The 114,470-nt window shown below is 47.0% G+C and overlaps 2 protein-coding genes across 2 annotated transcripts; both read right to left on the reverse strand.

Moving 5' to 3' along the window:
- Positions 1–9,474: 9,474 nt before the first annotated feature.
- LOC149347348 (putative cytochrome P450 6a13) lies at positions 9,475–73,961 on the reverse strand. Its single transcript, XM_089585560.1, has 14 exons — positions 73,885–73,961; positions 71,156–71,255; positions 69,748–69,800; positions 56,494–56,590; positions 51,088–51,213; positions 43,450–43,687; positions 42,406–42,536; positions 40,960–41,056; positions 21,574–21,637; positions 19,189–19,297; positions 17,487–17,578; positions 13,169–13,309; positions 12,314–12,476; positions 9,475–9,610 (listed from the first exon to the last, which is right to left on the reverse strand). Exons 1-14 carry the CDS (start codon positions 73,959–73,961, stop codon positions 9,521–9,523), a joined length of 1,578 nt encoding a protein of 525 aa, XP_089441686.1. The 3' UTR covers positions 9,475–9,520.
- A 17,540-nt stretch (positions 73,962–91,501) lies between these two features.
- LOC149347349 (cytochrome P450 3A41-like) lies at positions 91,502–109,086 on the reverse strand. Its single transcript, XM_089587013.1, has 5 exons — positions 109,006–109,086; positions 107,095–107,186; positions 105,299–105,439; positions 94,522–94,684; positions 91,502–91,591 (listed from the first exon to the last, which is right to left on the reverse strand). Exons 1-5 carry the CDS (start codon positions 109,069–109,071, stop codon positions 91,502–91,504), a joined length of 552 nt encoding a protein of 183 aa, XP_089443139.1. The 5' UTR covers positions 109,072–109,086.
- Positions 109,087–114,470: the final 5,384 nt, after the last annotated feature.

Consider the following 114,470-nt stretch of genomic DNA (forward strand, 5'->3'; position numbering starts at 1 on the left):
CTATAGGCCGAAGGACAGACACGTGTGCGTGCGCTGAGTGTGTGCGGGTGCTTCTCATAGAGTTCAACGCTGAGTGTTTATCGGTGCTACCTTATCGAGTCCTTGGCCGAAAGTCCTTGTGCCTCGTGTGGCAGCAGCGATGTTTGTGGCGCCCAACAAGGCATTTTATTGAAATGCTTGTGAAAAAATGGCCGTATTAGTCTAAAAGAAAATGTAGAGCACTGCAGTCTGGTGCATTGGATAAATGACTTGCGCTTCAACGACAGCAACTTTTTTTGCAAGTAATTGTTCTCACGTGACACTTATCACGTGGCCCTTCAATGACGTCAGCAAATATTTTTTCAAGTCATCGTTGTCTAATATCGGTACACATCCCCAACAAAGTTTACCCTCGAACCAACTACAGCATGTTGATTTGGTGCCCCTTCAACACGCTTGATCCAACGACCCTTCGTGGCGTTCAATTCGGCATCGTCTCTGGCGCTCAGGTGAATCGCTCCAAGAGTTCGGGCCTGTTGCTTGATTCTTGGGGCTCAAGGCCGCTCCGTTATGCCGAAAGTGAATGGTCACGTGGGCCCGACAAATATCTTGGCGTTCCACTGCACGCATCTAAGTCAAGTGCACATTACTGAAAGGAGCGAGTTTCGGCCGTTAAGCGCTACGCTCAGAGGTTTGTTTTACATTGCGTTTTGATTTTTGGTCTGGCTCAGGGCTGCAACACCTTTCTGACAACAACTATTTCAGTACTCCAGGTCTTGTAGTGTGCTAGACATTATATCCGGCGTTTTCACTGAATATTTCCTACCTTTATTTGAGCATTCACTTTCGAGCCGATTCGACGTGATAATCTCTGCAGGCCTATCTGCGCAGGAGGATTGGGCTTAATTCTCAGGTATATGATAAAGTTAGTTGCCCTCTTCCTCTTTTTTCTCGGTTGCTCCCATCCGATTATTAGAACATTCTTCACGTCTGATTCCATGGCCCTGTTACCAAACTTCGTGGTTTCTTCAAATTTTACTAAGGGCCCCTCTCTTCTGGACTTTATGCACGCAGTTTGTGCATCTGTGGGGTTTTCGACAGTTCGATTGTTTAACGAGTTCTTATGTTCTGTTTCCCGTAATAGACTATACATAGATTTGATAGCAATGCTCCTTCCGCCGCTATTGCATCGCTCTCTGCACTTTGGCCTCATGGGTCATGACCTTTTAAAGCGCGTGTGCAAGATTGCGCTTTCTCCTTGGCCCAAAACGTTTTTCTATAAATTACAACCGGAGCTTTACATATTAAAACGTGGCTCCATTGGAACATTTTTGTACTTTCTGTTAACTATCGTCTCTGCAACGTACCTGAAAGCATAGAGTACCGTTTTATCAAGTGCAAGGGTACCATTTTGTTTCGTTTTGGGATGTGCTGCTAAAGACGATAAAGAAGGACTTTGTTTCATATTCCGAGAGTATACGTTACCTTGTGGCCATCCAACCTGATTACGAACCCTATGACATCTTTTTTTCTCATTGGACTTCATAGCCTATGGAGAACGCGCGGGTTAGGTCACGACACTTCAAAACCTTACTGTGGTGTCCGCTATTCCGACGGGGAGAGCTCAGGGTAGACTTGCAGATGGCAGTTCAGGGTAGGGTGTTTATTTCCTACCTTTTTCAAGGGAGTATGTGGGTTCAGAGACAAAGAATTGCTCATGATGATAACACAAGTCGTGGAGGAAACTAAATTAAACTCAGGCGGGATACATCACCTTCCGCTTCAGAAAAGAGAAACGAAATGCACGTGAAAGCACAGCACGCACAAGAACTGACACAGTCAGGTCGGTACTGGTGGACGACGCTCTTTTGTACTTCGGCCCAGCGCTTGTTTTGTGTCGATGCTCTGAGCAGGAGTTCAACTGTTAGCCTCAACCGCTAGAGGAGGAGAGTGTAGCATGGATGTAGTTGTCGTTTTGGCTGCTGCTGCTTCGGTGGGATCTGCAGCAGCAGCTGAATTTTTGTTTGGGGGCAGTGGCCAGGGTGGTGTGCAGTCAGACTTGTTTTCTGTACATGGCCTAATTTAGATAATATGGGAGTAATTACTCATTGACATCCACCCGAGCGCAGTTATACGGCTACAAAGGAAAGCTATACAGCTTTCTCAGAAACTTCGTAGTTTAGAAAAATTCGTCCTGCATTGCGGAAACGGCCGTAACTTAGCAGAGAGGAATTCCGATCTCCCTTTCTGACTGTTTTGAATGAACCCTTATATGAAAGCGACGACTTCTTTCACGCTCTCTGAATCCTCACCCAAACTATGCCACGTGCTCGAAAGGTAGGGGACCTAGCGCCGCGTCTCCTATTAGTGCGCTACTTCAAGTATGAGCGCTAGGCTTGGACATTCTCGCGAACGGGTTTCCGCGCAGCGGAGGAGTGTGTGTGGACGCCATAGGGCATTCCGGCAACACAAAGTCGTGTTCTAGGTTGGCAACCATGGAGGAGCCTTGCAGGTGACGCTCCAGTTATCGCGTGCGTTGTCGACCTATACATGCCGAGGTAGTCGACCAAGGTAGTCTTCAACGGTCATTTTTCCAACCTCGGCATTTGTATCCAGGCTGAGTACCCGGTTTAATCTTTTGATTGCACCTCTTCCCTACGGGTAGTATATTGAAGATGAAAGTTGTATAATGCTCCTCTCAGGCAAGAATTCTTCGAACATTTGGGACTCGAACAGAGATCCTTTGACCGTTACGATTTCATTCGGGAAACCCTCACGGCTGAATACCTCTAGCAGGAAATCGACAATCGTAAACGACGTGAGTGCAGCTCCAGTACCAGCAATGAGAGAAAATGGTCTTTATTCCTATCGTAACCGTGGCCTGAATTCCTTTCAATAGGCCGTCATGATTGCTGACATTTAAGATTGCGATGGAATTGGCATTGTCACCTTTTTTTAGGGCGCCGATGTTCTTTTCGCAATTTTCTTCTGTAGCGCGAGCTACATTGGCCGTATTATTACCGTTTTGCTGTGGCCGGTGGCTACACCGTGAGCTGAGCCGTTGCCTAGCAACCGCCGCAGCTGGCAGCGCCGCTCGCCGCGCCATCTGGCATGACGTCAGAGGAGGAGCCGGTGAAACCCCGTTGCAACAACACAGGAGGAGCCGGCGTTCCATAGTATATATAGAAGGGGCGGCTCGGTGAGATTCGTGGGCAGATAGGAAAAGTGAGTCGGAGAGATTGAAAGAAGCTAGGATTCGTCGTCGGAACGAAAGCATGAGGAGGCAGCGAGCCGAGGAGACGGAGGAGGAACGAGCCGCACGCGTAGAGAATCGTCGTAAGTACACAGCGGCCAGGCGAGTGGATTCAGATGAGGATGGTTCGTCGTCTAGTTCACCATGTCATGCCAGGGCCGACGCAAGTACTGTGTCGGAGCCATTGAGACGGCTGCTTGCTACTTCATCGACAATCGGGCCGTCTTTGTGGCAAGTGAGAAACAACAAGATGAAGACTTTAAAAATGAAGGCGTTATACTTTAAAAATGCAATGCCTTTAATGTAGACATAGCTTAACGATAGGTAACAACAAAACCTAAGCACTGAGACGTACGAAGCTAAATGATAAAGATTTTACCGTAGAGATAACCGAGAACAATAAAATTAACCGTACTTCTCACTACGCACATCCAGGCTTAACTGAGTTAAACCACCGCCAATTTTTTCTTTTACTTGCAGACGCTCGTAAAATCTCCAATCTTTTCACAGTTGCGGAGTGTATGGGTTTTGCTGGACATGCAGCGAAATTTGCGAGGTGTGGAGCCAAACCAGAGCGGTACCCAGTCCCGCGCGATGAGCTGAATATCGCTGTTTTCGTTTCACTGAAGAGCCGAAGGTGAATTCTCATTTCTTTTGTACTTGCTCTACCTACTTTCCGATGTCTACTGGACGTTGAAAAGTGAGAGATTATTCCCTGTAGAGCAAGCGTTCTCGTATCCTTTGTGAAGTTGTTCCCTCAAGCATCTGGACGGATCAAGCTGTCAGTTGCAGTTGCTAAATTGCGTGCAGCACAAAGTTCTCGAAGACCATTCGCGTATGGTTGAAAAGTCAAATCTGGTAGCTGCCTGCGCTGAAGGAACCGCTGACGTTCCGCCAGGTCATTTATCGCTCTTGCGAAGTGAACATCCAATGTGGTGACAGCAGCATTGAAGAGGTCTTCGTCAGCACTTGATATGACGCTTGCCCAAATATCTGTGGTTCTCTGCGGTGTAGCGAGGCTGTGGTACACACGTTGCCCTTCAATACCAAGGGAATTGAGGAGTATTGTCTTGCGACGCGTGGGTTGTAGCTAGTCACCTCCACCCGCTCCCAGAATGTTCAGGAAGACCAGCTTCCATTGCTGCCAAGGTACTCCAGGTTCGCCTGGTGTAGGCAGGAAGGGTGCGGGTGAAGAAAAGGCACCGACAGACATGCTTCTGAAAGCACGATTGTCTGAACGTGAAGTACGCTGGAATCCTCGGTGCATTCTGTGCTGTCCGGTATCTCGACGGAGGGGACGAACAGGAACACACGGAAGCTCGGAGTAGACTGTTCATTTCCAGCAGGAAGTGTACGGTCAGAGAAGTGCATCATGATGATAGTACATGCCTTAGGGAAAGCTAAACTGAGACTCGGGCGGCGTACAAAACTTACGAAATGGGGCTCCTGGCAAACACTCCAGGAGCTCATTGCAGCGAAGGATTTAAAACCTTCACACGTTAACACCAGCGCATAGTGGAGTAAAGGCCCTGCAATTAAAGCAAACAATTCTAGATACTTTTGCGAAATCAAAGTGAGTTTAGGTACGTAATTTCATACCCAAAGTGTTTGAGAAGTGCGTCTTGGCCAAGCCTTAATGATCGAAGCTATCCTAGTGTATTCTACTCGGCTCTCAATGCAAAATTTTCAACACCAAGGCGTCTATCAGCATAAAAAGAAAAGCATAAAGCTAACATATCTCGCCGGTAATCACATAGGAAGTCAAAGGTTCGAGGCTAGATAAAAGGCTAAAAATAGGACTAGCCTATATACAGAGGAAGGTAAAAATAAAATGCTAGGTTTCACATAAGAAGGCGCCAACTGTGGATTCAGATTACGGAATCAAATGCCGTTGGCGAATAAAATGAATTTAAGATAAAAAAGAAAGACGGACTATACGTAAAGAGTGCAGAAGTGACAACCGATGTTCCACTGGAGTGAGTGCGGGAAGGAAAACATCGGTAAAGCGGCAAAGTGGGAGCGCAAGTGTAATGTTACGAAATTAGCTGGTCATAATAAGGCCACCGTCAGCAGAGGACAAGAATAACTGGCGGTATTAAGGAAAAAACTTTTTCGCTGTGTGCACAAGCACACTTCAGTATGCACGATAGGGACGAACCTCGCTGAAAGCGAGGAAGGTTAAAATATTGACTTGTTCTCAAAAAAATGAGGATATTTAACCCAGACTCACGTCGTTGCAACATTTTAGTTATTTACGTAGCTTGCTTACGGATGCGGAAATATGCCCTTTGGCACGGACAAATAAGGCCTAGCGAGAGCAAAAGCAATATATTATTGTTGTTTACATGAATTTATTCAAACTGTCAACAAAATTAATTTTGTTTCTCGCCAGATCTTATTCATGAAGGTGCGCCGAATGTTGTTTCATTGTATAGAACGAGATGTGGGTGTTCGTTTATTTTTACGATGGGCAGAGTTCGCGGCCTCTTTACTTACCCTTCAGTTGGACTCAGCAAGCCGCTGTATAAAAAAAATCGCTGTGGTTTAGCTCAGGTTAAACATGAAGTGACGCGATAGCTACAGATGGCCGAGTGGAAGTCGCTGAGTCGAATTGCAAAGTCAGTCTTTCGCCACTCCGTTTCGCTGGGCGTTCCTTCATCTTCGTCCCTGGACGTGGATTCACTCTCCCCCCTTTCCACTCCTCCAGTTCCGCCTGCTGCGCCGCGCTGCCTGCAGCTGCTCTGCACCACGCATAAAGTTTCTTACTATTACCTAGAGGGAAAGCTGGCAGCCCGTCTATGGGAGTTTGCATGGAGACCCCTCGAGACCACTTCAGCCACCATGGGTGCTCAGAGCATCATGGGGCGGTGAGCTACTTGTTGCGGAACTGCAACTTTTGGCCAAAAAATAATAGAAAAATAAAGCTGTTTGATAACTACAAACGTCCTAACATTCAATATCTTGTCTAATGATTGCAACAAACGAGCAGAAAAGCATTTAAGTGCAAAGTTTGCCCAAAATAAGAGACGACTCGCTCTCCTATTGGCCAAGTAATGAACACAATAAAAACTAATATTTCGTAATTAACGGGCGCACTTTTAAAAGTAAATATGTTTTAAAAAAAATGTTTTTGCTTAAACACTATAACAAGTTTTTAATGACATTTCGGAAAAGTAAAAACCTTTTATTGGCGTCGTGTGTCGTCGCGTTTTCATTACTATGGGTTTTGCACACTGCGTTCGCGCGAAAGTCGTCTGCGCACACAGTTTTCGGAATGAAACGCCTTAGTAGTGCCACTTCATGTTTCTGAAAAATTATGACTGTGCCGCAACAAGTAGCTCACCGCCCCATGATGCTTTGGGCGTCCATGGTGGCTGAAGTGCAGCGCCGCCAGCTTTCCCTCTAGGTAATAGTAAGAAACTCTATGGCACCACGTGACCAGCCACGGCGCCGCCACGCTGAAGGCTCGAAATGCTAGCTTAGAGTAGGCGCGCGGCGCGCACACGAGCTGCGGGCTATGACGTCACTCCGCGCATCCACACAGCTGGCGGAGCGGTGGTGCCACGGCTAAGCGCGCAGCCATGCTGACCTCGCGAAGCGGCTGGCGTAGTGCAGCTATCGCTACATTAAGACTTTATCCGGGTTATTCGCTATGTGGCAACCACCCGCATGAACATTTTATTATCTTCAAACAGGGCCGAGGCTGGCGACACCACACGGACTATAATGGAGCAATTTCTACGTGCTGCTGAGACGCCCACCTTTTGACCACTTCAGCAGCGGTGGCGGTGGAAGCGGAGCGAGCTCTGATTTTGCGACTGTTTGCAGGTTGGTGCATTCTTTCTTTCTGCCGCCGCCGCTGTGGAAGGTGTTGAGGGTTGCGTTTTTTATCGTAGTTGCTTGGTTGCCTTCACTGCACCATGCCTCATCAAGATATGTGCGGCGAGTGCTCGAAAGCGCTGCCTAAAAGTGGTACAACTATGAAGTGCTCGGAATGTAAAAAGTGCTTCATCTCTGGAAGTGCTCTGCGACATCGGAAGCGGCAGCGAAGGGAAAGACGGAGGCTTTTTTTAAAAACCAGGGAAATGTGGAAACTGCTACTGTTTGCGTTTAGGAGTGGCAGGAAATAAAAAAGAAACGGGTCCTTAATATTGATGCAATCCTAACTACCATTCATGAATGCCTGGACAAATTAGGCAGCCTTCCGGAAAAGATGCTCGATATTAAAAAGCAATAGCAGTGATGTCGGAGAAATGTGACGATGTACTGCTTGCAATGGCAAGACAGGATGCTGGCATAAAGGTTATCTGTTGGATAGTTACTGCTCTGGAAGCGCGTGGGACAGAGGATGGGAAACAGCTAAAGCTCGCATTCATAAAGCTGGAGTGGAGGACAAGGCACCGGAATTTAGTTTTTCATGGCATACCATCAACATAACTGGAAGATTTGCTCTGCAAAGTAAATGACACAGCTTAGTCCATTGATCTTCCGAATTTGATTTCAAATGATGTCCATGTGTCGGCTTCCATGCAGACCAGAAAATGTTTCCGGTATTATCGTAGCATTCAGGTTAAGACATCTGAGGTACCAATGATTTGTGAAACGGAAGGAGGTCAGAAACTTTAAATCAAATATGCCGCTAACCGAGAACTTGACTAAGCTAACAGAGAGCTGCTGTCTGTCACAAAGAAGTGGGCTGCGGCTAATGGTTTTAAATATGCCTTGCACTACAATAAAAAAGTGCTTGTAAGGCAGGCGGCTGGTAATTCTACAATTGTCATTCGCTGCGAGAGTGACTTGACTAACTTCTCATAAGAGTAATCTGTTTTCTGAACTTGTGTTTCGCTCCAACATGGCGAAAACCTACGCCACTCCAAGTGTTTTTAAGGGGTTCATTAATTCAACTAGTAATTTTTAGCTGCTTCATTTCAACGTCCAGTTATCCCATAATAAGACATTCTACATCTATTTTTGAAGGAAGTTTCGTTCAGTTTTACTATTGTTATATTAATTTAAACCTTGATCTTTCACAATTGTGATTAATTGAGTTTAACTGATTAAAGACCGTACTTTCTTAACCGACTAGATAGGAGAGAGGTGGTGAGCTTGCGTGTGTGCGAGAAAATTTACAATACGACCGAAAAGTAAATGGACCACCGCTCAGGGCAGCGGAGTGCGGCGCTGTTATCTCGCGCCGCTCGCTTGCAGCCAGAGTGCCCCGACTGACGACAAACATCGCCCTCGCACTCGCGCGGGGGCTTGTCGCGCTTGATAAATATCTAGCGCTGTGTTCAGCTGCTCTGCTGTTGATGGTCTCGACGAAGGGGAGGGCGCATCGCCTACTAATCGAGAACATCTCGCTGTGACATCGGTTTGACGGACTGTGGCTGTCCGATCGGTCTGCCACAGCCCGATGTGCTCGATTAAAATTTGCGAGGATACTTTGGCAGCTAAAGTATTGAGAGGCGAAAGCCGAGGACACTATGCCGTGAAGACTTCCGGTGGATGTGAAGTCACACCGTTCCCGTGGCTATATCGATACCCAAATTATACATCTTTCTAGAATATTAGGTGTTAATTACGCTTAATTACACATTTTTTCATCTAATTTGACATAAATCCGACGTTTTTCCGACCATTCCACGGCAATTTTCACTATGCCGTGACGACTTCCGGTGGATGTGACGACACACCGTACTTGTGGCTATAGCGACGTCCGCGCTATTTCGACGCAATGTTTACGTTTTTGACTGTAATTAACTTGATTACTCTACAGTTATGAACGTAGCATCTGGGTTCCTTTTTTCCGCCTATATCTGAAGCAACCATTCGTACCAATTTTTCCTTCCACACAACTGCTACCGAAGCAACATAGGGGTTGCGAGCTTCGTCAAGCCATATTTACGGCTTTTTTTCCTTGCTCCTCAGCCCTATATTTGACTGAAAAATAAACCTTTAACCTTGAATTCCCCATAATTTGGGGTCTCTGGTAATCTTATTAAGCTTTGGCGACAAAGCGAGCTAACTACGTCGATTCCTTATCGATTCATATCAGCGAACACAACCAGAAATATGCCTCTGAGCCTCAGGGTGAGAAACTGCCACGATTTAGATACTAGTTTCTTGCGTTGTTCTATTGTCTGTTTACCTCCACTTGCGCTATTGACAGAATGCAGTAGTAGTTTTTTTACATCGATTTTAAAGTGCAGATCTCAGGATCCTTCCCCAAAGTGCTCTTTCTTCCGCCTGTTGCACACTTCCTTCATTCCTCAATACTGAATTAACAATTTACTGGTCCCTCTTCAGCCGGTGGAGTTGTATCCGCACTTCCTCTTTCGGCACAGCCAGGAATGAGCATGTGTCCAGCTCAAGATCAAGCTGGAAAAGATTAAACAAAATTAGTGATTAACTAAGATATTTGAGAATGAACACGCAGACAAAATAATACAGTGATCCATTGCTATTTTAGGCATTAATTGGTTTATTGGAGTTTAACGTCACAAAGCGACTCAGGCTATGAGGGACGCCGTGCTGGAGGGCTCCGGAAATTTCCACCACCTGGGGTTCTTTAACGTGCACTGACATCGCACAGCACACGGGCCTCCACCGAAATTCAGCCGCCGCGGCCGGGATCAACCCGCGTCTTTCGGGTCAGCAGCCGAGCACCGTAACGACTGAGCCACCGCGGCGAGGCTTTTAGGCCTTAATGTACATGGGTTCGCTTCAAGTTGAGTAGGTATTTCAGAAGAATGGCCTGAGGGGCGAGTTGGTGCATGATGAAATGAACGGCGGCGCAACAAGGCCACTAACAAGAAAGAGAACACCACATGCGCACACTACCAACGCTTAGCTGATATACCTCTAGTAGGTTTAGCAGCTAATTAGGGACCCCCCCCCCCACACACACTCAGACACATACACACTCGAGATATTTGACAGCCATTGGAAGGATTTCCTTCATGTATTTTTGTTTTATTTTAGCACGAAAAATTCTAATTTGGACGAATATTGACCCCGACATGTTCCACCTGGCTGAAAATATCTTCCTAATAAAAATTGCAGGGGACACTTAAGCTCCGCCTTAAGAATATGACGCGATAGCCTTACTGAGTTGATGCTCATATGTCGGGAATATATATATATATATATATATATATATATATATATATATATAGAGAGAGAGAGAGAGAGAGAGAGAGAGAGAGAGAGAATTCATAGATCGCTGGCAGTCACCACACCACTCCAGGCGTAGTGGTGCAGTGGTTCAGCAATGCGCCACTGCCCTGTCTTGGTAGGTGCTTCCACCGGAGGCGTTTATGAGACGCGGGCTGCCTTTCAGAGTAGCACCTCACGAAGAATGATTAATTTAATCCCCACCTGCCATGGTGGGTTGCTTTTCGGGGATTTTGGGGATTTTTTGCTCACGGTCTACGACGCCTACGCTGACGCCGGCTTTTCTGTCGCATGAGCTCCTCAACGTTATCGAGTTAAAAAAAAAGTATAGACCGCTACATTTCGTTGCATGTTTTCTTCTCTGTAATGATGCGTAAGACATTAGAATACGTGGATTACGGCGGGTTATTCGCGTAGCTAATTAAATTTTTTCTTGGCAGCCCGCGGTGGCTCAGAGGTTACGGCGCTCGGCTGCTGACCCGAAGGACGCGGGATCGATCTCGGCCGCGGCGGCTGAATTTCGATGGAAGCGAAATTCTAGGGGCCCGTGTAGTGTGCGATGTCAGTGCACGTTAAAGAACCCCACGTGGTCGAAATTTCCGGAGCCCTTCAATACGAAGTCCCTCATAGCCTGAGTCGATTTGGGATGTTAAACTCCATAAACCAAACCAAACCTAACCTAATTAAGTTTCTTCTTCGATGCTGCTTGTTTTTGATTTCCAAGAACCCAAACTATGGCGGTTAGGTCAAAGGTAACTTAAGGTCATTCATCCCTCACATGACCTAAACCAGCCTATGAATTCACCGCCATCGTTTAGTTGTTGAAAGTGAAATATCACCAAGAAGAAATTAAATCATAAGTTATTTAACAGTCATAGCGACATACCGTGCGGCATGAATACAATTCTCTAAAGCATCATTATAAAATGCAAAACACGGACGGAAAAATTTGGAGTTTTTACCCATTTAATGAACCACAAGGAGTGTTACTCACGCAGAAAGGAAAATTAAGTTTCTTTAAGCCTGGAAGGTAAGCGTAAGTAGCAGTGGCTCATTAGCATGGTCCCAGACGCAAATATTTGTAAACAGTTTTTGAAAACCAAGCATTGTACCTGCATGGTCAATGTTGACACCACGCATCTTTCTGTCGCATTTTCATGATATATATGACTACTACAGGCAGCTTTCGCTTGCAAGAACTGTTACACAGCTGAATTGTCGACAAGATGTTCTTACTGTTTCGTCCAATGTTTTTTTTTGGGGGGGGGGGGGGTTTAAAGATGGAAATGGCGCAGTATCTGTCACAAATATCTCGATGGACACCTGAACCGCACCCAGGGAGGAAGGTGGGAGGGAAAGAAGAAAGATAAAAGAGGTGCCGTAGTGGGGGTCTCATATCCTCATTTCTGAGATGACAAACTCGCACTGAAACCCACTGATGGACACATCCCGGTCGCTCAGTTGTTTTGCTGTTCTGCTGCGGCTCCCTAAGGTCGCGTGATTAAATGCCGACCGCGGAGGCCGACGTTTTATGAAGGCAAACAAGCTCGTGTGCTATCTGATGCCAGTAGAACGGTAAAGCAGCCCAGATGATCCGTATTTATACGGAACCCTCCGCTACGACGTCTCTCGTAGAACGCGTTCCGGTTCAGGACTGTAAACTGTCCGTGCCATAAGAACCGCAGGCACATATTACGCAAATTTTCGTTCTAGGTTACTTCTCAGTTATTTTCTGAAATTGCTTACGCAATTCTGCCTGTGTGTGTTCGCTCCTTTTGCGCACGTTGTAAGTCGCTTCTCATACCCCCATCCCGGTGTGTTGAAATCAATCAGAAAAATTTTCGGAGTAACAATTTACAACGTTCTGAGTTAATTCGTAGTGTACAAAGAATGCGGGGTAAGGATTACCTTCTGACCTGACGCCAGTGTTATCCGGAAGTGACGCAACACCTGCGTAGCGACGGATGCGATTTCGATGAGCGCCAGACGCTGGCCAATGCATATGCGGGGCCCAAGGCCGAACGGCTGGTAGACTACCGGGTCAATGAGAGCCTTGTTTTCAGGGCTGAACCTGCGACCAGAGCATATAATGAAGCCCTTAGAAAGCTTGTATAGTACTGCAAGGGGAGAAGGGGTTTAATGTTTACAGGTCTGTTCTGGCTGTAGAGTGCAATGCATGCGAAATAAACACGCGCAATTATATTTCACATGACGAGAGCAAGTACCTCGGTCGTCGTAATTTATAACTGCGGCATCCATTGTCCTCATGCGTATTTTTTCCGGTTCCTAGTCCAGCTAAAAATGTTCATTAGATTTAACCGCAGATATCAAGTAAGGAGGCCAGCATTTAGTTTCCGAGGGCTCTCACTGGTCTTCCTGCCTACATCACAATGCAGCGCCCAAAGTATATGCCTCAAGGCTTCTTCACAGAATGCGCACAAGAATCCATACCTTTAGACGTGCAGTAAATTTTACAATATCTTTGACACGCGCTCTAATTAGAAACTCTGAAACATTTAAAACCTCTGTTCGAATATAAAATAACCGACTGACCCTCTTGGGAGTGAGGCAAAATAGCCCGCAAAATATCCGGCTATATAGCTTAACTCCCTGGTAAATGCTTTACAACTTCATTACGGCTGCTTGTTGGGAAGCATGGATGTGTAGCTAAGACCTTATGTGTCTTCCTCACCTGATTGTATAACTCGCCTGCTGCTGCCTGCGCCTGAAGCAAAATATTGAATAATAAAGGCGGGTGCTCACCTATCGGGGTCAAATTTTTCCGGTTCGATCCAGTACTGCGGGTCATGGTGCAGCTGGTAGACAGGCACCATAACCGAAGTTCCTTTCTTAATCAGGTACGCGCCATAGCGATAATCTTCTTCCACACATCGGGACGTGAATCTGTGCACGAGCGTTCATTTAAAAAAAAAAATGGGATCCCATATCAATGGCTGATTAACGAAATTCAGGCGTTATTCAAGCTCCACCTTTAGGGTGCGACGCGACCGGGTTAGCGGGTCCCTTCGGAGACTTGGGGCCCTATTCTGTAAGCTGTTCATTTTAAAATCGTCATCTCGCGTCTGTCTGGTGCCCTGTCATTGGTCCCGTCGCAGATATACCCGCTGCTTTCAAGCGTCTGTGGAAAGCGACTCGGCCAATGGGTGGTTTGGCGACCGGTACTTACCATTGGCTGAAACTGGATGCAATGTGCAGCCAATGCCAAGGCGCATCGCAGTGCTCTGTGAACAGCAAGAGACCAGACCTGCCCTCTGGCTGCCAGTCGCTGCGATATGCAGCCAATGGTGATGTCCTATCGCCTTCTACCCAACAGCCGGGTCACATTCCACAGACGCATGAAAGTCGCGGGTATACCTGAGTGACCACTGAGTGAGGACCATACGGACGCGATATGGCGTTTTTAAAATGAACAGCTTATGGAATGCGGCCCCTGAAGTCCTGTTTGGCTTTCACTTCGGTGAAACACACACTGCTCTTTATTTTTGCAGCTTGTTTTAATTTTTGCGTTTTCATTCTTTCATTTGCACAAGACGCACAAGGCATTCTTTTAAAGGGAGACTGAAGCACTTTTTTTGAAAATCAGGCTGGCAGCGGCGTCCTATAGTTTTTCATGCTGCATGCTCGAATATCGCATCCAAATAAGGCAAAACCAAGCGCGGATTGCCTTTTTTAGCAGAAATATGCGGCCTGTGCCGCGGGGCACACCGTGCGGCGCGCCGCCACCCGTGATTGGTCAAGAGAGGTCGTGACGACATTTTGAGCACCGGAGAAGCTGCCGATGCGGATCCGGTGCTGCACTGAGTGCAGATCGCAGCTTTTTGTGGTGTTGTAAAAGCGAATACGGCGACTATTTTTTTTTACTGACCTCCAAAGAAAAGGATACTACAGTTTGTTCATTCTACGTATCACCTGGAAGCAAAAAAGACACGAGCAAAAAATTCTACGCCTAGCACAAGCATATGCCAGCGTGAAAGACGCGTTTGCAGACCATGCGTAAAAGGTTCCAGCACAACCTCGGCTCGTATTCTCGGAAAGGAAGGGGTGCAAACAATACTCAAGTCAATTACCACTGCCGGACGCCTCCTGGCTCGCCCGAAAGCGTCATCTTAAAGAAAAGGCCTAAAGCGCTGTGTACAAAAAATCGTGTTCTCAGTACCCGGCGTGGGTGGGGGCAAGAAAGTATTTGAAAGAAACGATGAAGCAGCACAGAGTTGATGTCAAAATTAGCGAAGCGCAATGGCCAAGCACTGCGAGGCATGTGACCACAGGATAGTGACGGAATCATTGTGCGTTGAAAACCTAGCCAAATACACGCACAAGGCTGCTGCTTCACTCGTGGCGCGTTCAGCAGATGCCAGAAAATATAAATCGCTGCCTCGGAAACGTTCGCCCTTCGTAGATTTCCAGTTTAGGTTCAGTGAAGTAGTGGCCAACTATATGTCTGTTTAAAAGCCAAGCTAGCTGCAACTCGCACGCTGCCACAACTTGATGAAGAAACCGAGTAAAGTTGCGAAACATCGTGTTTTTTTGCAAAAACTTCGTCGGCATTCATTTCTCTCTTAAATTTTCATCCGAAATAAGAACATCGAACGCTTTCATTTTAATCGCTTAGCTACAATTAAACGAGATGCCGCATATGAAGAGCTTTGATGCTTGCTTAGTTTGCTTTATTCTGCTTTGCTTTGCTTGCTTGCTTGCTTCCTTGGACACGTCGAACCGAGTATAAAACCACTAACCGAGCCTTGCTGAGCAAGCCTCAGGTGGTCTGGCCATCACCTAAGCTGAGGAGAGCGACACATGCTTAAGCCTCTATAAGGTTTCTGCAGGGGCTAAGTGAGCATGTTTCTACTTTTAGAAGAGGCGCCTCTTCGGAATGGTGACACGCTTCTAATGCGCGAGGAAATCGAAGGAACTGCGTCATGGTTCAGCCGCGACAGAAATCTCCTGTGATCACATAGGGACAAGCTCTGCATGTAGCCGCTCTTACGAAATTGCTTCGAGCAGAGTAGGCTTGCTTTGGTCGGCTTGAATTCTTCGTCACAGCAGCGAGCGCTTCCGCTGCGAGCTTATGGCGGTAAACAATGGAAGACGGCACAGTCGCGGGTGTAGTTTTTCGTAGACACGAACGCAGAGTACCTCGTGTTGAATCTGATTCTCAAGGTCGGCTGACACGCTTTATATCTCACAACGCACGCAGTACAGTAACAACGCATGCAGCACGAGAAACAACGCGCGCTGAAAGCTCGCTCGGGTGCGCCGAAGTATCCCCGGCTCCTCAACGTGACGTCACGTTGGCCGACATGAACGAGGTTTCCCTCTCCGCTGTTCTCCTCTCCTGCGCTCGCGCGGGGCGCGGGAGATTTAAACATCGCAATTTTAATTGGTGATTGCACCACTGTTTTAGCCAAAATCAAAAAAATAATTTCACAGACGTGATCAGCAACGAGACTACTTCAAAACCCTAAAAAATTAGCTCATTCGAAAACCGCCTCAGTATCCCTTTAAGCAAGCCGCGAGAAAGTTTTTCAGTGTACAACAGGTACTGCGACGGGCTCAACACCTAACTTCTAGGGATTCGTGTACCGGATCGACTGTGTTTCTTTTCGGTGAATTTGCTTTTATTTCTTCGAAGGCACTAGGCAATGCGGACGGAATGACGTCATGACCCTGTGCACCAATGAGGAATTCTGTGGTGGCGCCATCACTGTTGTACGATGCGACCGTTGTGGAGTGTTTGAATCACCCGTGAGTAGTCATGTGGTTGCACGTCTCGACCTTCTCGGTCAATCAGGATTTTTTCGCACAATGCCAACAACTATAACGCTGGCTTTTCCGCCGAACGGAACCTTTGGCGCTATGGCATTGAAAATCGTTATTGTATGCCCTTATGTGCGCGTTCTTCATCAAGGAAAAACCTTACATTCTTGGTCAGCCATCTTGCGCCAGCTGGTGCGTGGTTACTTTAATGGCGCATTACCTGCACGTTTATGACACCAGCACCGTAATCCTCTCCTGCTTAATTACATAAGAGCGAGCTGACTGTTAGCTAAGAACTTGTGCTGTTCTGATCATCCCGATAAGGAAAAGAACGGTAGCTACAGCACTGCCTTTGGAGATGACAGTGTCGAGCGAGAGCATGGATCCTATGCATAAAATATAAGACAACAACAGAAGTAACAATGAAACAAATTATTTGCTACACGCCTGAACGACAACTTCTCTACAGCTTGGCTAATGCTTGAGGGTTTTTGTGGCCATTATCGCAAAGCTTTTTTTATTAAACAAGCAGCGTGGCCAGTATTCAGATGTGCACTCATTGCAAACATGCAGGCATCAATGATAAAAGTATATGTATGGTCACAGTGAAGCTTGGCTCAGTGGTTACGGCGCTCGCCTGCTCATCCGAAAGACGCGGGTTCGGTGCTGGCCGCGGCGGTTTAATTTCTACGGAGACGAAAATCTAGAGGCCCGTGTACTGTGTGATGTCAGTGCACATTAAAGAACCCCAGAGGGCCAAAATTTCCGGAGCCCTTCACTACGGCGTCCCTCACAGCCTAAGTTGCTTCGGGACGTTGATCTCCCTTAAACCAAACCAATCAAGTTTACAATCCAGGTAAAAATACTCCAAAAACTTAATGAAGGGCGAAATACAGCCAAACCTCGGATATTTGAAATTGAAGGAGGTAGAAACCTTGTTATAAGAATGCAGAATTTGAATTACCGGCAGCCCATTATAAACACGTCCCGTTGGCTAGAGTCCAGTTCGTTTAAATTTCCCTTGGCGTGGCAAAGTACACTCTTTCGCTTTAAATAGACGTCAGTGTGCATAAAATTTGTAACCGTTGAAACAGCTCAGTAATTACTTATCACTGACTATGCAGGTGCCATGTGCCATAAAAAATCGTATTCCTTGCTTCAGGCCTGATGACCATCTAACGTGCACTTTATGTTATTTTTGTGTAGCAATTAGCGGAGCTACGCTCGCTTAACTAAGAAAACCGCGAAGCTCTGGAGGAAAAGGTAACATGAAAGACGCTTAATGCAGTTTCGATATACTCACGTTATTAACGGCGGGTACATCCGAAGGGTCTCCGAAATCACTTGGTTTGTGTAAGGAAGCGTAGCGAGTGTTCGATAAGATAGGTTGTCCCCCTGGGATATAAGTGCAAATGTTCAAATATATCAACAGGCCTGTTTCTCAACCTCAGTCATTTATTCACTTGACAGCTCTGAAAGTGTACTGGCCAAAAAGAAATTTCTGTACACTCCTTTAACCTAGCAATTCATTATTTAGTTTGGTCTGCATGTTCCATTAGATCAAACCCAAATATATATATTAAGTTTAGCCGAACTAAGACAGGACAAAGCCCAACCAAAAATCCCGAAGTGTGAGTCTGGAATAATATGTCTTACAGAAGCCTCCGCATTTGTTGCCCATGTGCTTTAACGGCACAGTGCTACAAATGGTTGCTGCGACCCTGTGCCATCCACTGTGCATTTCAGTTCACCAATAGAAAAATACAAGAGGCTGTATCTCCTTCCTTGCCTTTCATACGATTACTAAGGGCCAGAAGGACAGCCATTCTGAGACGTGAGGGCTCCGTCATGACTGACATGAGTTCTGACTAGGCGTCGTGCTAATTGGTTAGCAGCAAAATAAAGCCGTGTAGTTGACCTGCACACGTCAATTAGCGTAGACGAGCAGAATGCCACATATTGAACCCTATTCAATAACTTCCAGTATTTCATAACTAGCTGCCCGTATGTTGCAGGAAAGCAGCAATATTTTCGATGTATTGGGAAAAAAGTATTGCTACATAAGCGAAATCTGAGATATAAGATAATCTCTCAGAGTCTCAGGACAATGAAACTGCGCCTAAATACAGAGGAACACCAATTAATGGCACGTCAAACATTATTTCTACTTTTTTCCAAAGCAGCTGTGACACCACAGAAATTTAAGCTCTTCGGACGTAACGCTGCTGTTCCAGCAAACTTGCTGCATTTCTGGTTGCTGCCACTTCGAGTGAAAGTTTATAATTACGGCGCTGGAATGCCGTTTGCACGGTTACTTCCGAAACTGTCATGCAACTTTAGTCATAAATGATAACTAAACTGTTCGCATTTTGTGGCCGTATCGCGTGTATTAGGCCGAGAATTACAGGGGTAAACAAAGCTCATACAAATAACACTAGCTGCGTACTCTATTACGCCGGAGCGTAATACAGTGAGGCTTTTCTTCATATGCATGCAAAAAGGACCCTCGTCAATGGATTCAACGCTATTTATCTGGCTTTTACAAATTTTTACAATATACATCTCTGTAAACATACACTTTTGTTTCAAGCAGACATGCCCAAGTGTATTTTCTTATCTAAACCTACTTGTGTAAACAAACTATCACGTCTGTCATCATAGAAACAGTGGCCACAGTCGCTGCTTTGCAATCAACACAGGTTTCAGTCACTTAAATTACAATGAAGTAAACACATCATGTTCAGGTCTGCTTTTATTTATCCCTATCATCTTTATCTCTTCACCTGACACGACGTTCACTACTCCTGAAAGGACGTTCACTACTCCTGACTCTATTTACCGCAAAAACACTTATTTAATCGATTTATTAATTGCACAACGCAATTCCAACGCGAGGATACTATACTTATTCAGCCACTGCGCTTCAAACTACTGCCGGATTTTTTTATTTCGTTCTCTTACAACGCATCTAATTTTTATCCGCACTCAGAAAAGCGCAGACTCACCTCTTCCTTGAAAGCTTGCATTGCTTCATTCCTCATTTTCTCCTGAACCTCTGGATGCCTTCCCATGAGATAAAACCAGAATGTCAAGGCCAATCTTGTAGTGTCGTATCTGTACTCAATAAAAAAAAATGTTTTTCAGATTTTCTTAAAATCCCATGAAAATGCTACCTGAGGCGTTACCATTCAGGCAGTCAATCTGATAGCAGGTTTAAAGATATAAACTACGTAAATGGCACAGTATTGCTCTATGCTAACCAAAAATAAGCGAAGCAGTTAAAGTTTCAGACCATTACGGAGTGCACGAGAGCACATGCCAATTATTTACTAACTTAAAGCAAGACGAGCAGATGGACGAGGCCGGAAATGTTGTGCGCAGAAAAGACATTTCTCTCTTTAGGATTCCAAAGCAGATGCCTACGAATTTGAAATGTTGCCAGAGGCGGCAGAATGGAGAAAAACCGACTGTATACAAAAGTCATTATGCGGCCTATTTCTGTATAGCATTTTTTGTCCAGCACTGCAGTGGCTCCAGCTAACAACCACCTACAAGCCTCGAAATCTGCTGAGACACAATTTTTGATGTCAGCAATCGCAGTTCATGCCAAGGAAGTTGAGAGTGTCCATACCAACAGCTAAGAGGTGGGTGTTGGGTAAGGTATATGCCTATCCTCTGCTGCTGAGTGTTGACCGCCCACCTTACCCATAGTTTCGCGCTTACTGCCCACATGGCAAGGTACTAACAGCGAGCCTTCCTTCCAGCAATTGGTTACGAATTTTCACAAAAGCCACGCTTGCTTCAAGGCTGATTGGGGAACTGTATAATGGCCTTCTCTCCTCTACTTGGTGCTGCCCGCTCAATGAAGACGACGAAGATTAAGCCTCTAGTTGACTGAGAATTTCTGCGGCACGCTGCTCTGCCTACGATGCGCATGTGAAAGCGTTTCGTATTTCTATGCGTACAGGATTCAGCATCTTCGGCCTTTGCACAAGGTGTTTGAGCTAAACAGCTTGCCCGTGAAGTGGAACACAGCTGTGCGCAAATGCTGCTCCGATCAGCCGGACGATTGCAAACAACCTCAAATAAAGCATGCCTTTTAGAACATTTGCCGAAGGACAATTAGTGAGGTTTTTTTTTCCTTGCCAGAAAATGAAAAGCCTCAACTTCTAGCGCTCAGCTTTAAGCATGCTGCTCTTTTAAGTTCGACTGGTTCTCGCGCTCGCTTCTTCAGGGTTGGGGCTCTTATTACGCCTTCAGTGTCAATAAAGTTTAGTTACACCAGCGCCCTACTTCCATATTTTTTTATATGATCGTGGATTCCCTTCATCACTCACGAATAAGTTCTTCTAGTTTTATCCGAACGTTTCTTGTTTGCAATGAGGCATATTTTTCCTACAGCCCGCAGTTCGATTATACTAAATGACTCTAAACTCATCTGCCACATTTTGACAGGACAAAATTCTATCAAAACATCTTATTTCCCACGCAAATACAAAACGGAATTATTAAGCTCCTTTGACTGCAAGAATATGAGGAGAAAAACATTTTTATAGCAGGACTTGTGACCATTTCCTGCTTGCGCTGGGCTACTTTTCCCGTGTTTGTGGATAAATATTAATAAATACCATGTGCCTAGCGGCCTTCCAATTCTTTAATTCTTCATTGGAAGGGTACACTCTGAACTGCACAGCCTTCGAGCTGTTTCAAAGGCCTGCACCTGCGTCCGATAACAAGAAAAGTCCATTTCGGTGAAGAGGTTATGAGCAGGTGTTTCTGTGGTGAAGTGGACGCTTCCTCTTAAACCTCCAGAATTTCCAGACCCCGGCTTTAAAAAGTTTGGTTTGGTTTGGTTGATGGGGTTTAACGTCCCAAAGCGACTAAGGCTATGAGAGACGCTTAAAAAGTTTATCGCTGAATGCCATGTTGTAGGAGTGTGTGGCTGCCTACTAAAAATTGTTTAACAATTTCACGCCAGTTTCCTTCGGTACTCGTGCTTCACTTTGAGCAACTGCTTCATCGTACTGTATATTGTAGCAGCTTCACTTTTTGTAATTCGTCTTTATCTAGTCTTCAAGCGCCCTCTCATAGCTATTTGCTGCATCACCGGCGCTACACACCAACTTCGCTCTTAAGTCTCCTCATCTTTTGAATTTTAGGCTAAGAATTTTTCCTGCTTGATGAAACGCGACAAACATTACCAGCTTGACAAGTTTGGCTGTATTCGGTGAAATCTCTTCAGCGAAACACCCGAACAGTAACCCCCTTTTCTTGATATCTTTGTGCTCTATGCATTGAAAACAAATTTAAACTGTCTTTAACATTTCTTTAAAGCAGGATATGTTTCCTAGCTTCCGCAATATTTTTCTGATCGTTGAAAAAGTTCTTACCCTCCAATGAAAACGGTCATACAATTTGAGGCCAGTTGATTTACCGTCTGCTCTGACAGTTCAACTGCATGGAAAAAAAAGAGAAAAACAAAAACTTAAAATTCAGTGCTTCTCCAGTTTCCTTTCCTTTCCGTCTACGTCCATCACACTTTTTATCCTTAAAAAATGTCTCCCCAACTCGCCCATTTGGCCATTGGGTTAAACTTTGTTTAGCCATAGAAAACGTTCCTCTATAGTTATACATAGCTGCAGTGACGTCACTACAGCTCGTCCTAATTTCATTATACCTGGGACGGACCGCGTTTGCAATAAACCGTCGCCTATAACTCTCTGTGACCCTGCTCGAATCGCCAGCCTTCGTGCTTTTCTCACACGCGTTTTGGCCAAAAGTTCATCCCATCAATAGTGCCGCAGTGCAAACTAATGCAAAATAAGTTTTTCATGTTTTCTTTCTTTCGAGCAAAATGCTTGCTTTGTCCATAGCCTTTGTCGTTTGAAGGAAGCCAACATTAACCGAAACCAAGGTGAGCATAAATATCGTCAGTCGTGACCAGAGCATGTGCCACGAGGTCAGGGACCGCTCCAAGACACTGGCGCCTTGTAGCGGTCAGTGAAAAACTAAAGCATTCGAAGGAATTCGATTCTACAGTATTCGATGTTACAGGCGTTGATGTTACACCGAAGACGCTGCCAGCATAAAAAGAATTCCGTAATACCGTGGTGACTGAGTCTGAGCTGAAATCTACCTTACTGGCAACCTAGCTGAACAATGATCACACCAGAAAACATTACTACTAAGGAGCGCTTAGAGAATCCCATCACGAATGAGACTAGATGTAGGGTTGCGGAAGAAAGCTGCCCTTTGTCACATCACGCGTTTCACCATTTAGAAAAGGCACAGATGTGAGCAATAACTATGTGGACTGCTGCTACCAAGCTCGATATTTGTACTATAGTTATCGAGAATACAGAGCGGTATTTTATTCCTGCGAAATTCAGCTCTTACCTCCCACAAGTATCGTTTGTCACAAAGAGGTAAACTTAATGATGATGACAGAGAATTTCTCTGGCACAAGGGCATATACGGCCAATGAGCTCCACGGCACAAGGTGTTTTCTTCTACTCAAGGTTGGGACAGAGACCCATTTCCCAAGCGTTTAACGCTGATTAAACCGAGCACCAGGCCAGGGGAAGCTTGTACCCATTGTATCACCGGTGGGTACCCGGCGGAACCCACAAGTATCGTTTATCACAGAGAGGTAAACATGATGATGATGATGCTAATGATGGTTAATTTTTATGGTGCAAGGGTATCAACGGCCAAAGAGCGCCACGGCACAAGGTACTTTCGTTCGCGCAAGGTGGGTCAAAGACTCGTTTCCCAAGTGTTTCACCCTGATTAAACTGAGCACAAGGCCAGGGGAAGCATGTACCCATTGTATCACCGGTGGGTACCCGGCGGAACCCACAAGTATCGTTTATCACAGAGAGGTAAACATGATGATGATGATGCTAATGATGGTTAATTTTTATGGTGCAAGGGTATCAACGGCCAAAGAGCGCCACGGCACAATGTACTTTCGTTCGCGCAAGGTGGGTCAAAGACTCGTTTCCCAAGCGTTTCACCCTGATTAAACTGAGCACCAGGCCAGGGGAAGCATGTACCCATTGTATCACCGGTGGGTACCCGGCGGAACCCACAAGTATCGTTTATCACAGAGAAGTAAACATGATGATGATGATGCTAATGATGGTTAATTTTTATGGTGCAAGGGTATCAACGGCCAAAGAGCGCCACGGCACAAGGTACTTTCGTTCGCGCAAGGTGGGTCAAAGACCCGTTTCCCAAGCGTTTCACCCTGATTAAACTGAGCACCAGGCCAGGGGAAGCTTGTACCCATTGTATCACCGGTGGGTACCCGGCGGAACCCACAAGTATCGTTTATCACAGAGAGGTAAACATGATGATGATGATGCTAATGATGGTTAATTTTTATGGTGCAAGGGTATCAAGGCCAAAGAGCGCCACGGCACAAGGTACTTTCGTTCGCGCAAGGTGGGTCAAAGACCCGTTTCCCAAGCGTTTAACCCTGATTAAACCGAGCACCAGGCCAGGGGAAGCTTCTACCCATTGTATCACCGGTGGGTACCCGGCGGAGCCCACAAGTATCGTTTATCACAGAGAGGTAAACATGATGATGATGATGCTAATGATGGTTAATTTTTATGGTGCAAGGGTATCAACGGCCAAAGAGCGCCACGGCACAAGGTACTTTCGTTCGCGCAAGGTGGGTCAAAGACTCGTTTCCCAAGCGTTTCACCCTGATTAAACTGAGCACCAGGCCAGGGGAAGCTTGTACCCATTGTATCACCGGTGGGTACCCGGCGGAACCCACAAGTATCGTTTATCACAGAGAGGTAAACATGATGATGATGATGCTAATGATGGTTAATTTTTATGGTGCAAGGGTATCAACGGCCAAAGAGCGCCACGGCACGAGGTGTTTTCTTCTACTCAAGGTTGGGACAGAGACCCATTTCCCAAGCGTTTAACCCTGATTAAACCGAGCACCAGGCCAGGGGAAGCATGTACCCATTGTATCACCGGTGGGTACCCGGCGGAACCCACAAGTATCGTTTATCACAGAGAGGTAAACATGATGATGATGATGCTAATGATGGTTAATTTTTATGGTGCAAGGGTATCAACGGCCAAAGAGCGCCACGGCACAAGGTGTTTTCTTCTACTCAAGGTTGGGACAGAGACCCATTTCCCAAGCGTTTAACCCTGATTAAACCGAGCACCAGGCCAGGGGAAGCTTGTACCCATTGTATCACCGGTGGGTACCCGGCGGAACCCACAAGTATCGTTTATCACAGAGAGGTAAACATGATGATGATGATGCTAATGATGGTTAATTTTTATGGTGCACGGGTATCAACGGCCAAAGAGCGCCAAGGCACAAGGTGTTTTCTTCTACTCAAGGTTGGGACATAGACCCATTTCCCAAGCGTTTAACCCTGATTAAACCGAGCACCAGGCCAGGGGAAGCATGTACCCATTGTATCAGCGGTGGGTACCCGGCGGAACCCACAAGTATCGTTTATCACAGAGAGGTAAACATGATGATGATGATGCTAATGATGGTTAATTTTTATGGTGCAAGGGTATCAACGGCCAAAGAGCGCCACGACACAAGGTGTTTTCTTCTACTCAAAGTTGGGACAGAGACCCATTTCCCAAGCGTTTAACCCTGAGTAAACCGAGCACCAGGCCAGGGGAAGCTTGTACCCATTGTATCACCGGTGGGTACCCGGCGGAACCCACAAGTATCGTTTATCACAGAGAGGTAAACATGATGATGATGATGCTAATGATGGTTAATTTTTATGGTGCAAGGGTATCAACGGCCAAAGAGCGCCACGGCACAAGGTGTTTTCTTCTACTCAAGGTTGGGCAGAGACCCATTTCCCAAGCGTTTAACCCTGATTAAACCGAGCACCAGGCCAGGGGAAGCATATGCCCATTGTATCACCGGTGGGTACCCGGCGGAACCCACAAGTATCGTTTATCACAGAGAGGTAAACATGATGATGATGATGCTAATGATGGTTAATTTTTATGGTGCAAGGGTATCAACGGCCAATGAGCTCCACGGCACAAGGTGTTTTCTTCTACTCAAGGTTGGGACAGAGACCCATTTCCCAAGCTTTTAACCCTGATTAAACCGAGCACCAGGCCAGCGGAAGCTTGTACCCATTGTATCACCGGTGGGTACCCGGCGGAACCCACAAGTATCGTTTATCACAGGAGGTAAACATGATGATGATGATGCTAATGATGGTTAATTTTTATGGTGCAAGGGTATCAACGGCCAAAGAGCGCCACGGCACAAGGTACTTTCGTTCGCGCAAGGTGGGTCAAAGACTCGTTTCCCAAGCGTTTAACCCTGATTAAACCGAGCACCAGGCCAGGGGAAGCTTGTACCCATTGTATCACCGGTGGGTACCCGGCGGAACCCACAAGTATCGTTTATCACAGAGAGGTAAACATGATGATGATGATGATGCTAATGATGGTTAATTTTTATGGTGCAAGGGTATCAACGGCCAAAGAGCGCCACGGCACAAGGTACTTTCGTTCGCGCAAGGTGGGTCAAAGACCCGTTTCCCAAGCGTTTCACCCTGATTAAACTGAGCACCAGGCCAGGGGAAGCATGTACCCATTGTATCACCGGTGGGTACCCGGCGGAACCCACAAGTATCGTTTATCACAGAGAGGTAAACATGATGATGATGATGCTAATGATGGTTAATTTTTATGGTGCAATTGTATCAACGGCCAAAGAGCGCCACGGCACAAGGTACTTTCGTTCGCGCAAGGTGGGTCAAAGACCCGTTTCCCAAGCGTTTCACCCTGATTAAACCGAGCACAAGGCCAGGGGAAGCTTGTACCCATTGTATCACCGGTGGGTACCCGGCGGAACCCACAAGTATCGTTTATCACAGAGAGGTAAACATGATGATGATGATGCTAATGATGGTTAATTTTTATGGTGCACGGGTATCAACGGCCAAAGAGCGCCACGGCACAAGGTGTTTTCTTCTACTCAAGGTTGGGACATAGACCCATTTCCCAAGCGTTTAACCCTGATTAAACCGAGCACCAGGCCAGGGGAAGCATGTACCCATTGTATCACCGGTGGGTACCCGGCGGAACCCACAAGTATCGTTTATCACAGAGAGGTAAACATGATGATGATGCTAATGATGGTTAATTTTTATGGTGCAAGGGTATCAACGGCCAAAGAGCGCCACGACACAAGGTGTTTTCTTCTACTCAAGGTTGGGACAGAGACCCATTTCCCAAGCGTTTAACCCTGATTAAACCGAGCACCAGGCCAGGGGAAGCTTGTACCCATTGTATCACCGGTGGGTACCCGGCGGAACCCACAAGTATCGTTTATCACAGAGAGGTAAACATGATGATGATGATGCTAATGATGGTTAATTTTTATGGTGCAAGGGTATCAACGGCCAAAGAGCGCCACGGCACAAGGTGTTTTCTTCTACTCAAGGTTGGGCAGAGACCCATTTCCCAAGCGTTTAACCCTGATTAAACCGAGCACCAGGCCAGGGGAAGCATATACCCATTGTATCACCGGTGGGTACCCGGCGGAAACCACAAGTATCGTTTATCACAAAGAGGTAAACATGATGATGATGATGCTAATGATGGTTAAATTTTATGGTGCAAGGGTATCAACGGCCAATGAGCTCCACGGCACAAGGTGTTTTCTTTTACTCAAGGTTGGGACAGAGACCCATTTCCCAAGCGTTTAACCCTGATTAAACCGAGCACAAGGCCAGGGGAAGCTTGTACCCATTGTATCACCGGTGGGTACCCGGCGGAACCAACAAGTATCGTTTATCACAGAGAGGTAAACATGATGATGATGATGATGCTAATGATGGTTAATTTTTATGGTGCAAGGGTATCAACGGCCAAAGAGCGCCACGGCACAAGGTACTTTCGTTCGCGCAAGGTGGGTCAAAGACTCGTTTCCCAAGCGTTTCACCCTGATTAAACTGAGCACCAGGCCAGGGGAAGCATGTACCCATTGTATCACCGGTGGGTACCCGGCGGAAACCACAAGTATCGTTTATCACAGAGAGGTAAACATGATGATGATGATGCTAATGATGGTTAATTTTTATGGTGCAAGGGTATCAACGGCCAATGAGCTCCACGGCACAAGGTGTTTTCTTCTACTCAAGGTTGGGACAGAGACCCATTTCCCAAGCTTTTAACCCTGATTAAACCGAGCACCAGGCCAGGGGAAGCTTGTACCCATTGTATCACCGGTGGGTACCCGGCGGAACCCACAAGTATCGTTTATCACAGAGAGGTAAACATGATGATGATGATGCTAATGATGGTTAATTTTTATGGTGCAAGGGTATCAACGGCCAATGAGCTCCACGGCACAAGGTGTTTTCTTCTACTCAAGGTTGGGACAGAGACCCATTTCCCAAGCGTTTAACCCTGATTAAACCGAGCACCAGGCCAGCGGAAGCTTGTACCCATTGTATCACCGGTGGGTACCCGGCGGAACCCACAAGTATCGTTTATCACAGGAGGTAAACATGATGATGATGATGCTAATGATGGTTAATTTTTATGGTGCAAGGGTATCAACGGCCAAAGAGCGCCACGGCACAAGGTACTTTCGTTCGCGCAAGGTGGGTCAAAGACTCGTTTCCCAAGCGTTTAACCCTGATTAAACCGAGCACCAGGCCAGGGGAAGCTTGTACCCATTGTATCACCGGTGGGTACCCGGCGGAACCCACAAGTATCGTTTATCACAGAGAGGTAAACATGATGATGATGATGATGCTAATGATGGTTAATTTTTATGGTGCAAGGGTATCAACGGCCAAAGAGCGCCACGGCACAAGGTACTTTCGTTCGCGCAAGGTGGGTCAAAGACCCGTTTCCCAAGCGTTTCACCCTGATTAAACCGAGCACCAGGCCAGGGGAAGCTTGTACCCATTCTATCACCGGTGGGTACCCGGCGGAACCCACAAGTATCGTTTATCACAGAGAGGTAAACATGATGATGATGATGCTAATGATGGTTAATTTTTATGGTGCAAGGGTATCAACGGCCAAAGAGCGCCACGGCACAAGGTACTTTCGTTCGCGCAAGGTGGGTCAAAGACCCGTTTCCCAAGCGTTTCACCCTAATTAAACCGAGCACCAGGCCAGGGGAAGCTTGTACCCATTGTATCACCGGTGGGTACCCGGCGGAACCCACAAGTATCGTTTATCACAGAGAGGTAAACATGATGATGATGATGCTAACGATGGTTAATTTTTATGGTGCAATTGTATCAACGGCCAAAGAGCGCCACGGCACAAGGTACTTTCGTTCGCGCAAGGTGGTTCAAAGACCCGTTTCCCAAGCGTTTCACCCTGATTAAACCGAGCACCAGGCCAGGGGAAGCTTGTACCCATTGTATCACCGGTGGGTACCCGGCGGAACCCACAAGTATCGTTTATCACAGAGAGGTAAACATGATGATGATGATGCTAATGATGGTTAATTTTTATGGTGCACGGGTATCAACGGCCAAAGAGCGCCACGGCACAAGGTGTTTTCTTCTACTCAAGGTTGGGCAGAGACCCATTTCCCAAGCGTTTAACCCTGATTAAACCGAGCACCAGGCCAGGGGAAGCATATACCCATTGTATCACCGGTGGGTACCCGGCGGAACCCACAAGTATCGTTTATCACAGAGAGGTAAACATGATGATGATGATGCTAATGATGGTTAATTTTTATGGTGCAAGGGTATCAACGGCCAAAGAGCGTCACGGCACAAGGTACTTTCGTTCGCGCAAGGTGGGTCAAAGACCCGTTCCCAAGCGTTTCACCCTGATTAAACTGAGCACCAGGCCAGGGGAAGCATGTACCCATTGTATCACCGGTGGGTACCCGGCGGAACCCACAAGTATCGTTTATCACAGAGAGGTAAACATGATGATGATGTTGCTAATGATGGTTAATTTTTATGGTGCAAGGGTATCAACGGCCAAAGAGCGCCACGGCACAAGGTACTTTCGTTCGCGCAAGGTGGGTCAAAGACCCGTTCCCAAGCGTTTCACCCTGATTAAACTGAGCACCAGGCCAGGGGAAGCATGTACCCATTGTATCACCGGTGGGTACCCGGCGGAACCCACAACTATCGTTTATCACAGAGAGGTAACATGATGATGATGATGCTAATGATGGTTAATTTTTATGGTGCAAGGGTATCAACGGCCAATGAGCTCCACGGCACAAGGTGTTTTCTTCTACTCAAGGTTGGGACAGAGACCCATTTCCCAAGCGTTTAACCCTGATTAAACCGAGCACCAGGCCAGGGGAAGCTTGTACCCATTGTATCACCGGTGGGTACCCGGCGGAACCCACAAGTATCGTTTATCACAAAGAGGTAAACATGATGATGATGATGCTAATGATGGTTAATTTTTATGGTGCAAGGGTATCAACGGCCAATGAGCTCCACGGCACAAGGTGTTTTCTTCTACTCAAGGTTGGGACAGAGACCCATTTCCCAAGCGTTTAACCCTGATTAAACCGAGCACAAGGCCAGGGGAAACTTGTACCCATTGTATCACCGGTGGGTACCCGGCGGAACCAACAAGTATCGTTTATCACAGAGAGGTAAACATGATGATGATGATGATGCTAATGATGGTTAATTTTTATGGTGCAAGGGTATCAACGGCCAAAGAGCGCCACGGCACAAGGTACTTTCGTTCGCGCAAGGTGGGTCAAAGACTCGTTTCCCAAGCGTTTCACCCTGATTAAACTGAGCACCAGGCCAGGGGAAGCATGTACCCATTGTATCACCGGTGGGTACCCGGCGGAACCCACAAGTATCGTTTATCACAGAGAGGTAAACATGATGATGATGATGCTAATGATGGTTAATTTTTATGGTGCAAGGGCATCAACGGCCAATGAGCTCCACGGCACAAGGTGTTTTCTTCTACTCAAGGTTGGGACAGAGACCCATTTCCCAAGCGTTTAACCCTGATTAAACCGAGCACCAGGCCAGCGGAAGCTTGTACCCATTGTATCACCGGTGGGTACCCGGCGGAACCCACAAGTATCGTTTATCACAGGAGGTAAACATGATGATGATGATGCTAATGATGGTTAATTTTTATGGTGCAAGGGTATCAACGGCCAAAGAGCGCCACGGCACAAGGTACTTTCGTTCGCGCAAGGTGGGTCAAAGACTCGTTTCCCAAGCGTTTAACCCTGATTAAACCGAGCACCAGGCCAGGGGAAGCTTGTACCCATTGTATCACCGGTGGGTACCCGGCGGAACCCACAAGTATCGTTTATCACAGAGAGGTAAACATGATGATGATGATGATGCTAATGATGGTTAATTTTTATGGTGCAAGGGTATCAACGGCCAAAGAGCGCCACGGCACAAGGTACTTTTGTTCGCGCAAGGTGGGTCAAAGACCCGTTTCCCAAGCGTTTCACCCTGATTAAACTGAGCACCAGGCCAGGGGAAGCATGTACCCATTGTATCACCGGTGGGTACCCGGCGGAACCCACAAGTATCGTTTATCACAGAGAGGTAAACATGATGATGATGATGCTAATGATGGTTAATTTTTATGGTGCAAGGGTATCAACGGCCAAAGAGCGCCACGGCACAAGGTACTTTCGTTCGCGCAAGGTGGGCCAAAGACCCGTTTCCCAAGCGTTTCACCCTGATTAAACTGAGCACCAGGCCAGGGGAAGCATGTACCCATTGTATCACCGGTGGGTACCCGGCGGAACCCACAAGTATCGTTTATCACAGAGAGGTAAACATGATGATGATGATGCTAATGATGGTTAATTTTTATGGTGCAAGGGTATCAACGGCCAAAGAGCGCCACGGCACAAGGTACTTTCGTTCGCGCAAGGTGGGTCAAAGACCCGTTTCCCAAGCGTTTCACCCTGATTAAACCGAGCACCAGGCCAGGGGAAGCTTGTACCCATTGTATCACCGGTGGGTACCCGGCGGAACCCACAAGTATCGTTTATCACAGAGAGGTAAACATGATGATGATGATGCTAATGATGGTTAATTTTTATGGTGCAAGGGTATCAACGGCCAAAGAGCGCCACGGCACAAGGTACTTTCGTTCGCGCAAGGTGGGTCAAAGACCCGTTTCCCAAGCGTTTCACCCAGATTAAACCGAGCACCAGGCCAGGGGAAGCTTGTACCCATTGTATCACCGGTGGGTACCCGGCGGAACCCACAAGTATCGTTTATCACAGAGAGGTAAACATGATGATGATGATGCTAATGACGGTTAATTTTTATGGTGCAAGGGTATCAACGGCCAAAGAGCGCCACGGCACAAGGTACTTTCGTTAGCGCAAGGTGGGTCAAAGACCCGTTTCCCAAGCGTTTCACCCTGATTAAACTGAGCATCAGGCCAGGGGAAGCATGTACCCATTGTATCACAGGTGGGTACCCGGCGGAACCCACAAGTATCGTTTCTCACAGAGAGGTAAACATGATGATAATGATGCTAATGATGGTTAATTTTTATGGTGCAAGGGTATCAACGGCCAAAGAGCGCCACGGCACAAGGTACTTTCGTTCGCGCAAGGTGGGTCAAAGACCCGTTTCCCAAGCGTTTCACCCTGATTAAACTGAGCACCAGGCCAGGGGAAGCATGTACCCATTGTACCACCGGTGGGTACCCGGCGGAACCCACAAGTATCGTTTATCACAGAGAGGTAAACATGATGATGATGATGCTAATGATGGTTAATTTTTATGGTGCAAGGGTATCAACGGCCAAAGAGCGCCACGGCACAAGGTACTTTCGTTCGTGCAAGGTGGGTCAAAGACTCGTTTCCCAAGCGTTTCACCCTGATTAAACTGAGCACCAGGCCAGGGGAAGCATGTACCCATTGTACCACCGGTGGGTACCCGGCGGAACCCACAAGTATCGTTTATCACAGAGAGGTAAACATGATGATGATGATGCTAATGATGGTTAATTTTTATGGTGCAAGGGTATCAACGGCCAAAGAGCGCCACGGCACAAGGTACTTTCGTTCGCGCAAGGTGGGTCAAAGACCCGTTTCCCAAGCGTTTCACCCTGATTAAACTGAGCACCAGGCCAGGGGAAGCATGTACCCATTGTACCACCGGTGGGTACCCGGCGGAACCCACAAGTATCGTTTATCACAGAGAGGTAAACATGATGATGATGATGCTAATGATGGTTAATTTTTATGGTGCAAGGGTATCAACGGCCAAAGAGCGCCACGGCACAAGGTACTTTCGTTCGCGCAAGGTGGGTCAAAGACCCGTTTCCCAAGCGTTTCACCCTGATTAAACCGAGCACCAGGCCAGGGGAAGCTTGTACCCATTCTATCACCGGTGGGTACCCGGCGGAACCCACAAGTATCGTTTATCACAGAGAGGTAAACATGATGATGATGATGCTAATGACGGTTAATTTTTATGGTGCAAGGGTATCAACAGCCAAAGAGCGCCACGGCACAAGGTACTTTCGTTCGCGCAAGGTGGGTCAAAGACCCGTTTCCCAAGCGTTTCACCCTGATTAAACTGAGCATCAGGCCAGGGGAAGCATGTACCCATTGTATCACAGGTGGGTACCCGTCGGAACCCACAAGTATCGTTTATCACAGAGAGGTAAACATGATGATGATGATGCTAATGATGGTTAATTTTTATGGTGCAAGGGTATCAACGGCCAAAGAGCGCCACGGCACAAGGTACTTTCGTTCGCGCAAGGTGGGTCAAAGACCCGTTTCCCAAGCGTTTCACCCTGATTAAACTGAGCACCAGGCCAGGGGAAGCATGTACCCATTGTACCACCGGTGGGTACCCGGCGGAACCCACAAGTATCGTTTATCCCAGAGAGGTAAACATGATGATGATGATGCTAATGATGGTTAATTTTTATGGTGCAAGGGTATCAACGGCCAAAGAGCGCCACGGCACAAGGTACTTTCGTTCGCGCAAGGTGGGTCAAAGACCCGTTTCCCAAGCGTTTCACCCTGATTAAACCGAGCACCAGGCCAGGGGAAGCTTGTACCCATTGTATCACCGGTGGGTACCCGGCGGAACCCACAAGTATCGTTTATCACAGAGAGGTAAACATGATGATGATGATGCTAATGATGGTTAATTTTTATGGTGCAAGGGTATCAACGGCCAAAGAGCGCCACGGCACAAGGTACTTTCGTTCGCGCAAGGTGGGTCAAAGACCCGTTTCCCAAGCGTTTCACCCTGATTAAACTGAGCACCAGGCCAGGGGAAGCTTGTACCCTTTGTATCACCGGTGGGTACCCGGCGGAACCCACAAGTATCGTTTATCACAGAGAGGTAAACATGATGATGATGATGCTAATGATGGTTAATTTTTATGGTGCAAGGGTATCAACGGCCAAAGAGCGCCACGGCACAAGGTACTTTCGTTCGCGCAAGGTGGGTCAAAGACTCGTTTCCCAAGCGTTTCACCCTGATTAAACTGAGCACCAGGCCAGGGGAAGCATGTACCCATTGTACCACCGGTGGGTACCCGGCGGAACCCACAAGTATCGTTTATCACAGAGAGGTAAACATGATGATGATGATGCTAATGATGGTTAATTTTTATGGTGCAAGGGTATCAACGGCCAAAGAGCGCCACGGCACAAGGTACTTTCGTTCGCGCAAGGTGGGTCAAAGACCCGTTTCCCAAGCGTTTCACCCTGATTAAACTGAGCACCAGGCCAGGGGAAGCATGTACCCAGTGTACCACCGGTGGGTACCCGGCGGAACCCACAAGTATCGTTTATCACAGAGAGGTAAACATGATGATGATGATGCTAATGATGGTTAATTTTTATGGTTCAAGGGTATCAACGGCCAAAGAGCGCCACGGCACAAGGTACTTTCGTTCGCGCAAGGTGGGTCAAAGACCCGTTTCCCAAGCGTTTCACCCTGATTAAACCGAGCACCAGGCCAGGGGAAGCTTGTACCCATTGTATCACCGGTGGGTACCCGGCGGAACCCACAAGTATCGTTTATCACAGAGAGGTAAACATGATGATGATGATGCTAATGATGGTTAATTTTTATGGTGCAAGGGTATCAACGGCCAAAGAGCGCCACGGCACAAGGTACTTTCGTTCGCGCAAGGTGGGTCAAAGACCCGTTTCCCAAGCGTTTCACCCTGATTAAACTGAGCACCAGGCCAGGGGAAGCTTGTACCCATTGTATCACCGGTGGGTACCCGGCGGAACCCACAAGTATCGTTTATCACAGAGAGGTAAACATGATGATGATGATGCTAATGATGGTTAATTTTTATGGTGCAAGGGTATCAACGGCCAAAGAGCGCCACGGCACAAGGTACTTTCGTTCGCGCAAGGTGGGTCAAAGACTCGTTTCCCAAGCGTTTCACCCTGATTAAACTGAGCACCAGGCCAGGGGAAGCATGTACCCATTGTACCACCGGTGGGTACCCGGCGGAACCCACAAGTATCGTTTATCACAGAGAGGTAAACATGATGATGATGATGCTAATGATGGTTAATTTTTATGGTGCAAGGGTATCAACGGCCAAAGAGCGCCACGGCACAAGGTACTTTCGTTCGCGCAAGGTGGGTCAAAGACCCGTTTCCCAAGCGTTTCACCCTGATTAAACTGAGCACCAGGCCAGGGGAAGCATGTACCCATTGTACCACCGGTGGGTACCCGGCGGAACCCACAAGTATCGTTTATCACAGAGAGGTAAACATGATGATGATGATGCTAATGATGGTTAATTTTTATGGTGCAAGGGTATCAACGGCCAAAGAGCGCCACGGCACAAGGTACTTTCGTTCGCGCAAGGTGGGTCAAAGACCCGTTTCCCAAGCGTTTCACCCTGATTAAACCGAGCACCAGGCCAGGGGAAGCTTGTACCCATTGTATCACCGGTGGGTACCCGGCGGAACCCACAAGTATCGTTTATCACAGAGAGGTAAACATGATGATGATGATGCTAATGATGGTTAATTTTTATGGTGCAAGGGTATCAACGGCCAAAGAGCGCCACGGCACAAGGTACTTTCGTTCGCGCAAGGTGGGTCAAAGACCCGTTTCCCAAGCGTTTCACCCTGATTAAACCGAGCACCAGGCCAGGGGAAGCTTGTACCCATTCTATCACCGGTGGGTACTCGGCGGAACCCACAAGTATCGTTTATCACAGAGAGGTAAACATGATGATGATGATGCTAATGACGGTTAATTTTTATGGTGCAAGGGTATCAACGGCCAAAGAGCGCCACGGCACAAGGTACTTTCGTTCGCGCAAGGTGGGTCAAAGACCCGTTTCCCAAGCGTTTCACCCTGATTAAACTGAGCATCAGGCCAGGGGAAGCATGTACCCATTGTATCACAGGTGGGTACCCGTCGGAACCCACAAGTATCGTTTATCACAGAGAGGTAAACATGATGATGATGATGCTAATGATGGTTAATTTTTATGGTGCAAGGGTATCAACGGCCAAAGAGCGCCACGGCACAAGATACTTTCGTTCGCGCAAGGTGGGTCAAAGACCCGTTTCCCAAGCGTTTCACCCTGATTAAACTGAGCACCAGGCCAGGGGAAGCATGTACCCATTGTACCACCGGTGGGTACCCGGCGGAACCCACAAGTATCGTTTATCCCAGAGAGGTAAACATGATGATGATGATGCTAATGATGGTTAATTTTTATGGTGCAAGGGTATCAACGGCCAAAGAGCGCCACGGCACAAGGTACTTTCGTTCGCGCAAGGTGGGTCAAAGACCCGTTTCCCAAGCGTTTCACCCTGATTAAACCGAGCACCAGGCCAGGGGAAGCTTGTACCCATTGTATCACCGGTGGGTACCCGGCGGAACCCACAAGTATCGTTTATCACAGAGAGGTAAACATGATGATGATGATGCTAATGATGGTTAATTTTTATGGTGCAAGGGTATCAACGGCCAAAGAGCGCCACGGCACAAGGTACTTTCGTTCGCGCAAGGTGGGTCAAAGACCCGTTTCCCAAGCGTTTCACCCTGATTAAACTGAGCACCAGGCCAGGGGAAGCTTGTACCCTTTGTATCACCGGTGGGTACCCGGCGGAACCCACAAGTATCGTTTATCACAGAGAGGTAAACATGATGATGATGATGCTAATGATGGTTAATTTTTATGGTGCAAGGGTATCAACGGCCAAAGAGCGCCACGGCACAAGGTACTTTCGTTCGCGCAAGGTGGGTCAAAGACTCGTTTCCCAAGCGTTTCACCCTGATTAAACTGAGCACCAGGCCAGGGGAAGCATGTACCCATTGTACCACCGGTGGGTGCCCGGCGGAACGCACAAGTATCGTTTATCACAGAGAGGTAAACATGATGATGATGATGCTAATGATGGTTAATTTTTATGGTGCAAGGGTATCAACGGCCAAAGAGCGCCACGGCACAAGGTACTTTCGTTCGCGCAAGGTGGGTCAAAGACCCGTTTCCCAAGCGTTTCACCCTGATTAAACTGAGCACCAGGCCAGGGGAAGCATGTACCCAGTGTACCACCGGTGGGTACCCGGCGGAACCCACAAGTATCGTTTATCACAGAGAGGTAAACATGATGATGATGATGCTAATGATGGTTAATTTTTATGGTTCAAGGGTATCAACGGCCAAAGAGCGCCACGGCACAAGGTACTTTCGTTCGCGCAAGGTGGGTCAAAGACTCGTTTCCCAAGCGTTTCACCCTGATTAAACTGAGCACCAGGCCAGGGGAAGCATGTACCCATTGTACCACCGGTGGGTACCCGGCGGAACCCACAAGTATCGTTTATCACAGAGAGGTAAACATGATGATGATGATGCTAATGATGGTTAATTTTTATGGTGCAAGGGTATCAACGGCCAAAGAGCGCCACGGCACAAGGTACTTTCGTTCGCGCAAGGTGGGTCAAAGACCCGTTTCCCAAGCGTTTCACCCTGATTAAACTGAGCACCAGGCCAGGGGAAGCATGTACCCATTGTACCACCGGTGGGTACCCGGCGGAACCCACAAGTATCGTTTATCACAGAGAGGTAAACATGATGATGATGATGCTAATGATGGTTAATTTTTATGGTGCAAGGGTATCAACGGCCAAAGAGCGCCACGGCACAAGGTACTTTCGTTCGCGCAAGGTGGGTCAAAGACCCGTTTCCCAAGCGTTTCACCCTGATTAAACTGAGCACCAGGCCAGGGGAAGCATGTACCCATTGTACCACCGGTGGGTACCCGGCGGAACCCACAAGTATCGTTTATCACAGAGAGGTAAACATGATGATGATGATGCTAATGATGGTTAATTTTTATGGTGCAAGGGTATCAACGGCCAAAGAGCGCCACGGCACAAGGTACTTTCGTTCGCGCAAGGTGGGTCAAAGACCCGTTTCCCAAGCGTTTCACCCTGATTAAACTGAGCACCAGGCCAGGGGAAGCATGTACCCATTGTACCACCGGTGGGTACCCGGCGGAACCCACAAGTATCGTTTATCACAGAGAGGTAAACATGATGATGATGATGCTAATGATGGTTAATTTTTATGGTGCAAGGGTATCAACGGCCAAAGAGCGCGACGGCACAAGGTACTTTCGTTCGCGCAAGGTGGGTCAAAGACCCGTTTCCCAAGCGTTTCACCCTGATTAAACTGAGCACCAGGCCAGGGGAAGCATGTACCCATTGTACCACCGGTGGGTAGCCGGCGGCACTGGGGATCGAACCTCGCACCTCCCGCATGCGAGGCGGATGTCCATCCACTAGGCCATCGCTGTGGTAAAGAGGTAAACTTCACCTGGACTCTATAAGAAACTAGACGAGCAGTATACTTATTAGCTTGGCACCTTGTTACCTTATCGTCAAAGCTTGATTCATCAGCATAATCGTGATAGGATCCCAGTTTATTCAAGGTTTGATAAATGTTTTTGCATCCACACAATATAGGGCACGCAGAACCTTGGGGAAGTCATGAGGCCAAAGTGTCTTCTTTCAAGCAGTGTAGTAGAGCCTTTATGGCAGACTTGACTTTCACAGTCTGTGTGGGGCAAAAAGGGCTCTCCTTCTTACACTTCCGGACTTCTAAAGTTTCTTAAGCACCGTACGTGCTTCAGAGCAAGACCGTAATAGAATGTCATTCGGCTGAATACTATTGACTAAGGCTGTGTACGTCCTAAATTCGGTGGCTGTAAAAATCTTTGTAAAAACAGGCTTGACGGCAGCCTTCGTGACAATATGACAGGTGTCTAAGCTTAGCGGTATTTTGCTGGGATAAATAAACGACTCCTGTCAGAGTAATTCCTCTCAAGTCCCTGGAGCAGTTCAAGTGTCAGTATGTACGTCGCATTATATGTATAAATAAGACTGTCATGTGATTACGTTCTCAACAACGAGAACTAAGAATCTTTTTTTTTCTACTTGTAGACTGATAGTCGCTGTTTCGCCATTGAGACCCATGTCGTTTGAGGCTATGTAAGCTTGTCAGAACACCTATTTGGCGACAGACGGGGACAAGCCGGTATGCAAAGTAGTGTGAGATGAATCAATTTAATTTTCGATTATGACATGCTGCTACTACGAAGAACAGCCTCATAAACTAGGTAAAACTGCTGTGAAGCACTTAATAGTATCAAGAGAGCGACCCCCACGTCACCTGCTCATGCTATCTTTACAGTCTACAAAAATGGCTGTACAACTCATAGCTGCTCAAAAAGAGAAAAAAGTTTCCTCACAATTGAGCAGAGTTTTTGAGCGGCGTTCCGCCATATAGTACTGCAACACTCATGCTGGTAACGCCGCTCTAACTCCTGGCTTGCGTTTTTTTTTATTTTCCACACCGTTTTGACTTGGACGCCTGAAAACTCTCTGAGGAATAAATGGCGGAGGAAGAAAAAACCTGCGCTTCCATCACGTGAAGCGGCATTGCAGATCACGCGCACGTTTTTGCATCTAACCACAATTGAAATTCGGTACCAACGGCTAAGCTTGCATCCCACGATTGTCAGCTCGAAAACCGAACCGCTGCCACATCCAATGACTGATGGAAACAGATATATTCGGTGCATTTTCTTTTTCTAACATAAAGGCGGAGAAGTACAGGCTGCTCTAATATCAAAGAAAACGTATTATCCACAACGAACGAATAACAACTATACAAGTAAAGGCAAAGACACTTTTTCCTTTCAGTATAGGAAGTATTCTTGTGAGCAGAAAATCCGCATACAGCCCATTCCACTCTGGGGCTTATGTAAGCGAAGAATTCGTTCTTGTGTGCAAATTGATTGTTCACTTTCATAACATAGGTATAGCTGCGTGTGAGGTACCTAGTTCTGCTTTAAGTCAGTGGAGCTTAGCCAAGCAAAAGTAAACGCACATGCCTCTGTCACCATCGCCGATGTAAACATGTGTTAGCACGATCAGCAGTTTGTTTTCAAGTCTGAGGTTGCCCTTGATAACCTCACCTGGTTTCTTTCGCATCTGGTCAACTTGACCAAAGGCGCAGACGCACGTGACGTAGCACAGCTGCTTTCAAAATAGTCGGGGGAATAGGCGGCGTGCACTTTCACCTTGCCGCTGTGACCTCTGACCACTTGACTTCCCCTTGTCGATCTCCGCTCACGTTTCCAGTCATTGAAAGTGGCGCCCCTGATTGGCGCAATAAAAATGATTTCGTGGAAGTTCTTCATGCGTGTTTTGAATGTGGAAGTGTTTCGGGACGTTCATTAGCAGTCTTCTCAGCAACGCATTCATCTTTCCGCTTAGAGGAAACGTTAAAAGTATTCCAGAGGAATAATCTATGCCTATTGCCTAGGTTTATCTTTCCCTTTAGTGTCGCTTTAAGGCCGCAGCGCTTAGCCCTAGCGGACTAAACGCACGATTTGTTTGCTTTGAAACGAAGTTAAACTGGGACCCAGCATGCGAACCGTCCAATTTTGAAAGCTGTTAAAACCTGTTCACTTGTTATACGCTCACATACTGGCAAGGTACTTGTAGACTGCACCAGGCGCATTTACCACTGCCGAATTAAGGGACGCTAGGCAGTATTCAACCGTTAATGCGTCCAAGATACCGACTGCCGGAGCTGGGATTCGCGGTTCCTTACTGCTGCCTTCTCTTGAGTGGCAACAGTTAGTGAGGCAAAGGGCAAGTCTTTCTGTTGAGAGCAGAAGAAGCAACAGTGAAAGCACAGGGTGCACTGAATTAAAAAAAAACGTAACCATATCCAAACGAGCCTTGACTTATCCCTTTTATTGCCTCTGCTAGATGGTTAGTAAAAAAATCAAGGTGTTCAGCTGGTGGAAATGTCTGTACGAGTAAAAATGTAAACGTAGCGGTACAGGGGTCTGCGACCACAGACAAGACAACTGCACCAGTGTAGAGACATAACAAGCCGTAAACCTCTGCGCCGCTGCCGATGCTTCAAAAAAGCATAAAAATGGCAAAAAACGTTAAAAAAAATCTAATTTCGTTTAGTTCGTTAAGGGTGGTGCCTCTCGGTTACCATTAGGTCGCCATTTCTCAGCCCTAAGCGATGCAGAAGGCTTTTGTTTCGGATAGTCGTTGGATTCATTGCTCTATTTCGGAACACAACACTGGTAACTTGGCTGTTCCCGTAACAAACATTGATCACTAGAAGTCCCGCTTTTCATAGTACTCGCGCGTATAACTTTCTATGTAATCCTGTCATATCTGCCTAGTGCCTTTTTTACTGTCGCGCTAGATACCTGAAGCGGACAAACACTGGAATGCAATGAATGAAATACGCCATACCTAAGTCGTTCCCTTCCTTTCCTTCCAACTTTGTGTGAGAATCCTCCTTTCCAGCTAGGCCATCCAGAAGGATTTGTGCCATATCAGGTAACTTTACCTGGAAAAGAATAAAGAAAATTGGGCCTGTCTAAGATTACTTGTTACGGGCCTACAAACGAGCTTTCAGAAACTGCCTAACCTGGTCAACTAGGCCAGCGTCCTGACCAATCGCTGGTCTGCGAGCAGGCCGAGCTCCCATAAGAAGGGAAAGGAAACGGGATGCCCTCCGTCGCTGCGACCTCTTGAGCGGTAAGGAGAATACATTAAAAGTGTGTTTTTTTTCATCAGTTCAAAAGTTTTTGCTGCACTTTCTCGCTGCGACTTCCTCAGCATTAAGCATAATGCATGAAAAGTATTTTTATTGCGAAAGCACTACTATTCGCACTTTCAAGCGTTCGCGTGACCCGGCCACAGTTACTTTTGACCTTTAGCGGAGTAAGTATGGGCGACAAACTCGCTCCTTCAGATAGCCCGGCTGCAGTTACGCCGCGCCGCGCACCTGTGGCGCTACTGCCGGTGTGACGTCATACCAGCTGAAGATTATGTTTTCTTTCTCTCAGTCCCAACAACATCAAAAATAAAATATGAAAAAAATTACCGAATACTCTTTGAGTCGTCGCGCAGCGGCGGCCGGTAGCCACGCGTGACCTGTAGACGCGGCGCACTGCGTTCCTTCAGTTGGAGGCGCTGCGGTTTTACTTTCGCAACCTACCGGGCTTAACCAAAGCTAAGCGCCAATTTTTTTTATCAGTTCAAGTCTTTTTCGTGTAAGCTCTCTCATTGCTACCAAAAAGTACTTGTAACCGTTGGGGATGTGTCGCGAGACGAAACTTCAAGCCAAAGAGGGGAAAAAATTTCTGACTATGTTTTTGAGCAATATCCAACGCTGGCAACTGTATTCGATCGCGCTCGCCGGCTAGATCTCTAGCAGGAGTAGTTTATCATGCCTTAATCAGCACAGAGTTCTGAAAGACCAGGTGCGCGGTAGGCAACACGGAAATAACTACGTGGCAGTTTCTATCTCTGAGACCCCGGCCACTTGCTCATGGGCCGGAAAAAGATCATTTTATTCTCTTTGCAGCGGTAAAACACAATTCTATGCCACCTGAATTTTGTGTTTTCGTACTTTTGTCTTAGTTCGCAAATGTTCTTTTCCTTTGGTCTTTCACAATCATAATTTTGCTTTTCGGGGAAGGTAGAAACAGCGTTCTCCTAATGATCATTTCCACTCGCGCGGAACCTCATTAACTACCCAATCTATTCAATTCATGTTTCACCTGAATGCGCGCTCCCCCTGCCGCATTTGTTTGCCTGCACCTGAGAGACCATTCTGCACGCAAATATAAAAGCTTGAAAGAAGCAGTCCTTGGTACTTTTCATTGAAGCACAAAGTGTGGGGTTCCAAACCTGTGGATTCTTTCGTCGGTAATGAATGACGTCCTTTACTTTCTGGGTGAGTTCGCTCAGGGGGTTGTTGAATATACGCTTCATGAGATTCACAGGTATCTTGAGCAGCCACGACCAATGATGCAGGCTTTCTGAAAACGTAAGCAGTTTGGTCCATTGACGGTAACAATCATATTCGTTCGTCCCAAGCCTTCCACACTGTAAATCCGAGCATCAGTCCGAGGGACGGCTTGTACCAATTGCAGGAAACAGGAGGGTACCCAGCCGACTGTGGCAGTTGAGCCCACCACTTCGGCTGCTTTAAGCCTAGGAATTTTCGTCGTTGTTCAAGAACATTGAAAGCCCGAACAAAGCGATTGAGCTCACGCTGCGCCGAGGCCTTTATGGAGCGCTATGATTGATAAAATTTGGACGGAGAGTACCGAAATGCTCGAATTCATATTCCCTTTCAGGTTCGCCGGTCTTTCCATGCCTGAATGTGTCTAAATCGGAGGCTAGAAGCAACAGATGTTTAAAACAAGTTTCTCTAGAGAAGACGCTAGGAATGCAAGCACATGGCGGCACGCGCAACTTCTTCTTTCAACATCTCATGCGAGCGCGATATCCTGAGCCCTTGTGAGGCAACAAAACCCTCTTTTTTTTATAGACGGCCGCACGGCGCATGCTCCCCTCTCCACCTCTGCCCTTCCGTGAGTTCCACTGATTCAAAACAAACAGACAGCTAGCCCCACGGATGCCAACTTCCTTCTTACAGCAGTTTCAGATGCAAGCGACAGCTGTCAGCACACGCCGTTCACATCGAAGCCTCAGCTGGCGCCTTCCAAACCTGAAGCATACCTTCTGTGCACAAGCCGACGACCATGCGCAATTTCGTTTTGTGCAGCTAGCTTGTTTCATTTTGTGTCTCTGCTTTTTTTTGTAGCCATCAATCTTTCTAGTGCTCACCAGAGGGTGCCACAGCTAGTGATACAGGGCTCCGCTACCTGATTAATTAAGCCCAAGTTCAAATGTAAACATGACAACAGCTAAAGAAATATTTCTCACGACCAAGCTCGTAGAAAAATCCGCTATGTAGGCTCGGGAGGACGGCGAGAGCACTCTTGAACAGCGGGTTCTCCGGATTCCTTTGCACGTCCGTGTCGATGCCGTACGCAGCCTTCCCAATGGCGTCGAAGGTGAACCGCTCGCACAAGCTGTTGATTTCCGTCTCGGCATCGTGGTCAGCATGCTCGCCTAAGACCCTGATGAACTCTTGCTCGGCGTTCAACAAAGAGGGCAGCACCTGTTGAGTGACGGCGAGGTGACCAAAAAGGCAGAATATTGCACGAAAAAACTACGTTTTTACGTAGTAAGAAATTCAGCGTGCCTATAAAAATAATTACTACGGCCAACCTACCTTTGGACGGTGGCGTTCACCCTAATGTTCGACTTCTCAAGCACGCCGTTGATACTTCTATATACGTTTAGTAGGCGGAAGTTCTTTTATGATCCGGGACCTGCTAAACCAAGGTTTTTCTATTTCCCCCCAGAAGAAAATCCAGTGCTTTGTAGTTTTATTGCACCAATTTTGAAAAATTCTCCCGTCCCAACCAAAGACTCCTTTGCGGTGAAATCGCACACAAAGCTTGCGTATTAAGGTGCCTTTTGTGTCATAGTTAGCTGAGAACTGAACTTACCTTGTTCAGCCACGCTTGACGCAAACCCGTAATCATCTACTACGCCGTGACTGAGGAACCGAAAACAGACAAAGGGTAGTGGTGCGCCATGTAATGTCTACAGAGCACAGCGCCACGACGCGAAAGGCGCCGCGGCAAATGACTCAAGGTGCTCGGGTTAACGCTGGGTCGAGGCAGCCTATGGGCGGTTCCTTTGATAGGCTCCACCGCAGTCCATTGGCGGCAACCAGGCGCTAGTGCTTTCAGGTCGTCGATCTCGGCGCATACGATTACGGGTTTGTGTCATGCGTGGCTCAACTAGGCAAGATCTGATGGCAAACTTGATAGGAGACCGAAGTGTCCGCAATACCTAAGATGTGTGTGCAGTCTCAACGCAAAGGAACCTGCGGTTGACAGTTCTCAAAAACATTTACAATAAATTTGAATAACAATATGCGGCGCACGTCTGGTGACCTGCACTTTGACCGCAATGTCTTCTGCCACGCGTTCAGCGGCATTTTGTCATTGATAACGCTTCGCATGCTCACAAGCGCGCCGCATTTTGGCTGCAGAGTCCAGCTGATCCGATCGCCCTGTATCTGCCATGGTTACTCAAGCCCCGCCGGATTTCCCCTCTGAGCTCCCAAGGATACGAACTGGCCACGAGCGCACAAGTAATAATCATACTGCGCTGCAGCTGGGCGGTTGTTCACCGGTCAACCAAGCGCATCGTGAAGGGGTGTGGCCTCATCATCATCATCATCATCCAGACTACGCCCACTGCAGGGCAAAGGCCTCTCTCATGTCTCTCCAATTTACCATGTCCTTTGCCAGCAGGGGCCACCGCAGCTCCGCAAACTTCTTAATCTCATCCGTCCACTTAACTTTCTGCCGCCCCCTGCTACGCTTGCCTTCTCTTGGAATTGATTCCATTACCCTAGCAGGGTAGTTCCCGTGGCAACCACCCTCCAGTTAAAAGTCGCTCCGATGCTGACGCAAAAGCTTTGACGATAGCTTAGCGCTAAGCTCTGTAACGCGCTCGGGCAGAACGATGTCGGCGCTTCTGATACAATAGAACCGTGATCGGTATGGAGTCCTGCTACATTCTTCTCAGCAGTTCAACGCCATAGCGTTCAGCTACTGAGCCAAACTGAGTATATGAATTCGGAAGGGTTGAGGATAGAACTTAGTCCAGAGCACCTTGTTTATCTCTCATCTCTTGTTGGTATTGCCTTGTTCTGCACCTAAGAGGGCGAATTGGAATGGTACATGAACGAAGACCAAGGCAGGCAAAAAACAAGAATGGATATGAATATAATTAACGTGAATATAACTAATTAGTATTGAGCAGCGACGTCTTGGGAGCAGTGCGGGATTATATTTACTGAGGATAAGTACAGCCCATGTATGGGAACCAACAGAATAAAGTTGATAGGAGAATAATGTGGTGGAGTGCACTTGGCAGGAACTCGCAGGTTATAAATACCATCTTACCAATAGCCTTCAAGGGGAAACACTGCTATCTTCGCAATATTCACCTAACGAATGGAAAGATACTCAAGTAACACTTGTTGCTGGGCTAGTTGGTGCATTTTTCTTCGTACAAAAGCAAGCGCAAAACACGACACACACAAGAAAGGTAGACAGGAAGCGCGTTGTCCTGTCTACCTTTCTTGTGTGTGTCGTGTTTTGCGCTAGCTTTTGTATAACGAATGGAACCTTGGATGCTAACAGAAAGGCTTGAAAGGCTTCATGAACAAGAGGACGAGAGAGCGTCATTGAAAGGAACATGCTAGATGTAACATTACCAAGCAGGAAGGTACCAGAATGGATTAAAGAACAAATGCGAGTGGCTGATATCTTAGTAGAACTCAAGAGGAGCAGACGAGCGCGGGCAGGGCGTATAAGGAGAAGACAAGGTAACTGATGGGTCCTTAGGGTAATGAAGTCGGTTCCCAGAAAAGGCAGGTGCACCAGGTGGTGGCAGATAGCGAGGTGGGCCGATTAGACTTGATAGTTTGCGGTGACGAGGTGGTCGCTGCTGCCATAGGAGATAGTGAATTCCAGGGATATGAGAGAGGCATTTCTATTACAGCGAACATCAAAACACTGAGGATGGTTACGACTGCTTTTCTATACGAGGTCTGTTAGAAAAGTATCCGACCTTTGGCCGAAGAAAAAAAACTGGCATAACTGGAGCGTTAGAAACCTCATAACCTTCAAAGTAGTCTCCTTGGGGCTCCATATAGATCTCCTAGCGGTGCTGCCATTGTTGGAAGTATTCCGAAAAGGCCCTTTTCGGAATGGAATTTAGCTCTGCTGTCGTTGCAGCCATAATGTCCTTTCTTTTCTGAAATCGCGCTCCTTCCAATGGCCTCTTGATTTTAGGAAACAGCCAGAAGTCGTAGGGGGACATATCAGGAGAGTAAGGAGCCTGTTGAACTACAGGATGCTGGTTTTTCGCCAGAAAAGTCTGAATCAAATGCGAGGAATGTGCAGGAGAAATGCCGCTAGGGATGCGCCAATTTCTTGTTGACCTCAATTCCGGTCTCTTGCGCCGCACAGCACCACGTAGGCGATGGAGGACATCCCTGTAGTACTCTTTAGTCATTCTTTGACCCTGTGGGGTGTGTACTCGTGGTGTGCCACACAGAGGGAGTCAAAAAAGCAGTCAGCATCACTTTGACATTGCTGCGCACTTGGCGGGCCTTCTTTGGTCTTGGTGACGTGGAATGCGTCCTCTGTGACGACTGGGATTTGGTTTCCGGGTCGTACCCGTACACCCAAGACTCGTCACTAGTGATTACGGCGTCGGTGAAGTCAGGGTAACTGCTTGTGGAATCCAGCATCTCCTGTGAGACTTCAACACGAAGCTGCTTTTTCTCCACCGTCAGCAGCTTCGGCACAAATTTCGCTGCCACTCTCTCCATGGCCAAATCTTCGGTGATAATGGAATGTGCAGAAAAATTGCTGATGTCCACCTCTCCCGCAATTTCTCGGATAGTCACACAACAGTTCCGCATCACCACAGCGGTCACTTCGGAAATTACCTGGTCATTTCGGCATGTTGATGGCCGACCGGAGCGTGGCTCTCTCTCCACGGATGTGCGGCCGTCTTTAAACCAGTTGCACCACAGCTTAATCTGTGTGCTGCTCATAGCATCATCACTGAAAGCCGTCTGAACATTTCGAATGGTTTCCACTTGGCTATCGCCAAGTTTATGGCAAAATTTGAGGTAGTAGCGCTGCTCCTCTCGCTCCGCCATTTTCCTTGCAACAAAAAACCGACGACAGCACTGCGCACTGCCTCACTCAAACGCTGCTTCCCAGCGACTGACGCTGTCGACAGGCGGGAAAAAATTCGTGCATGCGCACGAGGGTTCAAGGTCGGCTGCTGTAAGCGCACTTGCTTCATATCCATCAGGTGTTCGCAAAAAAAAATAAAGTCGGATACTTTTCTAACAGACGTCGTATAGGTCAGAGGATAAAGTGAAGCGCGAGAATGATGACATACACAGCGAGAATGCAACAAAATATGCTGAATAACATTAGTAAGAGCGAGAAAAACATCTTCAACAGTCGACTAAAAACAAATTCCGCAGTGTGTAGAGACATTTCCGCTTTTATTGTTCAAATACTAACCGCGGATGCGGAATGAGAAATAAATTGAAAAAATAAACGCAATTCCTCGTTAAATATTCATTGCGAACATGTCATTATCTGCGTATTCTGCTTATTAAATCTCTTATGGTATTTTACCTAAGTCCTGAAACTTGCAAATGTTCTGTCATTATTTAAGTCAGGCAATAAGGAACATCTTGACAACTACAGGCCTATCTTGCTTACATCGCCGTCATGTAAAATGTTTGAGCATATTATCCAACACACGTCGTACAATTTCATGAATCGAATAATGTTTTATCTGATGTTCAGCATGGTATTAGAAGAGGTTTTACGACATCTACCCAATTATCGGAATTCGTGCATCACATTGCTCATAATCTGGACCGTGGATGTCAACTAGAACTCTTGTATGGGCTAGATGGTGCATGAGAATTACCGGTCCTGCCGTTATGCGTGCCTCCTTTGTCTTCATCTGTTGCGCCGTCTTTTTTGTAAGTGGTTGTGAAATTGACGCGCTTTTCATTGGTTTTTGAAAATCCTTTGACACAGTGATTCATTTTAAGTTCATATTCAAATTAAATATCATATTGAGGAGGTCGACTTTAGTAAATTCGATCTCTAATATCCTCTCCGATCATTTACAGTTTTTTAAATGCAGTTCAAAGCTCTCTTTCGTCGCCTCTGTAACATCTAGTGTGTCGCAAGGCTCGGTCTTAGGACCTTTATTTTTTCTATTATATTTTAATGACCTGCCTTGTAACATCACTTCGAACATTTGCATGTAAGCAGATGATTCTGTTTTGTGTGTCATTTCACTCTTCAGATGATTATTCTCGCATTAATGAATTATTTTCCAACTTCCGTAAATGGCCGAAAGTTGGCAGATGAATATTAATCTCCGCAAAACTGTTGTCATGACATTCAGTAATAGTTCCTCTTCACTGATTTTGGATTATTCTTTTCATAATGTACCCCTTCAAAGAGCGTTCGAGTACAAGCATCTAGGGATTATTTTTGCCACCACCTGACCATGGTCCAAACATATTGACTTCATTTGTAATACAGCCCTGAACAAATTAGGATGTGTTAAACGAACATTAAGCCAACCTCCGAAGAAAACAAGGTTACATGTATAAATTCCTAATCCGTCCAATTCTGGGTTATGGACACTTTGTGTGTAATCTTTACAAGGTAACGTATATCAAGAAAATTGACGCCATCCAAAGGAATTCAGTTCGTTTCATATGTGACAAATATCGCCGTGATTTTTCACTCTCCTCTAACCTAGAATGATTACAAATAATTACCCTCGCCACTCGTAGACAACTTCAATCGTTAAACTTCGTTCACTGTGTCGTATATTACCACTACCGACTCTCAAGTGACAGGTACATCACGAGTGCCATACCATCGCCAACAAGAAGTCATCACAATCAATCTCTTGCCTTAATTTGCTTTCACTAATCACTAATACGTTCAAAATACAGTTTAGCCGCCGTGGTGGCTCCATGGTTACGGCGCTCGGCTGCTGACCCGAAAGACGCGGGTTGGATTCCGGCCGCGGCGGCCGAATTTCAATGGCGGGGAATTTCTATAGGCCCGAGTACTGTGCGATGTCAGTGCACGTGAAAGAACCCCAGGTGGTCGAAATTTCCGCACCCCTTCACTACGGCGTTCCTCATAGCCTCAGTTTCTCTGGGACGTTAAACCCCAATAAACCAAATCAGAATGCAGTTTCTTTCCGGGTAGTATTGTACACCAAGCTCCCGTGGTGGCTCAGTGGTTAAGGCACTCGGCCGCGGACCCCAGCCGATCAGGAACCCGATTTTAATCCGATCTATACGTTCAAAGATGTTACAACCTACTATCAAGATAGTCATCGCCTTTATCCTTGCCCATGTAAAGGCCTCAAGAAAGCGGATGAGCGGCTCTTTCTCCGCCTTCTCATTAATACTTTGCTGCGCCCGGCAGCACTGACACATATTGAACCCTCCTTTAACGGCAGCTTCCCGCACAGTAGAGGGGTGTCTTCGGACACCTATCTCATGATGTGGGCCTGCTCCTCCAACCCGGCTATTCCCCCCATCCCCCAACCCAACCCGGGTGGACTGGTAGGCGACCCTGCTCGGCTGCCACGACTTACAGGCCCAAAAAGCCTGAGTCGGCCGCACCCGGGCGGCGGCCACCGCCACTGGGGTCCCATACTAGGGACCTCCACCTAGTACTTGTAAGGATCGGTCCCTTACGGGCTGATCCAAACATACCACCTGTCCCTTCTTTATAAATGTTTTCATCACTACCACCACCGCCACCACCCGAAGGACGCGGGTTTGATCTCAGCCGCTCTGGTCGAATTTCGATGGAGGCGAAATTTTAGATTCCCGTGTACTGTGCGATGTCAGTACACGTTGAAGAGCCCCGGGTAGTCGATATTTCCGGAGCCCTCCACTATGGCGTCCCTCAAAACCTGAGTCCCTTTTGAACGTTAAACCTTCATAAACCATAAACCGCTGAACATCGGATTACACTGCCCGGTGCAGTGCGTTCCCTCCCAACAGACAGATTTATGCATGCCATAACTAATACATAATACTTTACTTACTCTTCCCACGCTTCTAATTTGTGTAGTTTTCAACCTCGGTATTTTAATTTTTCCTTCCGTGTCTTATAGTTTTCATTCTATCTACGATGCTCGTATATGTCCACTTCTACGATTGCCCCTGTAGGGGCCGCAATATGTACAAATCAAATAAAAAAATTATCAGGGGCATGGGTATAATTACGAAAGTGTTCTGATATCTTCAGCCATGGTTGAGGATGTCCCCAAAAGAAAAATACGTTAATTCAGAACCTTGCCACTATTCGCCTATGCGGTTGAAACATCTACGCTAATGAAGAAAAAAAAGACAGAAATTAAGGGCAACGTAGCCACAGATTTATGGCACAGAACGTCACATGGCCGAACGCAATGAAAAAACGAATATCGTGTATTAGGGAGTGAACTTGCTGTTTTCACAAGATAGCAAAATCATTTGCAGCCGACGCTAATGGTGTAGGCATGTCATCTGGATAACAGATAAATTAAGGTATTATGAGGTTGCAGCGGAGTCTAAGGAAACACAACGCAGTCATAGGCGACAGGACGACAGGTGAGTTATTTAAATCAGAAAATTTGCAGGGAAACTGTGCAGGCAGCCGAGGGAGTATGAGGTCAAATGGAATTGAATCAAGCAGGCTGCATTCTTGCTGCAAACACCATCTTGCTGCTGATGATATGGGTAGTTAATAATGTGCAATTATAGTTTTTTTGCCTTGAGTTGAAGAAAACGTTCCGCTAAGGCAAGGGATGATTCCTGCCAAGAACAATTTTTTCAAAGACGTCAGAAAAAAAAAATGGGCTTACCGCTTTTACCTTCGACGGCGTGAAGAACTGTGCCATACAATATCGAGCATCCTTCCAAATTGCACCCTTAGAAAATGCCAGCATCCTTGTGAAGAGAGTGTCCAGCTCGTAGATGTTCAAGGCATGCTGAGCAAGAATAAAAGGAAAGTTACCAGAAGATTGTATTGTAAAGACAGAAAGCTGGGATAATTTGGGTGCAGTTTTCTTTCAAACGCATGCCATTCGCGAAGCTAAAAAATTGCCGACGATTACGTTACTTCCTAATGCGAAATTTGTTTATTTATTTATTTATATCGTACCCACAGGGCCACTGGCATCAGAGAAGGTAATGGTTACAGGCATAAAACGAAAAACAACAATACAATAAACTGAATTGTTTTGTTCTAAAAAATGCGCAGAAGTGTCTACTTATACAAGTACAATGTTAAATAAGGCGTTCTTGAAAAGATGGTAACATCAGTCGTTGCTGTCAGTGCGGGAGGATTCCACTCCGCTGCCGTCCGAGGTGAAAATGACTGAAAGAAAGCGTTCTTTGTGCAAAATCGGACAGCGAACGCTAAAAAAAGATGCCAACCCTTAACGCGGTATATATAGCACTCTACTGCAACATCTCTGGCATCTCCATTGAATTCCCGCTCTTCCGATGTAGTAGGCCGTGCACTCTCGGAGACTTCGAATCGGTCTCATATGTATAGGGCGGCATTCACACTATCTCTTTAAACCTCAGATACGCCTTCATGCGCCTGTCCGCGATCGCGTGCTTGAAAGTAATGCAAACGTTGTTGACAAGTAGAACGCCCGTGTGCTCTGGAATCAAGCCTGCGTAGTAGTCCATGTTCTAAAGACACTTACTGGCTCTAGATTCAGGCAACATTACCAACCGATTGCAGCGCTACTGCCCGCCTAACAGGCTGGTGCCGTGAACAGTGTCCGAAACGTCACGTCGATGGCCGAGTGATCACAGGCGTCAGCCAAGCAAGCTGCTGGCTGCTTGCCGGCGTGGGTTGAAAAGCTGCTCGCACACAGAAAATGTTGCACGGCGCAGCTGTTAATGGCCCGTTTGTGGGTAGAGGCACTGACGGTAGTAGTCAGATCACGTGACAACTGCATCAGCAACGGCGCTATTCAGATAACGTGGCAGAAGATACGGATGACTGTGCTCGTGCCTGGCTTGGAGCAATGTTCTCGGTTGTGGAGCTTGACCTTTTTGGATAGTAAATCAAAAACTCACAGGAAAACTGCGATACTCGGCAGTAAGTCCATGAAATAAGGGAGGAATTAGCCGGGTAAGGTGGTGCATCACAAAAAAATTAGCAGGGCAACAAACGGCACAGTGTACATATATGTGGAATTATATTGTCATATACGTCACTAAGTACAAATATATAACACTGTGGCGTCAGCGGAGACACTATGTCTTTATTTCTTTTTTATTTGAGACCATTTCAAACAAATTGGCTCAGGAGGCAATAGCAAAAGGCCCGGATGGGACCTGACTAGGCTAAGCCCCCCTGACAGCATAGGCAGCACATGTGTACATATGATTATACATCATACGCAGACGCAAGTATAACACATCAATACAAATGCAGTAAGATACACACCGTCTTAGGTTACACTCTAATCTCTGTGTAGAAGGGAAAGGAAAATAACTCATTTAGATTGTAATAGCACAAACGCTATGTCTTACCTACTGCATTAATTTTATCAGTAAATAAAAGTGTTTCACCAAACAAAAATTGATAATGTGGATCGTACCATTGTACACAAGTAATGAAATATTATCTACGACATAATACAGGGTAATAGCACCAAGAGTTGGCTCCATGCACCTCCTGCTCAGATAAAAATATTGCTTCAACTTGCTTTTTGAACTGAACTGGAGAGACAACAGAACTCATTATGTTTAATACGTCGGGGTACTTGTTGATGAGTTTTGGTATTTGCGACGATAACCTGTGTGACATAATTTGTACCTGATGTGGTCTTAACTATTTCGCTCTGTCTTAGTTCATACGGGGACTGCTTAGCTTGATAGTTTTCATAAAATTTCCTCATATCTGCACGGTATTCGCGTAGCGCTTCCAGAGATAGTTTTTGTTTAAACAGCTGTTTTATATGAAGTATGCCACATCTGGTAAAATATGGGACAGTGCTTTCTGTGTAGGCAGTGTGTAGGTAGTGGGCAGTAGGCCGTATAGGCACTTGGCAGTGTGAGCGCTGGTGTTTGTATTCTTCTACTCGGTGCCATGTTTTGTGCTACAAGTTGTGTATAACTCTGTAGAACCCCGTGACCACTCTTTGTTATTCTGGCGAATTGCTGTATATCCTCCTCGTGCATGCTCCGTCTCCGGACCCAGCCACTTTATCGCTTTCTTCTGCTCGGCATTCCGGCGTTGTTTCATGTTGTTACCTCTATTAAATTTGGCTCTAGGCGGCAAACACGGGTGTCAACTCGTTTCTCAATTCGCTCCTTCTCGCCGAGCCCGCTGCGAGGCGCAGCGGTTTTGCTAACAGTCGACAGACGCCTCTTGCCACAGGGTAAGCCATGCACTCATAATGATTCAGATCACATTATGAGGGAGCTATCAATTCTAAACTGCCGCCCCTCTCTCGGCCTTACAGGGAAGTTTAGGGCAAATTTAAGTTCGTCCGTACCAATAGACTGAAGCCTGATTAAGATGGTATAATGAAAAGCGTTAAAATACTTCTATACTTCGGCGCCAGTAGAGATTGTACCTAGTTTTAAAACGCTAGGCGTATTATTTACAGAAACCTTGTCTTGGGACGCCCATGTGGACCATATAGCTTCCAAGTTAGGAAACATGGTAGGTATTTTTCATCGCCATAGAGACTACCTTCCACAGAAAATAGCATTAATCCTATACAATTCTCTGTTCATGTCGCACATAAATTATTGCATTCTTGTATGGGGTACTACCACACTAAGCAGCAAGTTAAAACTGTCCCGGCTCCAAAATAAGGCAATCCGTGTTATAACCCGTTCTGCCTACGATCATCCGATTGCACCCTTGCTCCATAACCTAAATTTGCTAAGCGTTAATGATATACATAGATACCAGCTTTGTAAATGTTTGATTCGTGGTAAACTACAGCACAATAATTATCTTATTAACCTTGGTGAGTTGGAAATCAAAGAGCCATCGGGTTATAATACGCGAAATCCCTTATACTGGAAAGTAGAGCATTATCGAACTAATTATGCAACACAATCTCTAAAATATCAGATACCAACTCTTCTCTACAATTTTCTTCAAGAAAATATAGACATTCTTAACATTCACCTCAAATATTTAAAACAACTTTTTTTTTCCTTCATGATAATTCACGACACTATTTTTGTAATGTCCTTATTAGCTTTATATCTTAAGCAATTGGCAGCTGTACCATACTTTTGTGTCCTTATCGCTATTTTTAATGCTCAGCGAATAAGAACCTAACCGTTTTTTCCTTTGTTTTTCTATGTCAAATGATGCGCTAGACATTTTTATGTGCCTTCATTGCTTCACGTCATATTATGCTGAGCTACACATGCTCCTTCCGTACCCATAATTTCTACATTGTGTACATTGTCGACTTGGCCTATCACTGCATTTTGTGTTTGCTCCTAACCAAAATTTGTTTTTCTTTTGCGCAGATACTTGAATCTATTGTACATCTGTAACTATTGTCTTCCTTATTCCTTGTTACTAGTTTCTGATCGGTGTTCGGTCTGTGTTCACTGCTGTTTTGCCTTTGAGGGGATAGGGCCTTAGTCAAGCTGCGTACGCAGCTTTTTGCCTTAGCTTCTCCATTATATGTAATGAAAGACCAATAAACAAACAAATTTATTAGTTGTTGCTTTCATTGAAAGCGCAGCTTTTGTAAGGTAGGAAAAAAAAAAACAGAAACTGAACTGCCCCGTATCACCCTCAATGGCCGTCTTCGCAAGCAAAATGCAATGCATCAACGTAGTTTTCAACTCGAAAGCGCTAGTACCCCCTTGTAGGAAAAAACCTGCCCAGACTCGGCGCCAGCGTTGGCCACCGTTTGAAGCCTTGCAGCCGGGGCAACCGGCCGTTCCTGCGATCTAGTTGGGCCACCTAAGTCACTTGACCTTCTAGCGTCGTCACAACCTGCCCACGGCATTTCGTTCAAACGGACCACCCTGGCAAGTGGCAAAGGTTGCTCAGAAAGAACAAGCTAAGTCTCACAAGCCCCACGGGTGGCAGCACCTGTCATTGCATAGGAAAGAGACTGGGTCTTTCAATCGTTCACGCGTATTCACCTACACGCTCTTTACAGAGTTACGCCACATAGCACTTCTTCGCAATGCGCCGCTATAACGACAGGCGCGTCGTGGAGGTCATCATCATCATCATCATCATCATCAGCCTGACTACACCCACTGCAGGGCAAAGGCCTCTCCCATGCCTTTCCAATTAACCCTGTCCTTTGTCAGTTGCCGCCACTCTATCCCCGCAAACTTCTTAATCTCATCCGCCCACCTAACTTTCTGCCGTCCCCTGCTACGTTTGCTTTCTCTTGGAATCCACTCCGTTACCCTTAAGGACCACCGGTTATCTTGCCTTCGCATTACATGCCCTGCCCAAGCCCATTTCTTCCTCTTGATTTCAACTAAGATGTCATTAACCCGCGTTTGTTCCCTCACCCACTCCGCCAGCTTTCGATCTCTTAACGTTCCACCTATCATTTTTCTTTCCATAGCTCGCTGCGTTGTTCTTAACTTAAGCTGAACCCTCTTTGTTAGCCTCCACGTTTCTGCCCCATAGGTGAGTACCGGTAGGATACAGCTGTTGTATACTTTTCTCTTCAGGGATATTGGTAAGCTACCATTCATGATCTGAGAGAACCTGCCATATGCGCTCCACCCCATTCTTATTCTTCTAGTTATTTCCCTCTCATGATCCGGATCTGCGGTCACTACCTGTCCTAAGTAGACATATTCTCTTACTACTTCCAGCACCTCGCTACCAATGGCGAACTGCTGTTCCCTTGCTAGGCTGTTGAACATTACTTTGGTTTTCTGCATGTTAATTCTTAGCCCCGTCGTTCTGCTCTGCCTGTCTAACTGATTGATCATGCTTTGCAGTTCTTGTCCTGAGTGGCTTAGCAAGTCAATGTCATCAGCGAATCGCAAATTACTCAGGTATTCTCCATTAACTCTTATCCCCAACTGTTCCCATTCCAGACCCCGGAATACCTCCTGCAAGCAGGCAGTGAAGAGCATTGGCGAGATCGTGTCTCCCTGCCTACGAATACTAACCTCGTTAGCAGAAATGAAATTAAAAAAATGCCGTTATCTAACTTCTGCTATTTTATGCTCAGTAAAGGCATTCAGCACGGTTTTGAGTCTCCGCAAAGCAGTTTAAGTTCAGTACTCACTCCACGGCCCTGAAACTTGCTGGAGTCCTTGATGAAAATCTCGTTGATCATGTGGACATCCTTAGTGACCACGAAAGGAGTGTCCCCGAGGAAGAACCTAAGTGATATCGAGGTGAGATTGTAGACCTGCTACAACATCAGACACAAGTGGAGAAAAATACTTTGTCTGATTTAATGTACTCCGGTGGAAGCGCAGTTTTGAGGAGGACCTTGGAAGTTGTGATATAGCAGCTACAAAGAGTTACACATAGGTCCCAAAGGACAGGGAGCCTTAAAACATGACTAATGTCATAGTTTAGTCAAAACAGAACATTTTTTTCTTCAAAATGAGGGGAGTGGGGTAGCGTCTCAGGCTTCGTTCCAACTGTTGGCAAGAAAAACAAAAGCCTGACACAAAACATCGTCCCAAGCACGTGTAGCCAAATACTCCTAAGATTACATTTTTGTAAATTAAAATATTATCCGCACAGGCGGGAAGTTGCGCCGGTTTTTGAGTCGATCCTGTGTGGTTTACAAATCGAGGTGGACCTGGATAATGTACCTACGTGCGCCTAGGTGTAGCTCTTCCCACAGGCTCACGTGGCAAACAGTAATGCTCTGCTTGATATTTTTTGTGGCGAGCGAAAGGATAACCTCGCTTCTTAAGCAACCCATCAGCCAGACAGGTCACCACAGCTGGCTTACTCGCGTCCACCACGCTAGCAGTACAGCACTCTGATGCTCGTAAAGGGTGTGTTTTAACCAGCCAACTAACCTCCAGTCATTGCCGAGGTAAGGAGACCTTACTATCACCTCTCTCTCTCCAACGTTCTAGCCATGTTTTTTTGCAGAAATACGCTCTGTGAGGTGATCACTGCTTCTCATTGCAGAGGCTGCGTTGACCTACCTGTCTCCAGTTCTGGGTCAATCTTCGCCTGGGCCATGATTCTAACAATCGCATCAATCGGGCCAGAGCGCCTTACCAAGTCCCAGATAGGCAAAGTCGCGTCATTTCCCTTTTGCGAGAAAGACTTCTGCACTGCTTCGTGCAATGCTTTCCCGCCATTACAAAAACCACCCCTCTCCAGTAATGATCCGAGAAGAAAGATTTTCCGTGTTAACAGTGGTTAATTGTGCGTGTGAACCAGCGCATAAACTGCGAGGACAAAACACAGCAGCCGCAAAGGCTCTGAGCCTTTCGGCTGCAGAGCCGAAGGTTGCCAGTTCGAATCCTGGCCGCAGCAGCAGCATGCCAATTTATGCCAGACGCAAAAGATACACGTGTAGAAACGTGTAGAAGTCCGGATGGTGTAAATTAATCCACTGCCACCCACTTTCACCTCTAACCTAGCCCACGCACAGCTTTAGGGCCTGAAACTTAACATTCCATATTTTCCAAACAAAGAAAGCAAGAAATCGTGCCTACTAACGAAACTGTAGTGTCATCTGCAGCACTGCGTTGCCTAATTCGTGTCCTTCTGCCCTAGTTGTTCGTTCGCTGTTTGGCTGCCAGAAAGACTGCCTCAGAAAACATATTCTCTGAGCATATGGGAATTCCTCGTGCATCGCTCGACTGTCACTAGAGCTACGTAGAGAACAAAGCGGTCCATCACTCACCACTCACAACTCCCCAGCCTTTGTGTAGCCACCGTTCTACTCAGCAAGGGGGAGAAATTCCCCCTCCCAGCTCTTCCCCCCCTCCCGTAACTTTTACGCATTGACGAACGAAAGCTGTGCCGCCCTGAGCTGGAGTACATGGTTGCAGACCCAGCCATGGCGGCCTTGTTTCGATGGAGAAGAAATGCGTAAGGCGCCTGTGTGCTGTGCGATGTCAGTTCACATTAGAGATCCCCAGGTGGTTGAAATTATTTCAGAGCCATCCACTACAGCCCCTCTTTCTTTGTTCTCTCACTCCCATATTCCTCCCTTCCCTTTCGGTGTGGTGGAGGTGCCCACGCAGAAGTCAGACAATTAGCGAAGCTTTTTTTTCTAAAATAACCAGCCATGTGATGCCGTTTTCCACTGTAAGGATTACGAACGGTTCGGACAAGCGTTTCATGTGTGAAGTCAAGCTACGCATTGCTCATGTTGCGTATGTGGAGCGTCTCGCATATTCCACCCATCCCCCTCCTTTCTGGACATCGTGGCCCATAGCGAATTTCTCTCCTTGGACTTCCGGTCATGCATTCCCGCTAGTGCTTTGTACAGTGGCAATCGCTGTTGCCGTGAACAGGTATGTGCGTTTCTTTCGCGTACACCCCGCCACTGATATTTTACCACGTCATAGTCTACATCTTCTGTTTGTTGCGAAAGTCACCGAGCAATTTCGCGGAGCTGATGTAAGGCCATACTGCGCATGCGCGAGGAGCAGTGACGTCGCACAGCACACTGCTGGCGCTCCGCCGCCGTCGCTGCGTGGGTGCCTCAGAGGTGCCGCCGCCGCGCTCACCAGTTGCGCATGCGCAGTAGCGGCGCATAGCTAGCGCAACGGCGCCGCCACCACTGCCGCGCGCTCTCCATCGCTTCTCTCTCTCTCCTCATTGCTTTCGCAATCCTCCAGGTTCAGCCAGAGCTAAACCACTACCGATTTTTTTTTTCATGCAGCCGAAGGTATCTCGGATCTGGCGATACCACATTGTGATGGCATCGAAAAGAGTGTGCACGCGTGTTAACATTAATGATGACCGCCACTGGACATTGGGTAGTCAAAAAATAATCTTAAATACATATTTTGCAGAAACCAACAATGCATCATAATAGAAAAAAAAAACGTTAGGTATTTAGCAGCAGGTTCCAATGCATGCAGGAGACTTTCTCAGGGCGAACGGACGGGCTAGTTGGTCACGCATGCCAATTCTTGTGCGCCGGCAATTATCTTATATTTCACAGATTCCGGAACTAAAGAATTTTTTGGTTTGGTTTGGTTTATGGGATTTAACGTCCAAAAGCGACTCAGGCTATGGGGACGTCGTAGTGAAGGGCTCTGGAAATTTTGAGCACATGGGGTTCATTAACATGCGCTGACATCGCACAGTACGCTGGCCTCTAGAATTTTGCCTCCATCAAAATTCGACAGGCGCGGCAAACAATTTCTTACATTGGCACATTAGCCATGTAGTCACCAATTTGCCGCTGATTTGAAGTTATCTTATAAGCTGACTTTCGTGAGCAAATGTAGCAACTCTAGTTTAATGTTTTGATCTGAAGCTTGTAAACCTCGTGATTTGAGGGACAGATATCCCCAAAAATCTTTGTTCGTTCATCAATATGAAAATAATTTCTGCCTTGATTGTGAAACAAAAAACACGTAATTGCACACTGATCCTCTGTCCTGTGCAATTATAAAACTGCGCCTATCTCCTCCATGCTCTTGCGCCGGTGATGCCATTCATGGCGTTATGCTGGTAAATGATGACGCATTGTCCAAAGTGCTGACAGGTTAAACATATTGCCGCGAATCTTTGTAGCGTTTGTTTGTTGTGTTTATTTGTTCATGCTTCAAGGCTGCCGGCACGCCGCTTTATCGCTTCGTTTGTGACGCAAGACGCGCCTAGAATTATCTCGATTGATCGCATCCGGACGGAGCCGATTCTAGTTTGTGCCAGAATGTTCTAGTAACTTTGAAAGCTTTATCTCGAAGATTCGCTATCAGCTTTAAAAAGAGCACGGCCGACAGCGGCGGTCATTCTGTCCGACGACCGACGAGCACACTTGTTGCTACGCCGCCGCTGAGTTATTCAGTTCTTTTCGGGCGCAAGTCAGCCCGAATAAAGAGTTCCGTTTCCAAGACATCCTCGTTGTTTTCCTGTTCGCCGGACTGCAGTCACCACTACGTAACATCTGGTGGAGGTGCTAACGGATGTCCCTATCGCCCTCACCCCCTGGGAGCCGTCAGGGCAGCCCGAGCCGTCTCGAAGATCCCGCGAAAGCCGCAGAAGCCGTCCCCTCCGCGGGCGAAGGGCGAAGCAGCCGTCGTCTCCAGAGGTGTCCACCAGAAGTCGGACTGCTACGGTACCGCACGGGAACGAAGAAGGAACCCTTAATTTCGACTTCAGCCATGGCTACGACACCAGCTCCACTGCCGCCCACGTTCAACGCTTCACCGGGCGGGGATCCCGAGGAATGGTTGGAACAGTTTGAGCGGGTAGCCGTGTTCAACAGTTGGGACGATCAGACTAAGATGAGCCATGTTTTCTTCGCCTTGGAAGGACCAGCGAGAATCTGGTTCGAAAACAACGAAGCTTCTCTAGCGACGTGGGAATTATTCAAACGGGAGTTGCTGAAGGCCTTCACGAGCATCATCACGAATGAAAGAGCTCAGCTGCTCCTAGAGTCACGCATCCGACGCCCGAACGAATCAGTGACCGCATATGTAGAAGACATGAAGCGCCTTTTTCGACGAGTCGATCACATGACGGAGAAGAAGAAGGTGGAGCTTCTGATGCGTGGTGCTAAAGAGGCACTTTTCGGCGGTCTCACCCGCAATCCACCCACGACGGTCGCGGAATTCGCCACTGAAGAAGCCACCATTGAGAAAACCTTGGAAGCACGAGCCCGTCATTTTCCTCGACAGCCCTAAGTGACCTCGTCTGCCCTCTCGGACGGCACAGCATTCGCAGGCCACCTGCGGGATGTTATCCGCGAAATTGTACGGGAAGAGCTGCGTCGCCTGCTACCATCTCCCAATCAGCCTCAAGTAGCGACCCTTGAGGAAATTGTACGCGAAGAAGTGCAGCATGCGCTTGGCACTCCGTCATCTTCGCCTCCTGCTGAAACTCCAGCATTAACCTACGCCGCTGCACTACGCAGTCGTCAGCCCCAACGCGGGAGCCGAAGTCCGCCTCTTCGACGTGAACCAGCTGTTCCCGAACGCCGCCTCCCTGACCCCGCCTGCCAAGTCTACGAACGACGCCCAAGCCCCAGGAAGTGCCACGCCTGGAGGACTTCCAACAACCGCCCGCTGTGCATCCATTGCGGCGAAGCCGGTTATGTACTTCGCCACTGCCCGTACAGACGCAGCGGCCTGCGAGGTTTCGCTATCGACGCCCCACGACTATTCCCCGGCCAGCGACCACGGGAAATCGACGACTACCAGCACAGAGGGGAGTACGGGTCGTCAAGCCGTCTTTCCTGCTCCCCGCCACCGTCCACCGCACGCTTTGCATCACGGGGCCGCAGCTACGCCGCGGCAGTCCGAGGAAGGTCCCCTAGCCCCCGTAGGGGAAACTAAACAAAGCAACCTGTGGAGGTCAGGTTGCTTGCCGACGAAACGACGAAGATCCTCCAGCGACCACGCCGTATCAAGACGCCGCACCTGCTACACCGACGACGCATACAACAACCTCGACCACGACGCAAACCGCCTTCAAAACTACGCCACCATCAAGAAAGCCCCGACCACACGCCCCACCCACGATTCGCATACCCGACGAAGCCGTGACCCGACGCGGAGGACGACGTGTAACTACAGAGCTAGGACAACCGACTTAGAAGTGATTATCGACGGCCGGAAAGTAACCGCTCTTGTCGACACAGGAGCCGATTATTCGGTGATGAGCGGAACATTCGCTGCGCAACTCAGGAAAGTAACGACCGCTTGGGACTGCCCACAAATTCGCACCGCAGGGGTCCACCTCATTACGCCATCAGGACAATGCACAGCGCGAGTGACTCTCAAGGGACATACCTATCCCGCGACCTTTGTAGTGCTACGGCAATGTTCCCGCGAAGTGATCATGGGCATGAATTTCCTTGATGAGCATCAAGCGATCATTCACCTGCGATCCAAGATAATCACACTTTCCACGGACGAGGCCATCCCGTCGTTGAGAACTCTGGAACATCACGCTGCGCTTAGTGTCCTGGAGGAACAAGTGAGTGTCCCACCCTGCTCAAGCGTCATCATCAACGTAGGCGCCGCGGAAGCGAATACCACTGAAGCCCTTATCGAGGGGAACATGCAGTTCCTTCTCGACCGAGGAATCGGATCGCAAGAGGCATCGCACATTTCCGCAAAGGACAAACCGAAGTACTGCTGACTAACTTCAGCGACGAATACCGGCACGCTAACAAAGGAACGACGTCCTCGACGAAATATCCGACGTACGAGACTTCTTCGCGCTCTCCGACCCATCCGTAGAAGATTCGCCTGACCAAGCGAACTCGCCAGCTTTCGATATAAACCCAGCCCTGCCCCGGAACAGACCAGACCAGATCCAACTATCTCCTTCGGAGCTACAGCCAGTGCTTCTCGTCGTCGCCAAAAGTCCGACAAACGCCAATTGCCAAACATCGCATTACAACCGACCAGCACGCCCGACCATTACTCCAGAGCCCCTACCGAGTGTCGCCGCGAGAACGACAAGCCATCCGGGACCAAGTGGAAGAAATTCTGCGCGACGACGTTATCCAGCCTTCAAAGAGCCCCTGGGCGGCACCTGTTGTTCTAGTGAGAAATAAAGACGGTGCACTTCGATTCTGTGTTGATTACCGGCGCTTGAACAACATCACAAAGAAGCACGTCTACCCCCTCCCTCGCATCGACGACACACTGTACCGGCTCTGCAACGCCAGATATTTCTCATCGATGGACCTCAAGAGCGGCTACTGGCAAATTGAGGTCGATGAAAGAGATCGCGAAAAGACCGCATTCTTCACTCCAGATGGCCTCTTCGAGTTCAAGGTGTTGCCGTTTGGTCTCTGTTCCGCACCAGCGACATTTCAACGAGTAATGGATACAGTGTTGGCAGGCCTGAAGTGGCAGATTTGTCTGGTATATTTAGATGACGTCGTTGTCTTCGCCTCGAGCTTTGAGGAGCACCTGAAAAGGCTTCGAACAGTACTAGACGCAATCAAATCGTCCGGGCTAACCTTGAAAGCAGAGAAGTGCCACTTTGCCTATGAAGAGCTGCTGTATCTAGGCCACATTGTTAGCAAGGAGGAAGTACGCCCAGACCTGCAGAAAACAGCTGCTATCGCAATGTTTCCGCTACCAGCCGATAAGAAAGCTGTGCACAGATTTCTCGGACTGTGCGCGTACTACCGACGATTTGTGAAGAACTTTTCGGGCATTGCCGAGCCACTGACCCACCTGACAAAGGCAGACATGCCATTTAAATGGGAAGCGCCGCAAGTGGAATCCTTCAAGGAACTTCAGCGTCGTTTACAGTCCCCACCGATCCTCGCGCACTTCGATGAAAACGCCGAGACCGAAATTCATACCGACGAAAGTAGTGTGGGCCCAGGCGCTGTCCTCGTTCAGAAAATTGACGGAGTGGAGAAGGTCATCGCGTACGCTAGCCATTCCCTGTCCAAAGCAGAAGCTAATTATTCGACAACTGAGAAGGAGTGCCTTGCCAACATCTGGGCTACGTCGAAATTCCGCCCCTACCTGTACGGACGACCGTTCAAGGTGGTCAGCGATCATCACGCACTGTGCTGGCTCGCCAGTTTGAAGGACCCCTCCGGCCGCCTCGCTCGATGGAGCCTGCGGCTCCAGGAGTTTGATGTAACCGTCGTTTACAAGTCCGAACGCAAGCACTCTGACGCCTACTGCCTATCAGGAGCCCCTGTAGATGCACCGCCGCCGGACGACGATGAGGACGCGTTCCTGGGACCCATCAGCTCCAGCTCTTTTTCACAACAGCAACGCTCGGACCCCGACAAAAAATGCCTCATCGAATAGTTGAAAGGCAAGGTTTCTTCACCACCCGCCTCTTTCAAGCGAGGATTGTCTTCGTTCTGCTTACAGAATGATGTCTTCGTGAAGAAAAACTTTGCAGCGAACAAGACAGCCTACCTCCTTGTTGTACCTGTAAGTCTGCGCGGAGAAGTTCTTCAGGCCTCACACGACGAGCCGACAGCTGGACATCTCGGGTTTTCTCACACCCTCCGCCGCATTCAAGACAAGTATTACTGGCCCCGACTGTCTGCCGATTTCGCACATTACGTGAATACCTGCCGAGATTGTCAGCGACGAAAGGCCCCTCCAACCAAACCAGCAGGATTTCTGAACCCCATTGAACCCCCCTCAAGGCCCTTTCAGCAGATCGGCATGGACTTGCTTGGCCCGTTCCCGAAATCAACATCTGGAAATAAGTGGATCATTATAGCGACCGACTACCTGACCCGCTACGCCGAGGCAAAAGCCCTACCGAACGGAACAGCAGCAGAAGTCGCCAAATTTTTCGTGGAGAACATTCTTCTGCGACACGGCGCCCCCGATGCGCTCATCACTGACAGAGGAACAGCATTCACGGCGGAACTGACGCAAGCCATCCTCCATTACAGCCAAACCAGCCAACGGAGAACAACTGCATACCACCCGCAGACCAACGGACTGACCGAGCGTCTCAACAAAACCATCGCCGATATGCTCGCCATGTATGTCGATGCCGAACACAAGACCTGGGACGTCATATTGCCTTACGTAGTCTTCGCCTACAACACTGCAGTGCAGGAGACCACCCAGATGACGCCTTTTAGGCTCGTCCATGGCAGAGAGGCCACGACCACGCTGGACGCCATGCTGCCGAACGTTACTGAGGAAGATAACGTCGACGTCGCCGCCTACCTACAAGGCGCAGAAGAAGCCCGAAGACTTGCCCGATTAAGGATCAAAGACCAGCAGCGGACCGACGCCACACGCTACAACCTACGAAGACGCAACGCGGAATACAAGCCAGGAGACCGAGTCTGGGCTTGGACGCCCATTCGCCGCCGAGGATTTAGTGAAAAGCTTTTGCGCCGCTATTTCGGCCCGTACAAGGTTCTTCGTCGGCTAGGTGAATTGGACTATGAAGTCGTCCCTGATCAAGTGACTGCATCCCAGCGACGCCGCGTACGACCAGAAGTAGTCCATGTCGTACGCCTAAAGCCCTATCATGCACGCTAAAGGACGCCGTGTTTCCACATTCAGGTGGTTATTTTTGCAATATCCGTTTTTGATTCTTTATAGCCGCATTATGTACTAAAGCATCGAGTCGATGCTTCTTTGAGAGGGGAGTAATGCCGCAAACCTTTGTAGCGTTTGTTGGTAGTGCTTGTTAATGCTTCAAGGCTGCCGACACGCCACTTTATGGCTTAGTTTGTGACGCAAGACGCGCCTAGATTTATCTCGATTGATCGCATCCAGGCGGAGCCGATTATACTTTGCGCCGGAATGTTCTAGTAATTTTCCAAGCTTTATCTCGAAAGTTCGCTATCAGCTTTAAAAAAGAGCGTGGCCGACAGCGGCGGTCATTCTGTCCGACGGCCGCCGAGCACGCGTGTTGCTACGCCGCCGCCGAGTGATTCAGTTCTTTGCGGGCGCAAGTCAGCCCGAATAAAAAGTTCCGTTTCGAAGACATCCTCGTTGTTTTCCTGTTCGCCGGAGTACAGTCACCACTATGTGACAATATTCAGATTAGAACCGCGTACGCTGTAATTACGATTTCAGTCGTAATTTTAAGTTAATTCCACAACTTGCCTTGGCACATATCACCTGGATCGTACTATCATCTGTCAACGCGTGCATGAAGAAAGTGTGCGTGTTGAAGGTCGTTTGTTGCGCCATCGTTTCAAAAAACCTTTCCGCAGGACGCAGGCATTAAGCTGTCTAGCATCTGGGAATGAGCGGATGAGGTTAAGTGTGGCCTTGCGTAATTCCGATGGGCACTGCTATGCATGCCGACTAATCCACACGGTGGGGAGAAATTCGCCGCACTCCACCATAGCGTCACCCACAGAGTACGTCCACTATCACATTACTGAACGTGGATCCCCATATGTCATTAAAGTTCCCAAGCCAATGCGTCCTTGGAGAGAGTAAGCACAGTTAGTAAATATGGGATCACTGCCTACCGTATTTATTACGTCCTACAGATGATAATAATAGGGAGCTAGTAAACAGTCTGCAGCAGTGGGAGGCTGCTTTGTCCAGAACCGAGCCGAATCTCCAACTTCGGCTGGTGACCTGGGCAGAGGACGTCGCGACTAGGCACGGACTGGATGCCACAACCAGCAGCCTCAAGGCCGCCCGCAATGCTGCTGCATAACTTTCGTTTTTTTTTTTTATGCCTTCACAAATAAAGTTTTTCGCCGCCACCACTAGAGTTTAATAAGAACAATCACGCATGAAATTGCAGCTGGACCCAAAAGCGTCTTATTCGAAATGTGTGGTCAAACATCTTTTTTGGGGGGGAGGGGGGGGGGGAGGGGAGTGCAGGTTTCGATTTATTAGATGCTTATTAGAGTGCACCGAAAGGCAGTCTCTCAGCCGTGCGCTGGAGCGCCTAGATCCGCGCCCACTGACGGAAATGAAGATTCTCGGCCACTGGCCGCGGCGGTCGTCGCCGGAGAAGGCCTCCAAGGCACTGCTCCGCTTCTTAAGAACTTCCGGCCTGCACGACAGGCTGTGACTTCAACGAACATTGACGTTTTAGAGTGACCTCAAGTTTCTGCTACTCTCCTTTCTCTTTCATTTTTTTATCCCCCGACCCCCTTCTCCCCGTGTAGGGTAGCAAACCGATTATTCTTCCGGTTAACCTCCCTGCCTTTCCTCTTCTACCTCCTCCTCCTCCAATTAGTGTGGTTTCAGGGGGGTCAGCACCTACTGAACCAACTTTATTATCCTCTTCTTACTGCGGCTGAGTAAGCAACATCACGAAGCGACGTTCTTTGGGCGGAAAACGCTGACGTACTCACATCTCACATCTTTTATTGCAGAGCTGGGTGCACTAGCTCAGTTCCTCCATTTTCGCGCTGTCGTCGTCTACCCGTGTGCATGACCCATTCTCATCACAGCAAGAAGACTCATAGTAAAAAAATGCTGATTGTTTACGTAATGCTGCTTATATCCCGGAGCTCAGAGGGAAATGCGTAGCAGCAGCAGCCTGCTGCTTGCTACAACCTCGTCTTCGTCAAAAGTTCGACGGTCAAGAGGTCAAGGTGCTTGCTTCTGGGCCACGCTCTCCAGCTCGTTCTCAACTGCCAGAATTCCAAATCTCTTGAAGGCCAGTGGAGTTTAGTCCTCATCCGCTTCTAAAGCCATAGTTTCCACAGGTTCGGCAAGAGATCTACCACACAGCTTAGAAGCAAACCACTTGGGAACTTTACTTTTGACATATGACCGGCATAAATTACCGACCATTTACTCACGCTTCATATCCAGCAGAAAAGCTGACCGGCCCAATATTGAGAACTTATTGGCAAAGGCCGGTCCTATAGAGGAACAGTGATGCCAGCCATTTCCAATATTGGGCCACTATCCCTCAAGAGAAAAGTATACAGCAGCTGTATCTTACCGGTACTCACCTATGGGGCAGAAACGTGGAGGCTAACAAAGGGGGTTCAGCTTAAGTTAAGGACAGCGCAGCGAGCTATGGAAAGAAAAATGGTAGGTGTGGCTTTAAGAGATCGAAAGAGGGTGGAGTGTGGGAGGGAACAAACGCGGATTAATGACATTCTAGTTGAAATCGAGAGGAAGCAATAGGCTTGAGCAGGGCATGTAGTGCGAAGGCAAAATAACCGCTGGTCCTTAAGGGTAACGGAGTGGATTCCAAGAGAAGGCAAGCGTAGCAAGGGGCGGCAGAAAGTTAAGTGAGCGGATGAGGTTAAGCATTGTGCGGGGATACGGTGGTCACAGCTGTCAAAGGACAGGGTTAATTAGAGAGACACGGGAGAGGCCTTTGCCCTGCAGTGGGCGTAGGCAGGCTGATGATGATGATGATGAGGACCTGTATTGCTTGGGATATATATGACAGTGCATAGTACTCCCGCTGAACAGTTCGCAGCGCTGGATCAGCATGAACCCATCGCAAGGCCTCCCGGATTCGAGCGCTCTGTGCCGTGGCGCCTTGAGGTCCGCCATTGTTCATGCCGCGAGACCAAAGGGCCACGCTGCTAGCCACACTCCTGACGTCACACCCTCTGAGGCATAGGCGCTGCCACCTGCGCCTCGTAGCACGTGCGACACTGGACGCCATGGACGAAAAAGAACTGAGGGAGCGTCTGGTGGCAACTTTGGAGCCTAGTCTTAACAATTAAAGATATAGTAAAAAAAAAAGACAGTTTGTCCCCCCGTGATCACGCAACGGGATAGCGTGCGGTAAAATCTAGCCCCGCTGCCCGCGGGCAGCGGGGCTAGATTCCAAGTTCCGTGTCTTGTCCTGTGCTTTCTTCTCTTTGCCCCTCGTCGTTTTGCGCGGTTGCAATGTGCACTCCATTGTCGACCACCAACTAGCCCGCCATCACTTGTTATACGTGCGCGCATGCGCGGATTAGCGCGGCAGACTGACTGTAGATCAACCTTCTTGCTGTAGATGCTCCCCGCCAGAAGCCGCACATACGCGCGCACTAGAACATACCAGAATCAAAACATAAAGGACTGACTGGGAGAGCAAAAAACTGAGGGAGAAAACGGCTTCATAAACACTCGGCTTGCGAACGCTGGCGGCGTGACGTCACTCTCTCTCAGATTTTTTTCCTCCTTGCTGGACGCGGAGGAACACGTTACAGAACCAGTGGGCCGACTCCGCTGCCAGTCCCTCCACGAGCGCCATCCTACGGGTGCTCAGCGAACCTGTATCGCTCCAATGTGTTACTAGTTACTTGTCTATCGCACGCGGATGCCTTGACCAAAAATTACGGAGATCACTCAAAACTAGTTACGTGCTTTGAATGCAAAAACATTACTTTTTATTTGCATTTAGTTTTATTTTCCTAATCCTTTATTAATATTTTTTTCTCTCCCTTTATAATGACACGTCTACTTATTAGCATTCAGTCGTGCAGCAACGTATGCACAAGGTTTACGTCGATTCGCGAATAAGCAGAGCGGTTTTATGGCATTTGGCTGGCAGGTTGGACTCACTATCTGAAATTCCTTGGTTTAGTTCTCCGGACCTGCGGAAGAATTTTTTTTTTTTATTTTAGTGACGTCATCTGTGATTCTGTGCCGCTGTGTACGGAGACTTTCTGTTGACGCCAATTTTTCTGCCGAGGGCCCATATAATGCTTCCGCATTAAAACTGGTCCCGCCATAATCGATAGACAACTGCATACAATTAATTATACAAAGCTGGCAGCTCGAATGCACCGCATTCCAGCCTCATAGAAGGACTGTGATCGTAATCCATATGTTACTGCACCCATTGACGCTTGATCAGTGGCAGTGGCGGTCAAGAGGGCCAACTTCAGTGTGTTGTCATTTGGCGAAACAGTTAGCTCTGATCACACGTCGTACCCAGACGGTGAACGGCTGTAATTCTTTTGTAGTCGGTAACTTTGTGGACTTACCCAATGACGTCACCATATTCTTTAAGCCATCGGCCGAGGCTATCGATGTAGTTCTGCAATTAAAAATTGTTTTCAATCACATTCCAGAGTTAGAAGCTAAGAAATCATGAGAAGGTGCCGGAAAGCCAAATTTGCTTCAAATGCTATTTTTCCTTCTTTAAGACAAGCTCGCAAGTTTTCCGGTAAATTTTTAAATTACATTATAGTTAACTACTGTGTGTTTAACTATAGCGCTAAAAGATTATTCTGTTTTTAACTTGTTTTAAAGTGTTTTTAGCGTAGTGTTTTAACACTATGTTAAGAATGAAAATACTGCAGAATACCGTACTGGTGAAACAACCAGTAAGAGCCAAATTGCTCAATTTATCGAGACCACTGGCAACGCTGAACTGAAATCTCAGCGCAACTTTGTCTTTGCAAGCAAACGTATTCAATGTACTTGCAGCATTGAAAGTTTTTGCAGCAAGAAAAAAAAATTGTCGTCAGGAATTTCATGGGATTCACTACACAAGAAAAAGCCGTGTACGACTAGCACCTAAGCGTGGACATTCAAAAAGAAGCCATATAATCTATCATTCATCTCTTATAATGTGCAGAGGAGCTATACTAGAATTGCATTATAGAAGGTATACCAACGGGGTATTAAAAACGTTAAACTTATCAGCCCACTGCAGCACTACTTCTTGCGTACAGTGCATTTGTTCAGGGCATTTTGAATGGAATACAGGACAGGTTACGCTACAATAAACAAAGGGAACCAAAAGGTTTTCGAAAGTGCTGCGCGAGCGATCTTATTCATTCCAGGCAATAGTACATAAATCTCTTAAGAAGCATGAAATCTTTAAAATGCCTTCACAAGTCACTTAAGCTCCTCTTATTCAGTAATTCTAGAGGCCCATGTACTGTGAGATGTCGGTGCACGTTAAAGAACCCCAAGGTGTCGAAATTTCTGGATCCCTCCACTACGGCGTCCCTCATAGCCTGAGCCGTTTTGGGACGTTATGACACAAAACCGAAACCAGACCTCTTATTCAGTACAGGCATTAGTATTAATGCACGCATTAATGCTTGCATTACGCAACCATGTGAGTGAAGAAGGCAAAAATCTCCGTGCAAGAGTACACTGGGAAGTATCGAGCGGTCCTAAAGGGTACTAAAAGCAGTCTTTGTTAGACCCGGTTGGCGATCCATGCAGTACAGCACGCAAGACGCTAGATCAGGAAATAGGTAAAAGGGATTAAAGAAATTCACCTTTTAGTACAACACGGGTGACGGAGTTCTACAGAAAAGTAGCAAATTTCTCAATGATCTTTGCAGTTCGGTAAGCACATTTTGGCACTGTTTTCAACTCTTCAAGTAATACATGCTAGTTTTTGGCCGAGGAATATGACACCAGCACCATACGCACCGGTTTCCGGAACTCTTCCAAGTTGCCCTTGATGAGACTTCGGAGCGGCACAGTCGGTATCCCTGTACCCTCGAAGGCCTCGAAACATTTTCGACGCTGGCTGCATCCAGTTATGATAGTATGAAAAAGGGAACTTTAAAGACGCCAACTTATTCACCACTCTACCAAGAATGCCACTAGAATTCCTCACACGAACAAAACACGTGTTCCATTTACTTCCAAGCGGCACCATTTTTATTTTTTGTACAGGTCTTTGAATCATTTTTTTTCTTCATTTTGTCACTGACCACTGTCTTCTGTGATCGTCAATGTTCTTGCTATAAAGCAATGGCACTGACCGGCTCCGATGGAAAAGGCTCGGACCGCCACTTCAGTAGAGGAAAACGGCCCCGCCGCTGTGGCTCAATGGTTACGGCGCTCGGCTGCTGGCCCGAAAGACGCGGGTTCGATCCCGGCCGCGGCAGCTGAATTTCAATGGAGGCGAAATTTTAGAGGCCCGTGTACCGTGCGATGCCAGTGCACGTTAAAGAACCCCGGGTGGTCGAAATTTCCGGAGCCCTCCGCTACGGCGTCTCTCATAGCCTGAGTCGCTTTGGGACGTTAAACCCCTTAAACCAACCTAAGCGTGAAAAGATTTGTTCCTATCCTACAGAATCTGGATCGAAAACTTTATAAAATCATGGCGAAACAAACGCCAAAGCTGGCGCCGATTTCTACCCGAAAATTAGCAATTTTGGAGAGAAAAAAATGCTATCCCACTGACTAAGAATCGCGTCCACATATATATGGAGCGAGGAATTTGTTCGACTGATTGATCAGGCCAGGAAACCATGTTATGAACCGCTATTTTTATACACAAAGAATTTGCTAGTGATTACCATCCATAGTGGCTTAGTGGTTCGGGCGATCGGCTGATGAACCCGACGACGCGGGCTGAGTCCCGGCCGCGGCAGCGGCGCTAAGATGCAGATGAAACGCAGTGCACATCCGGCATCTGTGCAATGTTCGTACACGTTATAAAACCCCAGGTTGTCGAAATTAATCTGGAACCATCAAATACGGGGTGTCTTTCTCTCTTCCTTCTGCCACTTCCTCCTTAATCTCTTCCTAGCGGCGTAGTTGAGAAGTAAGGAGGCAGTTACAGCGTCTTTCGCTTCCATGATCAAAAGGTTGGTTGTTTTATGGTTGGTTTATGGGGTTTAACGTCCCAACGCGACTAAGGCTATGAGAGATGCCGTAGTGGAGGGCTCCCGAAATTTCGACCACCTGGGGTTCTTTAACGTGCACTGACATCGCACAGTACACGGGCCTCGAATTTATCCTCCAAAGAAATTCAGCCGCCGCGACCGGGATCGAACCCGCGTCTTTCGGGACAGCAGCCGAGCACCATAGCCACTGAGCCACCGCGGCGGCGTTAAAAAGACAATTACTAAATATTTTGGAAGGCCAGTGTGAACGGCGGTTGATGGGCCGCCCCACTGTACGAGTGTACTCCGCCCCTTTAAAGGCTATAATAATGACCCCGATAAAGCCCCGATGCAAAAGTGTAGCGCACTGGCAAGAGGGAAGAAATTCAGAGACACATAACTACGTTATGTAATGGCAGTGCCTGAGCATTATAATTTGTTGATGCTCTTACCGAGACCGACATCGCTTCCGGTCCGGTGACGTTATATTTCTCGTCACGTGGTTTGCTCACTTCATTTGGACATCACGCCTCCTCGACCAGTCGAGAATTTTTAAGACACACGATGCCGCTTTTTTTTTCTTCGGTGGGCTTTCTGATTCAGTCGCCTCAAAAGGCATATATCTTGATAATCGTAATTGGTCCCATTTAAGCATCACAATTTAACCTTGAGAATCGGCGTGCTTGCCGGCCGTATAGACGCATCGATTGATTGTATTCGGTGATTTGAAAACCTACAAAAGTCCCCAAAGGAACCAAACCAGAATTTGACGCCTGTGCACAGAAGCGCTTGACTGTTAGTCGAGGGTGTTCTGTTGGACGCATCCAAGCTCGAGAATGCAGTCAAACACGTGAATAAGTACAGCGAAGGACAGCGATGAAATGCCGCGCTCAAAATGCATGCAACCCTGAAAACATCCTTTCTAATATATACTTCAGCTGGCAGTGTCAGTAACCAGTCCTAGAATATGGTACGCTTTCGTTGTAAACCACGTCATGCCGGATGCTACGTTTCACCGGGAAGATTGACCAAAAATTATTATTTATTTAATTTATTTATTCATAATACCTCACAGGGTCCAGAAGGGCATTGAGTAAGGGGGGCAAAAAACGCCAAAATGTGCAAAATAAACTAATTAATACAACGTGAGATACAAAAGATTAAGTACGAAGAAACTAATGTACACGGCAAAACTTAAAGGCGAAATTTACATAGGATACAAGGCACTTATTAGTAGCATGAATGCCGGACATACGGCCAAAACAAAACGCAATGGCAAGGAAGGAACAACAGTACACCGCGACAAAGAAAATCAAGGATAGGAGAAAAAGCGATGTCACGTGAGATTTACGTAGCTGATCCTGGAATGGTTGATAGTTGCCGATGCACGCGATGCTGTCAGGGAGATCATTCCAAAGAGCGATGGCACGTGGAAGTGCAGATGAATTAAAAGCGAGGGTTCTTCCTTGAATGCGTTTTATGCTGTTCTGGTTATGTAGGCGGCGTGAATTAAGCAAGTAAGTAGGTATGTTTGCGACTTACCTGACAAACCAACGAGCCAGGCTGTACAACGCGCAGACGAGTACCGCCGCAGCCCACGCCCAAGTAAAATCCCACATCACCGCATTCGGGCTGCTTCTACGCAGCCTTCGAAATTCAAGGCCTGCAGCGAAATCTTTGGGGACGACGAGAAAAGAGGGAGGAGCGCGGCGGGGAGAGAGGGAAAGAAGGTCAGCAAGCCAAACGTACACAATGATAAGGTTCTATCACTCCTAGGACGTCCCGTCTCAACGTTAGGTTGGTTCAGTTGTCAGACGTATGGTCCAGTTAGGACGCAAGAGTCGTTGGTATCTGATAGCCCCAAGTGCAGACACGTGTGTGCGCGTTAAGGCCGGAATACATGGAGCGTTTTTACCGCGTCGAGTCGTCGATTTTCGCCCGACGGCGCAGATTTGACGCCCGCCGCCGCCGATCAGGACCGGCTAGATTTTGACGCGCGGCGTCCGGTGAGACCGGAAGCGGCGGCTGAAGCGAGCCAATAGCAGCGCAGAAAGCCCGCTCTTCCGGTCCTCGGCCTGCCGCCGCCAACATGGCCGCCATGGCCGTCGAGCTACGCAGTGTTTTGGCACGGAAATGTTATTGTCGTGAAAATAAACGCTTCATCACACTTGAAATGTCGCTTTTTTTGGATAACACAACTGAATCTTGGATCGGAATGCCTGCGCTCCCTCCCTGAAGCGAATGTGTCGAAGAAAACCACAACCGCTGGTGTCCGCGGCTGAGCGGGCGTCCAAAGGTACGCGACGGCATGCATTCGAGCACCCAAATCTTTATAGGTACTTAAGCGCGCGTGCTAAAATTTGTACAATGGTGTCGAAGTGAAACTTTCCTGATTTTAACAGAAGGGTTAGCGTCGCTGTTCTCACAGACCTCCGTGCACAGTGGTGTTTACCACTTGTTGATCACATTTGCTTTCGCGTCGAGGGATACGCGGCGGCGCGCCGCTGCTTGAACGCTCCATGTATCTCCAGCCGGGCGTCGCGCCCCTCGACGTTTTCTGCCGCGCGAATGTCCTCGAAAAAAACGTCGCATGTATTCCGGCCTTTAGGTGTGTACGGTTACTTCTTATAGTCTTCGGCGATAAGTGTTTATCAGTGCCACCTTATCGAGTCCTTGGCCGAAAGACCTTGTGCTTCCCGTTGCGGCAGCGTTTATCAGATGATCGTTGAAAAAAAGGACCTTATCAGTCTAAAAATAACATACACTAAATGCTTGCCAGAAAGGCGGTCGGAAGCGTACGCTTTCATTTCATTGAACCGAACCACCAAAGCTAACAGCTTTTACCGTAGGCAGCGCTCACCTTCTCATCTTCCGTGGCTGTTGGTAATGATTACAGAGGAGAAATTATGTCGCAGAAATAGAATACGAAATTTTACTTACCTCAGCTATGGTTTGTGATAGTGCCTGTAGCCAGGGGGAACAGTTTGGAGGATGCAATGTAGGGGAGAAAGATATTTACCCGCTGTCGCACAAGACAGTGGCCTGAAATGTGAATACCTGCCTCCGAGATACATGTGATGTGCGGGAAGACGTATACCTTCATGATATGCATCTTAGTACGTACGTTCTCTATCCACTGATATCAGTACTAGGCGACTGGGTTGCGGGTAAATGCTGAAATGTATTTCTTCCGGAGCACAAAATGGTACATCTGCAGGACGATCCTCGAGCCTACGGGCCGCAGTCTGTTAGTTTTTTGTAGTCAGAGAGTACCAGAAAATGAGAACATCTGTTGAATCATTTGAAGACATCTGGCCAACGATGTAGAAAAATTTCCATCCGGACATCGCCTGACTACAGGTGTCAGACGCATACCGCCAGTATTACTGCACGATGTCATTTTATTCACGGCTTAGTTAGTGGTCGCCTTTTTAATCTGCGCAGCTTTAAATCATTCCCCCGGTGTTGGTGACACCGCCATAAAAAGTGGTGCCTTTAGCGGCAATGAGCACAAATTTAACTTTGCCTGTATCGATTTATTGGGGTTATACCGTATTGTGTTGAGTTCAACGTCCCAAAGCTGTGCACTGGCCATAGGGACCACGTTTTGGTGGCCGCTGAATTAATTTTGAGCCACCTAGGGTTCTTCAATCTGCGCACACAACCTGCAGCAGAGGGTCATTTTTGCATTCACTGACAACGGAGCCTTTGCTTGCTATAAAAGGCCACAAAATGAGTTACAGCTATCACCGTCACCGGCTCTTCCCGCCAGAAAATGCTACGGGCGTCGACCCAGTTTCTCTTAGCGCTTACCCGTGAGACTAGCGTACTCTGCCATCCAGAGCAAAACAGAACTGCGCGAAGACGGCGGGACAAAAGAAAGCACGAATACACACACACACTGCGCTTTGTGTGTGTGTATTCGTGCCTTCTTTTGTCCCGTCGTCTTCGCGCAGTTCTGTTTCGCTCTAACCGTGAACCGACTAGCCCAACATCATGTCTTACTCCGGCATCTACTTAATAACAGCAATCAGAGCGTTTTTTTCGCTCGTGAATTTGGGTCGAATTCAGTGGAATTCGGTTTTCGCTAGTCGTCGAAAAAGGTAGCTACGCGCCGCCGTGCATCCCGTCTCCATCGCCCGCTTCGTCTACGAACGCCGGCGTGGTTTTGAGCTAGCCAATTATAGCCCTTCGCGACTGATGTCATGCGGGCCTCATGACGTCATAAGATAGAAAGTACGGACCGGTACCGAACGTCGCCGTGGGGCGCACGATTTTGAATCTTTACAATATTGTTTGCCAGTTATCGGCTCACTTTTCAGAAGCAGTACAAGGATGCGATTACGAGTCGCTCTCAATTTTCGCCTCAATTTTTGAGACTGTGACGTCAAAATGACGACACCGCAAGACGCTGACCGCGGAATCAACCAATTATCAGTGAGGTTGCGGTGGAGGGCTCTGCCAGGGAAGCATTTATTTGCACGATAAGGGACCGTATGCTAACGTTTTGCTGTAAACGCGCCGTTAATAAAATGAACAATGTTTTATTTTGCTAATAAACTATGTTTAAAACTCAACAACATGAAGCAAAACAAAAAGCATCCTCAGTTCTGCAATTAAGTTTGCTCTTCAGTCACTTTTGCTGCCGCGAGGGTACGCTGACGCTGGAAAAGCGTTAGATAGGTGGCGTGAGCTGCCCCCTAATTCAAAGGATTCCGCCTCATCCCTCCACGCACATATTCAGCCATAGTAAACATGGCAGCCAGAAAAAAAATCAGCTGATTCGACGACTGTCTTTTTTTTTTTACACTTTATGTAGAATCAAGGTACTCTGCGGATGTCTTAAGTGCGCTGAAAAATCGATTTGAAGGCAATGATTGCAACGGGTCTGCCGAGATCAATTTGCAAGGAGCGGTCGGCTCGAAAACCGACGAAGGCAACGACAAAACAGCGCTGATGGACGGGACGGAAGAAGACGAGACAGACACATGCGCATGTGTCTGTCTCGTCTTCTTCCATCCCGTCCGTCAGCGCTGTTTTGCCTACCATTCAACATGAACCAACCAGCCTGACTCAGCCCTCTCCGACGAAGGCAAGTTCGCACTGGAAAGTTGCAAACTTCTCGCGACCGATTTCGGTCAACCAGTTACGGTTTTCTAAGCACTTCTAAAGCGGAGAGGGAGCGTAACAAATCGATTTAAACCTATCGCGCGACCTCCGCGACTCGCCAAGCGGATACCCGCCTAGACTGTGCTCTTGGTCCGCGCCTGCTGTCGATGGCAATTGTGCTCTTAGGGCGATGCGTGGTTCTATTTATTTTTGTTGCGAAAATACCAGGCGACCATGAATAACAACACTGCAGCAACTGCCGACATACGGGGGCAGACCGGTGCAGCTGCTGGGAGCTTGCAATCTCAGTGCCCGAAATGAGAGCCGGCACGACCGGTCACTGTGGCAACAATCGCTCTCTGCGTCGTAACCATTGATGCCGCCCGCTTCTTGCTAAGCACTTGATGTTCGTGTTGTTGCCGTTCCGTTCGCATGATGCTCGGATTACGCCGCCGGGCATAATGCGGTAGCGAAAGTTTAAGCGAAGGAAGCCCTCCGCCGCCGCCTTGTCTTGGGGGTCTCGCCGGAAAGCGCGCACCTTCTCCGACTTCACTTTGACAGTGGTCTCCGAAACCAGCCGCAAACACTTGCATATAGTCGGTTGGGCTACGCCGACGTTTGCTTCATTTCCTACGGTGCCTTGAAACCCACCGGCGGCGAAGAAGCGCAGCGCGCACAGCACCTGCCGCTAAACTGACAGCGCACTGACCCGCACACCTCCCAGTTCAACGCGAGTTCCTCGCACTGCCATTGTGCAGTCTCTTTCCTATGTCAAAACGTCGAAACAACTCGTCCGGCACGTCAAAACCGTCTTCATGCACCCTCTTACACCGTTGCTCGCGCGGCAACCGGCGATGTAAACAGCCGCCATTTTCTGTCTCAAACGATTTTAGACCACTCGTTCCGGTCGCAAAAAAATCGTCTCAATCGGCTCCGCTAATCAGGTAAGCAACGCCAACACTTGTGGCACATTTGTGAAGTCAGCCGGTGACGGAAAAAAACAATATGGCAGCTGGTCACGACCGACCAACAGGAACGGGGCAAATGAGACACTTTTTGATACTCCAACTGAGACGATTTTGAGCGACTCGTAATCGCGCCCCAGGTGCCCACAGACAATACGAATGACGGAAAGTGTGACTTTACCTGCCTCCAGCGCCACGAAGCTATACGCATCGGGTGCGAGATAAAGTCGTCGGTATGTCTGCAGCGCCTGAAGATGGCTAGGGCGCCGCTAGCTTTCGCATGCACTCGATCGGCGCGTAGACAGCGCACCCGTTAATTTCTCCGCTTTTGCTCCGCTTTTGCTCCGCACGCCCCAGCTGCTGGTGCTGCAGTTTTCTTATCGCGGCAACTCGAAACTGCACGCTAATCTGCCTCAGTTCGCGTGCCTTGCGAGTTTGGTCCGAAGGAAGGCTGCAGGTCTAACAAAGTAAATGTTACGAGCAGAGTCATAGAGTAATATAGAAGTAAAGAGCGGACACTCCCGTAGGCCCCAGCGGCCGACTTTAAAGCCCCTGAAAAAACTAAAGTAGCGACAAGACGCCCTCCCTCTTCGCTCCTCCTCCCCCGCGCGCCGGGCGAACGACTTTTGTTTTCTTTGTGATTTCATGTGACTGCGGTGGCGGCCTCTAGCCCGCTCCGCAGGAACTAACGCCCCTTTTGAATTGGTTGCGCTGGATTCCCGTACTTGCCGAGTTCTTCTCTGTGCCCCCGCATTAGCCGTGCGTTCCGCTGCATAAATACATCGGTGACTTAGGAGAAAGATTTGTATGATTCACTGCATCGTCTAAAGGCAAAAAGGAGCACGCATAGATGGATTGCTTTGGTAGAGCCGCACGCGCACCGTGTCCGGGTGCGCCGGGCTTTATGCGGCGTGCCAAGTTTGATATCGAGAGTGGGGCGTGCATTGAACATGACCGTGAATCACGAGGCCATAGAATGAATTGGCGGTGATCTGTTTTGGTGAAGAGGAGTATGCAAACAGAACGACCGTCCCCGCCGGAACGCTGGACGTGCTACAACGGATGCACAGGTTTGATATTCGAAAAGACACCTGCAAGTGAAGGCATTATAAATGCCTGTAGTTCATCCGCTCTTCTAGTGGCTTTCGGTTTTGGTCTGCTGCAGTGTATCGCGGACCAGGTTAGACGCTTGAGGGAGTGCTCGAAATACGGTATGAAGGCCACGCTACGTCTGTACTTATCTGTGCCTCCCCTAATGTTCTCTCGCGTGCATGAACTGTAACGATATAGACTGCGGCATTAAAATTTTCTTTGGAATAGTGACTTAGTAAAGAGAAAACCTACCTCGCAAATATCCTTCGCCTGCCAGCAATGGGATACTGAAGTTCTTCGTAAATGTTTCATCGGCATCAGTCATTTAGTGAGAAGCAAAATCTACCTCGTTTTTAACACATCTGTCCGATAATCTTCATTATTCGTGTAGTCGCTATTAGAGCACTGCACGGGCCTTAATTATTCACGCGTCCCGAGCCCGTCTACCTTTTTCGTTACCTGCCCCAGCCCGGCCCGATTTTTTCGATATAGACCCGAACCCGACCCGGCCCGCGAGGTAGACATGGCCGGCTCAGGCTCGGAAACAGCCCGAGTACTAAATGCACATCGGTAAAGCCAAAGCCTTTTGTTATACGGATCTGATCTAAAAAAAAAAATAACCGACTACAAAACTTTTAAAAATGGAGATAATGGGAGCCTCACTGTGGGCAACGTTAACAACAAAAAAACGTTTTAGCATTAATAAAAGAGGTTATCACAGACCTTCTCGCATTCGTAGCCTCCTTCTACCTAGTTAGGCGTCAAGGGTAAACGAGAATGCGGAAGTGATGTTACAAAGTATGTGACAGGAAACGCGCGACGCACTTACGATGGGCACTATCACGCATACCCACAACTACTGGTCATATTTCATGTGAAGTTTTACTTTGACCTCGATTTGTCAGAGTAAACGCAAGCCAGCGCGTGCTAGCTGGTGTTTCCACCAGCGGTGCCTACGGTGCCTTGATGCATATCGGCGCGATAATTCTCTTTTTGCCTTTTTCTGTAATATATATATATATATATATATATATATATATATATATATATATTCCCTCTTCCACCCTTCCACCCTCTTCCTCCCATATTCCCTCATCCACCCTCTTCGTTCGATGACGTTCTACGTCACACCTGCGGTAACTCAGGACGTTCCACGTCCGCCGCTGATGAACACTCTCAAGGTTAGGTTACTTGTAAACATAAATACCCCCGAAAGCAGAAGATTTGACAGCCGTCGCCGTAGCTCAGAGGTAGAGCACCGGACGCGTAATTCGGAGGTCGTGGGTTCGGATCCCACCGGCGGCATGTGGTTGTTTTTTCTTCTGCTTTTCTAATCAATTAGCATTGAGCGATAACATAGTCAGTAATATTCCAAATTGATCAACACAAGTTAAATAAATAAATTAAAAAAAAATCCCCTGTGCCCCTTGGTTTCTGTGGCTGTTTGCTTCTGTCATATTTATAACGAGCCCCTCATTCCCCTTCCCTTGTTTGCTTAATTGCTTAGCGAGGGCCTCGGTTCTGGCAGCCTTGATGCCATAGGAAGCATAAGAGGGTTCTCACGCAGCTTCCACCCTCTTCGTTCGATGACGTTCTACGTCACACCTGCGGTAACTCAGGACGTTCCACGTCCGCCGCTTATGAACGTGGGTGGCGCTGATGAACACTCTCAAGGTTAGGTTACTTGTAAACATAAATACCCCCGAAAGCAGAAGATTGACAGCCGTCGCCGTAGCTCAGAGGTAGAGCACCGGACGCGTAATTCGGAGGTCGTGGGTTCGGATCCCACCGGCGGCATGTGGTTGTTTTTTCTTCTGCTTTTCTAATTAGCATTGAGCGATAACATAGTCAGTAATATTCTAAATTGATCAACACAAGTTAAATAAATAAATTAAAAAAAAATCCCCTGTGCCCCTTGGTTTCTGTGGCTGTTTGCTTCTGTCATATATATATATATATATATATATATATATATATAGAAGAAGGGGTCACAACCTTGCAATTATCTTAATTTAATACCGACAGTTTCGGACGGAGGACCGTCCTTCCTCAGGGTACACACAAGAATGACAGTTTCGGACGGAGGACCGTCCTTCCTCTATATATATATATATATATATATATATATATATATATATATATATATATATATATATATATATATGCGCTTCACCATGTCAGAGCGCAGTTTGATCTGCGCTTATAGTACGCATGTATGTCTAACTGCGGCATGCGCTCAAATTTAAGGAACATCACTCTACAGTTAGACGTGTGCCTCGCGTCTTAAGCGCCGCGAAATTGCCCCTTTTCTCCCTGCCGGTTTGGCGGTCTTTGGCGCGGCCCTGCCGCCCCGGTAGACGCGGTCGCTGTTCGGACTTAGCCGATCGGGAGCCTTCGCCCCGGTAGACGCTTACACGTTTGCGTGCGTGCAATCACGATGCGCTCAACGCAAGCGCCCTCATGTCGAGCTTACTGCGGCCATGCGCTCGATCGCGAACAAACCACTGCACAGCGTAGCTTGAAAAAAAAAGGAAAACTCAGCAGCTATTGAAAGCACTTCACTTACATCGCAAAGTCTGGTCGATGGCGTTGCGTTAAAATTCGCCCGGCAAATTTTGTGTAACCAAACCTTCCTCCGGCCCGCGTCGGTTTTCGATGATGGGATCGCGAAGAACCGCTTTCCACCGTCGTGACGGTTCTTGCACCCGAAGGCGCAGCTGTTCGTCATGACCGCACAGATAGACGGCTCGAAGTTGGGTGACTGACACACGTTCCGAGCAAAACAAAAGCCGCTGTTCTTCACAGCAAGCAAAAGCGCAGTGTCCGCAACGACGCCTGCCGAACCTACGGTGCGCGGTTGGAGCGGACAATATGGCGTCCGCGGCGGCGATAAGCGCGGGTTTAATTAAAGGGCTTTTGCGCGCGAAACCATCGACCAATGGGAAGAGGCGATGGGCGCAGGAGAGGGAGAGGCGGCGCTCTGCAAAGGTTGTCGCTACTTTAAAAATTTTCAGTGGCTTTAGCCGACTTTTGTGCACAGCGCACCTAGCGGACCCGGGGAAACGCACTGGCCTCAGAGATGATAGGCTTAACAGGAATCTTGGAGGCTCTACTTTCATTGCGTCTTGTGCGTTCTCCACTCTCGCGGAGGAGGCGGTGTCACATTGCCCAGCTGAGGAGCCGGCCACCAGCGTGACGATTACGGAGCACGCAACGATTATCCAGGTTTCGACGTGCAACGCTCGTCAAAAGCGTTTGACTTTGATCGCTTGCCTGGACGCCGCGGCGAACACGTCACCCACAAGCCGCAAAGGCGTTATGCCACGCATCGCGTGCGCTTGGCCAGCGGCAGTGAACCTACTACGTGCATTCTGTCAGGATGACAATGAGCGCATCAGTCACTCCGCAGAAGGAAGCCAAGACATGCCAAGACCATACTCTTTTTCTTTTTTTTCATTTGCACGTTCAGTGCCATCTGGCGGAAACGGGGAAGCGCCGAACTCGGCCGCGAAAGGGCCGCGTATTCGCCAAGTGCAGCCTGTACAGCCGCAAGGCTTGAAACCACGGTGAAATGATCACGGTGACTGAAGATTGTCACCACGGCTTACCTAAAAGGGATAATAAATCCCTAAATAATGCTTAAAAGTCTATACCAACCTATTGTTACTAACCATGTAATATTTAGTTTAAAATCAAAACTGATATTCCAGCGCTCTGAGTAATCTGTGTAAAAGTGTGCAGATAATGTTTTGAAAATCTTAAACGGCGTTATATGCCACTAAGCATCACGATTTGCGACCTAAAAGGGAAAAAAAATGAAAAGTGAAATTTAAAAAAAAAACAATAAAGTTACAGTACAGAGAACGGAGTCGAACGGCCGACCTTCCATACGCAACACGTGCCCCTAATCCACTGTGCCATAGCGGCGATGTCAAGCCGTCGTTGTGAAATAATATTTATAGCCAGCCTTATTTTTGGCTGCTACCTGCCGGTGGGCGGCGCTGTGATCGCTGGCTGTACCGGCTGCATTTGGCGAACACGCGAAAGGGCCCGAGTGTCCGCTCTTTACTTTTATGTTACTCTATGGCAGAGTCTCGGCATATACCGGCTGTCCCAGCTAAATGTAACCAAGCTTTTAAGAAACACGAGGTGTCCTAGCCGTCTGAAACCAAATGAGGGTTGTTAAGCGTGGCGTGACCTAGTCTGCAGTATTTTTTTCGTTCTTCAAGGTTGACAAATTAGTTAAGCTTAATTAACTAACTTTTTAATTATTGACTTGAGGAACAAAGTGTGAATGGAAAATTTCTAGATCGCTTTGAGAAACACCTTACTGAGTCATTTGCAGCAAAGTATTTTTATTTATTTATTTATTTATTTATAGATACTGCGATCTTGTATAGATCATAGCAGGGTGGGACAAAACAAAATACAAGCATATAAACACACACAAATTCACAACATTTACAGGCACTTTTCAAACAGAAGTAAAGAATTTTGATTAACAGTCTCGCTATTAAGTTTATTCCAATCAGTAATTGTCCTCGGAAAAAAAGAATATTTAAAGCAGTTATTTCGCGCGTTCAAAGGGGTGATTGTTAGTGCATGCCTTAATAATATTGCCAATAATAATAGTGCCAAGTAATATCTGCGCAAAGTAGTTTTTTTACCGGCCTTTAGTTATAACCTGCACAATAAGAAAAAGTTTCCACATGACAACTGTGCTACTTCAACGTCCCAAGACGCGCCTTAAAGAATAAAATCCTATTTTTTCTGAAGTCCTCTCCTCGATAAGGCTTTGGGTGCACATTGGGGCAAAGCAGTGAGCGAGCAGCTGGTCATGTGACAACTTTCTTTTAAGACCAATAAATGAAGCTGCCTCAGTCATAACTTGACGGAAAGAGCACTACTAGCGGTTTTTCGATGCGATCTAAAACTTTTTCATTGACACTTTCTTCCTGAAGTTAATAACTAAAAAGTTACCTTATTAAACTTAACTAATTAATTAACTTTGAAGAGCGAAAGAAACACTCAAGAATAGGCCACGCAACTGTGAACAACCCTGAGTTTGTTTCACTGGACTAGGACACTTCGCCTTTTTTAAAAGTTTGGTTACATTTAGCTGGGACACCCGGTATATGGGTGAACTTTGAAGCGAACCACATTGCTTATAAGCATTCATTTTGCTAGGTCGGCAGCCTTGGGGCCAAAGTGGCAAGGCGCGTGAGGTGAAGCAGCTTGCGCGCTGGGTCGCGTTCCAGTGATAAGAAAATTGCATCGCGTCGCCCAGACGTGCGAGACAAACGCCCCCGTAAGGAGCATGCTGTCTACGCGGCGGTCGGGAACATGCAAAAATGCAGTCAAAGCGAGTTGCGCATCTGCCATCGTCAGCCGCCGTAAGCCTACCCAGAGCATTTATCTCGCACGTGTTCGGGGCGCTGGCGCTAGTCCAAGCCTCGCTTTCCGTCATTCGTGTTAAGTCTTAGGCACTCATGCCATGTATGTACAGGTGCCCAAACAGTCGTTCCTTTGGGTAATGCACCTATTTCATAACCACCTTGAGAATCACTTCTCGGACTCTTTAAGGCTACCCTAAATGAAAATATCGGACAATGCAAAACAGATATATTATTCATCACGAACACTAACGACGCTTTGTTCTGCGTGGAAAGGTAGGTGCATTACTGGAAATCGCAAATGAAAATCTGGAAACTCCTTCACATTCGACCCGCCGCGGTGGCCTCAGTGGTTACGGCGCTCGGCTGCCGACCCGAAAGATGCCGGTTCGATCCCGGCCACGGGGGCCGAATTTCGATGAACGCGGTATTCTAGAAGCCCGTGTGCTGTGCGATGTCAGTGCACGTTAAAAAACCCTAGGTGGTCGAAATTATTCCGGAGTCCTTCACTACGGCGTCCCTCATAGCGTGAGTTGCTTTGGGATGTTAAACCCGAGTAAACCAATAAACCAATCGTTCACATTCAGAGGACTGGCGAAAAATGAGTATCGTGACGTCATTTCTTTTTTGCCTTTACAATAGTGTTCTCCGATGAATCAGAGACGCCACTTACAAAGACGAGCCGCCGCGGTGGCTCAGTTGCTGTGGTGCTCGGCTGCTGTCCCGAAAGACGCGGGTTCGATCCCGGCCGTTGCGGTTGAATTTCTTTGGAGGAGAAATTCGAGGCCCGTGTACTGTGCGATGTCAGTGCACGTTTAAGAACCCCAGGTGGTCGAAATTTCCGGAGCCCTCCACTACGGCGTCTCTCATAGCCTTAGTCGCTTTGGGACGTTAAACCCCATAAACCAAACCAAACCAAACTTACAAAGACGGGGCACATCGGCAGAGCCGCTGGCATGGAGCGGTTGTGCTAAATATTGTTCAATCGTCTATTCTATTTCCCATCGTTTCACCTTTGCCAAAATCAGTAAACGGCCTACATCGCTTGTGCTTCGAACAGGACGGTGAGCGCTGCAGCCTATCTACGATATGCACAATACAATGCGCGGCACTTATTCAGCCGGCCACAGCTGCTGGTACCGCTACGCTGATGTTTTACTTCAAGCTATTGTACTGCGCTCACCCTACTCACATCGGCAGCGGGGGTGGCATGGAGCGGCTGTGCTACGATTGTTCTACCGTGTATTGAACGTTAGTGTTTTCTTTTACATTACCTGTTGATTAATGTCCTACTTCTGCCATTTCCGAGCGTGCAACGCTTAATGTTCTTTTTTTAAGTATGTTTTCTTTGCGTTGTTCCTTTATTTCTCCACGGCAGGCTCTGACAATACATCTACCGCACACTGAAAAGTGCTGTCAATTCAGGGTCGTTGTGTGCAGTGCTGAGCGTGTGCTCGTTCGTATCAACCAGGGAAATCGTCAGGGATGACAGATACGGCGGCTAAAAACAAAGCGCAAACATTCTTTCAGGCATCGCTCTGCGCTACGTTCTATTCATCTCACCTTAGGGGAAGGAGTAGCGGCAGGAACAAGCAACACTTGGATACTTAAGTTTCGATGCTGAACTTGAAAAACTAGAAAATCTTCGTGAAAAGGATCATGGCATTGAGAAGGCTATCACATTAATGTCAAACAAATACGATAATGTGCTGCAGACAATAGCAGGCTGTGGTACTTAACCAAATTCGTGAGGGCTTGAATTAAGGCTCTTCAGGGCTGCGCAGGAGTTTGGCGGCACCTGAGGTTGCATGCTTTGTGCATGTGAATGGGCACGCCATCACTTAAGTGACTTCGGTTAGCTTGTCTATCCCGCGGTTAGGATTGAATATGGCGGGGGGGGGGGGGGGGGGGTGCCGATGTTCTAGGTGACTGTATACGTATCTGGCTTTTAGCCGCCTGTGATATCTGCATCTTTGGCTCAGTACCGGTGTAGGAATCTTTGTGTGACCGTGTGGCTGGTTGCTTTGACTTATGTCGGGTCTACTAGGTGGCTTAGGAGGCACAAGGTATTGGTTGTGGCCACGGTGTCTTGCATGCTAGTCCACACTAACTCAAATTATTACTAAAAAAAAACTGCCAGCTTCTGTGACTTTTGCTATGGGTAGCCTGAGCTTAGGATTGCGTTTCTGCTTTCTCCACTTTTTATGAAGACTTCTGCAGGCTTCCCAAAGAGGGAGAAGGCGTGAGTCTCCCACTGGTGTGTCGGTTGGGAGAGCTACCTTTGTACACTGAGTTTTTATGTTTTTCTCTAAATCTGTGAGCATCCCAGTCTGTGAGCCTGGTCTTTCCAATTGGTTTACGTGTGTGTGCTGTGGGTGTGGGCGTGGGGAGAAAACAATAATAACAGCCGAGGTTTTTGTCTACGATCCACCATTCGGCCTGTCATGCCCCTTCTTCAACCAAAGTGAGCTACGGGCAGATATCAGTGCTGACACTGATACCCATGATCTAGGGGTACGTGAGGACGGTGAGGCGATGTTGATTGTCACTGTTTTAAATAAATAGCCAATTCTCGTCACTGCAAGATTTTACTAGTTCGCACTCATGCCTTAAGAATGCAGGAAAAATGTTCGGGCCCGCATAAAATAGGTAGCAAACATATCCCCACTATAACCAGGCATTGATAAAAACTGCCATCAAATTTTGCTATTTTTTCCTCAGCGAATCTTATTTATGAAGGTCTGAAGACGTTTCGCATCATTGTATTGTACAAAATTAGAGATTTCTGTTAAATATTACGATCTGCAGTGCTTCTGCCCGTCTTACTCTACGAATGAGTATTTATGGTTTATTTTAATTTTTAGTTATGACATACTGCAGGCCGTCAGCTCCAAGTATGATTAAAGAAACAGATCATAAATTGAGCAATAATACCAAAATGCAATGGGGGCTTCAACTTCCGTAAGCGAGTCAGGCTATGGGGGACGCCGTAGTGAAGGACTCTGAAGTGCCGCCGCGGTGGCTCAGCGGTTCTGGTGCTCGGCTGCTGACCCAAAAGACGCGGGTTCGATCCCGGCCGCGGCGGCTAGAATTTCTTTGGAGGAGAAATTCTAAAAGCCCGTGTACTGTGCGATGTCAGTGCACGTTAAAGAACCCCAGGTGGTCGAAATTTCCGGAGCCCTCCACTACGGCGTCTCTCATAGCCTTAGTCGCTTTGAGACGTTAAACCCCATAAACTAAACTAAACTAGACTCTGAAAATTTCTACCACCTGGGGCTTTTTAACATGCACTGACATCGCACAGTACATGGGCCTCTGCAATTTCGCCTCCATCGAAATTCGACAGCCACGTCTGGGATCGAACTCGCGTCTTTGTAGTCAGCTGTTGAGCGCCATAACCACTGAGCCACCGCGGTGGGGTGAATGACTATTAAATTACAAGTGTTTTGTAAATAAGCCGTTACGCAGCTTATTCGCTCTGTGTGCACAATTACGTTCAATGAAATCAAGTTGATTGCATCCTTTTAAAATTGGGTAGGTAGACTACATACAGAACGAAGTAAATTTCAAATTCGAATCGCATTTAAGGGAAGTTCACGCAAGAATCAGTGGCTGAGTTTACGTACTGGTTGATTGGAAAACATTGGGAAGGTTTTGTAACGTTCTTTTGTGAGGTAAATAATAGGAAGGAAGTTTTAACAATATCAATTTCAAGTTTAATTGAGCTGATATTAGTGTAAAATATCAAGTGGTCACGGTTTAGATCATTAACAAACAGCAGTCGGTACGAATTTGTCGAAACTATAGATTCTACTGTCTTCCGCGTATATTATGCAGTTAGAGTAAATGAGGCAGCTGGGCAGGTCGTTAACATCAGCGAAAGAAAAAATAAGTGGGCCTGGTATAGAACCATGTGGTACGCTTAATAAATGTTTTTTCATTACAGGAAAGACTTGGAATGCTTACTACTTTGCTGCGGTCTTTCAGGAATTTTTTTTTTCCTCTTGACAATGGTGGTCCGGTAATTCCTAAAGCTTGTATTCCAACTACGAGAAAATGGTCTAGTGAATGACTGCGTGAAACATCTTAGTAAGGTCTACAAATACGGATCCAGCAAAATTTCTTACACTGAATCAACTTTTACTTTGTCTCTTAAAGATATTGTTTAACAATGCGATACCCCTATTGGTATAGAGAGAGAATATAAAATTTATTTTAATGCATTGTCAAGCGTCCTTAATAAACTTTTCCAGTAACTTCTTTTTAAGGAGCGGTGCAATTGGTTAAACACTGGAGTAATCTTGAAGCGCTCTTGTTCGCGAGCAGATTCCGGCGTTAAAACTATTAATGCGAAAAATAAAAGGAAATATCTTATACACATTTAATTTTATATGGACGGGGTGATAGTTATCATGACTCGCGCCGGTGATTTTTACAATGAAAACGACAGAAACAACCTCATAATGTGCAGTTGGGAATAAAAAAGACGAGTTAATCAAGCAGTTCAAGCGAAGCTCGCAATTCGTAGGTGCCACTGCATTGCAATCAGAAGAGTAATTTTGAAAGCACCGATAATGTCTTGAAGTTTAGAGGAAGTAACGTTGTCATGAGTTGCGGTGGATTTTATCGCGTGTTGTGTGCTTTTGTCTGAGAGCGCAATAAATACTTCACACCTCTTTCCTTTTTACTACTGCAATCTATAATTCACTTTTCAAAGTAATTTGTTTTCTTCCTCCATCTGCAAGGGCAGGTAGTTACAAAACGTTTTGTGGCGAAGTGGTTTTGTGTCAAATGGTTCTTTCTTTGTTTTTTGAGAAGATTCTCGCGTGTGCGCACAGCCTCGAGAAGTGTGTCAGTGATCTATGGGTGTTGGGGTGGTGCCCCACTTTTCTTGCACTGTTTTTTTTTTTGAGAGTCAGCAGTTTTCCTTTCTTTATCCGAAAGCAGTCTCTCCACAAAAATTTCCAGCTTTTAGGTTTATTGAGTGCCAGTGCCTTTGGGAAAAGCGGTATGTTTTGTGCGCTGCGGTTGTCGTTTGCTCACACGGGTTTTTTTATTTCTGATTGACACGCTGACATGATTCAGACAAACCCAGCTTTTCGTCCACTACGGACGTATTCAGTTTTTTTTTCGCCTTAAAAATCTCATTGGTAACACTGTTTTCTGTATCCTTTGCTGAGACTCGTTAAACAACGTCGCGATCATAGGGTGAAACCGAGCTTTCAAATTAATTTGGAATGATCTTCATGACTGGCACAGTCTCCGCCTAGAGTGAGCACAATTCCCTCAATAACCGTGTTATTCATCTGAGTACTGCTCCAGCTCGGAAACCTTTCTAGACAAATCACACGCTTTGGGCTTTTAATTGTCTGTTGTCTGCTGCTACCAAAATGTTCCCGTCAGGAAAGTTCTCCACGATGTTGTATGAGAATTTCATGTTGGATTTAAGTTCAAGCACTCGCGTTCTAAGCTCCACGACAACGATCCCCAAGTTTAGATTTTTACTGATATCTCGCCGACGCTTTCATCAGTGAGGTGGTCACACACTTTCAGCAGATGTTGGTTCAACTTCATCCACTCTCGGCACAAGCTCAGTTTTAGATGGCATTTCACGCATATTCACGTAACTGACAAACTTGCGCAAAAATAAGACCACCACGAAAGCAGTTGAGCACGTCGATCAGTTGAACACGCAGAAAAAGATGGCAGCAATGATAACTACCAAAATGACTAGTATTTCGAGCGATTCGGTGAATTAACCTACGTGGGAAGAGGTAGACACATCAGGCAGTGTGCCTTGCGCTGTCGCTGCCGCCGAAACCTATCCGCCGTTGCTGATCGCCGTCTTCTGTAGTGGGACCCGATGAGAACTGCTCAACATTATGCTTGCATATTTTACAGCGACTCCCGGTCGATTGAGGGTTTTGGTAACATTGTTCACTACTCATTGACAATAAAGGATAGCCTTCTACGTGGCAGTGTTTCCTATCAGCTAATACCTACCGAGAAATAGACACTGAGCTTAAGAGTGTCATGGAGCGCCATGGCGAAATTGCCATCGTTAATAGATAATAACGTGTGAAGATTACATTACTAAAAAATTGGCAGTGGCTTAGCTCAGCTATGCACGGATATACGTAGCGAAAGGTACGGTATACACCTGGTCACGTCGCACAGCGTCGGCCTCGCTCTCCTTGGCGTCCATGACAATGTGTTTTTTTTTGTGACGTCACAGCAACACGTCACAGCGAGCAGCGCCGGCAGCTGTGACGTCACTCGGCGGCTCCTCTCGGTTGGAGGCGAGCGGCGCGAGGCGCACTAGCTGCGCGGCTGTGACGTCACTCGGCTCCTCGCGCATGCGCACAAGTGGCGCCGAAGGCCCACAGCGAAACGGCGAGACTGCGGGTAATGTAGCTATGGCTACAAATTTACAAAACGCATTGCCCTTTTGTTTTCTTCTACGTCCCCTAGTGTTAGAATCATGTTCTAGTAGTATTGTTTATAATGCTTCTAAAACATACAGCGAAAGATCTCTTCACAAAGTTTTATTTCTTGTCCCGGTAGCTCAGTTTGATGATGCCGAAACGACGAAGGAATCATTTACTGGTCGCTCTTCAGCCTGTCAAGTCGCACCCGAACTTCATCTTTTGGCACAGCCAGGAATGAGTAGGTGTCCAGCTCCAGATCAGGCTGTAGAAAAGAACAAAAATTACGCAGTAAACAATAGGCTTCCGATTGATAACACAGATCTAATATTCATTGATACCTTGCTCTAAGGGCATTTTCTTTAAGCTCTGGCCTCAAAATAACTACATCCGCTTCTAACACGAATAATACTGCAGCTAATTTGGGTTTCCTAGATATATTTAGACAATGTTTGCAAGGTCTCTTTCTTCTTAGCCAACTATTTTCTCTTATTGCTGAACCAATTCCTAACTGGTTGATATTGAACATAACATGTTGGAACTGGCTGAAATGACTTCTTGATATAGAAGCACTGCCAGCTGCTTTAATTTCCACGTGTTATTCTCCACACGATGCCAAAGACGCTAGAACACGTGAATCATGAAGTTGTACTCCCCTGAAACCACTGAATAAGTCATAAATAAATATTTTATCTCATAGTATTTTGGCTTCAGTTTCACCGAGCAAGTCACAAAAATAATTTATGATTTAATATTTTATTCATGCTACTTTGGTTTCAGTTTCACTAAGCAAATGATAGCTGTGACGTAAAAGCCGACACTAAATCACTAGTGGTGCGAAGCAGTCTCCAGTATAGCGACTCATACTTCGTTTGCTATCATTGCGACTCATGAAGCAGTACAGCTGGAGCGGTGCAGTGAGTTAAAACTACGCTTGAGTTAGTAAATTGCAGTTTTTCTATTCCTCACGTGACCTAGTTCCATCTTTGACGTCACAGCTATCACTGGGCTCTGGAAGCCAAAACCAAGACAGCGTGAAGTATAAATTCATTTGTGAACTGGTTAGTCTTTGAATCAGCATAGCAGGAGTTAATCTATGCATAAAAATATGTACCACATGATTATAAACAAGAAAATACAGGTGCAAACATCTCGCGTCTCTACTACTATAACAAAATGAAGGGATGGTCACCTACACGCAGAAAAAAAAAACTTGAAGGGACACTTAAGCTCTACCTTTAAGGCTCAATAGCGTTTATAGTGCCGCGAATCTTTGTAGCGTTTGTTTGTTGTTTTTATTTGTTCATGCTTCAAGGCTGCCGGCCCGCTGCTTTATCGCTTCGTTTGTGACGCAAGACGCGCCTAGAATTATCTTGATTGATCGCAACCGGACGGAGCCGTTTCTAGTTTGCGCCAGAATGTTCTAGTAACTTCTAAAGCTTTATCTCGAAGGATCGCTATCAGCTTTAAAAAGAGCACGGCCGACAGCGGCGGTCATTCTGTTCGACGACCGCCGAGCACGCTGTTGTTACGCCGCCGCCGAGTGATTCAATTCTTTGCGGGCGCAAGTCAGCCCGAATAAAGAGTTTCGTTTCGAAGACGTTCACGCTGTTTTCCTGTTCGCCGGGCTGCAGTCACCACTACGTGACAATAGATTCTTTCAGAGGCCTGGGGTCATCATTGCGTATCACTTCGCAGACATGGACACAGTTCTTTCTTTCGTCATCACATAAAGCTTAACCCACCCTTTATAGGACATTACGATAGCACTAGAAATATCTCCCGCACAAGCGTACCTTCTCTATCGTCTAGGTTCTGCCTACATGCGCACGTATATGCGGAATGAATTGTTCATTCTCTACTTTGCAGTCATAGATCACTGGGAGTCTTGGTACCACTCCTGGTGCAGTGGTGCAGTGTTTCAGCGATGCGCCGCTGCTCCGGCAGGTGGCGGTTCCTACCACAGCCACCGGAGGGACTTGCTCACTTAACTGCCACCTGCCCCGGTGGGCAGGTACGAATGACGTCACTACCTAACCTGACCAAGGCGGCAGCTGGGCCTTCTGCTTTTCTCAACACGCCCCGGACGCCATGCCACTGAACGAAATCCTTCACACTGTCGCGTTATAAGTTTGCTTAAATACGGACTAAAAACGTAAGTATGAGGTGCTCATCGGCAACTTTTCAACCACGAATTCTTAAAAGCACATTAGTTACTGAAAACCAAGCAATTTACGCTGTCACCGCTAATGCCAGGAATATGTGTACAGAGGGCAAAACGCATGTCTAGAACGAGCGAACTGTCTGCTCCTCACCTCCCAAAGGCGCTTCGACCCTGAAGTAAAAAATGACAACGAAATCCTATAAGTTTAGCTGCACATGCTTACATCCAGACCATCTTTAAGCAAGTGCTATCTATTGGCATCGCGTGTTCAGCCCGAAACACGCCCAGAACGTGTTCTAGACAAGCGTTTTGCCCTCTGTACCATGTCTTTTAGTCAGTCATGAATACTGCAGCGAGCTGCTGTCACTTGCAAAGGGCAAGCTGTATTCATAGGGCTAAATAACTTATAGGAGCTTATGAGAGTGGTCCTAGTTTCCACAAAACCCTTCCTTTTCTCTTCCCTTTTCCTTTTTAAGAGGCGCAAAACCATGTTGACGTGCTTTATGGACCCACCACGGCGAAGCAGCACCTTTACTACTCGGTCGTTGTTCATAAGGTGACGTGGTCGAATTTCGGCCTCTATTGCCACATTTTAATTAAGGAGAAAGCAAAGACGCACGTGTGCTATGCGAGGTCAGTGCGTGGTGAACCAACCCAGGTGGTTCATATCGATACAGAGTGCCCGAACACGCTGTCTTTTGTCGGCAACACTCTGGTTCGGGACGTCCAACTCGAGCTTCAATAATAACGGCAGGCGCCGATTGCGCGAATTCTTGTTCTAGACAACCTAGCGAAGAGCATCTGCCGAATAGCATCTGCAGGCTGAATCGCATCAACGATGTTTATAAAGAACATTTTCAAGAACTTACAGATGGTGTTCGACCTGCGTCTGTTACCTCCTTCATGTGTGTCGCAAGTAGCTTCTCCACCCGCCATGCTTTTATTCTGAATACTCATAAAAATTTTCTCAATAAGCATTTACGATCTTCTGGGCGGTTTTCTGAGTTTACAAAAAACACTGTAAGCAGTACCTTTTGACAGGGTGCCAGTGCTATCCGGAAGTGACGCAGCACTTGCGTAGCGACGGATACGATTGCCACGAGTGCCAGACGCTGGCCAATGCATATGCGAGGCCCAAGGCCGAATGGCTGGTAGACTACCGGGTCAATGAGAGCTTTGTTTTCAGGGCTGAACCTGCGATCAGAGCATATACGAAAAAAACATGCTGGAGAAATCCCTCTACAGCACTACAATGCGACAAGGGCGTTTACTGTTTACGTCACTGCTTGGGTGTGCAGTGAAAGGTGCACGACAGAGGCACGCACTTTTATAGGCGGCATTACGAGTGCATGTAATTCGGCCATGCTAATTTATAACTGCAACATCAGCCCTCTTGTCTATTCTTGCTGGCCCCTAGCGCAGCAAAAAAATTCCGGTTAGATTTAGCCGCAGATATAATGTTTGAAATATTTAACCGCTGTATAAATATATAAAATCAGATATAAAGTACCAAAGATTCCCATTGTTCCGTCGTTTTTGCGTCACGCTACAACTGCCACAAGGTCTGAGAGAATGGTCTAGAGATATGCCATGAAATTGCATATATTTATTATTTATTTATTTATTATTTATTTAGTACATACTGCAGACCCTTTTCAGGGTCCAAGCAGGACAGGCATATATTCTTAAAACTCAAAAGATACAGAACACAATGAAAAGAAATATACATAAAAATGAGGAGACAAATATTGCAAACTATTACGATGTCATAACATGGTTCCAATCGGATATTGTCCGCGGAAAAAACGAATACTTAAAACAGTCAGTTTTCGCAAAATACGGTGTCAATGAGTGAATGTTATGATGTCGGGTATAACGTGTGGTTAAAGGGGATATGTACTGTGAAGGATCCAAAGCAAACTTATGGTTAAGTAAAGAATAAAGAAACTCAAGGCGATATTTTCCTCTTCGCGTTTCAAGTGTTTCAATATTGTTAGCCGCCATGAGGTCAGTGGGGGAGTCGGTGATTTTAAATTTGGAATAGATAAACCTAACAGCTTTTCTTTGAACCCTTTCTAATTTATATATGTTAAGTTTAGTGAATGGGTCCCAAACAACCGAAGCATACTCAAGCTTTGGCCTGATGTAAGTGTTATACGTTAGCAGTTTTACGTGAGAAGGTGAATTTCTTAGTTTATGCCTCAGAAAACACAGCTTTTTAAATGCAGAGGAGCATATGTTATCTATATGTGAGTTCCAGGAAATACTGCTTGTGATTGTTACACCTAGATATTTGTAGCTATTAACCTGCTTTAGTGTTGATGATCCGAGTGTATACACGTGGTTAATTGGGTTCTTTTTATGTGTTATTTGCATCGAAACTGTTTTTTCAGTGTTAAGAACCATGGAAAACTCGCTGCACCAATCAAGAACATTTCGAAGACACTGGTCAAGTTCGTTTTGATCGTTAGTACGCGTAATTTGACGGAAAACGACACAATCATCAGCAAACAAGCGAATATGAGTTCCTGGAGTAACCACATTAACAATATCATTGATGTAAATCTGAAAAAGCAAGGGCCCCAAGACGCTTCCTTGGGGCACCCCAGAGGTGACTGGGAGACAACTGGAGCTGCACCCATCGACTGAAACAAATTGCACTCTATTCGTGAGGTAATCTTGAATCCACGATATTAAAATGTCTGGAATATTAATGTTTTCTAGTTTTTGAATGAGTTTTCCGTGGTGAACTTTATCAAATGCTTTGCTGAAATCCATAAATATGGTGTCTATTTGACCATTCACATCCAGTGTTTTAGCAAAAGTGTGTACTATTGTAACTAATTGTGTTATTGTAGAATAGCCCTTTCTAAACCCATGCTGAAAGTCGCTTAATATGGAGTGTTCTTCAAGAAATTTGTTAATATGTTTAGCAATAATATGTTCGAGCATTTTACAGCATGCGGAAGTTAAAGAAATAGGACGGTAATTTTGTAGTAATGCGCAGTCACCTTTTTTAAAGATGGGAACAACTCGAGCAGTCTTCCATTCAACCGGAAGTTTTGATGACAGCAGAGATTTTTTAAACAACACAAAAAGAAACTTCGCAATTATTTCGGCATAGCGTCGCAAAAACACATTTGGTAAATTATCAGGACCAGAAGAAGTTTTAGGTTTCAGTTCTAAAAGCAAAGCAAATACACCAGGGAGGCTAACAAAGTCAACCTCCGACACAGGAAAATATGATGCGCTTTGTACAGTTTGTACACCTGCTTCAGAGAATACGCTGTGAAAAAAAGAATTAAAATGGCGTGCAATGTCAATCGGATCAGTCAAAGTATCTCCCTCCGCTGTTATTTTTGAGATATGTTTCTTGCTGTCACTCAGGAAGTTCCAAAATTTACTTGGGTCATTTTTAACAAAACTGGGTAACGTTGTGTTAAAGTACAAGTCTTTTGACTCACGAACCGCAGGTTCAAGATTATTTTTAAGCGTTTCAATCTGACTTAACTGGTGGTTTTTTTTCTTAGATCTTTTTAGTTTTCGCTTCAGTTGAATAATCTTCCGCGTCATCCAAGGTGTGCGTTTGTGAACTTTTTTGCGTTTATTCGGAACGAAGGCATTTAGACAATATTGACACATTTCGACGAATCGCTCCCACAGCTTGCAGACATCATCGTTATCATCGAAGCTCGGTAAACAAGTTTCCATATGTTCAATCACTGCGGCATCATCAGCCCTAGAATAATCCTTGAAACAACGTACATGACTGGCTTTTTTGTTGTGGTAAGAGGACTTAACTAAATCTATCGATACGCTTACGAGGTGATGGTCTGAAATGCCTGTTTCGACCGATACAGTATGCATAGAATATTGACGGCTAGCAAAAACTAAGTCTAGTATAGAGGAAGATGTACCTTGTACACGAGTAGGTTGATTTACAATTTGAACTAAATCATGAGTAAGCATGACATCAAACAGAACGTCTGCACTGCTCCCAGACTTAGCACCGCCTTGTAAGCGGTCCCAGCACACATCTGGCAGATTGAAGTCACCTATTAACAGTATTTTCTTATTTTGGAAATGAGACAGGTGATGTTGTAGCTTAATAAGATAGTCGGGTGTGGCATCTGGTGGCCTGTAGCAACCATACAGGATGAAAGAATGACCCCAGCAAGAAATTTTTATGCAAAGGCATTCAAGGTCAGGAACATCATATACAAGGTCGCATTCTACAGAGTCTTTTAAGAGAATGGCTACGCCACCACCCCTCGAGGTCCTGTCCTTGCGAACGACTTTATAATGAGGAGGAAATACCAGGTCATCTGCTAAGTCGTCATGTAACCAAGTTTCCGTCAGGACTGATATGTGTGGGTCGAACTCCAGCAGTTTAAGTTCAAGCGAGTCTTTCTTGTTTGCAACGCTGCGTGCGTTAATGTTAACTATTCTCAAGCTTTTTATACTAGATTGGTCCGTGTTACTATGGCAAGACAAGCTATCTGTCTTAGTCAAGAAAGAAGCTGAGGTAAATGAACCACTCACTTTATCGGTGAGCGGTTTCGCAACTGCGTACAACTTCGCGTCACGGGCCGACTTGCGCCGATCCCGTCGTTTTTTTGAACCCTCACTTTATCATTTTTTTCGCAGTCCCAAACGTAAGGAATATTATTGATATATAACTTATCAAACACCACGGAAACCCTTTCTTTTTTATCTCGGTTCGGCTTCGCGCTATCCCATAGTTTCTTTCTTAGTTCACGAACGTTCTTTGAAAAGTCTTCGCCAATTGAATAATCTTTTCCCTTTAGTTTCTTTCCGTTCTTGAGTATCACAGTTTTATGCCTACTGTCTAAAAGCTTTAGGATTACAGGACGTGTTTTGTCAATTGCCGGTTTACCTAACCTATGTATCCGCTCAATAGGGATAGGATCGAGTCCTAAAATATCATGAAAAATATCTTTGTTTACGGTTTCTTCAAGCAATTCATTTGTTTCCTCTTCAGTTTCTGGGATGCCATATATGATCAAATTTGACCTCCTACTATAATTTTCGAGCTGCTCAAGCCTTGCTTCAAGCCTTTCAATCGTTGTACTCATACAACTAACCTGTTCTTGGCAGGACGTTACTCGGCTCTCAAGCCTGGACAGGGCATCTAATTTGTTCTCTATGTTCGGTAATCTGTTCTCTTTCATATCTTTTATGTCGACTGCAATATCATTAAGTTGTTGTAAAATTCGGGTCATGTCAGGGCCTGGGTTCGATTCAATGTCACCGGCTAACAATAATAATTTCCTCAGACACAATGTGAAAACCTGTAGCAAGCAACAAATCTTATATATCTCAAGATTTGGTCACATGATAACTTTAAGCTAAATCGGTTCGTCTTTCGATATCTCCCCAGCCCTTTCATATTAGAAAATCAGTAAGCTTTCAAACCTTGGTTTCAATCTAAAATAATTGACCCGCTCTCTTGAGAAACAGTCAGTAGCGCACAGAATATTCCACTATATCGAAAAAACTCTAGTAGATTCCTTACATCTTCACCAAGGCAGCTTTTTGTGGAAGCAGGTATCAAATAGTTCAGTATGAGAGCACTTGTATGTCATCTCTGTTTCTATATCTACATTTGTGGTTGTGCTATCTACATCATCATCATCATCAGCCTTAATACGCCAACTGCAGGGCAAAGGCCTCTCTCGTGTCTCTCCAATTAACGCTCTCCTTTGCCAGTTGCGGCCACCCTATCCACCCACCTAACTGTCGGCCGTCCACTGCTGCGCTTGCCTTCTCTTGGAATCCACTCCGTTACCCTTAAGGACCAGCGGTTATCTTGCCTTCGCATTACATGCCCTGCCCAAGCCCACTTCTTCCTCTTGATTTCAACTAGGTTGTCATTAACCCGCATTTGTTCCCTCACCGACTCCGCCCGCTTCCGATCTCTTAACGTTACACCAATCTATTTTCCTTCCATAGCTCGCTGCGTTGTCCTTGACTTAAGCTGAACTCTCTTCGTTAGCCTCCACGTTTCTGCACCTTAGATGAGTACCGGTTGTATACTTTGTGTGTTGTATGTTATACACTTTTCTTTTGAGGGATATTGGTAATCTACAATTCGTGATCTAAGGTAGCCTGCCATATGCGCTCCACCCCCCTGATTCGAGCCATCAACAGGAGCAGGTCTCTAAGCTTGACGCCGGCTCACGATTTCATCTGCCATCTACAGTGGTGCGACGTCATGGGACTTTACTCCACCGGTTACGGCTTGGCGTTGCCTACACCAAACAGTATCTTCACAAGTTCGGCATCGAAAGTAACCCAAATTGCGTACAGTGCCACGCTCCACAGACTATTGGACACCTTCTTTGCGAGTGCCCGAACGATACTGCTGAAAGAAGAACATTGGAGGCGACCGTGAAACAACTGGACTCTCGCCCTCTCTCTGAGGAAACTCTCCTGGGCGCCAGGGCGAGACGTTCTCATTGGTGGCGTGTGACAAAGGCTGTGCTCAACTTTTTGTGTGAAACAGGCCTGGATGCCCGTCTGTAACCGCCTGTGCACTACCAACATGGTTAATGACATGTGTCGGTGTTTGTGTTTCAGACACCAGTTTTATGTGCGTCTACTCACCGCGATGCGAGTGCCAGTCAGCGTTTGTGTGTGTGTGTGTGTGTGTGTGTGTGTGTGTGTGTGTGCGCGTGTGCGTGTGCGTGTGCGTGTGCGTGCGTGCGTGTGTGTGTGTGTGTGTGTGTGTGTGTGTGTGTGTGTGTGTGTGTGTGTGTGTGTGTGTGTGTGTGTGTGTGTGTGTGTGTGTGTGTGTGTGTGTGTGTGTGTGTGTGTGTGTGTGTGTGTGTGTGTGTGTGTGTGTCGACATCACCCATGGAACTCAATGTATTATGCCATCATCAGCCTTCATTCTCACTTTCCTGTTCCTCCCCTTCCCTTTCCCCTGTGTGGAGTAGCAGGTCAGAGCCATATATGTTACCACCGGCCGACCTTTCCACCTTTTCCTCATTAAAATTCCTTTCTCTCTCTCTAGTCGTTTCCCTGTCATGATCCAGATCAGCGTTCACTACCTGCCCTAAGTAGACACTTCCAGCACCTCGCTGCCAATTGCGAACTGCTGTTACCTTGCTAGACTGCTCCTCCGCCCAGATTATTTGAGCATTTACGGATTGGCTGCCGAGGACATGTTATAAAGGTACTGGGCCCAAATGCAATGCTTAATTAAATGCAGTTAGGCAAAATGAGTAAACAGTTTCTAGAGCTGATCTGAAGTAGTTCCTCGCCTTTCCAAATTATGGTGGAGACTGAGTCGCGTGCGCGGGTTTCCTTTATTGCACCCTGTTACTCTGAATACGGGAAGAAAATCGCTTGAAATGTCTGACGAAACGACCAGCGGACCTAAAATATGTGTTTCCACTTAAAGTTTCTCTATGTAACAATGTGCCACCGAAATTTAGTTAATACGGGCGCAATCGCTGGATGATAAAACAGGTAGAAAACATTTCACCTCTCCTCTGAGTGCAGTCCCAGTCATTGCATCTTGGTAGTTTTCCACGGTTTTGAAACAATATTTATCTAAGACATTTGCAATTCATAACTGCCTGAAACCAAACATGGCACTCTATCCCGCCTACACAAATGCGACTGCCTGGAACATCGCTTGTCTCTGGGCGTTTTTCATTCTTTCGGTGGTGTTCGTTTTTAACCTTCATTTAAAAGAATCAAAAGAGAATACATATTCCTGAATAGCATAGTATAGTAGTTGGCTCAGTGTAATTAGAAAGCTTGCAGCTCACTGAGAGAGAAATAGACAGATAAAATCGATAAAATTCTGCACGCACATGCGCCCTTTTTCTTCTTTCCTGCCATAATTATATTCGTTCTAAATATGGGAATCTTTTCGTTTTATAGGATGTCGAGACATAAAACCACCAATAATTTCGTAATAATCGTAAAGTTTTTCTAAGAGCTTTTCTCGAGTGTCCCTTCCGCTTAAAAAAATTGACAGATGCGTGAGGGCGCAGCGAATTTATGCTGGTGTAGGGGTGCGTTTATTAGGCGTCCTCAAGAGACCGAACCGCTGTGCAGGTGTGTACCGGTGTCGATGGTGTGCGCAACGACAGACGTACGGCCCAAGGCAGTCTGAGGAAGATCGAAAGAAGACCTGAAGCGCTGGAGGAGGGCGACGAGTTGATCACGTAGCGCGGGTGGAAGGTCAGCGTCAATGGCACGGTGGAAGACGTCGGAGGGCGGTGGACCATTCTTAACATCACAGGAGCTGAGCACATCGACATCGAAGGAAGCGGTGGCATCAAGAATAGGGTAGGGAAGGCGGGAATCAAGTTCTTCAATACGCCCGAGGCATTCACCTCGGAGCACTGCTTACGGGCACGAAGATGGGTTCGAGACGTAAATTGCACTTTGTCCATGGTCGATCGTCAGAACAGCAAAGGGAAGCAGGAGGCAGGGATGGCGGGAAGCGGTTTCGGAAGGCGTGAAGAAAACAGCTGAATGAGTGACGCCGGCACAGGAGAGGGGTACGAGGGCAGCAGAAAACGGAGGAATGTCGGTATCAGTCGCGACCACAAGTTTGGCAGACTGCGTAGGTACGTCACAAAAGGGAGCGTCACACAGCGGAGAAAAGGCGATTTCAGCTCGAGCGCAGTCAATAACGGCACGATGGGTCGAAAGGAAGTCACATCCCAGGATGATGTCGTGTGTGCAGTGAGACAGCACAATAAACTCGATGGTGTACAAAACATCTTCAATGAGGACACGGGCCGTACATGCGGCTGAGGGATGAATGCGCTGTGATGAGGCGGTGCGAAGCGAAAAGTCAGAAAGTGGGGTAGTCACTTTGCGGAGTCGGCGGCAGAGAGCTTCACTTATAACAGATACTGCAGCGCCCGTGTCGACGAGGGCGATAACCTTGGCACCTTCCACGAACACTGCGATTACATTAGCGGGACGACACGGAGGACTTGAGGAGTTCGAAACAAGCGCAGTTCTTGCCCCTGGAACTGCGGCTGTTAGTTTCCCTCAAGTGCGGAGCTAGAACGTCGCAGCATCGGAGAAGGGGAACGGCGTCGAGGGGAAGGCGATCGGCGAGTGGTGTAAATTTGGCGATCAGGGGAAACAAAGGGGGGACCAGGTGGACTTCTCGGCGAGGATAGTTCGGCATCGTACGGGTAGGAGCGCAGATCAGGTCGAGAAGGCGGAAGGCGCTGGCGGCAAAGCCGCCCGACATGGCCGGGCCGACCACAGGCGTAACAGATGGGTCGGTTGTCCGCAGTACGCCAGGGATTCGTAGAATGTGGGCGAACTCTTGAGAACGGAGCTTGAGACGGGGGCTCAGACGGCGGCGGCGGACGGAAAGAAGGGGCGGCCTGGTAGGAATCGGGTGCCGGCGTATGTCGTGGCCTGGCCACCGCTTGGGCGTACGTCAGGGGTGCTGTCACAGGCGGTAGCACAGGGCTAGATGGTAGCAGGTCAGCGACTTGGTCTTGCACGACACGGCGAATGGTAGGAGCCAAAGACGGGGTCGAGTCAGGAACTTGGCGGGCGGGGTCTTGAAAATGTGATATGAGGGACAGCTGGCGAGCGACCTCTTCACGAACGAAGACTTTGATTTGGTTGAGAAGAGGGGAGTCCTCAGGAGAATTACCGCCCAGGGCCAGTGTAGAGAGGGCCTCGTCGCAGACACCGGCACGCCGTGTGGAAGCGCGCTGCTTGCGGAGCTCGTCGTAGCTCTGGCAAAGCTTAATAACCTCACTGACGGTGGTAGGATTTTTCGCGAGGAGCATCTGAAATGCTTCGTCAGCGATGCCTTTGAGGATGTGGTGGATCTTGTCCGCTTCTGGCATGGCGGCGTTAACACGTTTGCAGAGGTCAACGATGTCCTCAATGTAACTTGTGAAGGTCTCGTCGGTGTGTTGAGCGCGGTCCCGTAAGCGCTGTTCGGCACGGAGCTCGCGCACCGCAGGGCGGCCGAATACTTTCGCAAAACTCTTCTTAAATACGGGCCAAGTGGGTAGGTCCGCCTCATGGTTTCGAAACCAGAGGTTCGCCACGTTGATAGTGTCATCCCATTTGATAGTGATAGTGTCATCCCATTTGTTGTAGCTGCTCACTCGCTCATACGATGACAACCAGTCGTCAACATCTTGGTCGGCAGTGCCACTGAAGAGGGCAGGGTCACGCTGCCGGATGGCGCCAGAACAAATGACGGTGGTTGAACTGGCCGCCGGTGTTGGGGCAGTCTCATTTGGCATGGTTGACACAGGCGGCAGCGTACGGCTCCGGAGTTCCAGGTTGGTAGGGGACGAACCCAGCACCTCCACCAATTGTAGGGGTACGTTTATTAGGCGTCCTCAAGAGACCGAACCGCTGTGCAGGGTCTGGCAGCGTAGACGGGCGTAGCCAGCACCAAGAGAGCGGGGGAACTTCGTCGTCGTCAGGCGCAGCGTAGTGTCGGCGCATAACTTCGTCGTCGTCAGGCGCAGCGCAGTGTCGGCGCATGGCGGTAGCGGAACCTGTCAGAGTTGGCACACTACACTGGTAAGTTTTGTATTCCCCATGTAAACGTTCATTTCTGTGTTACTGTTTTTAGGTATCATTCTGTACTACCATAAAACAGTAACTTTCACATTCCCCGTTTTCTACAGCTATTTTACACTGCACTTCCAAAGTCTCTGCGAAGGATTTTAGTGCCTTCGACAACGACGCGAGAGCAACGAAGTAGTAGGATATATTGCACAATGTTGAGTAGAAATTAATATGTGCAGGACGTTTTAGATCTCAGCTGCGGGTACCCATACCACACTCCTCGTCCTATAGGCTGCTGGTGTTACTGATATTCGAACTGGCATTGCCAGGGTATGTGAGGTAGGGACGCACACATGTGTTATTTTAGGCTGGAAGACGCACGGAAAAACAATTAGCAAAGAGCTCATTTCGTTGTTTCGTAATTTTAAAGTTTTAGTTTGTGTTTCTTTTCAGTGTGCCTCATTTAGTGTCACCGGAACACGAAATGCCAGTTCATGTTCATACAAGGGTATGATATTTCTGCGTGCTCCCGACCCTAGGCAGATGGAGACGGCCTGTTTCTCACTTTACACCGCTACATACGAAGTCATGATAGATGTGACAGAGTGGGTCCGGCTACTGCAGATATTTTAATTGCAACGGCATCCCTTCGTTCGCGAAGTTATCGCCATAGCCGTGCTCTCTTTCAAGCGCACAACATCGCTGAATAGAAATCTCACGTTGAGCGCACTCGCCTGCATTTGTGTCTAGCCGCCTCTCTCCATTGTCTTGTAATAGAAGTCAATACGGTAAGAAAAGGTTCTCGTTGAAATGTTGCCAATGAACCTTTGCACTAATACATTACAAGCCGTGACCGCCTTAGCGTAAGCAGCGCCTTCGGCTCATCTTTTTTACTTCACTCGGTTCTAGGATATTCTTGAAACCTGAACAGTGAAAGGACGATGAGGGCAACGAAATCGATGCACATATATTCATGGGACGGTGTGTGTATATCGGATTGTCGTTGTCGTCTTCAGGCTTTCGAGGTCTCAAAAATTTCAAAATGTCAAATCAGCTAGCTCTACTCGCTATTCTTTTCCATTGTAGGGTGCATGAATTTAACAACGTAAATCTTATTGTGCGTACTGTTATTCCCGCCATCCCGCCAGGGTGGTTCCTTGATGGCACCAGCTGTCAGCTTTAATCCTCCCCTCAAGATATAAAGCGGCAAGGTCATCTGGGGCTGCAGCAGAACATTCCAAAATTAAAGGAACCGCTCACCTTTCGGGGTAAAACTTTCCGGGTTCTGTCCAGTAGTGCGGATCATGGTGCAGCTGGTACACGGGAACCATTACCGAAGTTCCTTTCCTTATGAGGTACGTTCCGTAGCGGTAATCTTCTTCCGCACATCGGGTCGTGAATCTATGCACAAGAGATTTTTTCGAAGATCAAATAGCATTCATGTCCAAATTTCACGGACAAAAACTTTGAAAATTGCTATATACTGATACGGAAATACTGATGGTAATGGCCCACTCTTCTGATATGTAGCAAAATATTTCTTTTGAAGAGTTTTCGTCCATCGCATCGAGCAGTTAAGAAACCCATATAAAACAAATGTGGAAAGCTGCAGACGATAGCAAAAATGTTAATACAAAAAAATACAAAACTGCCGTCGGGTGACCTGCGGACATATTGATTGTTCTAGTGAAATCTTCCATTCAATGAGAAAATTGCGTTCATAGACGCTTCTTCGCTCAGAAACGCTTTTGTCCAGAATTGTCTGGCATACCACGTCAACTATCGACTGAAAACCACTTCACTATACATCCTTTATGTGCACTTTTTCCATCAAGGAGAAATTTAAAATTTTGGTATGCCATCTCCCACCAGCTTCGTCATGAACCCTCCAGTGATGTATTCTTTCAAATTAGTAAATCAAACGCTGTAATGTTTCAGTCATGAGTCGTTATGAGACCGGGCTAAAGGTCAACGGAGGTATTGAGCTATCCTCTGCATTCCAAAACTGAAAACGAACACTATTTGCAGTATTTTCAAATCGAGGACACATCAGTGCGCCTGTGTCCTCTGCCGCAGTACCGGAAAGCATTACGTTAAATGTTGCAGCACAATCGAGATTTCAGTGACAGCCTAATTACAATACACTCTGAAAGAAACCCTGACTTTCGGTTGGTGCACGCTTGTGATCTTTTTTTCAGCTGTTGTCGCTCGCCGGCAATATTAATCATAAAGCATAAAGTGGCCGCAACATTACTACGGGCAACTCATTGCAACCATGCAGGCGGCAATCATAAAACTAGATACATATCGACTGTCGATCTTGAAGTTCAGGTTAAAACGTCCCGAAAACCTAGTGAATAGAACAATACAGCCGTCTCCGATGTTCCTGTTTGAAGATGGCAGAAAACCTATAATGATGTTGAATTTTAATCAAAGGCAGCCCGCAATACGCACTTCTTGTTGTCGGGACCAAAGATTCCGTTGGAATAAACCGAATACTCTAATAATGTGAGTTCACACCGAGTAGAATTCATTTCATTTATTCTAAGTCCTTTACTGTTTAATAGGCACTAGTAAGCGTAACACGTTTAGGTGATCAAATAGTTTAGCATTAAGAAACCAGTGACTGTGCATGTACCATGACCTACTCTCTCTGCTTGCGTCTGGCCTCATTACCAACTCATCTGCACTGACTTTTATTTTTGTCTAGTCGCTAGCAAATCTACTCCCGCTTAAAAAAAGAAAAGTACAGCGGCCTGGGGAAAAAGATAACCTAGAATAGACTCAGGTTTGGTTTATGGGGTTTAACGTCCCAAAGCGACTAAGGCTATGAGGGACGCCATAGTGAAGGGCTCCGGAAATTTCGACCACCTGGGGTTCTTTAACGTGCACTGACATCGCACAGTACACGGGCCTCTCGAATTCTTCCTCCAAAGAAATTCAGCCCCCGCGGCCGGGATCGAACCCGCGTCTTTTGGGTCAGCAGCCGAGCACCATAACAACTGAGCCACCGCGGCGGCCGTAGAATATACTCAATATTCTGGCGAAATACTCACGTTGTTACCGGTGGATATATCCGGAGCGTCTCCGAAATCACTTGGTTCGTGTAAGGAAGCGTCGTGAGTGTGTGATAAGGCAGTTGGTTCCCCTGGAATAAAACTCTACGAGGTTAAATGCCTAAATAGGTCTACCTTTCAGCCGAAACATGTCTTATCAGTTGATGGCTCTGAAAGCATATTAGTAAAAAGAAATTTCCTTGTGCTTCTTTAAGTTGGCTGTGCATTATTAATTTGATCTCAAGGCTGCAATGCAAATATAATTCGAAGCTCCAGTACTTACATAACAAACAAGAACTCGAAAACGAGAAATCTCAAACCGACACCTAATTCTATTATGCGTTGGCAATATGCGATAGCATTAGAAGATGTAAACGCTTTCACCGGAAGAAACGTCACTTCCGGTCTAGTGACGTCACTTCCCTCCAGACAGCGGCAATGCTCCCGTGAACAGAGGCCAGTTTCCTTCAGCCGATGGGCGAATTTTTGTCACCGACGACACATTTTGGCCCCACGAGAGGTGTAACGTTATCACATTAAATTAATCAGAGAGTCAAACTGGATTACTTAGTCGCAATTTTTGAAGCCGATGCTACATATTGTTTAAAAGGAGAAGTACTACACACAGTTGCTATCATCCTGCTCGACCGGCTGTGCCTTTCAATACACTGAGAGGGAGAATCGCATGCCTTACCCGTCATGCGATTACTAAGGAGAAGCAAGACTGTAATCTTAATAGAACAGGATTCCGTCATGACTGGTGGGTTGTGACTAAGCGGCGTGCAAATTGGCGTGAAAATTGGTCAGCTGCAGAATTATACTGGGTACTTAGCCTGAACTGGTCACGGCTCTGTACACGGGCACCGTGTCGCAAATTCCACTCCGTAATTCTTAAGTAATAAAAATGTGAGACAAAAGTGAACAACTTCCATTATTTCCTCCCTGGGGATCCGCATATTGCTTAACCTCAGAAATTTGATATATTTACTAGAAAAATAAATACTAGCGAATAAGTTAAATCAGCAACATATGCAAGTTTTAGCCCCTGACAGCGATGAAACAGTGTAAAAATTCACTGGAGCACCATCTTCTTGCAAACCAGCAGAACCAAAATAGATGTTTAGAGTTTCCTAGCGTGACCTTTAGCTTTTCTTGCTTTACAGCAAATCTTCTGCATCTCTGGCTGCTGGAACTTCGAACTCAATTTTATAAGCACGTCGGGAAAGGTCCTTTCTATAATAATCTGAGAGGCAGAGATGTAACAGCACTGAGCATAAATGATAACTGCTCATATTTTATGTCAGGTACGGTGCTTAATTCGCCGACCATTATACGTGTAAACAAGGATCAAGCGGATGCCGCTACCGGCGTTTGCTTTGTTTTTTGTCATGCTTTTGGCTGGAGCGTAGTACATTGAGCTTTTTCTTCTTATATGCGTAAAAAAATCCTCCTTCACCGATTCAAGAATATTTATCTAGCAGTTAAAAATATTTGCACACTGCATCTCTGACATAATTGATCCAATTGTTACACTCGAGCCCGGCTCTTTTTTCCTTCCCTCAACCCGTTCGGACAGGAAAACTTCCAGGGAAACAAGCTTAAAAATAATAGCCAAAACCACCTCTTTCTAATGAAGAATGTTTTTGTCGCTTCAAATACAATGAACGAAGCACCTCATGCTTAGATATGCTTAAATTTTATCATGTCACTTACTATGCCTTACTCTCCGACTACTCTTCACTCTCTTTTTCCAAACACGGCTGTTTAGACGCTACTGCTTGCTCATTGCAGTTGCAACGTGAGGATAATAAACTCACTCTGCCGTTATCATTCACAACATCGCCGGATGTTTTTCTTTCATTAAATTTCTACTCATCTATTTTATATCACAACTTGAAAATCCAGACTCACCTCTTCCTTGAAAGCTTCCATTACTTCACGCCTCATTTTCTCCTGAACCTCAGGATGTCTTCTCATGACGTAGAACCAAAATGTCAAGGCTACTCTTGTTGTGTCGTATCTGTGCTCGGAAAAGTAATGTTCTGCAGAATTTACTTCATATATCACCCTCCTACCATTCAGAAATAACATACGAGCGAAATTTCCAAGATATAATTAACGCTCTTGTCACAGCACTGCTGTATGCTCATCTAGACGATTTTGGTAAAATGAGGTTTCAGACCACTTTAGACTACACAAAAACACGATAATTATTTACTAGCATAAAACACGGCAAGTAGATGGACGTGGTCTCAATTGTTTAGCGTAAAAGTAATAACTGACTGTCTTTTTAGGATGACCAAACATATGCCTAAGAAATAGCATTGTTGCCGGAGACGCTAGAAACAAAGAGAAGAAAACAAACTACATGGAGAAGTCATTTTGCGGCGTGTTTCCGGATGTGGTTCTTTCTTCAGCATTCCAGTGGCTTCTGCCACCTACCACCCTCATACCTCTTTTCACCAACCAAGGACCAGCCACTAAAGCTAGGTGGGGAAACTAAGCTAGAAGCAGCGATAAGTTGGCAGAGGCTGCATCTGGGCAATTTATATGGTGGTCTGCTCAAAAAACGCTGAACCAAAATTTCTTATCCACCACCCCTAAATATCGCAGGTTTAAACAAATAAGACCATAAACGAATCTGCCCATGTAAGAGCAAGGAAGAATTTTCTGCACCCGAATGGGACAAATAAAAAATTTGACTGCACTTAACGCTCCTTAAGAGTGGATGCGAAAGCATTATAAATATCTAGGTTGTTGCTGTTTTGGCGTTTGTCATATTTTTTACGCGTTTCTGGGCTGGTCCTCCGACACTAGTCTGCATCAACCGGTCCACTTCGATCGCACAACGTAACCAGCAGATGGGGTCACAAGATTGCGGGACCTCTGAGTGAGGTGATGGATTGTACTACGATGTAGGAAAAGAGATTAACTACTTCAGGAAGGCCGCCGCGGTGGCTCAGTGGCTATGGTGCTCGGCTGCTGTCCCGAAAGACGCGGGTTCGATCCCGGCCGCGGCGGTTGAATTTCGTTGGAGGAGAAATTCGAGGCCCGTGTACTGTGCGATGTCAGTGCACGTTAAAGAACCCCAGGTGGTCGAAATTTCCGGAGCCCTCCACTACGGCGTCTCTCATAGCCTTAGTCGCTTTGGGACGTTAAACCCAATAAACCAACCAACCAACCTACTTCAGGAAGTTGCTGTAGAAGTTGAAATACCAATGAAAACTATGAGATTTCTGGTAAGTAATCCTGATATAGTCGCGTTACTTTTCAGATAGTATAGAGAGAGTATACTCTCTTTGAAAGTAATGCATCTCTAGCCCTCCAGGCGTGCTCCCTTCGCAGCAAAGCGTTTTTGGACATTTGTGACCTTCGCGGCGGCAATTTTGTTGCGCCTACTGTCTCTCCCAATACAGGTTCCAACACCACGACCTGCCCAAAACGGCTCTGAACCGGCGTTTTCGCACGACACATGACCTATATTCGTGCTCACTTAAATATACTCGGGACAGACAGTGACTCTCATGAAGAAGAGATCCGATGTGGCCAGTGTTAGCAGCCTAGAAATCAGTTGAGACCACTTTCTTTGATACCAACCGTGATAATTCGCACCTAAAAAGATGCGAATGCCAGCATCAACGGCTAAAAGTTGGATGAAGGATGGGTTGGTCCACTGTTATTTGTTGTTGACTGCCTACCTTACCCGTAGTTTCTATCCTTACTGCCATCATGACCGTCTACTAACAGCGGGCCTTTCTTCTCGCGTTACGTTGACGAACACTCCCCCACAGCCCAAGCTTGGTTCAAGACTAACTGGGAGACTCTATAAAAGCCTTTCCTTCTACTGTGGCTGTATTCTGCTCATTGAATATGATAAAGGTTGCCCATCTCGCAGTTTCAGGATTTCTTCTATGCGCTTCTGTGGCTAAGCCGTGCATGTCAAGCGCTTCCCAAGCAGCGCTGGCAATGGGCCCAATATTGGTAACGTATTGGCAAAGGCCGGTTCTATACAAAGGACCAGAAATCGAACCATTCGTTTGCAATACTTTGCCCCTTAGCTGCGCCGCTTGGGTTGGTATCTCTGCGCGTACTAAAGCATCTTCGGATTGAACAAAAGGCGTTTGAGCTAAATGGGTTGCCTGGGCAGTGGAAGACCGCTGTTCCTGTTCAACGAAGGGCGATAAGTATTATTCGCTTCATAAGTTTTGTTGCACTCTCTCAAAGTCAGCCTGTTTCACTCCCTAATGTTGTCTCTTAATCACCAGAACGGTGTGTTTAAATAGGTCCTTATTGCTTCTTTAAAGCTTATGTTTCTTGCCTCCCGTAGTATTTTCATATTTCAAACAATCCTTACCCTGCAAGAAGAACAGTCATACAGTTGGAAGCTAGTTGATTGACGGTCTCCTCTGACATTTCCTCTGTGTAGGAAAAAAAAAGAACGAAGGGTACCAAAATCACAAATCTTATTTAGCTGCAGAAAACATTGTATCAACAACATATCACAACGGACATCATTACAGCCCATACCAACGTCGTTTCCACTGCGACACATCTGGTTTCCCAGTAAAAACCTCTACTTTTTTCATACTGCTCAGTACACTAGCATCGTCACTAGCATTCGTGAAGAGATCACTCATAACAAATCAAATCAAATCAAATCAATGTTTATTTCCCATCTAACACTACAGATGCAGGAATCGTCGTCATACTACGAAATAATGGAGAATAACGTTTTGCGCATTCTTTATTTCTTATACGGTGCATGCTTCTTGCACAGCTTTAGTTAGTCATGCTAGCAGTTAGCGCCTCCAGGTACGCCACCACTCTCCTTCAATGGCGCCTTGACGCGGCAAGTAAACGGACTAAAGTGTTCCAAGAAATTACATTAGATAGTGCTTGCTGTGTCTAACTGTGATGTGCACACGAAATCGTCCGGGGATTTTAGGAACGCGGTGCATCGACAGTGGTGCGTCGGACAGCGGAGCGCCGCGCCAGCCCGATGTCTGAGCTCACCACATTCGTGGCAAACTTCGTAGCGTTTCTTGTAAAGATAGCACCGAAAGGGTACGCCATAGTAGTAGGTCCATCTTGGGACGCGTTCGTCTTGGAAAGTGAGTAAAATAGACGCTGTTTTGCCCATTCTACGAAGTTGGAATATTGGAGGGTTTCGTGGGTCGTCAAAGTTTGCGTGGAGGTCGGCTGTTGTATACTCGAGGTCGATACCGCGCACCACTCCTCTCCCGCAGGTTTCCGGAGCCGCCACGTACACAGAGACTTTGTCGTGCAAAACTTGCACGATCTCGCCTTCATTAGACAGGCGCCTCGACAGCCGCATGGCTAACACTGAAGACACTTTCAATAACACTTTTCAACACTTCTCTACCCAAGTCCTCTCGCAGCTTCAGGGTCTCACAGAGGCCATCGATAGGTTGACACGTACACAAGAAGCTCATGGTGCCCGCTTCATGCAGGTCGAAACGCGAATACCGCTCTTAGAGCAACGCTTCAACCAACATGACTCCCAGTAACACTTCCACCCGTCTCACCCTCTGGCAGTGGAACTGTCGGGGGTTCACCCGTAAACGAGCTCTCCTCCAACAGCTTCTGCAGCACAGAGATCGCCCAAAAATAATTGCCCTCCAAGAGGCGCGGACTTATCCACGACAACACATGCCAACACCCACACAACATACCTGGGAGGCTCGTCTGCACAGGTCTACCCTGGACGACCAACGAGCGCTCATTGGTCTTGCTCTAGAGGCTGCTAGATTCCAAGGAGTCTTGGCCGACACCTAGATCTGGGCCTTCGACCCCTTGACTGTTTCATTAAGTGTTTACCAACCAACCGAACCACGCCAGCCCAGCGTTGGGCGTGTGCACGTGTGAATGGTGCGTGCGAGCGACGTCGACGAAGAGCGCGGCGTGCACTAGGAATGGAGAGCTAACGTGTCAGAAAACCGAGGTGTGAAGGAAGACAGCGCAGGTCGGGTGATTCAAGCGGGGGGGTGGAAGCCGTCTGTCGTTGCGCCCGTGCTGCCGGGGACCTCCCTTGGACCACCCACGCAAGCCTCCTGTGTCCGTTTCAAGTTTGGAGGTTGCAGCGGGTGGATTGAGGGTTTGTGCTGCCGAGTGGCTTCCTTGGATAGTCTGCATAAGCCTACGGCATTTCGGGATGCCATCGACGGGTCTTGGCTACGCTTTTCCCGCTGCTGTCAAGTTCTTAGGGCGCCTGACTGGAGTCCATCGACGTCTTCCTGTGTTTCCCTCCGCTCCTTACCACCTGGCTGTCTTCCGCCACTTCCTTCGATGCAACGTCAGCGACGCGTCGCAGTTCATCAACGAACGCGGGTTGAGCGTGTGTTTGTCTTGGAGTTCTCGTACCTTATTGCCTCTTTTCCTTTCGATTTTAAATACGGCTTCGTTTTGTTTGATATGTTTGTTGTCTTTTTCGAGCCTGCAGGCGATAGCGTCCCCTTCGGCAGTCGTGGACGTGTCACCAATTGACGACACTAACATTGAATTTGCAGCAAAGGCACTTGACACGCAGAATTCGGCAATACGTTGATGTCAATATTTGATTACAAATCAACCCTACTGGATGTCTTGGTGAACAAAACCTTACAGGAGAAAACTTTACTAAAAGAAAGCGCTTCCACAATACCATCACCAATGCCAGCAGGTGTAAGGTGGACGGATGAAACCTGCCCTTTCTTATCTTCACATGTGGTTAACCACGAAGGAAGAACACAGGTGCGAATAATCGGAATGAGACCTGGTGTTTCGAACTTCGATATTTCTACTATTGTTATCCGTGCTTCGACATTTCTACTGTTGTTATCCGAGATGCACACCGGTGGTTCTCTCCTGCTAAATTGAAAGTTTGAAAAGTTTGAAAAGTATTTATTTGAAGTGTTTCATACACTTCAGGAAGGAGGCCAAAAGGCGTGGTGCCTGACGAGGGCCTTCCTCCCTGGGGGTAAGCAAACTGCATTCGGGAAATACTCAAAATATACAAATACAATAAATGTAGCGGTCGCCATTACACTTGCTGGCATGTTAAAAGGAAAAAAACAAAGAAACAAAAAACAAAAGAAAAACTGTACAACAATGTTAAGATATCTTCAAAGTCGTTAAGATGCGTGCTGTTGGGTTACAGGGAATTATAAAAAGGAAAAAATATATATACAATCATGTTAACTGTTATCAATTTACAATATGTCACAGGATGTACCGGTTAGTCATGTAGTCAACAGTGCAATCACTTTTCTCTTGTATATTTTTTGGGTTCTGCATTGATGGAGGAGGTCATTAAAATTTCTGTTTTCATTCAAAAAGGTAGTCATCTGATATCTAATCGTTTGGAATCCGTAATTTGT

This window comes from Amblyomma mixtum, chromosome 4, assembly GCF_055824585.1.
Source record: "Amblyomma mixtum isolate Tamu chromosome 4, ASM5582458v1, whole genome shotgun sequence".
In the NCBI taxonomy this organism is placed as follows: domain Eukaryota; kingdom Metazoa; phylum Arthropoda; class Arachnida; order Ixodida; family Ixodidae; genus Amblyomma; species Amblyomma mixtum.

What these genes read in the sequence shown, in the direction of transcription:
- LOC149347348 (XM_089585560.1), bottom strand. Translation starts at nt 73,961, where the DNA reads ATGTGGGATTTTACTTGGGCGTGGGCTGCGGCGGTACTCGTCTGCGCG. An exon ending in GAAAAATTTGACCCCGATAG is followed by an intron (nt 12,477 to 13,168) that starts GTGAGCACCCGC and finishes CTCTGGTCGCAG; the next exon opens with GTTCAGCCCTGAAAACAAGG. An exon ending in CACTGGCGTCAGGTCAGAAG is followed by an intron (nt 9,611 to 12,313) that starts GTAATCCTTACC and finishes AATCTTTTCCAG; the next exon opens with CTTGATCTTGAGCTGGACAC.
- LOC149347349 (XM_089587013.1), bottom strand. Translation starts at nt 109,071, where the DNA reads ATGAGAAGACATCCTGAGGTTCAGGAGAAAATGAGGCGTGAAGTAATG. An exon ending in TGGAAGCTTTCAAGGAAGAG is followed by an intron (nt 107,187 to 109,005) that starts GTGAGTCTGGAT and finishes GTTTTATTCCAG; the next exon opens with GGGAACCAACTGCCTTATCA. An exon ending in CACTGGCACCCTGTCAAAAG is followed by an intron (nt 91,592 to 94,521) that starts GTACTGCTTACA and finishes TCTTTTCTACAG; the next exon opens with CCTGATCTGGAGCTGGACAC.